The 144,179-nt window shown below is 32.7% G+C and overlaps 4 protein-coding genes and 3 long non-coding RNA genes across 8 annotated transcripts; 5 read left to right on the forward strand and 2 right to left on the reverse strand.

Annotated features, from left to right (window-relative positions):
- Positions 1 to 909: 909 nt before the first annotated feature.
- LOC134697653 (glutamate receptor-like) lies at positions 910 to 38,567 on the reverse strand. Its single transcript, XM_063559936.1, has 17 exons — positions 38,356 to 38,567; positions 34,104 to 34,250; positions 19,713 to 19,958; positions 19,318 to 19,514; positions 16,321 to 16,374; positions 15,048 to 15,161; positions 14,048 to 14,218; positions 13,296 to 13,412; positions 11,776 to 11,889; positions 10,680 to 10,892; positions 9,083 to 9,429; positions 8,240 to 8,438; positions 7,220 to 7,464; positions 6,861 to 6,972; positions 5,778 to 5,915; positions 5,117 to 5,230; positions 910 to 2,935 (listed from the first exon to the last, which is right to left on the reverse strand). Exons 1-17 carry the CDS (start codon positions 38,480 to 38,482, stop codon positions 2,861 to 2,863), a joined length of 2,730 nt encoding a protein of 909 aa, XP_063416006.1. The 5' UTR covers positions 38,483 to 38,567; the 3' UTR covers positions 910 to 2,860.
- Positions 38,568 to 38,726: 159 nt separating this feature from the next.
- LOC134696364 (glutamate receptor 2-like) lies at positions 38,727 to 70,915 on the forward strand. Its single transcript, XM_063558096.1, has 17 exons — positions 38,727 to 39,196; positions 52,480 to 52,668; positions 53,550 to 53,792; positions 54,797 to 55,017; positions 55,708 to 55,761; positions 57,334 to 57,480; positions 58,223 to 58,396; positions 59,435 to 59,545; positions 59,895 to 60,017; positions 60,495 to 60,740; positions 61,564 to 61,913; positions 63,978 to 64,176; positions 65,197 to 65,447; positions 65,724 to 65,829; positions 67,380 to 67,514; positions 67,965 to 68,063; positions 70,028 to 70,915. The coding sequence occupies exons 1-17, from the start codon at positions 39,049 to 39,051 to the stop codon at positions 70,118 to 70,120; spliced, it is 2,889 nt and encodes a 962-aa protein (XP_063414166.1). The 5' UTR covers positions 38,727 to 39,048; the 3' UTR covers positions 70,121 to 70,915.
- A 9,185-nt stretch (positions 70,916 to 80,100) lies between these two features.
- On the forward strand, positions 80,101 to 87,163 carry LOC134696365 (uncharacterized). Its single transcript, XR_010102938.1, has 5 exons — positions 80,101 to 80,412; positions 83,228 to 83,326; positions 84,114 to 84,174; positions 85,580 to 85,694; positions 86,757 to 87,163. It is a non-coding gene; the product is annotated as an uncharacterized LOC134696365 (long non-coding RNA).
- A 2,976-nt stretch (positions 87,164 to 90,139) lies between these two features.
- LOC134696367 (uncharacterized) lies at positions 90,140 to 91,474 on the forward strand. Its single transcript, XR_010102940.1, has 2 exons — positions 90,140 to 90,419; positions 91,058 to 91,474. It is a non-coding gene; the product is annotated as an uncharacterized LOC134696367 (long non-coding RNA).
- A 17,407-nt stretch (positions 91,475 to 108,881) lies between these two features.
- On the reverse strand, positions 108,882 to 110,099 carry LOC134697654 (putative uncharacterized protein DDB_G0285119). The gene has a single exon (XM_063559937.1). It carries the CDS (start codon positions 110,097 to 110,099, stop codon positions 108,882 to 108,884), a length of 1,218 nt encoding a protein of 405 aa, XP_063416007.1.
- A 533-nt stretch (positions 110,100 to 110,632) lies between these two features.
- On the forward strand, positions 110,633 to 121,276 carry LOC134696362 (uncharacterized). 2 transcript variants are annotated; one of them, XM_063558093.1, is made up of 5 exons: positions 110,633 to 111,570; positions 116,308 to 118,395; positions 119,221 to 119,357; positions 120,629 to 120,759; positions 121,158 to 121,276. In XM_063558093.1, exons 1-5 carry the CDS (start codon positions 110,872 to 110,874, stop codon positions 121,259 to 121,261), a joined length of 3,159 nt encoding a protein of 1,052 aa, XP_063414163.1. In that variant the 5' UTR covers positions 110,633 to 110,871; the 3' UTR covers positions 121,262 to 121,276. The 2 variants fall into 2 exon arrangements, with proteins under 2 accessions (XP_063414163.1, XP_063414164.1); XM_063558094.1 differs by having other exon boundaries at positions 120,632 to 120,759.
- Positions 121,277 to 122,508: 1,232 nt separating this feature from the next.
- Positions 122,509 to 124,433, forward strand: LOC134696366 (uncharacterized). Its single transcript, XR_010102939.1, has 3 exons — positions 122,509 to 122,600; positions 123,325 to 123,445; positions 124,212 to 124,433. It is a non-coding gene; the product is annotated as an uncharacterized LOC134696366 (long non-coding RNA).
- The last annotated feature ends 19,746 nt before the right edge of the window (positions 124,434 to 144,179 follow it).

Here is a 144,179-nt window from a genome sequence, read left to right on the forward strand (position 1 = left end):
ACAAAATGTTTATATTCCCTCTCACGATGTAATCGACAAAGATGTTTAAAGTATTGTGGTACTTCAACTTATCGATCAAAGTCCTTGTTTTGAAACGTATTCAGAAAATTAAAACAACATCATTACACTTTCAATTCACTTGTTTGTCACTTGATTCAAGTACTCTTTGTTGGTGTTATATCAATGTAACGATCCAAAAAACTTTGACAACAAACTCGAATGAAAATTAGCTTTCGATCAAAATTACAGAATGAAAATTAGCTTTCGATCAACATTACAGAATGAAACTTAGCTTTCGATCAACATTACTGAATGAAAATTAGCTTTCGATCAACATCATAATCTGAAAATTTGATTTGTATGTCGATAATACGTTTTCTCTCGCACTAGTTATCAAAAAAAGACTTGCATACAAGAATTAGTATTATATATAAACATGCATTAGTTTACAGTTCTAAATAACATTTAGATTACATGAAACTCCTTTCATATGAATTTAAATGATTATCTGAATATAATTTAAATAGATATAGGAAGTGGTGTGAGTGCCAATGAGACAACGCTCCATCCAAATAACATTAAAAAAAAGTAAACCATGATTATAGGTCAATGTACGGCCTTCAACACGGAGCATTGGCTCACACCGAGCAACACGCTATAAAGGGCCCCACAATTACTAGTGTAAAGCATATTAAGTATTTTAAAATTTATTCTGAAAAACTTATCCAATACAAACATTTTAATAGAATAGGAGGGAGTGATTAACTTAATTTGTAAAAATTGTGATTTTGTATAATTATCCTGCAAAAATGCAAATGTATAGTATGTGTTGCAAAATTTGAATTAACATGGACAATAATATTAAACAGTTCGTAATGTGGGCATACAAACGAGCTTTTAAAAAACCAATACTATTTCAATTTTATTGAAAGACATAAACAGTACAATTAACTCCTATAACAATGTTTTCTTATGCACTTGAAATTTCATGAACTGGTTGTGACATCATTTAACAAAATTACACATAATACAATAGTTTCGTTTCATTATATAAATACATATTATAATAGGTGCACACAAGGTTATGTAATATAATTGAATAATACCTATAAAAATGGGTGAATACTATTTTTGTATGTAGAATATTCAACAAATATGTACAAAATGACTACATGAATGATGTGGAACTAATATACGAATAAATGAATAAGGGTGAAATATTTACACTAACAATTAATGTCCAGATATCTTGAAGCTGAAACTATCAATTTCTCTAATTCTGTTGTCAAACAAACCAATTTTGACAAGTTTTATGAACTTTTAAAAACAGGACGTTGATTATATTTGCATCGTATATAAACATTGCACTCAGCATTTTTTTGTATTAAGTCATTAAAGAAACAGAGTCAACCTCATTGTAATGTTGACTACAATTTTGCAACGATCTCGAGCTCGTTCGGTACTGCATATTCATTGGACCTGTTAATTTTGAATTAAAAGAGGATGTTGAGTATCTTTAGAATCGGATATTACAATTAAGTATGTTTTACATTATAACATCACACAAACAACAATCTAAGGATATTGTTGTATATTTCCGATTTGTTTTTAATAAGATGAACCGATACCAATGGAATAATATTGTTGTGTTTCTATTCTGCAGAAGAGTTAAAGAAGGTGACACTGTCATTTATTTATTTTTTTCAAATCTTTAATTGCTTTAAAACTACTTTCATTACAAGTGTCTAAGCTAAACAAAAATAACAACAGTTAGATATGTGTCAATTAAAAGTACATCAATTTTCTTATATATAATGAATACACAGTCACACAAATGATATCAGTTTATTGTTTTCCGTTTCTACTTTGCTTTCAAACAAACATATCATTTGTTTCACGTCGAAATGTCCATTTATGGAATGGAAACGTATCAATTCTTAAAGTTAAGCTAACTTTTTTTTCGCAATTCAGATTGTTTAAGGTACACAAAGAAAGACTGGCATATGTACAATAATTTTAAATGATCTTAGGCTTTCTCATATCTCATATATATTTGGACAGCCATTGCACTTTTTGTTATTATATCTTTAAGTTAGCACAATAACGTAATCTGTGTACAATACTAACATTCAAATTCAGTGATTATACATGTTAAAGAATTAATTGCATACATATATAAAGGTTCAATTACGCAATAATCGTTTTAAGCAGCAACAAAACAAAAAACAAATGTGCAAAATAGAGTAATAAATTGAATATATATTCGGTAGCTTTAATACGACAAATGAAGAGTTTACAATAGTATCTAGTTTTTGTTTGTTCTACATTATTGTTTTTATTAGATTACTAGTCTATACGTATACACATACTACTATATAGTGGAAATGCAAATGCAAATGGTGAAATGGTGAAATCGTAAGGAATGAATGTTTATTGCAAAAGGATTTGTTGATTTTAACCTATAAATCTGTGTGGTGATATTTAATATAGAATTATAATTTAAAATTTTCAACATTGAACATGTTCAATTTTATATAATAAATTGCCACAATCAAAATATTATTATGACATTATGATATCGTAAATAACTTTTTAATCACATATTGACTGTCCCTTTGGTATCTTTGGTTCCTTTTTTACTACGTTGTAAATAAAATTGTAATCAAATATAATTATAAATACCAAATGTTAGCATGTAATTGTTGATGAGGATACACAATAAGCATAATTTTAAATGTGTTGAGATAGAACATGCACAAGTGTTCTCTTTCATGTGTTGTACATCTTTTACCCGGATATAATAAATATATATAAATAGAACTCAATATCACAATCATTAGTTTGATTCTTCAGCTTGGTGTCATACTTGTGTATGTGTGTTTGTATCAACATAAGGATCAAATCCCGGAAGCTGTGTGGGTCCTGTATATGTATACTGTAAAAGAAAAAAACAATATTTGTATTTTTACTTTAATTGTGTTTGTTGTTTTTGATTGCCTCGAGTATCACACAGGCATGTTTTCCACAGTATCACTTTTTTTTTATTTTCTTACCTGTCAAATGTGAAAACCGCAACGGATGAAAATGAACACATATCTAAATCAACCTTATACATTTGTACAAGATCATTTTGAAATAGCACACTTTCCGTATCCATATGAATTTAGCATGCAATGTACCACTGAACAGTCATTATTACATAGGTCAAAACAAAACGCAACTGGTATGTCGACATGATGAACATCCTATCCATTAACATGTCAACAAAATGGAATTGTTTTTACACATTAAAGTCATAAGAAACGAGTGACCGGTGAAAAATTATGTTCTTCCAATTCTTGAACCAATGCATACAAATATCATAAACTTAGTCTTCTGTGCTCGAATTTATCATTTTTTTCGTGTAAATTTCATATAATCGTCAATTTTTTTTTCAATCGGTCAGTGTTGTTGTGAAAATATGGCAGGTAATTAAAGTTCGTGTTTTGAAGCTGAAGTTTAACGATGGTCACCTGTTTGTCAACAATCGACAAAAAATAAACAAAAAAGCATGGAAAGAGAGCACGTGTTTAACATGTGAATTCAGATAATAGTTTATTTTAAGGACATCCATGCGTATTGTGATCACCGGATTTTTACGAGATGGGTCACACTGAGGTCACTTTGCATACGGAAAATATGTCGGGGGAATTGGTTGCTGGAAGCAAGTATTTAAAATAAAGTAAACTTCTTCTAAATATGAATAAATTAAAGAATTTTCTTCAGAAAAAAGTATATGTACATAAGTTTTATAATGAAAACTATCCATTGAGTTATAAAAAACATATGCATTATTTTTTTTGATTTGAGGTTTCTTATGACTTTAAAGACAGTTTAATGTTACTGTAATGTGTATAAGAATTATAACAGGTAAAGTTTATGCTAGTTATTTGTTGTTTTGTTTTTGTTTCGTCGTTGGTTTGATTCTGACGATGCAAACTTTATAGTAATGTAGTTTGTCTTTTTATCTGATTTTTTTTTTAAAAACTCGCATTTCTTTTTTATAAAAATATATACCTTACGTTTATTGTTAATGACGAACATCTACCAAAGATTTAAAGTTTTATTCAGGGACACAGTTAAAAGTGGAATAACAGTGAGAATCAAAATTGGGAATATGCCAAAGAGACAACAACCGGAACAAAGAGCGGAAACACTTCATGGCTCTAAATGTATTGCTGTATATCATATTTGTCATTCATTTCATTTTTTTAACATTTTTCAGGTACATCTTGAGTAGTTTCGTTTTACATTTACATTTCGGTTTTGGTTTTGCTCATTGTTGAAGACCGTACGGTGAACTACCTGTTATGTCATGTTACATGTCTAGAAAGTAGTCTCATAAGTGTAGTCTCATAAGTAAATGTAACACATATTCATATTTTTATTTTAAATTAAAAAGATGTTTTTGCAACAATACTTATTACAACTAATCCAAATTTAAGGCAGGAAAACAGTACAGAAAGAGATATACACTAGAAAACGCAACTAGAAGATACTGGTGACCTATATGTAAATACTCGTTAGATATATGTTATACTCGAAAATGGGAAACAGGAATCGTTGACAATAACTCAACGTATAACTTATCAATAAACAACAATCGAAAAACACATGGTCAAGGTATCCTGAATTTTCACATGCAAAACACGAGGAAACAAGAATGTGTCCCAAGTACACGGATTTCTCATCCTCACTATCTTTTTCTATGTTCAGTGGACCGTGAAAATGGTGGAAAATGTCTTATTTGGTTTTGAAATTAGAAAGATCATATCATAGGGAACATATGTACCACGTTTCAAGTGAATTGGACTTCAAATTCATCAAAAACTACTCGACCAAAAACTGTAACCTGAAGCGGGACAGACGGACAAACGAATAGACGGAGAGACATACAGACCACAAAACATATGTCCATAAATGGGGCATAAAACACATGGTCACGGTATCCTGACTCTTTAAATGCAAAACCCGAGGAAATAAAAACTAAGACTTGAACAGTGCAAACAACCAATTAAACAATGCAGTATAAAGATTTTTAAAAGGAAGGTATAACTGGCATATCAAAAATACTTACTGTTCCTGACGATCCAGATTTTTTCAAAGGAGTTGTTGATTCTGGATTACCCGAATCCATAGATCCTCGGAACGATAAACGAGCTTTGTTTCTGACAATGGTACCAAACCCTTGCTGCACATAAATAAATGAGTGCGTAAATTAGAGAAAATTACACTTTTCTTTTATTTTACATTATAACATGTATAATAATGTTTGACAATGGAAGAATTGAAATAAAGATTTATCAAACATACACACGAACATGATTTCTTTTCTTTGTTATTACTTCTATAAAACATAATGTAAATGTGTTACTCTGTGAGATAAAGTGAATGAAAATAGCTGCTTGTGTACCCTATAGATTAGTCTGCACTGCAATCTCGTCGATAAGTTATTAAAATTTAAGTGAACGATATTTAAGTGTACAAACAAGTCAGACATTTCGAAAGAATGACAACTCTTGGTATAAATAAAATTGAGAAAAGGAAATGGTGAATGTGTCAAAGCGACAACAACCTGACTATAGAGCAGACAACAGCCGAAGGCCACCAAACCAAAACTATTTATAACTATCATAATTTTTACTTTAAAAACATTTCGCCAGCTTTTAAAGATTTATGCAAGATATACGTGTTCTGTTTTCATAATAAGTATAAGAGTTGTTCTCTTTTAACTTTACCTCTGATTTTCTGGAATCCACGATAGACCTATACAGGAATTCGAATCCAGCAATAATAACCGACAAGCTTAAACCCCCAATCAAAATGTAGAAAATACCAGCTACGTTATTTAGTTTCAACTCTGCTTCACTGCCATCCTGTTAACGAAAATAGTCATCATCATTGGATTTTGTTATGAGACACTGATAATATATTATAAAACATATGGCAACAGTTAGATGAGATAATTTCATAATTAATGTGACGGACAAAAAAAGAAAATACGAATCCAAATGTTTTACAAAGTACTATAAAGTGTCAAAGTAACGAAACACCGAAAGACGTAACAGAATTTCATACCTGTGTCATCACTGTGTTTCAAATTGAAAGCAATCATTTTGCATTAAAAACAAATATATTTCCTTTTTTTTCTCAATCACAAGCATGTCTGTGGCATAACTGCTACACTTACTATAATGCGGCCTTTCTTTGACTGAGATTTGAACCACGCTTTATCAGAGTGGATCGTACTGTCCAACTGTGTTCATTTTTTTCTCATTTGTTTGCGAATGCGAATATGTTTTCCTTATAGTACATGTGATTACAAATGAAAGCAAACATAGGTAAATCCAGTAAGGTACACCAACAATTCAAATCAGCTTAATTGGAATATGTTGGTATTTGTGTCAGTTGAATTCTTTAACAAGACTTTCAAAATGCAGTCAGTACTATTTGTAATATAGATAAAATTCAAAATATAGACCCGAAATTATTTTTACTACTATTTACAATACTTATATAGCGCATCGTCTAATTAAAATAACTCTAAGCGTCAAGAGATGTGGTAGGATTACAAATGAGACAACTATCCACCGTATGAGAAACATATAGAGGTTAGTAGCTGTAGGTCGATGTATGGTCTACGATAATGAATAGAACTTATAGTTTTAAAGGCCCTGTTATGACAAAATTTTGTACACACATTCTTTTTGATTTTTTTAATTAAATAACCATATGTTACATTAGCTAAAGAAGGACTTGAGTTGCGCATGCATCGTGTTATGTTTCAAAATATAACGTTAATATTAATTTATAATGCTTACCAAAGCAGCAGATGGTTTGCCACATTCTGATCTCTCATCCCACCACTTTTTCTTTAATGACTGCAATACTCCTTTCTCTCTTAAGTGGAGCACTGCAAGTGTTAATGAATCTCTGGAAGGTAAAATGATGTATTGTGAATATACATCTTTGATTTTTCTTTTTATTTATCGAAATTTGTGTATGCTACTAATATTTATAAAATAAAATTTCCCATTTAATATTATAATAATTTTCAAGCAAATTATTTCTCAATTGACATTTTTTGCATGTATTTTTTTCAATTTGTTCAACATTCGACATTTCACGCCATTGTAAAATGAACACAAACAAGTACAAGTTAATATATGCATTTACATACCTTAAATCGGATCCGATTGGTGTGGCTATTCCATAACCCTTCGAATCCAAATTATTTCCCACTTTCATTGTATCGCATGGTTTTCGTGTGTTTTTATATTCGTTCGTTGAAGACTCAATCAAGTACGCATATTTGCCATTTTCATCTCGGACTCTTTGTACACCTTCACTTGTTGTCTTCGCAAATACATCTTGTGCAGAAGTCATATAGGCCCACATACGTTCATAAATGGCTACCTTTGACAGCTGTAAAAACAAATCATTTCATTGCAGTGGAAATGTAATATTGACAAATTTAAAACATGTATATGCAAACAAAAATATATATTGATGTCGCATTTGGGAAAGCTACAAACAATTGTTTTTCAAACAAATAGTAGAAGTAAATCTTCTTCTACTGATTTGTTAACAAAGCTATTACTTAAACAAAAAAAGACAGAGAACTTTGTATGTTTATATCAAACGTGTTGCAAATGGACTATATGCGCACTATGCATGTTTCTTAAATAACTTTAATTGGAGAAAAACTAAGTCAGAGTACAATACACTACTTTAGCGCATGCAATTTACAAAACAGAGCACATTATCTAAATTGCAAAAATCACCATATGACTGTGACCTCAACTTTATACTGTATTGATAAATATTCCTGTACATATTCATGAAAACTATACAAAAAAGTTATCAAAGGTACTAACTAATAGAGTAATGCCATAGAACCTATTATGAGGGTCTGGATGGGGGGGTATGTTATTCTGTAATCATTTAATTTTCAACCGTCTTTTCTCTAATATGTGAAAAAAATAACCCCTTTTTTCTATAATCTTTAAAAAATTAACCCCTCTTTTTCTGTAATCTTCCAAAAAAACACCCTTTTTTCTCTAATCTTTATTTTTTTGCCCCGTTTTTCTCTAATCTTCATTTTTGAAGGGCATTTTTCTTTAAACATTTAACCCCATCCAAACCCTCCATTTCAACGTAATAAGATAAAAATTATTGCTACATTCATAGTATTAATTACCCTAAAGAAGTCAGCTGTAGTACCATACTCATATACACCATACTGAATTTGTGTCTGCTTAGCCAAATCTTCTGCTGATTCAATGGGTGTGTTCATTCTTTCCACTGTAAGGAACGCAGCTAAGTTTGCAGTATATGAGGATATAATGATTAAAGTGAAAAACCACCATACACTACCGACAATCCTACCAGAAACAGATCTAAAATCAAATTAGAAAATAACATTTGTAATTAAACCAAACCCAAAGTTCAATGGATTGTTGTTGATTTATTTTACAACAACGTTTGTATCTACCAATAACCTCCTTTCTAGTTTTTTTTAATGTCTACTGAATAACAGGATCCTGCATAAGGAAAGACACATCCTAATGGTAACGTGGTTAAACATGTGTGCGAGTGCTAAACCCTTTTCGTATCCGACACAGTGGGGGTACCACAATAATAAAACAACTGTTGAATCAGTTTGAGCTGACTATCAGATGTGAAAGATGGAACAAATTCCTATGAAAACAAATGACATGAGGTAACAATTTAAGAGAACTCACAGAAAATACAAGAAGTTAAAATTCCTTTTTCAGCTAAGGCTAATGAGTACACAATGTCTTCCGAGCATATCAATCATTATACATACAAAAAATTTAATAATTACTTTATGAATGGCATGAAAAAAATTAACTTTGCGCAATCCATACACAAGGACAGAATCTTGGATCATAAATGTTCATAAATGTAAAACAATAACATTATCTGATATTTTTTTCATTAACTGGTTCTTTGAAATTGATGTCGTTTTATAAAATTTTATATTTTTTATAAAGTTTTATCAATTTTTAAAATGACTTACTTTGGACTAATATCACACCCTTGTTGCATGAATGCACCAAGCGAATACCATAAACTGTTTGATATTGTAAAGTCATTTCGTATTGTCCTGTCGTCTTCTATATGCCATTCTGTTGGACTAAATCTACTGACAAGGAATAATACTACACTAACTCCAACATAGGCAAACAAAATGCACATCCAAATTTCATAGGACAAAGGGTCCATAAATGAAAAGGTGTGTGCTTTCTTGTTGGTTGGTTTCTTTATCATGATACTGATGCCTAAACTCATGAAAGGTTTTGTAAAATCAACAACTCTTTCTCGTTCTGATGATATTGTCATTGCTGCGAAGGCAATATCAGCAATCTGAAAAGAAAAGAAGCTATGTACTTGCTATGGATATACAATTATCCTGTATACCATTATTAACTCCTTAAAGATTTATAATGAAAAATTTTCACAGTTATGTATAGTATTCGCTTTAAAACGATATCAAAGGTACCAGGATTATCATTTAATACGTCAGACGCGCGTTTCGTCTACATGAGACTCTTCAGTGACAATGAGACCAAAATAGTTATAAAGCCAAACACGTCCAAAGTTAAAGAGCACTGAGGACCCCAAATTTCAAAATGTTGTACCAAATACAAATTTCAGGTAAAAATAGTATATTTTATCAAACTTTTTCAGACTCTTATATTATAAAAGATATACTGAAAAATTAGGAACACTTGTGGAAATATGTTGATTTATCTGAAATCTGATAATTCATTCCATATGCCTAGTTAATATAAATTTATTAAAACAAAATAAAAAGTTCTCTTTAACTATGTTTTATTAGATTTTGTTGAAAAGGTTGTTTAACATGTTCAAAGATAATATATAACAAAGTTGGGAACAAGTGCGAAACATATCTTTAATTCTAAAACATCTCACATTAGAAAAATATATAAGATGTGGTAAGAAAATGAAAAAGAATGTTAATAAAATTCAGAGGAAGCTCACATGCACATCCTCAACATTCAGATCTTGGATATAAGTAAAAGAAAAAAAAATATTGAGGCAGAACTTCTGTAGAAGATCAAAACCTTTATAATTAATTTCCGTACTTGACAACAGAACGTTATTTGATCAATTAAATAATAACAACAATAATTTTAGTAAACTTTCTGATGAAAAAATCAATTTGGATTGAAACTAATGACGACCAATACAAAATTTATACAATTCATACACGTTTAAAACAACTATATATAAGTTAAAAAAAAATTGACTTAAGAGCTCGCCCCTTATTATTGTATAGAATTGTTATGTTTCAATAGGAATCCGTATTGCTGGTTTATATCAACCAGTTTATATATTGTGTGTCGTTTTCTTTATTAAATGTAGATTTGTTAAATTTTTACATGAACTTAATCATGCAAATCTTGTTAAGTTGTGTATGTTATTATGTAGCAATAATTAAACTGAAATCATTTTGCCCAAAAATGGACACTGTTACTAGTTAATATGTTTTTTAATGTATTTGTTGTTTCCCTTGCTATCAGGCTATTGCATTACATTTATTTCGAATATGTGTGCGTTTCTTTTTGTTAGTCATGTATGAATCGACTCACCCCTCTGGTTAATTCTCCGATCACACCATTCCATGTGCCATTTTCCAATTTTTTGCCATATGTTCCATCCCCAGCAATGCATAGTGTATAATTAAATTTAAGATAATCGGATACTTTATCTATCAGATCTATTATATAACCTTGGAAGTTTTCTCTTCCACATGTAGCTCCTATTTGTTCCCCTTGCTCAGTCCACATCACATAAGGATCTTCCTGTAAAAAGTGTTCATTTTTAAATGGAAAATTCCACTTTTCATTTTGCATTTTGTTTCATTGTCAACTTTAATATCGTAACTTATAACTCCATTGATGTTTAATCTTAAATCCAGTTTCACCTACTATTGGACATGCAGATAGTTTTTGCCTCCTGTTTTTTCGTTCTATGCGGGAATCAAGCAACCAGAATAATACAACTGATGACAACTTCGACGTTCACGCATACATGACTTTGTGTGTTACACAACCTAAACCTATCTATATGGTGTTTTTTATTGACTTTTTATATTGCTTGTTTTTGTCTGTCGGCCATTTTGTTATCCGTCTTTAGTCCTCCTATTATTACACTTTTGTTTGGTTTTTACGTATGAAACATAAAAAGCATAATTTTGTGTTGATGCTATTAAATTTTATTTGTCGTTTTGATGTAAATTGGTTTAAAGGTATTCCCATTCAAAATTGTAAAGAATCAAGACTTTCACTAGGCGGCATCTTCAGCACTTTCCGTTTATCTTATATATTGGCCAACTGGAGAATGAAATTAACAATATATTGTGTTAGGAATTTATTTTGTTAATTCACAATGAAGTAGATACAGTTAATACATATTTATCATAATCCATTGTGCATAATTCAATAAAATCGTCGAAATAATTAACTTTGCAAAGAAACCTGTATATTTCACACGCTTTGAACGGAACAAAGCAACAACTATTGAAAAATACCCACAAAAATTAAATTTGGGAACTGTTAAATAGTTACAAGTTTCAAATGCAAGACGTCTCGGTTACAGTTTTTGAATGAACGAACAAGTAAAAGACTGTTCTTGCTCGATTACATGAGTATATAATTGTTATTGTTAAAACGCATAAATTGTCACCTTGACTGTGGTTATCCGTCGAACTATTTGTCTATTTGTTATATTTGGTCTGGGTGCTGTTTGTATCTCTGGTTCGTGTAACTGTAGTTGTGTTGGTGGGTTAAAAACTCCGACCTTCAAAAAAGAAAACATGATTAAACAAGGTCATCATAATAATTATATATTTAAGAGATAATAATAGTTATTAAAGGTACCAGGATTATATATAATTTAGTACGCCAGTCGCGCGTTTCGTTTACAAAAGACTCATCAGTGACGCTAATATCAAAATATTTATAACGCCAAACGAGTTTGATACCGTTGCAAAATATCAGTCAAATATAATATAAACATACACGATTCTCAAGAATCACAAATGAACCGAGACATAAACAAATGATAAAATTAATCCTAAGAGCGGATGACTTTTGAAAAGAATCAGGTAGCAATATTAAGATGCTCATTTTGCCACTTAACTGCTAAAAAAGTATTTCTAAATGGTAGACAAAATATGTGTATTCACAGAGTTGATTCCTAAACGCAATGTCTTAACACGTTATATTAGGCATGTTCCTATATATGCAAATGAGTTTTTACAAATCGTTAATACTCACAAATTTGAAGACCTATTAAGTTTTGATTCAAACTTATAATTCAGCTAACTAATATCAATAGCAATCGGGATGTATAATTTGCATTTGATACCAACATTATGATTATAAATAGGTATAAATCAGGGCGTTGATATTGCCTTTTGACATTTTGTCATGTGGAGGCAGTTTGTAGGTTTTTAAAACGTGTATATTTTTATCATTGTTGGATTTTGTTTTGTGACCTAAAATTGCTTACATCAACGTCTTTTGTCTTTGACAGACAGTTGTCTCATTACAATCATACTAACTTTACATCTCCTTATAATTACATTAGATGCATGTTTCTTTATAATACTTAATTCTGATTGTCTAACTGCACATCACGTGTTATTCCTTAAGCAATTGTATTACTCAATAAAACTTATCATTCAAGATAACACGCGGTCCCACAATAAAGTGCACAGGTGAATTAAATAAAACAATTATAAAATTCGTGTTTTCATGATCATTGCTAAAAAATGTAATTATAAGTATTGAATGCTTCTTTTTGTAACTTTATAGGGTTGTAAAAGAGATGACCGTACTTCGGTCAGCGCGTTTACACCTCAATGAAATTCTTAAATAACAAACAAAACAAGATTGAAAGGCAAACACTTGAATGATTTTGAAAAAATGCATTCTTACCATTTGAAATTTGAAAAACTATTCGGAATGATATTGTACTTGAAGTTGTAAAGTCGAATCATACTATCCAAATGAATTCCAAAGATGTTCATCAGAGTTTGTGTCAATTTTTGAACCACTGTATATTTTTGTTTCTCTTATTTTAAATGTGTTGTATATAAATGTATAACAGTAATTAAAAATGAGACGTCACTACTAAAGCAGAAACCAAAGGAACAAAATCATCAAAGAGGAGAAAAGTAACAATAAATTGACATAATGTACCTTAGCTATCTGCATATTCATTCTAGTTTCAAAAAGTGGAAGTTTGAACTCCTTTCGCCAGCCATTTTCTTGAAATTTTATAGGATTTTCACTATCACTTTTTCCATCATACTCTCCCTACAAACAGATCACAAAATAATCAAATAATTTTTATATGTATTACTCAGCACAATGTGCGATTTGACTCTATTGGACATGAAGATGTTAAAAGAATTATTCAATATTTAGTATAACGCACGGAGTGCTGAGCATTAATCGACAGCAAGACCCCTTATGATTACTAGTAATTCTTAAAAGGTTACGTACATTTATCGTTCAGGTACTTTTTAAGGAGACCCATAAGACTTATTTATAGAAATGTCAACTCTACCTTATTTTTAATTACGACTATAGTTGTAAGCATGATTACATGATTTGTACGTTAAGAATTATATCTATTCCCAATTTGTATACACTTAGAACAGTAAAAAAGCCTAAAAGAATCATCTGTCTATTGTTTGGGACTGTTTGGTGTCTTCTTTTGATTTCGTTTTAGTGTGTTTGCTTGCTGTGCGTTGACGTTTTGCTTCATTTCATTTATTTGTAAAGTGTTCATATATATAAACAAAACAAAAAACAAACAAAAAACTCGTTTTTTGAATTATTGTAGTACTCATAGTGATATGAGAAACGAATGAAGTTAATTTCATAAATAGAACTCGTATTAAAATAAATAAAATCGATTTAAAGGAGATAACATAATAGGTTTATACCTCTCTTATAGCATTCAAAACTCGTTTTCCTGGCCTAAATGAAATACTGCGTTCGTTGTCCCTACACTTCATCATTTCGTCAGGATTACGGATCTGGGTGACAGGATCCGTTAGTTTCTTTAAAGCTCTATGGAAAACCATGACTGCATCTTCAACAAGTACGTCCCCATACTAAAATTATATCGGGAATTTCTACATATTTATATGATCGTTTACAATGTTTGTACCAAGTCAGGAATATGACAGTTGTTGTACATTCGTTTGATGTGTTTTATCATTTGTTTTGCCATTTGATTAGGGAATTTCCGTTTTGAATTTTCCTCTGGGTTCAGTATTTTGGAGATTTTACTTTTTTACCATGTTATTCAACGGTAATGTTTCTCACAATTGGAAGAAATACAATTAACTTGTCATTTTAAATAATTATTCCAATGCATTCGTACTACATATTTTTTTTTAATTGTCGAAATCAACTGATATTAAATAACATCCAATGACTTTACTGTGTCATCTTTTTAAGAATGATAATTCAATGTGCATTGTTTTCATGTCGTTAGGTTACTGTCATTCATATCATTTCATCGTTTATAACTTTTCATTGTGTTAGTTTCGGTGAACTTCTTTTTCGGATTAACTTTGGAGTATATTACAATAAAATACTGGCAGATATCTGATTTAATATGACGTGAACAATTTCCATTGAATATTTGTGAACGAATCAAAGAATACTAGCGAGACAAGAACACATTATCACTCCATTACCTTAAGAAAAAAAATAAACCTAAATTAAAAAAACATTTTACTATAACTACCAATAATGCAATTGTGTTCTTTTTCCTGATGCAAGTGTGTGACAGTTTCGAGGAAAACAATTACATGTATCTATAAATAATATCGATAGTTCATGGTATAATGTACTACTAATTCATTCAAATAAGCACACTTTCAGAGTGAAAAGCACATTAGCAATTGTATTTATTATGTTTTGTTCGAGACTTACTGTTCTCTTTTTTCGTGATTGTGTATTCCAGGGCTCTGATTCAGGGACTTTCAAACTGAATCCAGAAACGTTCATTCCAGCAGATAACACTGTAGCATTCATGTCGTTGATTCCCTAAAATGTCATTTGTAAAATTTCTTAATTTCATCAATTTTCATTTTTCATTAAAAAAATATTGGTTAGTGGCATCAATGATTTTTCTGGTTTAGGTTTTGTAATATATCATTACATTCAAGCATAATAATAAAACTGCACATGTACACAAATAAAGAATAATACAAATTCATGATTTTTAGTAAACACACTATAAAGAATGACACATCATAAATATAAAAACCAGCAAACCTGTTATCAAATGTCACACTCGAAACCAGTGAAATGTATGTTCAATGCATTTGTACTTAACCTTATATTGTCTTAAGAAAAGGAACCATTTATCAGTATCGATGCTGTAACGATTTTCGTTATTAAACCCCCCACAAAACAAGACTGATATTTTTTAATGGTCATTTGCCTCCATTTTTTGCATTTAAATATTTTCAGGAGACCCTGAAATTGTTTCACCCATTTTGTAAAACCCCATACAAATAAAACACTTCTGACAAAATGTTTTTTGTTCTTATTATTTCTACTATGTCTTCTTCCAGTTAATCATTAATTTGTCACATATTATACTCCCCATAACCGTTTATCTATAGTTCCATATTTTATTTCTTTTCCAATTAGAATACAAAGTTTATCCTTTTTGAAATAGAAGGTCTATCTATGGATGCTAGTTTCAAATTCTATATATTAGAAGAGTTTAAAATATATTTTTGAGACTGTCTCTTTGTAAAGATAAATATAACAATCTGAATACTAGTGTATTTACAGAATGTGTTGATTAACGATAGGCCGTTGCGTTTATTCAAGTTAATTCTTTAATAACTTCTTATCAAGTGCACTGTCGTATATTTTACTTAGAATTCTAAATGCGGACCGGAAGTATATATATCCTGCTGTCATAACCAATCCTATGATTCATTAATTGTAAGTCTGAACGAGGCTATACATAACATATTAAAAACACTTTTTTCGAGTTCGGTTGATGATATTGATAAATAAACCTTCCAGAACGAATACGCTACAAGTCAAATATGTAATATAGCATAACTACATAATAAACGTAGATTTGTACATATGACGTTAAAACATTATAATGCAACTATAATATTCAAACATCGATAGCATTGCTATAAACATATAGACAGTTAATGTTTTATAACATACTAACCAAGTCAACAAGAAGAAAATGAAATCTGTTGTTGCTTATGTCTGGATCATGCTTCTGAAAAAAAGAAAGACAATCGTAAATTCAATTGCATAAAAAAGATAACACAACATTAATGTAATCAGACACAACTCCTAGTTTATTTATTTTACACACGCAGTGTATGTCGTCTGTTAACTTTATATTAGTAGTTGTTATCAAACAAATTAGTCCAATCCTACCATCTTATTTCAGTGCAGTGACTTTGGTTCAAGTGTGTCGTTTCGTTGTAAATTATCATAACTTGAAGTTCGATTTAGTGTGTTTTCTTATCTGACCAGACGAAACAATTAAGCAAATATTTAATCAATCAATGAAAAGGAAATATTGGTTGAGTATTGAGACTATCTGTTCCCATCTGCCTAAAACAGTAATTCATCAACTACAAGACAGAATGAAAAACGTAAAACATGATAGCTTCATACAACCTTAAAACAGTTGTGTACACAATGGTGAACTAAATAAATGTTTTTATTACCTTGGTGTACTTTGTACAAGTCATGATGTCTTGTACTGTCACATGTATTAATAAAAGCCTTTGATATGAATTGTCATATTCTTTAAAGTTTAGCTCGAAAACTGTCAGTTGGTTTATCTTTTTTTAATTTGTGTATCATAATGATATCATTTTAATGATATAAGGCATGCGTTTAAAATAAACAAGATGTCGATAATGTGGTTTCAATTTAACGAAACGGTGCTTCTAAAATAGTTACTTTGTTGTTTTTTTTTCTTTTTTAGGAGGGAGCGGGTTTCAGAGTTTGAAAGTTGTTAAAAGTCTTATCAATATTCTTTTCACAAGACAATATATTCATCTTCATAAGGGATACTACAGTATAGAATCTAAAAGGTCTGATTTATATCTTGTTCCCTTCCTATTGGTTAAAACAGACTATTATATTATACTTCATTTTTCCATTTGTCAACTACCATTTTCTAGCTGTAAAATACACTCTCCCATTGTATGAAGTTCAAAAATGTAATTTATACGAATACGTTACGCTCGTGAATATTTACGACATGCTTTCGTAGTTTCCGATCTAACGATACACAAGTTTGAGCTTTCTAAAAGGCAACGGACTGCTTTGCTCTATCCTAATTTAAGGTGATATGTGTGCATGTGGTTGTTGAATTAGTATTCTAAATGTGATATTTTTAGATATTGATTGATATAAAATGGATGTACTCTTAAAAGTTTAAGAGTTTGCGTTGTACACCCATGCTTTAAAAAAAAATACTTGTTGAAAATCAAAACAAATAAAAAAAAAGATACGGCCTCTCTGGAGTTGTACCTACTCGTAGATTGTCAGAAGTTATAAAATACAGATAATGCATTTTTTAAACATTGTATAGGAACATTGTTTAGCAAATCGTGCAAATTGCAGACTACCAAAGCTAATAAACACGTATTAATTATCAATATTTCAATATTGAATGTATCTGTGAAATTTGTGTATTCATGTTTACACGTCTACTATTGAAGATTTTATATTGCACTATTTCTATATTTGTTTTTTGTGGGTTTTTTGCTTAATAACACAAACCCAACATCTCAAAACAATCATTAAACGCAGATACAAAATTGATTATTTACAATATATAAAAACAGAAATTGAAATCATTTATTTTTAAATCTGATCTGTAAATTCTATTTAGCTCTGTTCATTTTTGTTTATTTAATCAATACAATGTAACCCACATAGTAAAAGTATCACATCAGCGGAAAAACCTGTGTAGCCTAAAGTCAAAATATTGTTTTACAGATCCTTTGTTATATATTATTATCAGTGTAATATGAATTTAAGAAAATTAAATTATAAAAGGTTAAAATCTTTAAACAAGTGTTCAAACATGAGAACCAAAAGTTGCACTGTCTGAAATATAGGGAAACTTTTAGAGAGACTAACGTCAGAAAAGTGGTTCGAATGTAAAAGGTTAAGTTGTATTTTTATTTTTCTCAAAACTTAGTAGCTACATTTTACATGTAAATCCGCTTGTTGACTTTTAGTCACCGATGGTACCATCAGCTCAATAGTCAGTGCATCACTGCTTAAATGATTTTTTACACGTATTTTCTTTAAATTTATTATCCGTTTATAAACTTATATCAATTTTGCGCAAGAAAAATATAATTAAAAAGAATATAGTCGTAGGAACTTTTTTAGATATTTATGTTGATACATTGCTAAAGTATAAAAAGAAAATGCAAAAAAAAATTTGACAACAATAAAGATGTAAATGTCTTATCAAATTTTATACTTCGTGTTACATATATTCGTTAATCACAACAAAGCTGTCAATGGTATACTTAATTCTATAAGCTATGTCTAACTGTAAAATAAGTGTAAACGTGTTATTCTCTGTTGCACAGGGGAAATTATGAGCTTCAAACTAAAGTAAGAAGACATCAAGAGGATAATTAAGATAACCAAGGCGATGAAAGACATCATGATATTTAAACAAATGTTCAGCAAGACAAATATGACAGAGTTCAAGACCGTTAAATCAGGCAATAAAACTGATTCTCCAGAAGAAACAGCTGTTATTGTAACACCCGTATTTATTTTTATTTCTCAGGATAACAATTTGGAAGGTAAAAGTCCGTTAGGCAATATAGGCAATAGCTTATGTGGATTCGTATCCTTCCATATCATATAAGGTCAACTTGGTGTTTTAAAGACTTTGTATTGCATTATTATTCTTTAGTTTTCAGTGTAGTGTTTAGTGCAGTTTGCTTTTGCTTTGTATTTGCTTTAGTCACGGGTATACCATGTCCTTCGACTTGCATGTTTTATTTACTTCTTGATCTCTTTTCGCTCTTTTGAAATAGTGTTTTCATGGTAGATAATGTATTAAAACCATCAGTCTGATGAGTAAAAATATATTTAAAAACAAAATTATTGTTGAGAAACATTGAAGGTGAAATTTGAATAAACGATACAAAATATCTTTGATACCTACAATGGCTGTTATTACTTCCTGCGATTGGTCAGAAGTAAGGTCTAGAAATACTCTCAACGGTTCCTTTGTAATCTCATTATAAATATCCCGTAACATCTGGTGGCATTTTTGTACAGACACTATACGCTTTACAATTATATCTAGGTCTAATTCCCTAAAATTGATGTCTTGGTATAATTGTTGAAGTCTTACTAATCCTGAAAAATAAATGCACATATTTAAATCAGTTTTTGAATTAGTTGATCATATTCAAAATAGTAATTGGAATATTCGGGAAAAATTCAAACTTCTACAAACGAAAATAGAATCTACATCATCGTACATGTACTTTTGTTTGATTCGTTTTCAAGATTGTTTAGATATATAATTAACGAGTCAAGGACAAAAATACATACCATCGTCTGCTTCATAAATGTAAAATATTTTGTTCCACTGTTTTAACTGTACAACATCCAGTAGTCCTTTTATATAGGCAGGTCTTATATAAAGCTGGTATGGGTCTGGAGAAGAAGACTGTTGTGGCATGCTTAACGAAATAAAGGGGACTTTAAATGTGTCCGTATACGACTGGATTGTTGATAAGGCACATGACTGAAATGCTCCAAGGATTCCATAGACATTGTGTTCCAATAAATTACAAACTACAAGAGAAAACGAAGAACGTTATTAGCTTGTAAATCTACAACAATTCTTTTTAAACATGTTAATAGCATTCGGCATCGTTATTGTTCTCCTACAACATTTCTTTTCGTCATCAGCTATATCAGATATGCATGATTTAATGCAGTACAAAGGAGGGCGTGATATAACCATCATTTTAGGTGGGGTTTGTGTTGCAAAGTCATAAATTTTCTAACGTTGTGTTTGTTGACTGTTATTTGTTCTTTTTGTTTTCTCTATGAGTTTAAGTGTTACTTTGATATATTTCTGCTCTTTTGCATTGCCATTGCATTATTAAAGTTACATTGATATCAATGAACAATTAAAACAGTTAAAAATAATCATAGGAACTCAATAAACTATAACTATTAACTTGTGTTATGTTTTAAATAGAGGCAACAGTAGTATACCGCTGTTCGATATACTTTTCATTGACATACTATGCTTTTAACTTTTGCATGTCATCTATAGTATCCTTCTCTGCACTGTATGCTGTGTTGTTTTCATGACTTTTGTAAATGTATGTGTGTATATGTATTCTTATTCTGTCAATTTACAATCTCATTAGAGCTGGTGTTTATCAAAAATGGACATTTCACACTTTAAGACTCAATTGATGTGTTCGAGTTACCACGCAAACAATAACACGTAAGAAAGACAGGTTTATAAACCATCTCAATAGTTTTATTTCAATACTCAATACAAAATATAACACCATTTACTAACGATAGCAAGCACTATTGTATCATTCAAGTGTGATAAAAGGGTAAACAAATATCATAACGAGAAATGTGTTTATGTTAAAGCTCTTCTGTCTGTAAATCACGATTTCAAGAACTGGAATGTCCCCATAACAAACCTATCAGATCGTCTGGGGAATAATGATTTTTACAAAATAATACCCATAAAAACATTCAAACTAATCGCTTTAAACTTGTGCGACGAAATGCATTGAATGGAAACACTGATACCACAGAATAAATCGTACTTTAGTGGTAAAGTTGATATAATTGATAACCTAACTTGACGTTGTTTTTATTTCAGATATTTGAAAGCAAAAGTCTCAGCGTCCGCAATCGATTTGAACGTACACAGTAGGGTAAAGATGAACGGTAGTTCTTCCATAATCAAATTTCTGTTTTATTGTCGAAAAGCATGGTGGAAACGAGATCGATTTCTTAGTTATATTTGTCCCTGGAGAAATGAGAATTTAATAATTTTCTTTACCTCGTTTCACATGGCACATTGCAAAAGAAATTAAGAATGACCGTCTAAAGAAATAACCGATGCTTAAAGATAATTGTGATAAAAGGCATTTTTGCACGAAATCTTGTTGTTAAGGAAAACTGCAAATCAAGTTAATACATTGCCGCAAGTTTTCTTAATTGTTATAAATTATAAATCAATTCCAATAATATGTACTTAACTTTAACACAAATAGATTATTATTTGCTGAAGAATTTAGACTCAACATTTTGTTTATAAATCTTTGAGCTCGATTTCTTTTTTTCGTAGTGGAAACTCAAAATGAATCGACTATTAATATGTATATAGATAATGAGATGCGTTATCTGCAAATGTGGCAACTTTCCACCAAACATCCAAACTCTTAAGCAACCTTCAACAATAAGTAAAACCCACACCATATAGTCATCTGTGAAAGGCTACGACAGGGCAAAATGTTACGTTAACAAATTTAACTAGAAATCCAGTGGCCTATAATAAATGACAAAAAATAAGCAAAGAATAAATTTAAAGTATGTTTTGATATCAAATTGTAACAATATTACTTTTGTTATTATCATTACGAACAGATCTTATGTACGTTATAAAAAGAATATAATATTGTAGGCAAATTATTAAGTAAGAAATTGAACAAAATATCGTGAAAATTCATACTATCTAAATTAAATAATTTTATACGCACTTGAAGTTCCAAAAAAGAAAAATCATTTTACTGGGAGGAGACTTGCTGACCAAAAGAATAGAAAACACATATGAAAATGTTTTCTAGAAAATATTTTAAAATTAGCACCCTGATTTTCTGAAAATATTTATTAGCATATCATATAGTACACCTTCCCTGAAATATTGGTGTAAGTGCATGCGTACAACTACATTTCATTTTGACTAACAATGGTCAAAATATATTTCTGTTCTACAATTTATTACTTTGCTTGTTTAACGTACATTACCAATAAGATCAAAGGCGAGAGTCAGTTAGTTATAATTTTACTAGTTTGTACATTGGAGGTGTGACACCTTTTTTAAGACTAAAGGTTACATTTTGTTTCAACATTTTTTGATACAGTAAGAACACAAATATTTGCTGTTGAACATTTATTTGATAGTTATTTTATATATATTTGTAAGTATATATAACTAAATCAGTTATGTACCTTGTGAAAACAACAAGGCTAAACACCACAAACTGTGTTTTTATGTTAGGTATCAACATTCAGTTTTAGTAGCTCATAAAAGATATGCATCTATCAAGATCAGTACACGAAGAAGGAATCATTAACAAACGATATGACGAAATAAATGTCCATAACTAATGGTCTCTATATATTACTCGGTCAAACAAACCAGATAGTGTTATCTGATTTCTCGGCTTGTTAAAACACAAAATGCTTTCTGCGATAAATTAAACTTAATTTTGAAAATAATATTGTAAATGTAAGTGTGTACAGTTTGGAATTATAAATAAGTTGATAAACAAGAATGTTCATTACCATTATATTCTATCCCCTTTCTCTGCATGAATATTTGCCAAAAGGAGAAGGCAGGTCGCAGATGAATTTGACACTCTTTATTATTTCTTCCTGTATTAGAAGGTGGGCAGAGTTTATTCCTTTTTCATTAAATAAAATACTTTAACTTATCTGTCTTTGTTTAGAACACATTTTGTGGTGTAATCCAAAATAATGGTTATAAAGAAATTTAATGACTACCACAGCGTCCTTGACATCCGTCCTCAATAAGTCTGTAATAACAGCACTACCAAATTTAAACATTAAAAAATATATATGAAAAAAATTAAAAAATAAAATTATGATATCTACTACCTTTAAACATTAATGGATGAAAAATGCCAAAAAGATGACAATAACTTAGTTTGAGATCATGAATACCAAACACTCCTCCCTAAAAATGAATAAATAATCAACCACCTAACCATCTTACTCAGAGTTTACAGTTAGAAATTGTCTTTTGTTTCTGCGTGTCTGGTAATTCGAGAAATCTCTGGATACCTTTTGTTTAGAGTGATCATAGCAAAATTACGGAGTTAAAGGCCTTTATTTGTTCATTTCTAGTGTATTTCAACCAAATTATATATTGGATTACCAAACCAGGAAAAGGAAACAAATGTAATATTTGAGCACTATTATACAATTTGAATATAAATTAATGTCAACTTGAGTGGCTTTTTGTTTGTGATGTTTTCACCACTGCCTGAATCTTAGGCAGATTGGTAAATGTACGCTAATGTAGTTTTGTAGTTTTTATTGTTTATATAAATGTGCGAAAACAAATGTTATCGATACGTTTGTTACATGTATACTCTACATAAGAAAATGCCTGTACCAAGTCAGGAATATGACAATTGTTGTCCGTTCGTTTGATGTGTTTTATATTTTGACATCTGATTAGGGACTTCCCGTTTAGAATTTTCCTCGAAGTTCAGTTTTTTTGTGGTTTTACTTTTTTCTCTTCTCTTTTAAAAGATTCTCCTATCAGAACGAGATCAGGAAAGCCATTATATCAGAAAGCAATTACGACATATGAACTAGACTTGTCAAAACGAAATATACATCTATATGATATCTGTTATAGAAGTCGATATCACTATCTACAAACACTTTCTGAAAGCTTCATTCGACAAATGACTTCCACCAAACTTGTACAAATCCATTATCCTCTGAAACAAAATAAATCTTTCGCTCAGGGAATTAAATAATTCGTTTCCATAGTAACTAAAATGAAAAGGAGTAGAAATGTGCAAAATTGATTTGACACGCAAAGTGTAAATCCTCTGTCGTGCGTCTTCAAATTCACCGGTTTCTCTTAAATATTTATCAAAATATCGACTTCTCCCAATTAGTGGGGAAATAACGCGGTTAATTTTGGAATTGTTAGGAATTCTTTGTATAATTGACCATGTTATGCCAATTAAAAGTTGTTATATGATACAAACACATATTGCAATTCGGTAATAGTGCCAGTTTCAAATGATAATTTTTTTAAAATTTATTATGTCATTGTTTTTATTGCAACAACATTAATCTGCAATTACTGTGAGTAAATGTCATAGGGAGAATACTTATCTAGTAGTAATATAAAGCACAAAAAAAGTCGTTCAGAATAACATGATTGTTGTCTGCTCTATGGTCGGGTTGTTGTCTCTTTGACACAAACCCAATTTCCATTCTCAATTTTAGAATGTACACGTTCCACAGACATTGTATATCGACAGTCTAAGGTTCTCCTGCTATGAATGTATCATCCGTCATGCAAATCAACAGCCGGTCAAAATATCATGAGAGAAAGAGGAACCCAGAGAAAATAAATATACAGATAAAACAACTATTCGGATATTATAATGTTGGAGACCTCGAATTTATGTCGTCTATTTGTGCATACAGTTGGTTTTTTAAATAAAAGAATGAAAAATATAGTAAGACAATTTAGTATTAAGACAGCATGAAGAGTAAAACCATTTTCAAGTAGATAATTTATTTCTTATATAGTATTATTATGAATCTGCTTAGTTTCAAACCCTTAGTGGTCAGACGTTGCATAATTTTATACTGTACATGAACGTCTGTTTCAGATCTAAAAAAAACCAACAACTTCTTATCAATATTTATTAATACAAAATTAAATAAATTAACACAATTTATGAAATTAGATTCTTCCAGAAATATTTTAAGATTAGTTCAAAGACGATATCTCAATTGTTTTACTTTGATTTATTTAATATTTATTTTATTAAAGAAATTACATCTATTAAAATAAGGATATGTTGTATGATTGCCGTTGAAACAACTATTCAACAAAAGTTCAAATAAAGGGAATGTAATCAATTAACAGGTAATTGCATAAATTCACTCAGTATCCCAGTATAGCAGTTTTTTTTTTGTTTTTTTTTACAATAATAGATAAATAATATAAATACACGTAGAAAAGAGAATCAGTATATGGCAGAGGAAACAAACAACTCCAGTTTTTTGGTTTCTAAATTTTGTATAAAAATAGAGAAATTCGCTTTTGTTGTGCATGTAGTGATTATGTGTCATATATGAATACCCAATTAACTTCCATTTTCTATTTAACGAAAATAAAAACACAATTAATAAATCATCACTTTAAGTGAATAATCTAGTCATGTAACTGGTAACCAAAGAAAGCTAATTTATAGATTATCCAAGTTAAAATTAATAACATGACGGGACCACTAGCGGAGCAGGTATTTGGGATATATTCTTATGTTTCGATGCTTTTATTTTTTCTATATTGGTTTTTATATTTGGTATCTTTTTATAAGTTAAATATCCTTGAACGTTAAAAGGGTTCAGTGTACATCAAGATGTTAGTACAGCTTCGTTAGTACAGTCTTGCTCAACAAATGTTATGGAAGTAATGCAACGTGCGCATTATTTCAGCAAAATAGTAATTCATGATGATCAGTCTGATCATTTCAGACAGCATGTCTCATTTCATTCATACAAAAAAAAAAGTACACTAGGAGATACGAGTTAATCTATAATTTTATGACCCGATATTTGAGACAAAATGTCTCATTTAATTCATAACAAAAATATACTAGAAGGTAAGAGTTAATAATTCTCAAAGTTTGACTAACTTGTCAAATGGGAACAAGAAGTCACCATAAGAAAGAAAAAATATTGATATTATGTGAACATTATAAAAATGTGTTAAAATGACAAGTAATTGTAATTGATTCTCACAGCTACAGTAATTGTGACCACTCTATTTACCGTGGCACAAACTACAGTCTGTATGGGGTCATATGAGATTAGTCATTGGCCATACCATAAAGAGATTGAGCTATGCGTATCTACTTGGTTTTAGAGAACAAATTTTAATAATAACATACTAGGTATAAATTGAATGAATAAAATTGAGAATGGAAATGGGGAAGGTATCAAAGAGACAACAACCCGACCATAGAAAAAACAACAGCGGAAGGTCACCAACAGGTCTTCAATGTAACGCCAAATTCCCGCACCCGGAGGTGTCCTTCAGCTGGCCTCTAAACAAATATATACTAGTTCAGTGATAATGAACGCCATACTAATTTACAAATTGTACACAAGAAACTAAACTTAAAATATTACAAGACTAACAGAGACCAGAGGCTCCTGACTTGGGACAGGCGCAAAAATGCGGCGGGGTTAAACATGTTAATGTGATCTCAACCCTCCCCCTATACCTTTAGCCAACGTAGAAAAGTAAACGCATAACAATACGTACATTTAAAATTCAATTCCAGAGAAGTCCGAGTCTGATGTCAGAAGATGTAACCAAAGAAAATAAACAAAATGGCAATTATACATAAATATCAACAGACTACTAGCAGTTAACTTATATGCCAGCTATAGACTTCAATTAAACTGATTGAAAGATTATGATTTCATCATATGCATATCAGTCACAATCCTTCCCCTTAGGGGTTTAGTATCATACAATCATAACATATATGAGAAGAACATAACCCGTGTCATGCCAACAACTGTTTTTTGAATAAATGTGTTTATTTCCGATGCAAAGACCCTATAAGTGAATCAATATTAACGCCAAAATATGCAATCTTTAATGATCTGACAACAGTAACGTAACTATATCCCTTCTTAATAGGTCTATTTAAAGGTTTTGTTAGTTTCTGCGGTGAATACTGACATTTTTGTGCTTTATAAAGAATATTTCCATAAAGAATTGGATGTGAAATACCTAAACGTATAAGAAGTCTGCATGTTGAGCTATATTTACGAATGATGTCCTTATACTGATGATAAAATTTAGTAAATGTTTTGACTAGTTTGTGATATCGAAATCACTGGTGTAATAATTTTTTAGTAATACATAAATTTCTCTCGTTAAAATCTAAAACATTGTTACAAACACGAGCAAATCGTACAAGTTGAGATATATAAACACCATAAGATGGTGACAAGGGAACGTCACCATCTAAAAATGGATAATTGACGAAAGGAAATGAAAAATCATCTCTTTTATCATAAATTTTAGTATTAAGCTTTCCGTTAGTGATATAGATATCAAGATCGAGGAAAGGGCAGTGGTTATTGTTAATATTAGCTTTATTTAAAGTTAGTTCAGCAGGATAATTTGTTTTAGTATACATGCTGAAGTCGTCATTATTGAGAGCCAAAATGTCATCCAAATATCTAAAAGTATTATTAAATTTGTTTATTAGATGTTGTTTCGATGGGTCTTTGCTGATTTTTGTCATAAATTGTAACTCATAGCAATACAAAAACAGGTCCGCAATAAGTAGTGCACAGTTAGTCCCCATTAGAATTCCGATAACCTGACGATATACGGAATCTCCAAAGCGAACAAAAATGTTATCTAGTAAAAATTCAAGGGCATATATAGTATCAAAGCATGTCCAATTGACATAGTTTTTTTGTTTATTGCTACTAAAAAATGACCTAAAAGAGTTTGAACATATATATTCACATTCTGACTTTTTAAATGCCCACTTAATTAGGTGGGTGAATTTTTTCTTAATGAGAATGTGAGGCAATGTGGTATACAGGGTAGAAAAATCAAAACTTCGAACAGATTCAAAATCACCAATATAAGCATGCAATTTATCAAGTACTTCCAACGAGTTCTTGACACTCCAAAAGTAATTAATTCCACTATTTTCGAAAGCCTTATTTGAACAATTTATTATCAGGTTTTTTATTGTACCAAGTGTACTGGTAAGAAGAATAGACAATTTAGTTGAGGAACAATGGCTTGAAGACGAAATAAATCTATATAAGGTTTTTTGTGGAGCTTCGGAAGCCAATACACAGCTGGGACTTATATTGTATTTGGTTCTGCTTGTAAAGCTAAAAGTTTATGTTTGTTACAGATGTCGTTTTCTGAAAATGGAGTCAGTTGGAATGTTGGGGAATTGGTCATTTCTTTTTTCAGAACCTCAATGTAAAATTTACGTCAAACAATAATAATATTATTAGTAGCTTTATCGGCCGGGACAAAAACAAATTCCTTGGCTAGTTCTTTTAGTTTTTTTTTATACGAGAAATAGGTTTATAATGGTTTTTGTTAATAATAAAAATGTTCTTTCAAATGTTGAATACGTATATCAACTATATTCATTACTGAATTGAAAAAGGAGTCCAAAGATTTTTTGTCAGCTTTTTCCCGTTTTAGCCATTTCAAACAGTAAGTACGGAGTGAGTCGTGGATGATATTACGACACTCATTCTAATTAATAACTGAAGGGGGACGATATTTAGGTCCTTTACTGAGGATTGATTTTAACTCTCGGTCTTGAACGATGTTAAGATCTCCTGTTATAACATGGGAAATGGGTCCATAAATGCATGCGGAATTAATACAATTACATGAAGTACAAAATGTAGGTGTATTTGCACTGATATTAACATCTTTACACAATTGGTTATAATTGAACACAAATTTTCGAGTAGATTTCTTGTATATATAACAAATAAGAGGGAGCTCAGTATTGTCAAAATATCCAGGAATTTGTTCTTTAACAGAATGGTCGTTAAATATACCGGCAATATTTACAAAATCAAAACCTTTATTCAATTTGACATACTTTATTTTAATAAAATGTTTTTTATGATCTTTAGGGCGATCAATTTTTGGAAATAGTTTAGAATAACAATATGCCATAACAATTTGAACTATTTCATACTTAGGACTGTTATATGAAATTGTGTTGCAATCCTCCAAAATTTTATTTAACCTATTAACCGGTAATGAACATAGCTGCCGGTTTTTTTTTGAAATAGAAATTAAATCCGAAATATTGGTATGATTGGTCCGAAATTTTCTTTGATTGCGATTTTTTTCTAAGACCGTGAGAACGGTTTTTACGAACAGGTTTAGAAACAATATCCAAAATGTTAACGGAATCGGGTCTAGATATATTACCTATTCCCATGATAATATCAATTAGACCGAGCGGATAGACTCTCTGTAATTTTTTAATCCAATTTAATTCAATTATTTTCCGTGATCGTACAAACTTTGAATGAGATTCACCAGGCTGCTTATTTACTACTTCTAATGGTTGAACTGATAAACATTTAAAAGGATGATTGTGCTTCTTAAGGTGTTGATAAATGATACTTTTGAATGTATTGGGTCTTTTAAAACAATACAGATGTTCTTGAGTGCGTTTAGATAAATATCGTCCAGTTGCATCTACGTACTGAATACCACATTCCGGTTTAATTCATGTAAAATCGTGTTGAAGGCCGTACTTTAACCTATAATGGTTTAATTTTTAAATTGTTATTTGGATGGAGAGTTGTCTCATTGGCACTCACACCACATCTTCCTATATCTAAGTAAATAAATAATACTGTTTGTTTTTCAAGTTATATCAGATTCAAAATTTAAAGAAAATGTGCTACCATTAAACGTGGACCTTACCGTATTTTTGGTGGAAAGACGGGGACATGTAAGTCATTTTTAGGCATGACACTTATCGATAGAAGGGTAACCACGATTTTTATTGTTAAAACTGTTAGCGATGGTTGTATTGAAAGTTGTTTTTCTTTCCTGTAAAAAACATATTTTAACTATAGGGAATCAGTATCTATGACAAAAAGCATCAAGGCTGTATTGTTGAAGGTCTATAAGTGTTTACATGCACTGCGCTTCAATTTAGTAAATAGTGGTCTCATTGGAAAACATTCAACACCTTCATATCTTCTTACAGTCATATATACGGTGGCAGAATGCGGCCATGAAAGAAAAAAAATATGTTGTTCCCTCAAGATACTATGTCGTTCCCTCAAGATGCTATGTCGTTCCCTCAAGATACTATGTTGTTCCCTCAAGATGATATGTCGGTCCCTCAAGTTATTATGTCGCTTCCTCACGATACTTTGTTGTTTCCTAATACATAGTTTTAAAATTGTATTGATATTGCTATGTTGAGGGAACGAGATAACTTTCTTGAGGGAACAACAAAGCATCTTGAGAGAACGACATCTCATCTTGAGGGAAAACATAGTATCTAGAGGGAACGACATAATATCTTAAGGGAACGACATGATATCTTGAGGGAACGAAATATCATCTTGAGGGAACGACATATTATCTTGAGGGGACGAGATAACTATCTTGAGGGAACAATATAGCATCTTGAGGGAACGACATATCATCTTGAGGAAAAAAAATAGTATCTTGAGGAAACGACATATTACTATCTTGAGGGAACGACATGATATATTGGGGGAACGACATAGTATCTTGCGGGAACAACATAACATCTTGAGGGAACGACATAGCATCTTGAGGGACCAACATAATTTTTTTTCTTTCATGGCCGCATTCTGCCACCGTATTATTCAACTTACTATTATAAATGTTAAAAAAAACTGATCATTTTTGCATATAAATTTTAAATATATAGTTAAAAATTTAAATTTCTTAAATCATGTTACAAAAAAAATAATTTTCATCATACACATGGAAATTTTTTATGTATTACTTCTTTCATTTGATTAGTTTACAACCCCGCAATTTGCTCTAAATTACACACACACAAAACAAGTTTTAGGCAGAAGCACTAGTGATATGTTAAACATATGTATTTTAGATGCTGGTTTATGTATATTGAAATTGCAAAAGAACAACCCGCGAAAATATCCATATTCACAGTGTAAAAAGAATAAGACCATTTGCTATAACAGAATAAGCATAACCGGCTACCATAGCTACATGAATGTATAAAATTGAGAACGGAAATGGGGAATGTGTTAAAGAGAAACCAACCTTACCAAAGAGCAGAAACCAGGCAAAGGTCACCAATGGGTCTCCCCTACATTAACAAAAAATTGGCACCCGTAGGCGGGCTTCAGCTAGCATCTATAAACTATAATAATGTATATATGCATGTCTTATTCTTTTCTGAAGCCATCTGCCTGTGAAAATGTCGTGTATGACCATTAATAAGATAATCATTTGTTGGGTCAGTTACAAAGTGAAAATCTATCTCCAGTAGGTTTATACCCCGAGACAAATGACAAAAGATTGGAAAACGTGCAAGAAATGTTTGATGTTATTAATAAAGCAATCGCAAACTGTCTGTCAAAGTCAACTCGAGATGGGAAATTTTCAAGAAAACTAAAATTTAATATCAGAAGTCTGATGTTCAATATCCCAAAGGATTTTTGCCTTTAAACACTTTGATGTTTATACTTGAATATTGTTTGTATGAGAAGAGAAATTTTTCGATTAACAATCATTAATAAGAAGAACTTAAATGTCAATATTATATTAAAAGTATTTTTCAAAGGCCTTTAGATCGAAAAAAAAAATGGCTGAAATGTAAATATAAGACATTTTAAGATTAATGATAGCTTTTTGTTACGCATATATATGAAAACTTTCCTCTTGTAATGAAAAGACCTAATCAAATCCAACTGGGAAAAAGTCTTCTACACTTATTGAATATGATTCTGTCATACAGATTTCGCTACATTAATATATGTTCGTTTAACTATGCTGGTTATGTGTGAAAATCATATAACATGGGCATGTATAAATCTCATCTTGCAATACGATAGTACTTGTGTGTCAACAGACATGTATGAGTCATTTTAGACTGATATTTAGATATTGACATCGCCCGAGGAATGTATTGTCGACAAGGCAGCTGTTTAATGCTTATGGGCATCATTATTAAATATATAAAATGAGTTAATAAAAACAATATGACCACATTTAACTAACATCTATTGGAATAACAGAAGCATATTCGAACACATGTGCGTAATTTGGTCCATTGGGGTCCCATTTTCGAAACTTGGAACATGTATGCACGTGTCAGCTCATGCAGTATTATATTAACAATTTGAATATTGGTATCTTTTTTAACTTTTTAGGTTGAAGACTCGGAGGCTATTTCACCGTATAAAATTACGATTACAATACAATTAATACCGACGGGTATCATTTAGTATCGACGGTGTTGTGTATAAAAGGCAAAAGGGGGAACACTTTCTTTTATATGTCCTAATAGCATGCATATTTTATATATTTTCAAAGAATGAAGATTCCTACTGTATTTTAACCTGACTTACAAATTTGAGTTATGAGAGTAAGAAGATAGAATAGAAATGGAAATGGACCAACAACCCGAACAGAAAACCAGTCCGAGGCCACCAATGCTTGTTCAACGCGGCAATAATTGTTCAGCGAAATGGATGCCATACTTAGCACCAAAAGATGCAAACGAACCAAAATGAAAATTTAGTATCATGCCATCATAAATTATAAAAGAGTAACATAAACCAACAACTGGTTCATGAATGAATGTGTTTAATTTCGATGCTTATAGACCTTATCAGTTAATCAATTCAATTTTAAAAAATGTCATCTTTAATAAATTTGCAATAACATGAACAATATCGTAACTATAATCCTTGTGAATAAGAATGTTTAAATATTTGGCTAGCTTGATTTTTTTTATTTTTACATTTGATTATGTATATCTATAACATTTAGAAAGGAAATGGGTAATGTGTCAAGGCGACAACAACCCGACCATATTTATGTATGTTTCAGATACGATGGCACTCTCTTGAACGACTTGACTAGGTATCGCTTCATTTTTACTTTTTCTTTCTTTTTTATTTATTTATCGGCTACTATACATGTATGCTTAAAATATATTTTGATCTTACTTTATATGGTCGGTCTTGTAATAAGTTGTTGACCTAAACTTTTCTTCGTCTGTTTGTCATTTAAAAGACATCGTGATTTATACCGATGGAAAAATCAAAGATAATTAAGACTGACAAAAATGATAACAACAAAAAACGACACATGACGGATAGGCAAAAATAACTACTGTGAATCCTTGATTCAACATTTTCCTGTTAGACAGAAACCTCTTATTAAGGAAATCAATAAAGGAAACGCTCTAGAATTTCGTTTCAACTTGAAGGTATATACTCCTTCATATCTTCCCATGATTAAAAGCGGTTTCGAGTATGTTACATGTATGAGCTTTTTTGTATATCTTTTATTTGACCTGTCAAGCGTTAAATCTGTCATGTTTCTGGAGTATGCTGTGTAGTTGCTACTTTTCACGTAACAAAAGATCTCAAATAATTCATATTCAAAATACTAAAATTCCTTGTTTGCATCTTTTAGATACTCAAAATTTTGTCTTTTCTTTTTAATCTTTCAACAAAATAAAGTCAATGTAATTGAAGTTATGGTAAGGTCAATATCATCAAATTTAAAGCAGAACAACAAAGAACAATGAATGCAAATACCATTTGAGGAGAAAATCGTATGTCATTTAGGTGTGTAACGCATTACTTAAAAAAAACTGAGTGTAATGATTCTCCTAAAATCATAGTTTCTTTACTTTGAAACCTTTGAGAAGAACTAGCTATTATGAATCGTACCATTTGACTATACAGCTTTGGAAATAGTGAATGATACAGATAAAGGCAGCTATTGGTTGTCTGTGCTCGAGCACAATCAATATGGCAGTCGATGGTGGCAGTTTAAAGTATTGAATGATCGTGTTGATAATAAAAAAACAATACTAGTAATACAAGACACTGCATTTTTTTAATTTTTTTTTTATACTTGTAGGATTGAGATACCTGTGCATTTTTCAACAAATGATTTCCAATTCAAATAAAAAAGGCAGTGTGTTAAGTAAAATGATTTTGAAAGAATTTGGTATAATAGTTCAAATCATACTATATTAATGTTGAACCTTACATTCAGGTTAATATAGACTGACACCAGTGAAATTGAGAAATATGTTTATCATATCATCATTGTGCAAGGTATTTTGTTGAACTTATAATTGTAGTTTAGAATAAAGTATGCATTTTACTTACTTGCATTACTAACATGAAAGCTATCTTGACATTCGACTATCTCATGTGTTTGCTCCAAATGTATGTCCTTGTCTGAATTCGACAACCTCCGAACTTCAAACTCAAATGTCTTGGCTAAATGTTCTGATTTACGATCAAATATGGCACCTGCAAAAAAAGCAAAGTGAGTGCAAAAGGTCAGTTTTATTCAATAGACATGCAGACGACAAACAGTAAACCAGTTAAATTTCACTGCTGTTGCATCAATAGTCATACGACACACAGGGACCCAGTCCAATGTCGTTATTGTAACATCGACATTCCTGATACAAACAGGTTTTAAATCAAAATTATGGATACATGTACATGTATTACATTTCACAGAAAAGTTTGAAACATGATAATAAATTAAATCAAACAGAATAATTTGTATAATCTATTACAATCAACATAAATCCTATTTGCTAATTCAATTAATATTGTCTCCCACAAGTTTACCTTTGTGCAATGTTTCAATCAACAAAACAAACAGATCTCAACGTTAAAATATTTGTTTTTTAAACCTATAATATTCGAAGCATTTCTATTATTATTAGAGCGATTTCATACAATTCTAATCCCTGCACAGTTCAATAAGCATTTACTTTTGTGACTAATTTATAAACTCTGCATCACAGGCACTTGTCTCTAAAAAAAAATTTCCTATATACCTTTATATAACACAAGGTACTTAACTAAATTTTTGAATGATGACACCCAAATTCCCGTTATTTTTTTAATTTCTCGGTTGGCAAACCTACTTAAACTTAATATGCCGTAAATCTAAATTGATTTATCTACACAATGGTATAAGACACGACTATACTATCATTGTTGTCGGGATCATTAGTAGCAGGCCTCAGAAGTCGGTCAACGGGATGTTTTTTTGCCTTCGTCTCAATTTTTGGCAACACCCAGTCCGCATGTAACTTTATACTGGTTTCTCATTGGTCAATCGTCTGGCTAAAAATAAATGTGGGAAATTTTGGTCAATTTATAACTCTACATTAGTGTCGTTGTGTACACGTGTGTTTCATAACAACCTTATTTGGGTTTGTTTCACATAATCTGTAAAGGATTTACAATAAAGGTAATAATTCATAGTCAGAGGGAAGCTGACAGTTTTTATTTTAATATTTTTTTATAATAATTCAATCACTGCGGGCTGGGTGTTGCCAAAAATTGAGACGAAGGCAAAAAAACATCCCGTTGACCGACTTCTGAGGCCTGCTACTTATGATCCCGACAACAATGATAGTCGTGTCATATACCATTGTGTAGATAAATCAATTTAGATTTACGGCATATTAAGTTTAAGTAGGTTTGACAACCGAGAAATAAAAAAAACGGGAATTTGGGACTGGGTGTCATTATTCAAAAATTTAGTTAAGTACCTTGTGTTATGTTAAGGTATATAGGAATATTTTTTTTTAGACAAGTGCCTGTGCTCTGCATGTCTTAAAGTAAATTATTCTTTTTACATTCTGGTGTACGTTGACAGACGTTGCAAGTTCGGTCACATGACATATCTTCAATTTGACATTTGTGCTCCTTTTATTTACATTAACGTAGATGCAATAAATTTTAAAATGTATAATTTATTTTCTGAAATGAAAAAACGATTAAGTTGAAAACTAATTTTAAACCTCAAAACTGATGTTGACAGCCACAGTAAGGTATGTGGAATTGTAATATTTAAATTCTAGAACGAGGCCATTCTTTTGTGTACCCTAATAAGGTCAATGGATCGGAAGGTATAGCGTCGTCTGAGTATACTTTCTCAAGCTGAGGGATTAATAAGGAGAAGGAAAATATGAAATTATTTTGCATGCATGAAGATTTTTTTCAAGTGTGTATATATTCATTGCGTGATAAAAGGCATCAAAACCCTCGTAACCTATGATGTTTAACTTAAAAGATAAAAACAAACGTAATCAGTCATCATATATATTCAAATTTATTTCTGAATATTATAATGAATATTCTTCAGTACACTTTTTATGAAGGTTCAGGTCAGTGTTAGAAAGATGTGAAAACCCAAATCATTCTATCATTATTCACATGGCTCTGGAAATACTATCGTTCCAAGTCTGTATTATAGGAGTCAACCGACCAAACTATTTTTAATTTTAGTTTCTTGTGTATAATTCGGAGTTAAGAATGACGTCCATTATCACTGAAATAGTATACATAATTTTAAGGGGCCAGCTGAAGGACACCTCCGGGTGCGGGAGTTTCTCGCTACATTGAAGACCCAATGGTGGCCTTCGGCTGTTGTCTGCTCTATGGTCGGGTTGTTGTCGCTTTGACACATTCCCCATTCCCTTTCTCAATTTACATACAGTTTTAATGTTTGGTTCTGATAAAGAATTTACAATTTAAATCACATTTAATAGCAATAGATTTTTTAATAATGTACGTATTCAATTCTCTTATTCTGAGCTAAAGGTTGCATTTCTGTAAATATTGACAATGCAATTCCCATAGGAACTCCCTTTACGGCTAAAACTGTACTTCTTTTACTATGAAGTTTTGAAAAAAATCTTATCCTAGAAGTTAAAAATAACACTAATTTTTTAAACTACCCCTACCTTGAAAAAAGGGTTACCACTGATTTCAATGTTAACAATATGCACATGTATATTTACTAGTTATATTCCCTAGTTATGTCTCTATGAGAGGGAACATAGAGAGCATAACTGGGAACCAGTATGTAAACAAAATTATTTTATGAGTATTCTAATTCTCCCCAAAAGAGGCGTGGTTTGATGAACAGCTGTATTTAGAAAGTGCAACCTTGACACCGCATTTATGCAGTTAGTATGGTGGTAAAAGGTTTAATAATTTGAGTAAAACTATGGATTGTCAAATTGTTAAACTTTTCGTATCGATTTGTATGTAGGAACAAAATGTACAGACTTTTGCATTTAGTTTGATTCTACTGTACTCCTTGTTTGATGGGGTTTTACGTTTTTGTTTTACTGTTTCTGAAAAGGGTGGTAACATACCTTTACAATTCCTACCAGATTTTGACACGGACTACAGTTGATAACGTGTATCTGGGATAACCTTCAAACCCAAATGTTTGGATCTAAATACATAAAACGTTGAATCATTTTGAACACTCTCTCCCTGCAAGTTTTCGTCAAAAATCCCAACAGAAAGGCTCTTCAATCATTTGTGTTATTCGTATGGTGCATACATGTACGTAAATTTTAGTGAAAAAGTTATTAAAAATTGAGAATGAAAATAGGGAATGTGTCAAAGAGACAACAACCCGACCATAAAACAGACAACAACAGAAGGCCACCAACAGGTCTCCAATGCAGCGAGAAATTCCCGCACCCGGACGCGTCCTTCAGCTGACCCCTAAATAAATACATATACTAGTTCAGTGATAATGAACGCCAAACGTAACTCCAAATTGTACACAAGAAACTAAAATTAAAAATAATACAAGACTAGCAAAGGCTATAGAGGCTCCTGACTTGGGTCAGGCGCAAAATTGCGTCGGGGTTAAACATGCTTATGAAATCTTAACCCTCGCCTATACCTCTAGCCAATGTAGAAAAGTAAATTTTTACAACATACATGTATACATTGCAGTTGTTGTTGTTGTAATAGTGTATTGGAATTATTTTGACATTATTCATGCACTTAGATACATGTTTAAATAGAAACTTATATAATTTTATACTCCAAGATGTATAAAACTTAAAAATACACCAAAAATTATATAATAACCGATTGACTTCGCCAAAATTGTAAATCCGAAATAATATATCTGAAAGATTCAGATTTCCAATAATTGGCTATCATATTCAGTAATTTGATGAAGTTATCCCATAGGAGGTGCTGTGATAACCAAAAAGTTAATTACATAAATAGAATATCCTCTGTCTAAGGACATAATTAAATAAAACGAATGAGATACTGGTCAGTCCAATAATCACTTTTAACTCCCCAGGGGTACACAAGTTATAGAATTTACATGGTCGATATCTTGTTTCTTAAGAAATGATTGAAATAAAAGAGTATGACACCAATACATACACAAAGTCACTTAAGAATAAACATATCAGTCTACATTTCATTCCGATAAACGACTAGAAATTTATAAATGACGGCAATCTTAGATCAAAAATCAATTGTAATAATAGATTAAGATATTAATGGTACATTTCAATTAAATAAACGATCATGCAGGCAAAATATACTTAAAAAAATAACTTACCAATTTTACGTCTTTTACTTGAATCTTGCGCATCTATCGTTGTAAAAACATAATAAAAAGATACAAATAGATATATCTTCATCTTCACTTGTTGTTTCATTGTGTACTTTTTACTAAAAATCTCCATTAGGCAAAAGATGCTTCATTTTTCCTCTATAACGCAGTAATTTGTATGCGCATGTCAGCTTCGGCTATCTATAACTGAGGGCTCTTCAAGATGGAGTTTAAATTGATGTCAATACCACCCTTGCTTCTTTATTGATGGTGTAAGCTCGTTGTATGCAATCTAATTACTTTCTCTAGGGATGATGACAGCACACTTATAGATTTAAAACATTAACTAAAAGATGCTGTGTGAAGCTCTAAGCCTCTTTGTCGTGGATGCAAAGGGTAAATGTGTGTAATTGGTTAATGTCAATTTTATTTATCATGTTTATTGGTCGATTTGTCCGGTTCGTACCATGTTATTTTCACTAATTTCATTTATCTGAATTATTGGATTGTAAATCTATTACGGAGACACTGTAAAAAGCAGACCCAATCTGGGTGAAATAAATGACATTTTGATTGTATTGAACAAGAAATTTGAAACCGTGATTTAAGTGTTTAATGATGGGTTTCTATAAGAGCTTTGCAAAAGTGTTGAAAAAGCTAAGCATGAAGCATAAAACAATATGATCTTTAAACAAGTTAATGAAGAGTATTCTAAAGAAAAACAACAATAGTGTTTTCGTGGTGCGTAGAACTGGTTTCTTTTTCAATATGGGTGGTGCTATGCTGATTTGGTTCCTCGTTTTTTCGGTACTTAGCAGAACTTCGGACGGCATAGATATATATGGGGGTGAGTATTTAATATTTAAATTTTGTTTTGTCTATCAAAAGCTGATAAGAAATGTATTCCGTGGTAAACAAAACAATACTCTTTGTATTGAACTCAGACTATTTAACGTTTAAACGAGATGACTCCCTTTTAATTCCACGGATTTGTTAGAGTTTAAGTAGATATGGGGGAAAGGAGGGGTGACGATTAATCATCACGAGCCTACATGACATAGGATGATTGTTTCTTTTGCGTACCATGTAATATGTTATGTAGAAAAATAAGTATTGTAATAAGTCATACGTGTAAGAAAATGTACACACACACACACATACATGTACCTAAAATGGTCACAACTAAGTAGTGACTTTTCATGATTTCAAATTATATGATTAATAAAAAAACGTTTCTGATACTGTTTATGCTTATATATTGACTAAATTGGACATATAGATAATAACACACAGAAAAGAAATACACAAATGATAATGTTCCAATCCAATAACAAAAAAATATAAAATCTGCACAATTGCATAAAATAATGCAGACTTCGATTCTGTAACTTTCAGATTGAGTTTCTCAATGATGACTTACAGATCGAGTTGTACATTGATAATCTAAAGATAATGTTGTATAATCGTGACTCACGGATTGAATTGTTCAATAAAACTTACGGTTTACTAAGTCATCTATGTACAAATTGATCTGTAAGAAATCATTGTAAACTCAATTTGTAAGTCATCATTTTACAACTCAATAATGTAAGTTGTCATTGTACAACTCTATCTGTAAGTCATCATTGTACAACTAGATCTGTAAGTTATAATTAAAAAACTCAATGTGTAAGTCATTATATATTGTACAACTAGATATGTAGGTCATCATTGTTCAACTCTATCTGTAAGTCATCATTGTACAACTAGATCTGTAGGTCATCAATGTTTAACTAGATCTGTTAGTCATCATTGTTCAACTAGATATGTCAGTCATCATAGTACAACTCTATTTGTAAGTCATCATTAAATGTATAAAACTCTATCTGAAAGTCACCAAGGTACAACTCGATCGGTGGGCTTAAGTCATCATTGTACAACTAGATCTGTAAGTCATCATTGTACAACTAGATTTGTAAGTCATCATTGTACAACTCGATCTGTAAGACACCATTGTACAACTCGATGGATGAGCTTACGTCATCATTGAACAAATTGATCTGTAAGTCGTCTTTGTAATCTCAATTTGTAAGTCATCTTTTTACAACTCAATATGTGAGTTATCATCGAACACTCTATCTGTTAGTCATCATTATACCACATTATCTGTAAGTCATCCTTGTACAACTCGATATTTAAGACATCATTGTGCAACTAGATCGGTGAGCTTAAATTATTATTGTACAACTAGATCTGTAAGTCATCATTGTACAAGTCTATATGTAAGTCATCATTATAAAGCTCTATCTGTAAGTCATCATTGTACAACTCGATCGGTGAGCTTAAGTCATCATTGTACAAATAGAACTTTAAGTCATCATTGTACAACCTGATCTGTAATACACCATTGTACAACTCGAGAGGTTAGCTTAAGTCATCATTGAACAAATTGATCTGTAAGTCATCAGTATACAACTCTATATGTAAGTCATCATTGTACAACTAGATCTGTAAGTCATCTTTGTACAACTTGATATGTAAGTCATCATTGTACAACTCTATCTGTAAGTCATCATTGTGAAAATAGTTATGTAAGTCATCATTGTAAAATTAGTTCTGTAAGTCATCATTGTACAACTCAATCTGTAAGTCATCATTGTAAAATTAGTTCTGTAAGTCATCATTGTAAAACTCTATCTGTAAGTCATCATTGTACAACTCAATCTGTAAGTCATCATTGAACAACTCTATCTGTAAGTCATCATTGTAAAACTCTATTTGTAAGTCATCATTGTACAACTCTATCTGTAATTCATCATTGTACAACTTTATCTGTAAGTCATCATTGTAAAACTAGTTCTTTTAGTCATCATTGAACAACTCGATTTGTTAATTATCACTGCACAACTTGATCTGCAAGTTATCAAATTACAACTCGATTAATTAGTCATCACTGTACAACTCTATCTGTAAGTCAACATTTAACAACTCGATCTGTAAGTTATCATTGTACAACTCAATCTGTACGTCATCATTGTGCAACTCGCTTTATTACCCACCACTGCACAACTCGATCTGTAAGGGATCATTGTTAAACTAGATTTGTAAGTCATTTTTTGAACGATTCGACCTGTAAGTTTTCATTGTACAACTCGATTTGTTAGTCATCACTCTTCAACTAATTCTGTAAGTCATCATTGTACAACTTTATCTGCAAGTTATCATCGTACAAATTTCTTTATTATTCATCACTGTACAACTTGATCTGCATGTCATTATTGTTAAACTAGATTTTAAAGTCATCTTTGAACGACTCGGCCTGTAAGTATTATTGTACATCTCGATTTGTTAGTCATTACTGTACATCTCGATCTGTAAGTCGTCATTGTAAACTATAGAATGATGTAAGTTATCATTGTACAACTCGATCTGCAAGTTATCATTGTTAAACTATATCTGTAAGTCATCACTGTACAACTTGATCAGTAAGTTATCATTGTACAAATCGTCCACTTAGTTATCATTGTACAAATTAATTTGTTAGTCAGCACTGCAAAACTGGATCTGTAAGTCATCATTATACAACTCGTTTTGTTATTCATCACTGTACAACTCGATCTGTTAGTTATGATTGTACAATCGATTTGTAAGTTATCATTGTACAATCGATTTGTAAATCATCACTGTACAACTCGATCTGTAAGTTATCATTGTACACCTCGATCTGTAAGTTATCATTGTACAATTCGATCTGTTAGTCATCGGATTTTTTTAAGAAGTAACCCAACAATGATCGATGCTAGGCTTTTAAGTTTCTGCTTGTCTCAAACAAATTAAACTATTGAATTAGTTCATACTTATACGACTTTGATAGACCATCTTGATAGTAAAGTTATGATTTGTCAACACTTTTCTAATAATGCGATTATTGTTTTTATCTTACTTTTCGATGAGCTGTAAGTGTTTGACAGTATTGAAGTTGATAGGTATTTGCTCTCTACATGTAAAAGAAAAATCTTATTTATATAAATTGGTTCTAGTTTATTTATTGTAATCATTATTATAAATCTACACCCAATACTCAACAACACAGCATGGCATATCTCATATAAAACAGAGGACAAGGTCTTACAGCAGTGACACCGGCTTTTATCCGATGATATAACACGACAAGTTCAACAATTCAAAAGTTTTGACCTAGCCCATTTTATTTAAAACTACATGTGAATCATCATAATTTTGATAACTATCATTTATCTAAATAATTCAATTAAGACATGGCACAGGGGCTCGTTTAGTAGAGGCAGAAGACTGTCCAAATACCTTAGGGTATCGACCACCATTGATACTAAAACCTCATCTAAATTAACTGAACTAGCCCTTGTGGTCTGAAGTTCTTGCAGTCCATATATCTAATACATAATTAAACTGTAGACATAATCATTATCAATTATTTCCTATTTGAATACATAAATAAAAAATAAGATCACAATCACAAAAGTCATTAACTATTATCAAATCTGGTCTATTTGGGAAACACATGAGCCAATTGGAGCATGGACCCTTTTTTCATCTGTAATTGTGTTAAAGATTTTGTTATCATCATTTTTTTTTTTTAATTTCAACTTGTCATTAAATGTATGTGGTCTTGCTCGTATCGTTTATTCTTCTAGTTACTGTTATCCAAATATTCTTACCCTCTACTCCTAATCAGCATCTCATCTTTCAATTGTAACTTGCTCCTTAGAAGAAAAAAAACCAGGTGTCTAAAAAAAAACTATTTTAAATATATATATCATGTATCATTGTCTGTTAGCTCAGTTTTTTTTTTACCTTTTCTGACATCGAATTTAGACTTCCTTTGAACTGAGATTTACTGTTGTATAATGTGTGTTTGTTTATTCTACATTGGCTATAGGTATAGGAGGAGGGTTGAGATGTCACGAAATAAGTTCAACCCCACGGCACTTTTGCATCTGTCCCAAGTCATGAGCCTTTAGCCTTTGTAAGCCTTGTATGCTTTAAAAAAAAATTAAGTTCATTCATGTTTTGGAGTTTAGAATGACGTTTAATTTAACTAAACCAGTAAACCTTTTATTTAGGGGCAATCTGAGGCCCACCTCCGGGTGTGGGATTTTCTCACTGCATTGAAAACCCATCGGAGGACTTTGGCTGTTATCTACTCTTTGGTCGGGTTTGTGTCTTCAAGACATATTCCATATTTCCATTCTTAATTTCATTTGAGTGTACATGTATTTCCATAATGATGTTCTATGTAAACTGGTGTTTTCCTTTATCTTATATGGATTATTAAATCCCTCCATGTAATAAAAAATGACCGAGGTAAACTTCTCCTCTAGATGTCAAGACATATGAAACAGAAATACAATATTGGACAAGTTTATAATAACATTAACGGTACCAATTTTCCTGCACCAGATGCGCATTTCGACAATACATGTCTCTTCAGTGATGCTCGTGGCCAAAATATTTGAAATCCAAAGTTTATATAAAAAATGAACAGCTATAATTCAAAAGATCCAAAAAGTAAAGCCAAATCCGTGAAAAGAATCAGAGCTTTGCATGAGGGAGATACATTCCTTAATTTATAATAATTTCTAAAATTTTGTAGCAGCAAATTTTAATGGCACAAAAAAAATCCGTATTTTCATGCCGAAAGTATTATATAACGAAATGTCTTGTTTAGCCTGTTTTTGTATGGATTGAAAGTTGTTGTTTGGCTGCATGTTCGTGTGTTGATTGAATTTCACTTGTATTTACAGTTTTATTCAATCATTGGTTTTTTTTGTTTTTTTTTTAATCATTTTCATTTACATGTTTTAAATCTTTCTATGTGTGATTTTACATTTATACGAAAGTTACATTAAAAGACCAACTTGTCGATCTATGTTCCTAAGAGAGGTACTTTAAAGGAAAACGATGATTACTCTCGTTACTTGATAAACTTGTCAATCGTTTGTCTGTAGTGCTTTAGAGCAGTATATGATTTCACATGCCCTTTGATACAAAGTTAAATAAACATTATCGATTTTCCTGTCTCACTAACCATTCTACAGATAAATTATGTTTCATTTTATAGTTGCTTTTCTTTCAGAATAGATTAGTTTGATAATAAACTTTGACATTACATTGTTTTCCTATTAGGAAATCATTAATATCTAGTATCTTCTACAGTTACCAATTTGAAGGCTATTTTTTCATGTCACTTATGTAATTGAACAAGCAATTAGATAAATATGATTTTGAGTATTTAAAATTAATGTTTGATTGAGCTTTCAGTTCTTCAAATGGACATTCCGATACAAACATTTGTATAATATCAGCAAACTGAATGACTAAACGTTCAGATCAAATTTCATATGTCTACAAAGACGTACTTTTCATCTACGTTACAAATTTTTTTTTCAATCGTATATTGAGATCTAGGTAAGCAGTAAGGGAAAGCATTGAGATCAAGTGAGATCTAGGAAAGCAGTAAAGGGATGTATTGAGATCAAGTGAGATCTAGGTAAGCAGTAAGGGAAAGCATTGAGATCAAGTGAGTATAGGTAAGCAGTAAAGGGATGTATTGAGATCAAGTGAGATCTAGGTAAGCAGTAAGGGAAAGCATTGAGATCAAGTGAGATCTAGGTAAGCAGTAAAGGGATGTATTGAGATCAAGTGAGATCTAGGTAAGCAGTAAGGGAAAGCATTGAGATAAAGTGAGATCTAGGTAAGCAGTAAAGGGATGTATTGAGATCAAGTGAGATCTAGGTAAGCAGTAAGGGAATGTATTGAGATCAAGTGAGATCTAGGTAAGCAGTAAGGGAATGTATTGAGATCAAGTGAGATCTAGGTAATCAGTAAAGGGATGTATTGAGATCAAGTGAGATCTAGGTAAGCAGTAAGGGGATGCATTGAGATCAAGTGAGATCTAGGTAAGCAGTAAGGGGATGTATTGAGATCAAGTGAGATCTAGGTAAGCAGTAAGGGAAAGCATTGATATTAAGTGATATCTAGGTAAGCAGTAAGGGAATGTAATAGAACGTACTAAGCGTAAAACCTTTGATGTCTCATTGGCGTGTACCCAATATCTGAGATCTAGGTAAGCAGTAAGGGAATGCAATAGAACGTACTAAGCGTAAAACCTTTGATGCCCAATATCTGAGATCTATTCAGACTAGGTAAGCAGTAAGGGAACGCAATAGAACGTAAGCGTAAAACCTTTTATGTCTCATTGGCGTGTGCCCAATATCTTCCTGTATCTATACTTGATATATGGCATATAATCTTATCAATTGTTAACTGACTTATATTTATTGATCTATTGATACCATTTGTAAAATATATGGTGGCGTCTATATCAATATCCACATTTTCTATTCACCCACATATCAAAATAAAATACCTTAACTAGAACAAGGTTAGTTCGGGTGTCATAGTCTATGTTATCTCATCGCATTTCTCCTACATGGTTTGTCTTTTTTATTCCACATAAATAAGGATTTATTCAAGTTGACCTAACGTCCAGTAGCCAATTATTTTATTCAAAATCAGAACTTGAAACCTTACGTTAACAAGAATGAATGTAAATCTTGACATCACTAGTCAAAGTGTTTTAACGATATAGCCATTGATTGGTTACGAGGGGATGGGACCCTTAAATTGAATTGATCTTTAACTGTTTGCTGGAAATTTAATGTTCAACTAAGCTGCATTCATTTGTTATACATGAAAACATTTGATCAGAAATAATTATGACTTGTATTTTACATATGATACTACTTTTCAAATTATTGACTTCAATGTTTGTTTTCATCCTTTCATCAAGCTATGATTAACTGACGTGAGGTATCATTTTATTATGGTGTCTGGTATCAACGTAACTCCCCTGTTATTAAATAAATGATACATTTCCCAGAATCTTCTATTGACTATTCTGTCTGAGGAAATTTACGTCTTATGCTATATGTTTCACTATACTTTTCCAAGTTCTCTTTATCGATTATCTTGTACTTGGAAATAGATTCTTCACATCAACGATTTGCGCTTTATATAATAATTGTGCAAGTCTTAATGGCAATTTGACCAGTAATTAACATTGATTCTGCTCGAAACTTATTAAATACATTGCAATATTTTACAAATGGATGATAGAATTTCAATAATCTAAATTGATAAAACATTAAAATTGATGTATGTATGTTTCTAGATTTGCGATTATTTTATGCTAAAATACACTTTATTTAAGTTTTACGTTCAAGCTGAAAACTGTTAAAAAAAAATTAAAAATAATATGAATTATTTGTCCCTTTCGTCATTTTTAATACATATATCTTATTGGTGTATTTATGTATAAGGAGACAAACATTCGGTACGCTTTGGAAGGAGGAGGGGTAGAGAAGGGAATTATTTTGGTGTTATCCTTGATCAATATCCCAGGAAGTATGCTGGTGCAAATACCCGACGGCTTGTACAAATGTATTGTTTCGTGTGTTTTGTCATTTGATTTTGCTATGATTAGGAACTTTCCGATTTAGTTTTCCTCTAAGTTCAGTATTTTTGTGATTTTACTTTTTGTATACAGTACATTAAACTTAATAATCGTTATAGTACATTACTCTTGAGACATAACTTATATTTTAATAAATACCAGTAAGATTTTTCTGTGACTCGATAATCCTAACATCTTTGTGTAAATAATAATTCTTGCACTTAGAATACCGGATACAACAGAAACCATGCATACTTCCATATTGTAACCCAAAACATATTTTATTTGACACAGCTGGTAGACTTCAATCTATAATTCGTTAATAAGTACAATCCTTCAACAACAAAATCGGTATCAACACTTTAAACTTTCAATATTAGATTATTTTGTGTGTGTTTTATTATTGTTATAGTTAAAATTAATATTATTATATTTTGTATTATTATTATTATTATTATTATTATTATTATTATTATTATTATTATTTGGGTGAATTTTTTTATGACGAGGCCGATTAAGGTGGTTATGATGGAGACGGTCAGTAAGAACACCAGGACAACTTTATATATTTAATTACATATAAAATGTAACATCAGTTATTCAAACATTGTGGTTAATGTCATCAATCACAGATCAAGTATTTGTCAAAATTGTCTAGAAATTATAGATTTATTAATTTATTAATCTAACTAGTATATGAAGCAGCATGCATTGTGTCTGGTGACGTACGACTGATGTTAGCTAGACCGACAAATAGTTTATGAGTCTAGACCGACAAATACATGTAGTTTATGTTAAACTTAAACATGGTTAACCCCGCCGTATTTTTGCGCCTGTCCCAAGTCAGGTGCCTCTGGTCGTTGTTCGTCTTTTATGTTGTTTGTTTTAAATTCTAGTTCATTTTTATGTTTTGGAGTTCAGTATGACGTCCATTTTCACTAAACTAGACTGTACATGAACATTTTTATTTAGAGGCTAGCTGATGCACCCAGTTGCTTTGAAGACCCATCGGTGGCCTTTGGCTGTTGTCTGCTCTCTTTTTTGACAATTTCTAAATAGTTTGACATTGAATGTGCCTCAGTCATGTTGGTAATTCAATTTCATGTTGTGTCGTTGTTCTCCTCTTATACTTAATGCGTTTCCCTCAGTTTAAGTTTGTTACCTCAATTTTGTTTTAACCGTCCATAGATGTACGAGTTTTGAACAGCGGTATACTACTGTTGCCTTAATTCATTTGAAATTTCAAGAATTTGTATGAAACCGTTGTCCATGAAAACAAAAATAAATATTTTTAAATTTAACATACCGGTAGTGATGATAAGGTTTCGTATGAGAGTAAGTTTGTATTATTAGGATACTTTTAGTCTGGGAGGACATGATTTATTAATCAGTTGTAGTTGTCTCTGTAACTTGTTCAGTTACTTCGAGTAATCTTAGATCAGTAATGTGTGTCTGTTGTCTAGATGTAAGTTATAATAAGCAACACGACGGGTGCCGCATGTGGAGCAGGATCTGCTTACCCTTCCAGAGCACATGAGATCACCCCTAGTTTTTGGTGGGGTTCGTGTTGTTTATTCTTTAGTTTTCTATGTTGTGTCATGTGTACTATTGTTTTTCTGTTTGTCTTTTTCATTTTTAGCCATGGCGTTGTCAGTTTGTTTTAGATTTAAGAGTTTGACTGTCCCTTTGGTATCTTTCGGCTCTCTTTTTTTTTATTATTTTTTCTTAAAGATTTGACTAGACAAGCCATGTCTAACTCATATTTTTGCTATCAGTTTGTTCTTATATTTGACTGTTACCCTCAAAATCCCAGGTTAATGAAGGGTTGAGCGCTTTCAAATATTTTGAACTACCATAATTTTATTTTTTTTGCATATGATTTCTTTAATAAATCGTTGGTTTTCCCCGACTGTTTCATAATATGTAAGAGTATTCTATAGCTGACTATTCAGTATAAGTCTTGCTCATTATAGATAGTCGTATATGAGAAATATTTGTTTACATCCAAGTCAGTTAGAGACAGTTTATTAGTTGACATACATGTACATATTAGTATGAATATAGATAAAGAAGATGTGGTATGATTGCCAATGAGACAACTCTCCACAAGACACTAAATGACACAGAAATTAACAACTATAGGTCACCGTACGGCCTTAAACAATAAGCAAAGCCCAAACCGCATAGTCAGCTATAAAAGGCACTGAAATGACACTATAAAACAATTCAAACGAGAAAACTAACGGCCGTATTTATTTGAAAAAATGAACGAAAACAAATATATATGTAACACATAAACCAACGAGAACCACTTAATTACTCTGAATGTTTGCCATTATAAACTTTTTACATGTTTTTTTTAATGCCAATAAACTTACTTGTCTTAATCAAATTGTATTTTTGTTTTATAGTTGAGATTGTTTGTATTTAAAACAACAATAAATCCCTCCAATTATTTTGTATTTCTGTTTTAAGTATTAAACATTTCTAATCGTTATTTTTTTCTCTTCCTTTCGTACATTAAATCTCTAAATTGGAAACCTGTGATTCAACCCTTAATCTCTGACTAATTATTTGTATAGTATTGTTGTTGTCTCTTCTTAATTCCAATAATTTTTTGTTTGTACAAATGTAACATATAACATTATAATCCTAAAATCATTATTCACTATTAGCAGAAACTACTATTGAAAATAGGGATTAATGATATTCTGCCGTTATTAACATTTTTTTTTAGATTTTTTATTGAATTCTCTAAACTTATACTTTATTTAGGCATCATTTGTAAGACATTCAGATTAAATATCTTTAAAGAAAACGGAACGTTTTGTTATAGAGACATAGTTAATAATCAATATGAATACATTATATGATTATTTTTTTCAAAATTTAATAGTACATGCGTTAATAGCGTGTAAGAATGAAATAAAAAAAGGAAGCAAATTTGTCTAAAGAGGTTGCCAAATCTTTGATAACTATCAAGGGCCACCATAATCGGTCTCCGAGTGATGGATTTTTTTTTATGCGCGGAAGTCAAATTGGTGGCCTTTGACTGTCGAGTTATTATCTCATTGATACATTCCCCGTTTCCGTTCTCTGTTCTTTGACAATTTTGTCCTTTTTTAATAAAATCGGAAGATTGATGGAATTGAAATATTTCAGCTAAAGTGTCTTTATATTAATATATTTGAACATTATCTTACAATATTGTATACTAGCAAAACTGTAACTATTAGTCAGTGATAAATATTGCAGTTGTTGTATACTTTTTTTGACACACTATTGCAAAGAGAACATGTTTTATAAAAATTAAGCATTAAAGAATGTCCATAACCAAACGGTATGAGCCCTCTATTTTGCTACAAGATATGGTAATACGATAAAAAATATATGCTTGTGTGCCAGATAATAGCTTTTATAAAACCTTTTTTTTTTGCCAAAATGTTTTTAAATTGCCACTTTTAGTTAACTTAAAGCATCGGTAAAACGTAAACAAGATGAAATGATAAATATAAATTCTGCTCATATTTGAAAGTTAAAATGCACCATCTGCATTATACAATAATTCAATGGAATTTGGCTTAATTACACTCTTTTGCATATGTTCAGTTCATATGTATTAGAATTTTTATGTACAAATTTTCTCATAAATGTTGTAATACTATAATGTTTGTTACAACATTTTTATTACTTTAAAAGATTCATTTTTCAAACTTATTCGATATTGGAAATAAATTTCTCCATATTTTATTTTCGGTGTAGCATAATCTTAATGGAATCTATCCGTTTATATTGTTTCTATACTTCATTTTCGAAATCAAATACCTAATGGATTTATTAAATTCAAATTTATCAGATTTTGTTAGGCTATTGATCATTTGAATTTACTTTGAAAATGTTCTAATTGAATTTTGTCTTTTTATTGAAATCTGAAACAGATTTTTAAAAAGATAGAAATATATTACGTAAAATGTTATTTGCACTCGAACTATATCCCCTATTAATTGATTCTAGTCATTTGTAAACAGTCAGCTAATGAAAATAAAATGTTCTTTGGAATTTATTATTATCTATCGGCGCTAGCGTTACCAGTTTCGACCAAATTGAGTGGCATGTTACGCAATGTTTCACAATTCCTCCAAAATCAAACATTTTTATTATCCAAAAACATTTTAAAAATCGAATTCCTTAATTCTGCGTTATGATGTACAATCACGCTATATGGACTGCACGTAAATTCACCGAATGGAAAAATCGTTGGTTTGTAAAATTTAGTTTATACATTTAAATAGGTCGTCACGACTGCAGATATGTAAGTGTTAATGCATGCCACGATTCCATTTACTCTAATAACTTTAACATGTTTCTTTCTGTTTCACCGTTTTCATTCAAAAGACTTGCTTTTTAATTTCCTATACTGTCTCCATCTTTACAGAATGCTGCAGTAAACCTTCCTGTTCGCTCAACATTCCGTAAAACAATCAATCCCGCATGCAGCATAGTACCATTATACACAAAACGACAGTTAAACCAATTTTCGATTTTTTTTTAATCTTTTGTTTTTATTTTTAAAAACATGTATCATACATTAAGGTAGCAAATACACGATTGGGAACACGGATCTCTTTATAAACATATTCTGGCTAAATTCGTAAAATCCAACAGTATTGTTTTTTATTCGATACAACTTTAATGGCCCCACTTTAATATATCAAACAAATTCTGTAAAATATATGGTAGCGGATCTACACAATCCATGTTTCTTTCATTATGTTGTTAAAATATCGTTTTATTCTAAATTCTTGTCTAGATAAGAATGGTTATAAGAAGTCTTGAAGATTTCAAAGCATAAACAAAAGTTACGCCTTTGATGAAAATGCGCTAACGTTGCAAGCATGGAAACTTGCTATAGCTGATATGTGTTGAATCATATCTTGAAATCATTATGTATCTTTTAAATTATACAATATATAGTTTTTCTTCTTTCGATACGTGTGCAAGCACTCTCGGATGTTCTTTTGAATGGTTTTACACTAGTAATTTTGGGGCCCTTTATAGCTTGTTGTTCGGTGTGAGCCAAGGCTCCGTGTTGAAGGCCGTACTTTAACCTATAATGGTTTAATTTTTTAATTGTTATTTGGATGGAGAGTTGTCTCATTGGCACTCACACCACATCTTCCTATATCTATTTACTTTCTTACCATTGTACTTGTTGAAACTTGGTGTGGAATACAAATATATTTTAATAATGTGTTTGTAAATTGATGTTTTAGGCTATCTCACACAAAATGGCTTCTTATTCCCTAAGCGCCCTTATAACTTAGTGTATCTGTATTTTATTTAGTCGTGGCGCAGTTTGAAGTTAATGATCCATCAAATAGAGTCTGAAAGCTTTCAACAAAACATGATATCTATACCAGCAGACTGCATCAATAAAAATGACAATTTTACCAAAGATTGCCTGCCTATTCTGTGTATAAAGGCTAAGTTATCTTTATTTCGTATATAGTATATATATTTATTACGGATTTATCCCTTTAAAGCGGGGGCACTTGCAGGAAAGGTACATAAATATGCTTCTAAGATCATATACAATGAAATAAAGTACATTTTAGACAATTCGTACACAATAGTAATTCATGCTTTTTTCACATTAGACATAGGACTAATACAGGATTCCAGTCTGCACTATATTGACCGACAAGGAATGGACGATGCCTTCAAGTATGCAATTCAAACCTTCAACAATGACCAAAGTCTGAGACAAGATATCAATAGTGTGATCTTAAAGAGTAAAGGACATAATGTCACCGACATAGACAACAGCTACCAACTTACAAGGCAAAGTAATTATAGACTTCTTATTTCTATCAAAAATATTAGTTATGTAAAGATGCATTCAATATGTACATATATACACGCTTGAATGGTATATACTCTTTCATACTAGTTCACTGTATCTTTTTTGGTAAATTATTTACCTTTCCAAGTGCTAATATATCATTCATATTTTTTACTTTTCATGTTTCGACCCAATGCTTCTCAAATCAATCATCACTTTAAGTTGGAAAAAATTCAAGTTACTAGTATAATTATCATAAAGGTAAATTGTTAATATAACTGTATGGTGTACATGAACATGTACAAAATATTTTGCGCAAAAACTTCCTGACGTATGATTTAGGAAATTTTCTATTGTTCAAACTTTTTATTTGGCGCAAGAAGAAAAAATGATAGTTTTCATCAATTGAACACAACTAAATGAGACTTAAAAATTTCTAATGAGTCATTTTTTTCTATTTATTTTAAATCAACCTTATTATGCCCCACAAACGATAGTAGAGGGGCATTATGTTTTCTGGTCTGTGCCTCCGTCCGTTCGTCTGTGCGTCCGTTCGTCCGTCTGTGCGTCCGTTCACTTCAGGTTCAAGTTTTTGGTCAAGGTAGTTTTTGAAGAAGTTGAAGTCCAATCAACTTGAAACTTAGTACAAATGTTCCAAATGATATGATCTTTCTAATTATAATTCCAAATTAAAGTTTTGACCCCAATTTCACGGTCCAATGAACATAGGAAATGATAGTGCGAGTGGGGCATCCGTGTACTATGGACACATTTTTGTTTGTCTGTAAATTCCAAACAATTTATTACTTAATTATTGACTAAAAATTCGAAAGGAGATAATTTAGGTATTTGAGTGTATTCAATATTAAGTCTTATATCTTTCAGTATGCCATTTACTACCAAAGAACATTATACTGTTTATTGCGGATTCATCACAGAAATCTATGGAAGTTTACGAGTCGATGTCGAGTAACCTGGAAATTCCAATAGTCTTACCAAGAGGACCTGGGTACAATCACACATCGGACTATGTTTTTGATATGACGCCTTCATTTATTGGGGCTATTATCGATTATATTCAGTACTTTGGTTGGAAAGTTGTGTATTATGTCTACGACTCGGAAGAAAGTGAGTAGTACAAACTCTTGAACATACATGTACTAAGCGACACCTAGCAATTAGCATAAGTCTTTTCAAAACATTACACAGATGTTTTTACAGTTTTTTATGTCGAATTTACTAAGATCATACATTGTACGTGGATATACCGATTAGATTCTAGTATTTAACATAAAATACATTGACACTTTATATTATATGTTATATTTGTGTTCGTTTTTTGTCACTCTGAAAGAGGAAAGGCTAACTCCTCTTGTAATTATTCAATAAGTATACTTGATATTTTCCAAATTTTCTCTGATAACATTGCAGTTTTGAGCAACCACTAAGCTTTATATTTTATAATTTGGTCACATATCCAAATGTTCATCAACATTCCTTTAAATTTTGAATCTACATTATACATTTCTGAAGGAGGCTCGAGGGTAGAAATTTTTTTTTTTTTCATAACACATTTTATTTTTACATTATTGTTACTTTATCATGGATATGATACAAAAATCAACCAAAAAAATCTATTCGTTTTGGCCTCCGATGACTCTAAAATATTTGTATCATTGAAAAACCTCCAAATTGTCTGCCTTCGGTGAAAAAATGCCTTTTTTTTTGGCATGAACATTGAAATAACTTTTTGAACTCATTGGTGACCTATTTTTTATTATCATTTTCAAATGTAGTGTATTTTAGCTAAACTAGTAAACATTTAAACGATTTCTGTAATTTAGTTATTTTTTATTTCGATTTTACCTTTTTTCTCTCCAATTAGTTCAACAGAAAAAAAGTACCTTAACAAAAATGAAAAGCCTCTTTCAAAGGCAATTGTGGGCTTAAATGAACGGTGTCCCCATATTTTTATTTAATTTTTCTTTTGAGTATAGGATAAAGTTGATTTTATAGAAAAAAAAATAGCGAAATCCTATATTTAAAAAAAAAATGATTTAGACCCGCGAGCACTCTAAATGGACACTTTACGTTTGCTAATAAACAGCAATATTTAAATCCATCTTTTGTAGGTCTACATAGAATTCAAGAAATCTATAGAGCACAGAAAAGTTTAGGAACTAGATCATTTTCCCTGAGACCTAAACGGATTGTCAACATCAGTGATTCCTATGCAGTTTTACGTTCTGTAGATAAACATAGATACTGTGATAGCGATATGCAGTTTGCCTGTAATATGAGAATAATTCTAGACCTGTCTACTAAAGAAGCTTTCAATCTTACATTAGAACAGGTGACTCAACTAACTTATAATAAGATGACACTTTTGATTTTATAATTAACACAGGGTTGAGACCTTATTATAGCTGTGAGACTATTAGTCCCCGAGGGTATCACTAAGATACTTCTTTAATGGAAGATAACACCAATATAGCTGTTATAGAATTTTAGAAATTATTTTTAATAAAGGAATGAATATTTTTCTCATGCATATAATAGACCTGATTCCTTATCTTGGTCTTGCTTTACTTAAGGGGCTTTTCAATTTATCAGTTTAAATTTGCAACGTATTTATCAAGTACAATTCCAAAATATAGATAAATGGTACCGATAGAGAATGATAACATGAATACTCATAACTATACATACAGTATATAGCAATGTAAACTAGAGAAATGTTAGTATCGATAAAAGCGGCAACAGTAGTCATACCGCTGTTCCAAATTTATAAATCGATTGAGAAAAAAACAAATCCGGGTTCCAAACCAAAATCAAAACTTTACCACGTTGCTTAATTGATACTCTACAAGAATAAGTTTATTCAAAATATCAACGAGTTAACATGGATCGTATCTATTAGTTAGTTTACAGATTCTATTAGCAACACCACTCTACACATTAGTTGTTCAAATAAATTAAGTCCAGTTATAATATTTCAGTCAGAGGTAATAATTTTTATCATTTCTATTTTATCTTTTTCTAGATAATCAATGTTGGTATGAACAGAGATGAATATCATTACATTCTGGGAGGACTAGTAAGTTTAATTGTCTAGTTATTTTAACACTTCATTTTGTACGAATGTATTTCTTTAAAAAATGCAATTCTTAATCTTTTGATAATAGGTCATATGTAACTTTCCCTACAGACTGTTCGGTTATGAGTCGAAATAACGTTTACGTGTCCCAGTAGGGTGTCCTATTTTCCTGCGGACTGTTACAGTATGTACTGACACGTAAAACTCAGGCTCAGTGTGTCGGATTTATATAAAGCAGGGTGATATTCCTACAGGAATCACATGCTCGAGTCCTAATCTGCTGGAATTATTTGTTTAATACCAATACATTGTCATCATCCTAGTTACGTATAGCTTTACAATTAATAACGCCTCTGTTGCTTTATACCAGTTATAATTCTGACAAGTTCACCATGACGGTTCATCTTGTTTTTAGTATTTGACCTTCTCATCATTTTCAAACTAATCACAAAAGACAATTTTGCAACATTCGTTTTTTAATTATATATCAAACTACTGTAACATTCCTGGAAAATGTTGTCAAGATTTTAATTTCATTTAACTGATTTGACATTGAAAGCATCCAAATACACGTGTAATTAAAAGAGAACAATACTATTTTCAAAATGAAAAAAAAGTAATATCATAAAAAATAATCAAGAATATTATAATAATTATTTTTTTGTACATTCTATTGCAATTTTTTTTTTAGCAATTGTCTTCAAGGTCTAATGACTAATTTTGAATCTTTTGATTTATAAACTAAGCAGCAAACAGCAAACGTCAAATGCTACCACTATATTAAAATTCCCCAGCGAATTCCTTAATGACAAAGCATCAACATTTACATTCGTTTTTGTACTTTCAATTAAACTGAATTAGGACTGGTACACATTTCATGTTCATTTTGTAAAAAAATACATCACTTGACGTTCTAAATAAACTCATCATAGATATCAGCACTAAATTTAGTATACGCCAGACGCGCGTTTCATCTACAAAAGACTCATCAGTGACGCTCAAATCCAAAAAAGTTAAAAAGGCCAAATAAAGTACAAAGTTGAAGAGCATTGAGGACCAAAATTCCTAAAAGTTTTGCCAAAATACAGCTAAGGTAATCTATGCCTGAGGTAGAAAAGTCTTAGTATTTCAAAAAATTCAAAAATTTGTAAACAGTAAAATTATAAATATAACAATATCAATGACAATTCATGTCACACAGTAATACACAGTTGTTTTTTTTTTAAATAAATTGCAATGTTTATACTAGCACTGTTCAAATGTCGAAGAACAAAAAAAAAAGAATTATTTGTCACTGTACTGCCTTATACAATAAATAAAACCCATACAGTACAGTCAGCTATAAAAGGCCCCGCCATGATGAAAAATATGCAACAATTCGAACGAGTAAACTAACTGCCTTATTAATACAATACAAATAAAACAAGTATGGTAGACATGAACCAACGACAAACACTGCATTACAGGCTCCAGACCTTGGACTAGGAAAGTGACGGGATTAAACATATTTTTTGTTTACCTTTTCTTAGATAAGTATATAATAATGTTGTTTTTTATTTTAAATATTCCCAGGGAATACAAGAACTTGACCTTAGTGCTTTTGCGTATGGTGGAGTTAACATCACTGGCTTTTCCATGCTAAACGCTCACTCAGCAACTTTTAAAGAAATAGATTCAGACATGAATAGAAAAGTTTACCAAAATCTAAATCCACTCACGGTAAGTGTATAGTCATTGAATATTAAATAAAGAAAGGGATGAGAAGAAAACATAGACAATCACATACTAAATAGATATAGGAAGATGTGATTTGAGTGCCTATGAGACAACTCTCCATCCAAGTCACAATTTATAAAAGTAAACAATTATAAGTCTTACTCGAAAAATAGCGGCGTTAATAAATGCCAGTTGCAACCAAATTAAAGATGACAAAAAATGGCAAGAAATGACAGATTGTGTCAGCTTTGTTACTTAGCTGACATTAAGGATGAATATCATTACACAATGTGTTGTAAACTTTTAAACCAGAAAAGACAAAAAAAAAACATGTCTTGCTTACTTTGACAATTAAGATCACAAGTAAAAATTTGATATATTTAAAACGATGGTTTATTTGTGAACTTACACAAAGCAGTTGCTGGAATAGAATCATGCATTTGAATGTGTCTATTCATTAGCTGAAATGGACTTTTTAGATGTATGAAACATTAAATTTAGTTTGTTTATGATTTATTTATTTGCTTGCGATAAATTTTATGGATTTACAAAATTATTCTTATAAATTCAAAAACATAAGGAGAACGGTTAACGTAGTCCAGAAAAGCTTTTTACGTGCAATTAATTTGGTGCATATCTTTTTTCAGAAATTTTTGTACTCTTTCTCTCTATCATGACTTACCATTTGTTTAGTCTGAACATTTTGATAATCCTTATGTATTTAGAATAATGATTTTTGATTCAGATTGATAAAGCCATGATGATAGATGCTGTGAGATTTATTGGCAAAGGAATAGATAAGTACTTGGCTGATTCCTTGTCACATTCATTTAAAGGAGCGACATGTAATAAAGGTTACAAAAAAGATTTAAAAGATACACCTACTCGTGGAAGTCTTATTGCCAAATCAATGAAACAGGTATGTACCAGTAATACTCGTTTGTTTTATAGTGCATACACGTTTGAATTGATGCAATACAACTAAACACGAGGGTATATTAATTCAAATCAGATGTCAGTGCTTGGGTACTGACATGACAATAACAAACTGTTATTAAATTCTCCAATGATAGATTAAAAAAATACTATGAAACTAACATTCTAACTCCGTCAGTAAAAGTTGACCTTACATGAGTTTCAATGAAGGTCCCGTTTGGGCATGTAGGACATATAGCTTTTCGCGTGACGAGTTCTTATAAATAAGAAGATTTGATATGAGTAGTAACGAGACAATCTGCGTCTAAGTCATAAGGTATATAAAAAATCAAAGTCGAAGTACGGCCTTCAACACGGAGCATTGGCTTACACCGAACAAGAAGCTATAAAGGGCACCAAAATGACTAGTACAAACAATTAAAACAGAAAAACTAACCTTCTGCTGTACTATTTAAAATAGGATAAACAAGAAACACCTATGAACCACACCAACAAACGGCAACTATAGAACAACACGCTCCTGACTTATTACAGATGCATACATATGCAACGGGTTTAAACGTTTTAACAGGCACAAACCTTCAACCTAGCCTGTGACAGTAGTGTAAAATTACAACACAGAAAGATCCATGGTTTTCAAATGTTTGCGATTGAGCACTCCTGTTGAAGAAATCCAGAAAAAAACGCTTTATACGCACGAATTTTATAAAGTGCATGTTATATTCATTAATTAGAGTTAATCAAAATTCTGGAACCAAATATTTAGTACTTTTTACGAAATATTATATATATAATAAACCTTTAAGATAATTGTTACTTGTCTGTTTATTTTCGATAGGTTAATCATACTTAATTTTTGTATTAAAGTTAGGAGATACATTACATATCCATTCGTTTGATGTGTTTGAGCTTTTGATTTTTTCCATTTGATAAGGGACTTTCCTTTTTGAATTTTCCTCAGAGTTCAGTATTTTTGGAATTTTACTTTTTTACTCAGTCAGCTGTTAATACTATTTTCCAGGTTGAACTACCGGCAGGCCTAACGGGGAAAGTTGCGTTCGATTCAAATGGGCTGCGGAAAGATTACACTTTAGAAGTTCATCAAATGGGATACAAGTCTAAATTGACGAAGGTGCAGACACTTCTCTTAATATGTGTTTAAATGAGAAGGAAAGTAGCGTAGTAATTTCGAAATGAATAATTATCTCAAGTTTCCTAGTCTTACAAAAATCCATCAAATGGCTGTAGAAGGTAAAAAAAAAGATAATAAACAAAATTACAACAAAAAAAACCACATGAAACCTTTAGTATTAAAATAAAAATACATTAATCAGTTTTCAATTTACTTTAAAAAAAAAAAAAAGCTTATTTGATATACATTGTATGAGTTAACAAACAACTTCTGCATACATAATTGCTAAATTGATATACGGAAGGCAGTGAGAAAGAAATTTTTATCAATTTACACATTTGTTTTAAAGATTGGTGATTGGTCACCTAATAGACCTTCAGGGAAAAGATTTGAGACCAATATTCCTTCCCGAATGCCAATGGACAGATCTTTGACTCATGCAAATAGGACATGGAGAATTGCAACCAAAATAGTACGTATATTTAATTATATAATGGCTTATGTGTTAAGTAGTTCATATAGCTTGGTAGCTACATTAAAACGTGGGTTTGGTTGGGGTTTAGAGAAAATAGAAAAAATGGGCCAAAAATATATTGAACAGAGAAAATTAGTTTAAGAAAAAGATTTGTAAAATATGGAACGTTTATGACGCCAGATTGACATGTATACTTGTGATCAAAATTACATTTCACAATTAAATTAAAACAACCTTTATAGCTTGTTGTTCGGTGTGATCCAAGGCTCCGTGTTGAAGGCCGTAACTTGACCTATAATGGTTTACTTTTATAAATTGTTATTTGGATGGAGAGTTGTCTCATTGGCACTCATACCACATCTTCCTATATCTATTGATAGCATTGATTCATTTTGAAATTTTTGTTTTCATTTTGAAATCTCCTATTAAACTAGTCATACATACTGAATATAAAAAAAAATTATCCTCTTTCAGTCAAAACCATTTGTCCAAGATGTGACCTCGCCGCATACTGACAAACGTACAGATGGCGTCATAGAGATTGATGGTAAATTATACGAGGGGTATTGTATAGAACTAATACAACAAGTAAAGGAACGATACCTAATAGAACACAAAACGGACTTTAACTTTAAGTTTCATTTTGTGAAAGACAACGAATTTGGGAAATGCCAGAAAGATTTTACATGGAATGGTATGGTCGGTGAATTGATTCGAAATGTAAGTAAGCGTAGGATAAACACAATTGGAATATGTGTACGTTTACAATATGTTAACGTATTTCAATGATATTCATTCTGTCATATATTAAGGAATATTTTTGTAATTGAAGTACAAAAAAAAAATGCAAAATAGAACAAAATGACTTTTTTTTTTTTTTTTTTTTTTAATTTTCAGAAAATGAACATATCAATGATATGTCACTTGATAATAAGTGCTGAGCTGACTACTAGGTACATGTAGGTGATAGCCTCGTGAACAAAAATTTAAACATCGGCATCGACACAATAAACAACTCATCAAATATACCAGCCTTTCAATTTGTTTTAGAGCATCGTTTTGTCTTCATACTACTGATCAGTTGATCTCGAATCAAAACGATTTAAACCAGTTTATTATGTTGGATATCAGAGTAGCAATATCACTGTGTGGCAATAAACTTCACAATACAAGACAGAGACAACAAAATCAAACACTTAACAAACACCTTAAATTTAGTAAATAGTTCATAACATTCCAGTAAATCAAGATAAGACGAAAATGTAAAAACATTAAGCATGCATGTGACCCTTATACATCTTTCTTGAAGACAGCTCGTCTTTAATTAGCGGTTAAATTTTATTATTGTAAAAAATTATCATCATTAAAATTTCAGATTGTTCGTTCAATCATCTAATTGTCTTTCAATAATAAAGAGTTTTGGATTTGTTCTCTACGTCTTTTAATTTCAATGTCATTTGACAAACATTACAAGTAGGTAGCGTTTACGTCCTGTTACCATTAACCTAGAGTCATAAGTTAAAACGAACTCTTTTCATTTCAGGAAACAGACTTAGCCTTGTCATCACTCACAATCACAGAAGACAGACAAAGAGTTGTTGATTTTACAACTCCTTTTATGCAAATGGGCATTAGTATAATGATTAAGAAACCAGATAAACAAAAGCCAGGCGTTTTCTCTTTCATGGATCCTTTAGATGTTAAAGTATGGATATGTGTAATGGTCGGCTTCCTTGCAGTCAGTCTTGTTTTATTCTTTGTCGGACGATGGAGCCCATATGAATGGAGAGAAATCCTAAATTCAAGAGATCAATCGAATGCATTTACTTTTTCTAACACTTTATGGTTTGCTTTGGGGGCATTAATGCAGCAGGGATCTGATATATTCCCAAGGTTGGTCTCGATATATCAGATGGTTATACATGCGTATAAACATAATCAGCTCCATATTGTCTGTATATATAGATGCATATAAATATGAATATGTTTATATATATCTTCCCTTTTTATCATATCACTCTTAATAATGTTGTAACAAAGCATGACATGAATGTCATTATCTTTTATATTTGAGATTATTGTCGTTTTTTATGCATGTATTGATGCTCTTGATGAAGAATATCTTTTTGAATAATGTTATTTAACTATTTCTACTTTTTTTACAGTAATATGTATCATAAATCACTTCGAATTCTGTATAAATTATTTTTGTTCAATAAGCCGTTCAATGAATCACTTTTTAAATCTCATACATTTCACCAGAATTGCATGTTTTTGTCATTTTGATATTAAAAGCTTGATAAAAAAAAAACACTCACTGTACATACATTTGAAATATTGTGCCAGACATAAGTTCACGTTCAGTTTTGCAATTCTTTACTTCTAATTAAATTATGTATGCATATGTTGCATGTGTATGAATCTGTTTTTTTACTACACACAGTAAAAGGAATGGTAATTGATTTCACATTTAATTTTCCAGAATAAGGTAAGATGCGCAAGTGGTATGCAATCATCTTTTGTAGACCTCTAAATTTTTACATCACCTCCAACAATTTCCATGCACTTTTTATTGCACATTTTAACTGTTAATCACATACACTTTTTCAAGTTTTATAATTCCCAACAATCACACCGCAATCTCATCCTAATAGACAACATGGATGTATAATTAAAGGCAAAAAAGGCAGGGTTGTACCTCTCTTTTCACCAATTAACCCCTCTTCTCCCATGTAAGCCAATGGTATCCCTAGTGCATTTTTAATCGGATAACACTAATAACTGAATATGACTTTATATACTAACTCAAGAAATATACTGACATTATATTTGTATACAAACAGACCCATTAATCAAACACAATAACTATGCAAAAAATGCATGTTATATAAGTTCATATGAAAAATCTGACATCCAAGATTTGAAGCCTTTGAAGTCTTCTTCGAATTCTTGAAGAGAATAATAAATTCCCTGATAAAATATGAATCTGTGTGATGATTTTTTTATTTATTAAAATGAATATTTTGCAAAAGATTTCATGAGCTAATTAAAAGAATGCAATTCTACGTGTGATGTTTGCATAAAACGAAGAAATTGAAAACCCTTCTAAAATAGAAATCTGGACTTTCGGTTTAAAACAAATGAGATTATATTTAACTAAAATACTTTGAACAATATTTTTTTGAGAACTTATCCTATCCATGATCATTAAATTTTCTTTAAAGATAAACTAAATGTAAAGAAAAGTAGCAAATATGTATCATTCTTGTTATCAACATAATTTACATGTTTTCCTCATTTTGAATGAGATCATTTTGCTCATACCGGGTTTCTATGTCTCATCAGTGATGCTATAAATAACCCGGAAGCACTTCATACCCAGAACTTTTAAAACTGTATCTAAGATATTGATCTTGCCTTTGCCAAATAAAACCAACCTTGGGCAAATATCAAAGTCTGGATGCATATCATAACGAATAATGCAAACACTTATTTCTGTTTGTGTTTAAACGACACAATAACATGGTAAGTATTATGTTAACAGTTTATAAAAAGGTTCACGGGATGATTCATTTATTTCTGTCCTTTTTCCTCTTCATTTTTGTGTGCCTATAATACTCTATTGTTTCATAATTTAGTACCACTTTATTCTTTATTCTTTGTTTTTTTGGTCTATTTTATTCTGTTCTTTCTTAATTATTTCCTATCTCTTGGTCCATTAGTATGTTCTATTCTGTTAACCCCATCCGGACCCTCATTTGAACCATGCATGTTTAATGTAAAGATATGGTTTAGTTTTAAATACTATACATGCTTTTCAATAGACGAAGTGTTTCTGAAGGACTTTTGTTTTCTTTCGAATATTCTTGCATCTTTAACTTATTTTATATTATTGTACTATGAGGGAAAATGTTTACATGTATGTAAATGCCTAATCTTTTTTCTATTTCTGTGCAGGTCCATTTCCGGTCGAGTAGTTGGAAGTGCATGGTGGTTTTTTACACTTATTCTTATATCTTCATACACTGCTAATTTAGCAGCTTTTCTAACTATTGAACGATTACTGACACCTATTCGAGGTGCTGATGATTTAGTAGGTCAGACTAAAATAAAGTATGGTGCATACAAAGGTGGTGCTACTGAGAAATTCTTTGAGGTATGAATCTTTAACTATGATTTCGCTTGGCATATATCAAAATGAATAATGTTAATGATTTATGTATAGAGGGCAACTGTTGAAAAATGGTAAGGGTATGTGCTTACATAATCCATAGTGTGTCTGTACCAAGTTATATTACCTTTGTTTTGTCTTAAATTGTACAGGCTTACGGTATAGATATTCGAAAGAAGGGATTTCACGTTTCATCGGTTTTAAATCAATAAGATGTTGTACTAACCTTGTTGAACGTATTTATCGCATCGACTATAAAATAAAAGGTACTGCATACACGGTTAAGTCGGCCTCAAATATTGACTAACATCTAGAAATTACCAGTTCTAGTTGGTTCTAGAATAGAGCCTTCCGATAAATAAGATGATTTAAGCTTTCCCATGTTAATTTTTATTCTATATATATAATCCCATTTAGTTTGATAATCCAGGGCTTAGATTTATAATATCCAGGTAGAGTCATCCTTAGGCTTATCTTTTTTGTGTAGACGTTTCGTAATGCTTAGTCCTTGGTCATAAGTCGATGTATTAGAAGCCCTTTGTTTGTCTTTTCGTCATAATTTTGCCATGACATTGTTTGGTGCTCTCCGACATGTGAATATTGATTGTTCCTTTAATAATGTTGCCTTTTATTACATTTTTTGGTAAAATTATTTTTGTTTTATTATCTTTTGACTTTTTCCACTGTATTATTATCTGTTTAATATCTTGTTTGTTTACTTTCGGAACGAGCACTGTTCTCCTTGTATTAGATGTGAAAAAAAAATCTCGTTTAACTGAATGTCATTGAAATTGATAACTATAAACAATAAGGACAATAGTAGTAGACCGCTGTTCCCAAGTCATAAATCGATTTAGAGAAAACAAAACTGGGTCACAAACTAAAACTGAGATAAACACATCAACTATAATAGGAAAATAACAGAAACATTGAAGTGCAAAAAAAAAAAAAACAGACAATGCAACATACATGGAAACGAATTTGTGATTATATGTTTTTCTTCAGCAATCAAAAGTTACAACTTTTTCTAATATGTGGAAATACATGCTTGCTAACTACGACAGTGTAATGGTAGACAAGGATGAAGTAGGTGTTCAAAAAGTAAGAGATTCAAAACACGACTATGCCTATCTGTTAGAATCACCAAGGAATCAGTATGAAAACCAGAAGAAACCGTGCAATACAATGAAGGTTGGAGAAAACTTGGTCAACAAAGGATATGGGATATCTACACAATTTGAACTTTCCGAACTCAGGTTTTTATAATTTTTTTGTTGTCATTTTGTTACTATTTAGATCAATCCAGAAAGGCACTTCCAAAGCACGTATTTATATAAGTATTGTTTTTATTGAGACAAATTATTGAAATTTAAAATAAGTTTTGTATAGAAACAAACAATTATTTTGTTAGGTTATTTTTGTTAGGTTATCTAAGTTTTTTTTCTCGCTCTCTCCCGTTTGAGATCGAGATCGAGCAATGTAAACACACTGTTGTAAGACTAAACATTATATCTTCACATTATTAACTTCAGAAAGAATCTGACTTTGGTCATATTAAAGTTGAATCAAGAAGGCGTGATGTACAGATTGGAACAACGTTGGTGGTATGACAAAGGTGAATGTGGCTCAGACACAAAGGTATGTCAGAAGTGGAAGTTTTATTTCAGGTCAACGTACTTATATTTTTAAAATAGGGTTATATGCAGCCATTTGTCGTATTGTTAAAAACTGTTTATCCGTGTGTCAGTCTGATTCAAATCAGCCCCTACTATCCACTTGCGTTTGTAGGACTACTAATCAGACTTTCTTTTTGTGTGTATCAATTGAGCTACATAAAAAAAATACATTAATGTATATTGTAAGAATTTCTTTTCTCAAATTTTGTTATGATTATTTCCAACCATAACTGTAAGACCGAGTCACTATATGTATTTATTTCATAACCAAATATGCTGTAATGTTTTGCATCTATTTATTAAACCATGTGTAAGGGAGATAATTACAATTTACTTTACCATATTGGGGAATAACGAATCATTTCAGAATTACCGGTATTAAGACGGCATTTAATTAATGATGATGTTTACTTTTTGAGGTAACGGAATTGAGAAATTCCCAATGTATAGAAAAAAGTAAAATCACAAAAGTATCAAACTTCGAGTGAAATTCAAAACTGAAAGTCCCTTACCATATGGCAAAATCAAAAGCTCAAACCAATCAAACGAATGAATAACAACTGTCATGGGAAATGATTCAATCCCTCTCAGGTTTTTTTACTGAATTAAGTAGTAATTAGATATAGGAAGATGTGGTGTGAGTGCCAATGAGACAACTCTCCATCCAAATAACAATTTAAAAATTAAACCATTATAGGTTAAAGTACGACCTTCAACACGGAGCCTTGGCTCACACCGAACAACAAGCTATAAAGGGCTCCAAAATTACTAGTGTAAAACCATTCAAACGGGAAAACCAACGGTCTAATCTATATAAACAAAACAAGAAATTTAAGTCTGTATTTCATTTTATGTCCAAGTTCCAAGACCCCAACCGGCTGGAAAATAGTTAAGATTGAAACATTTTTTGTCTATATCATTCAAACTATTATTTGTATATTCTTTATTTATTTGGTTTATCTTATTAGATATTTTATTTACATTCTAAATTCTTTTTTATATTATTTATGATTCTGTTTTGTATCAATAGGTTTATTTACTCACTGTCGTTATTCTTCGTATGCAATAAATAAGTAAAATAAGTACACAGTCATGTGCATGATATCAATCACAAAATACAATTTGAACAAAAGGAGTTATTGAAATAGTAACAAAATTGAACAGCTGACTGGAGACATATTAATTTAACGTAAGGCCTCTTTATCAATATTGGAGTTTATTACTTAGAATATTAATGAAAAAAATGTCTGAGTTAACCGTTTGAAGCATTCTTAGAATATCAATAACGAGTTAACTATTTGAGGCATCCTCCAGTCGGCTATGAGGTAGTTTTGAAAAATAAATGTGTGTTGTCATTTTGTTTGTGTATGTATTGTTTGTTTGAATGTAGTATTGTGTGCCTTGTTTTAAGGAGAGGGCTAACATAGGTGTTGCCTGTTGCCAAATCCAATTCAATTTATTTGCGTAGAAATACAGTTTAAACCGATGAAGTAAAAAACGTATATATTTCAGGATAATACGAAAAGTGCATTGACTTTGAGTAATGTGTCTGGTATATTCCATATCCTAATTGGTGGATTAGTGATATCGATGTGTGTTGCTCTATTTGAGTTTATTATTCACAGCATTAGAAAGAAACATAAACAAGTGAGTTCTTGTCATATTTTAATACACAATAATTTGTTTAAAGATTTAAAATGACTGTATAGAAAACTTATACATTAGATTGTGAAAATACTAATAATTTGAATTATTTAATGAATTAGCCTCATCTATACGTCAATTTCATTTTTCTAGAATGTGGATGATAGCTTCTTATATTAACATACAATAAAACTGCAACTGATAAATAAAATTTCACGACTTTTCTCTTCTGTTCGTACTGATGACCTCTACAGCATTTACTTTTACATAATAGCCATAGCAACTTCGAATAGTTTCATGTACATTACCTTTAAATTCTATACATTTTGTTGAATATGCATGTATTTAGAATAAACATTCAAATTACAATGTACATGCATTCTTAATTTGGTTATTATTTTAATTTTCAAATGATATCATAACTGTTTTATGTGATTAGATATTTATTTTTAGAGATATAAATCTACAGTAAAATCAACAGTTAAAATAGAGAAGAAAAATCCACTGGAAGTTTTAAAGGCTGCAGGGTACTCAGAAATTGATAATTCTGGGGTAAGTTCAAATGAATAAAAACTGAATTTATTTATTGATAAAGATTTACAAAATGATTGTGTAAAAAGATTTTGAAGAAAAATAGTCGGCAATCAATTAATCAAAAGAAGCTAGACACTATCGTAATGAAAAGACAAAAATAAAACAAATATGGCATATGCAGTGATGCTCTATTGACTTACAGATAGAGAAATATCTTGTGTATCTCTTGACCATACATTTAACGGTGTTTATAGGTACGTAATATTGTCGACTTAGTAACCAACGAATGATGATGATAATTGCACAGGTAGTACAAAAACGTCTTCCTAAAACATTCACAATATCAATTTTAGTGCTAAAATGCGCATTTAGGCAGTTGGAATATTTTCAGTCGTTCAAGGCCAAAATATGTGAAATTTCAAAATCTAGTAAAGCTGATAAACAGAGAAGGACCAAGGGTAAATCGAAACAAGAACAAGGAATCCGTGCTATGCATGATAAAAATGCATTCCTTAATTAAAAGTGCTTTTTTTCATAAGCTACTAATCTTTGTAACCCATTTGAGGACTTGAATATTTGAGCATTGTTACAGCTTGTTTAATAGAGTGTACCGTATAGCGGGTTATTTTCGCGTGGTGTAAATTTTCGCTTATTTTCGCGGATACAACAAAATCGCCAAAATAAATTTCGCCAATTTTAAAGTTCACATGCAAAGGGTATTAATAAAAATAAAATAATCCGTCTAAATAATAACCGACAAAATATTTCGTATACCTTATTCAATGCAAATCGCGAAATTTTACACCCGCGAAAATTACCATCTATACGGTATTATCCGCATAAGAAAAGACGATTGTCCTGTAAACTCGACCAGTCTCGCCCCTGCTGGGGATTCTCTTATATTTTTTTTGATTCCTTGATTTGTCTCTTCTAAATCAATTTTCAAAATTTGAACCTACAGTCTACTGGTACTTAATTATTAATAAGTACAATTTATAGTACAATTGATTCATTATTGCATGATTTAAAAGATACTTTGTGCTATGAAAATAATTTTGAAATTAAGAAATGTGACAACTTCATGCATACTTCTGAATTCTTTCTTGCTTTGGCTATGCTTTTGGTCCTTTGTTATATTTTATCTTCTATGTTTGTATGTTGTTTTGGATTTTTAAACATTAGAGCCGGATGAATAAAATGAAGGGAAATCATTCGTCGAAAAAAAAAATGGTGCAATCAATTTGATACCGTATTCAGTTTTTTTCATTAATCAATTATGTAAAAGAGGGGCGAAAGATACCAGAGGGACAGTCAAACTCATAGATCGAAAATAAATTGACTACGCCAAGGCTAAAAAATTAAAAGACAAACAGACAAATAATAGTACACAAGACACAACATAGAAAACTAAAGAATAATCAACACAAACCCCACCAAAAACTGAGGGGATCTCAGGTAAATGTATTATAAAATTGAACATGATTGGCTGATTTGACATGAATAATTTGTTGGCCATGATGCTATCAGGCTTTTTTACTTGTCTCTCTAAGCTTTTGGTATAGAACCTAGCTGTTGAAGCTTAGTCCTGAAATTCTCGTTTTTTGCTAACGCATCATCAGAAGCATGCGGTTTTATTATTAATTGGTAGATATATAAAACGTAAAAATTGGAAATTATAATAGATGTCGATTCTGTTAAAAAATAAAACTCTGTTTGTGTGTATTTGGGTCATTTCTATTGGTACACATTCATACATATTATAATTTACACAACATACAAGGTTTGCAGTTTCAACATTATATTTCTCCTTCGATTTATTGAGGAGTATGAATAAACCGTAAAACTATGAATCTGAAATGTTAAAGGCAGTTCCATAGTCATCATTTATTTATTATTCGTGCGTAGGAACATACATGTCACAGAAAATTATCATAGATATATATGTTTTAATCAGATAGTATGTTGTTTTATTTTTATTTCAGTATGCCCAAGGACCACCTGATTATGATCATCTAAAGACGTTCGGTGATGGAGCAACGTACAGATCTGAAGGGGACGAAGCATTTTTTTCTTGATTTATGATTATTTTGCAGGACGCGAGATTTTTTAAAAATGTTTTCGTATATCAACTTCAAACAACAGTTGCATGTTGTTTGCATTGTTGTTATTTTTTTCTTTTCAATCGTATAAAATATATAAATAACACTAATAGCTGAAATTGTACATACAATAGTTCTTTTTGAATTGCAAAGTGTATGCATATTGCCATTTAAAAAAAGAAATAGAGGATATTTATATGTTCAGTCAATGTATACATGATACTTTTAAGAGACGCAAAAGGAAATAGTTTTTAAAAAGATATGTTAAATGAGAAAACTATTATGTGTTCAAGTCAATAAATATTTATTTAATATATCTTTATTACAGATTATGTGTTAATCCTTTAATTCATCGATATTTTTCATCGATATTTTTATTATTCAAAAGACTAAGGTTTCATACTAAATGATGCATGTACACAGATAACAAGTTACATATCAAGAGAATTTTTCCTAATAAAACAAAGTTTCCAATGGAGTTGGCCTTTGTGATTTAACTAGAACATTTTATCATTTTGTAATTAGTTTTACTAACAGACATGTAATTTTCATCACTTCTGCGTTTCTGTTTTATGTACAATCGTAAAATGTCTTGACTGAGCGTTTACGTAAACAAAGGAATTAAAAATCGATTTTATAATAAGAACGGTTTTATTTCTTCTGCCTAAATGTCAATCAACTTGAATTTATAGAGACAAACGGATTTAGCAGTCCCTATGTGAAAGATCTCTTTATATTGTCGTCATTAAAATGAAACATGCTTTCGTATAATATTTGCTCATTACATTTTGTATAATGTAACTGGTACTAACATATGTAGATGAGAGTAATGATTTGAGTAAAATTTCGTTCCTATACATTTGTTTTTTCTCGTCTTTTTGTATTCATATTCTTATTGCGTATGTCTAGAAACCCCTATATTTTTTGCAATTTAGTACTTGTTTGGTTTAACGAACATTCCTTATATTGGTAAAGTTAGCCTGTCATTGGGTTGTTATGCGCAACTACGATAGTAGTAGACATTATGTTTTCTTGTCCGTACTTTTCTGTCTGTCTATCTGTGCATCTGTTTGCAAGTAGCTATATAGGTTAAGATAGGGGTTAAAGTTTTCAACTTATCTTCTCATGCCTTTTTTTATTTTAACCTTGATTAGTATATAACTATTGCATTTATTACATTTCAACATCGGTACTACTGTTACATATAATTTACCATTGAAGTTGTCACATCAACTGGTAAACCACGTCTTTGCGGTCACATCTTTGAGTTTGGTACACCATGAAGTTGCTATCGCATAAGCCAGTTCACATGTTCATTATGATTTTATCTTTTGACGGTTTTGGCGAAGGATTCGAGATTTACATTTTGTGTTTATGTGCGGGTAGTCTCAAGTTAATAAAAGGTTCACTTTTCGTCCAGTTCTGAAGAATTACCCTGCTTTATATTCTAAACACAAGACCACATATAGTAATGCTTCTATGTTCATTTGTCTTGTGGCGTTTACTTTATAAAAAATCAGACTCTTGTATTTTAAAACCTAATTTACAATTTACATGTGATGCTTTCTCCCCTGTCTACGTACTGCTTTCAATATCCACAATTCCTAGCATTCTTCTCATTTTTATTTGTAAATGAGATTTGTTCATTTTTAGAAACGTTAAATAAATCAAAATACAATTCCGGTATCCACGCCTCGCTAACACCAGGATCTTACAACTGTTTTACTTTCTGTTCAGTCAATTATTTTTCAAGGCAATGACATTCTTGTTTTCAATATTTTAACCGTAGCATTATTACCAAAACCAGAGGATCTTATAGGGTTTTAAAACAAAAATAGCATGGAGCGCTGTTAATTACTTGTAATCAAAGAAAGCGTGCTTAAAAGATTTCTTGTCTTTCTTCTAAAATACTTTATTTCTTTGTAGCAACATTCCAGCAGCGCCTGCATACGTAGTATATATCTGTCAATTGATATTTCATATCATGATTTCCTTGATAGAGAATTGATGCTCATATGGAAGCTATTAAACCAAAAGTTCCAAATGGTGAAGTGGAAATCGTCCCTTCGTAAATTTTACGGACGCATTTATGAGTTGGTTCACCGCTATGGAAAAACCGTTTCACAGATGATCTCGGATATGTTCCTTATGTCATAACTACAATACCCTTCCCTTTTCACGAATGTGACCTACCGAATTAGACTATTTACCGGATTTGCAATAACATAAGCAATACGACGGGTGCCACATGTGGAGCAGGACTTGCTTACCTTTCCGGAGCACCTGAGAACACCCCCAGTTTTTGGTGGGGTTCGTGTTGCTTAGTCTTCAGTTTTCTAGTTTGTGTCTTGTGTAATTTTATTTGTCTGTTTGTCTTTTTATTTTTAGCCATGCCGTTGTCAGTTTAGTATACATCTATGAGTTTGACTGTCCCTCTGGTATCTTTCTCTTTTACTATACCCATATGAAAAATTATTGAATAGTATAATTCGCTTCTAATTTGCAGCTGAATTAATTAAATTGTCGACCAATACTGACTGGGAAGTTCTTGGTCAACTCACATGATGAACAATGTAGAATTGTATACAGGTTTAAGTTACATAGAGATTAATACATGGCCTTTTCCATATCGACCCGGGTATCATTCCGAGACCCCCATATCAGCCCGAGATGTAATCGAGGTGCTGATATGGGTCTCGGGATGATACCCGGGCCGATATGGAAAAGGCCATGTATTAATCTCTTTATCATATACTTCCGACAATTGTTTTTTGTATGGCAAATTAACAAATAAAATAACTAAAACAGTCAAAAACTTTATACAAAAGTTAAATTATGAATCCAACAAATACACTGGCGTTTGTCTAACGTAGATGGAATGCACGCTACGAAGGAAAAAAAGTCTCTTGAACGTATTCGAGACGCGTCCAGGGCGTATCTGGGACGAAAATCCGTGCTTTCGGCGTGTGTGGGAGGTTTACTTATGATGTGTTTGTTAGAAACACAACCGCATACGTTTTAGTTAAAGTCAAACGAGCTTGAAGCGTATAAAACGTGTGTGTAGCGTACAGGTATACGCTTGGCAAACGCTTGAGCTGGATGAAAATTTTTATGCTGCATAAAAATTTCCTGGAGTAATAGCGTTCGCCAACGTTTACCTTTGCATTTCGTAGTACTATACGCCAATGTGTGACGTCGGCATTATAATATAATACGCCAGACGCGCTTTTCATCTACATAAGACCAATCAGTGACGCTAATATCAAAATAGTCAATAAGTGTTTCTCGGTTTTTTTAATATAGTTTAAACTGTTGGTTTTCCCGTTTGAATGGTTTTACACTAGTTATTTTGAGGGCTCTCTATAGCTTGCTGTTTGGTGTGAGCCAACGTGTTGAAGACCGTACTTTGACCTATACTTTTAGAAATTTTGACATGAATTGAGAGTTGTCTGATTTGCATTCATACCACATCTTTTAATATATATATATAAGATGTAATAAACAATTAACAACAGAATCCTAAAAGAAGGAGATTTAAGCAAATATTGATTACCCTCAGGCACAACATGAGAACAACATGTTAAACTCAATTTACTTTAGTTAGTTGATCGGCATAAACCACTCAAAAAGACTCAATGTATCGATCTTAGTTAGAGTAAAACTATAATTGTAATGACTGGAAAATGGAATTTTATGCGACTGTCATACAAGTGAGAGGTTTAGCTAACTTTAAAACCAGGTTTTGTCTGTAACAAGTCAGGAATATAACAGGTGTTGTCCATTCGTTTAATGTGTTTGAGCTTTTGATTTTGCCATTTGATTTCGGAATTTCTATTTTGAACTTTCCTCGAAGTTCTTGTGATTTTATTTTTTACTGAAAGCTAATTCAAAGCCAATAAAACTGTATTGAATAAATCATCTTTCTTAGACTACAGATATTAATCATTTCATAGAAATGATTGAGTGCCAGGAGAACGTTAACAATCTGAGCAAAGCACGACCTTTTAAAATTCTTTAATATAAAAACATACTATCGACAGGATGCAGTACCATGAGTTGTCATAAATATAAGCAAAAAGTAAAATCACAAAAATACTGAACTCAGAGGAAAATCAAATCATGTCCATTATCACATGGCAAAATCAAATGACAAAACACATCAAAAACGAATGGACAAGAACTGTCATATTCCTGACTTGGTACAGGCATTTTCAAATGTAGAAAATGGTGAATTAAACCTGCTTTTATAGCGCAAAACCTCTCCCTTTGTTGACAGTCTCATCAAATTCCGTTATATTTACAATAATGCGTGAATTAAACAAACATAATAAATAAAATAGTCAAAATATGGGTACATCAGTCATCATCGTGTAACAATTTTAAAAGGAACAATTTAACAGAACACAAAAACACCTATCTACAAACACATTCATTGATTCGCGTGTCTGACGTCAGAAAATGTGATACGTCATATATTTTTGTCGTTCAATGTTTATACAATTTCACATATGGGATATACAATTTCACATGGGCAATGTTAGAATACAGGGTTAAAAATCAAAACGTATGTAAGAATTAATGTCAGAAATAGACCGAGATTTAAAATAGTCCAAAAGTTCTATAGAATTTATAAGAATCCACAAATAGTTCATTCCACTACGCGATTGAATAGTTTTGACGTTTGTGCTTCAACTGATTTTCTAATTCATAAAAGAAATATATCATAATGACATATTATAGAACAATAACATACTACTGACGGGATCTTTTAAAGTACAGAGTCACGTTATAAGAACCAATGAAACACAAAAAGTAAAACTGCCAATACATTTGAAGTTATTGTTCAAGGTTTATTTGCATCTAGATGAAATTTAAAATAATGGCTACCTAAAAATATCCTCATTTCTAAATTTGTTTTCATTCATTGTGAAATAATAAAAAAAATCCTTGCTTTACATATACTTTTCAGAGAAACGGTAATTTCCAGAACTTCAAAGCATTATATGTATATTGTTTCGGAAGCCTTTTTGCAAATTCGCATCTTCTTGTAAAAGATTTTGCAACCAAATATATGACAGGTACCATATTAAATTATTGGATTATTGAATTATTTATGCATGTATTCAAGCGTGCATCCTGTAAAACACATAGGCGTCTTACATTTATCATGGGTAAACTACCAATAATATTTTTACAGTACTAAATTTTCATATATATCAAAGTGTAGACGAATGTACATACTGCAAACAATTAATTAGAATATAACGATCATTTTGTATCTTTGGTGAAAAATCGATACATAATAATCAATGGATCACTTCAGACATGTCCATCACACATAGACAGTCTGCATGCAGCCGACAGTGAAACAGTACGTCTGAGCGTATTCTGATGTATGGCATCGTATCTATGTCCTGTAAAACAGGTGTTTATTACATTAACTCGCTGTATACCATTTGCAAAATTAAGCAAAAGTGGAAAGCATGTATTTACTAAAATCAATTTTCTAAAAAAGCACCACAAACTTCATGTTAGTCTTCAGCTAGAATAATGTACAAAGGTTTGTTCAAGTCTGCTATAAAGTATAAAAAGATCTGTTTATTTTATGGTCATATTAGCCTTATGTTTTGTAGATTGTTATCGTATTGATCAAAAATATAAATCTTTTAGAAATGATTACAATAAAGACTGAAAATTATTTTGTAATCTGAATATTTTCAGTTACGCTAGATTTTTTATATTATAATTTTTCCTGTGAATCCCATGTAGGACCTCTGTTTATTCGTAGATGATCTAAAACGATTCTAATGATATACTGCAATTCATCGACAGATTCCAATAACAAATCCAGGATCCGACCTCGCCGTCATAATTCACTATAATGGAGTAATATGAAAAATTAAGACTATGATTGAAAACCAAGCCTTACAACCTTCTGTCTCCATCAACGGATAACGTTATTTTCCGACGTTATCAGAAAAAGAAAACTCATTACATTTTGCGGCTTAAGCAAGTAGGCTTAACATCTTAGTAGAAGCTATCGATTTTCTAATTTGCTTCCCCTCCGTTTCTGCCGTTTAAATCTTTTGTGATGGTTTAATGATGGCTCTTGTAGTAGCAGGGATGAGTGAGGGTAATAGAGTTAGCCAGTGGCAATATCTGTCATGTTGTTCGGTTAATAACCAGGTGTTTATACTCTAATAACCAAGCACTAAATTGATTTACTGGTGAATTATTGTATTGTAGATTTAAGGCGACATAATTGTTAAGTAAAGTACTGATAAAAACTCAATAAACTTAGTTTAACTTTTAACTTCAATACCTAATTTAAAACTTGGAATAAAACAGTTATTTCTAGTAAAAAGCTGTCGACACGCAATCTAACAGACAGTAATGAGTTCTCAACTAAAATTTGTAATTCTCATATGCTAAAAGAGAATTTTTTGACAATTTTTGAACTTTTAAGGTAAAATTATGTTGTATTCTACTAAATATTTCAATGTCCAGAGAAAATGTTAGGGCCATGTTCCATATTTGGAATATTTCTACTATATTGCATTTGTTTTAGTATCAACATATGCTAATGTTACAAGAAATCATACTGATTCATTTATTTCTATGAAAAGTAGATGCTGCATAATAGATTTTATTGGTTCTCAAAGATTATGGATGCTCTCTCGATTACACAGCCAAATTTTGCTCACGTGAATTTCACGTGAATCTCATTTCACGTGAATTTCACATGAATTTCACATTAATTTCACGTGAATTTCACATGAATTTCACGTGAAGTGATTTCACGTGAAATTCACGTTAACTTTTCATGTGAATTTCATGTGAAGAGATTTCACGTGAAATTCACATTAAATTTTCACGTGAATTTCATGTGAAATTATTTCACATGAATTTCACGTAAAATTTTCACGTGAATTTCACGTGAAAAAACATAAATGGTTTCTACGTTATAAAAAATTAAATGAAAATCAAAAATTTTGTCAACATCTCATACCTTGTATTTATGTATCATATATTAGCTTGGAATCTCAATTTAATTTAAAAATTTATATTTTCACGTGAAATTCACGTGAATATTTCACGTTAAATTCACGTTAAAAAAATGATGTTAAATTCACGTGAAAAATTTCACATTAAATTCACATGAACAATTTCATCAGAGACAAACATGAATCAAAACCCCTGTGAAATTTATGTTTCATTTTATCTGAATTAAACCATGAATTCATAAGAGAAATTTGAATTTATTGAGTTAATTTTTTGCAATATATATATGAAAACAAACTCACATGAAATTTACACATACTATTGTTCATTTCAATTTTGCAGAAGTGAATCATATCAAAGCTGTTATTCTTTGTGTCTAAAGATGTACATAAAAGAGGGACATAGAACCAATGTTAATGGTTAATATTTATCATTTTTAAGCATGAATTATCTCCCTTGATAGTGGATTAAATGCAACTACAAAAATATGTTGGTCTTTAAATATATATTTTTATCACTGTTTATATTAATTATCTCTAGTAGAATCACAAAAATGGAATTTTGTATACATGTGTAACTCTCATTTGAATTTCAAATTCATAGATGCATATATTATAGTGATGGACTTATTGATTTAGTAGTAATGTTTCTATAATTATTAATTTGTAAATTTAATTACTTTCACACATCTAATATCTTCTTTACTTTTAAACTTTTAACCAGATGCTTCGCAGGGCGTAGCTTTATACGACCGCAGAGGTTGAACCCTGAACGGTTGGGGCAAGTATGGACACAACATTCAAGCTGGATTCAGCTCTAAATTTGGATTGTGATTAAATAGTTGACACAGCATAGGTTTCTGACACAGAATGAATGTGTTCTAATGAACTTAAAATTTTTGTTTTCTCTTAGAGCAATTCACTATGCTGTTCAATATTAATCCTCTCAAAATAATTTTTGAAGAAATTTTCTTTTTATTTATGAAATTTCAAATGAGAAAAATTGAACCCAATTTTTTAATCACATCCCCCTTTTCCTTATTCCAAAACTAATCTCAATTAAAATATTCTAATGGAGTTTGCAACAATAACTACTCATTTAAATACATCATAAAATAAACTGTAAATAAAATGTAAAAAAACTGCTTGTTATCACTGAATGGTAAAGATTATTTAAATTTATCAGGTGGTAGTAAAAAGTGAATATACATTGTATATTGTATATAACAAAGATTTAAGTTGATTCTGGACAAAGAAAGATAACTCCAATTAAAAAAAATTCTTGCAATAAGATATTTCTTGCTTACTATTTTGGACAAAGAAAGATAACTCTAATTAAAAAAAAAATTGCTATTTCACAATATTGTGAAATTAGATATTTCTTGCCATTGCACAATACTGTGCAATTGAAAAGACTTGCTATTCCACAATACTTAATATAATAATTTTAGATCCTGATTTGGACCAACTTGAAAACTGGGCCCATAATCAAAAATCTAAGTACATGTTTAGATTCAGCATATCAAAGAGGCCCAAGAATTTAATTTTTGTTAAAATCAAACTTAGTTTAATTTTGGACTCTTTGGACCTTAATGTAGGCCAATTTGAAAACGGGACCAAAAATGAAGAATCTACATACACAGTTAGATTTGGCATATCAAAGAACCCCATTTATTCAATTTTTGATGAAATCAAAAAAGTTTAATTTTGGACCCCGATTTGGGCCAACTTGAAAACTGGGCCAATAATAAAAAATCTAAGTTCATTTTTAGATTCAGCATATCAAAGAACCCCAAGGATTCAATTTTTGTTAAAATCAAACTAAGTTTAATTTTGGACCCTTTGGACCTTAATGTAGACCAATTTGAAAACGGGACCAAAAGTTAAGAATCTACATACACAGTTAGATTCGGCATATCAAAGAACCCCAATTATTCAATTTTGATGAAATCAAACAAAGTTTAATTTTGGACCCTTTGGGCCCCTTTTTCCTAAACTGTTGGGACCAAAACTCCCAAAATCAATACCAACTTTCCTTTTATGGTCATTAACCTTGTGTTTAAATTTCATAGATTTCTATTTACTTATACTAACGTTATGGTGCGAAAACCAAGAAAAATGCTTATTTGGGTCCCTTTTTGGCCCCTAATTCCTAAACTGTTTGGATATAAACTCCCAAAATCAATACCAATCTTCCTTTTGTGATCATAAACATTATATTTAAATTTCATTGATTTCTATTCACTTAAACTAAAGTTATTGTGCGAAAACCCAGAATAATGCTTTTTTAATTTTTTAATTATCTTTTAAACTTTATTTATAATGAATAAATTTATGGTCTTTAATATACATAATGTCTTAGATTAGTAGTCTGTTAATTATTTATTGTCTGCTATTTGGACAGGTTGTTATCTCTTTGACAATTGTTTTCCACTTTCATTCTTAATTTTATGTGTTATGAAAACTTATTGACTGACAGTAAAATATTATTTTAGAGACAGACTTGCCCCCCTCCCTCCCTCTTTTTTGGAAAATAATTGGTTGCTTATATAAAAAATCACTGAAGCGTGACTGGGGCGGCCCCTTCTTAGCCAGTCAGTGGGCCCCCATTTATGTACATTTCTGGACCCCCCCCCCCTGTATTCTAATTCATGGTATTTGGAAGCTAAATGTGTGGTAAATGATTGCTAATTAGACCACAATTAGACAAGGCTGGTTTATTTCTCATTGAATTTAAGTTATAAACATTTATCTTTATAAATATATATATATTATTTCACACAACGAAATCACAGTCATAATCTGTGATTATACTAAATAATATAATAGTCCCAGTTATTAATTAAAATAATAGTTAAATAAGTTATTATATTTTATAAATTAAAGCCATATAAAAGGGTTGTAAGGGTTGTCCATGTGGAGGTGCTCCTTTGTAAAGGATGCTTATAAAACAAAATAATTTGTTATATGTTCCAAGAAATTGTTTTGTATTTAATATATAGTCACTATATATTACAAGATTGGGGATACCTTTTTTTCACATGGAGAAATACTTTGAACATCAGCAAAATATCCGCCAATCTGTAGTCCGGATTCGGACTTTTTTTTAAAACGCTTGAAAGATACAGATTATGACGCGTTTTGAAGAAGAGAAGAACGCAGCCGATAATAATTTGTCAACAACAATAGTACTTGTTTTAGCTAATTTAACAAGACAACCAATGCCAAGGAGCTATGAATTAATAAATACTCGAGGATATACTACAGGTAACTAAAAAAATATGATTAAATAGTGCAGGAATAAACAGAAATCTGCAATTACTGAAAGCTTCCATCTTCCGTTTGACATAATTCATTACTTCACGTTCGCCCAAGTACCTGTTTGCCCTGATTTGTATTTTTTATATGTTGTCTGCTTGCATAATTTTTATTATTTGAAGAGTATGGCAAAGAATGTTGAAAAATTCTGCAAATATGTATATTGCTGCATTGCAAACGAAAAATTATTTTCCCTTTCATTTTGCAGTATTTAACAGTCTTCACAATTAACTGTTAAATCTACAGGCACAGAGCTCAATTTTTGATTTTTATAAGTTAGATTCTGTAGGCCTGTCCTGTAGATAGGATTTTTACAGGCCTGATAGCAATTTAACATGCCTGGGCTGCCACTCAGCGTGAAGACTAAGTATTATAACAGAGACATATAATAAATAAACTGTCTGTTTGTTGTCTCTTTGACATCATTCCACATTTCTATATTTTCTCAATTTTATTAAAATACTTTTCATGTTTTACAATACGTACAAATGTATATGTACATCATTGTTATTACTAATTTTTTACTAGTTTATCAAAACAAAACCTAATTTACAGTCTCCCTAATTAGCGACAAGAAGAATATTTTTTTATCAATCAAACCGATACTTCATTGTACAAATGTACATGTTGTACTACATGTATCTTATCTATGATCAACTCAGTCTTATATGGATAACAAAACACTTGCAGTTTAAATATCGCATACATTTGTACATGTATGACACAGGACAATACACCTTATCGCTATTCCCGGCTGACCCTGCCGCTTGAACTTTTGACGTCAACAACAATCACTTTTCCATTGTGGCGTCAGATATTTTGTTTTATGACGTCAACATTTTTCGGGAACCTGTGTGAAATCTAGCAATGGCGGATAAATAGCGATAAGGTGTATAGTTATCACATACATTGTACATGTACAATGTACATTTGTACATGACACAGGACAATCACTGACAAGTTTCAAGACTTCCTAGCAGTAACTGAAAGCCAGCACAAATACCTAATCTGTGGTACACTTTTATTCTGCAGGTGGCTGTACCTCACTTTTAACATTAGATATCATTTAACTGTGTTGATTTCTCTTATTCAAACATATCTGGATAACAATTTAAAGAAAACTACCACAAGGGCCAGAGAATTTCCAGCTAGGGGAGGGAAATGTTCCCATACATTTTTGTAAGTCTTGAACTGGCAAAAATGTATGAATCAATAACTACAATAAGACGATACAATATAAAACAGATGTGGAATTGATTGTCAATGAGACAACTCTCCACAAGACACCAAATGACAAAAAAAGTAACAGCTTAAGGTCACCGTACAGCCTTCAACAATAAGCAAAGCCAATATCACCTACTCAGCTACATTTACATGTACATTGTATGGACATGATGGAAAACCCCAAAATCACAAATGTATATATAAAAAAACATTAAAACAAGAAAACTAATGGCTGAATTAATATTAAAACAAAGCAATGATAAAAAAACAAATATCATTAAGTAACTAACAAAGCAACAAAGAAGAACCACTAAATTAAAGGCTCCGGACTTGGGACTGGCACTTTATACATGTACAGAAAGGGGCAGGGTTAAACATCATTGACATGTAAGGAAAATCCCACCTCTCACCCTTATTATACATTGTAGTTATATTTATTTTAGATCATGACAAGCAGTAACAAGTTTACAGATCAAGCTCAATATATATTCTGTTCAGAAAATAATAACTTCAGATGTTTTATTTTTGCAGAGCTATGTAGTCCTTGGACAGTGGCGCAAATAAATTCATGCAAATTATCGGTTTATTTCTTTTTTTGGGGGTTATAATATATATTTTAGGAATAAGGGGCCAAAAAGGGCCCAAATAAGCATTTTCTTGGTTTTTGCACAATAACTTTAGTTTAAGTAAATAGAAATCTATGAAATTTTGACACAAGGTTTATGACCACAAAAGGAAGGTTGGGATAGATTTTGGGAAGTTTGGTTCCAACAGTTTAGGAATTATGGGCCTAAAAAGGGCCCAAATAAGCATTATTCTTGGTTTTTGCACAATAACCATTGATAACTTAAGTTTAAGTTTATAGAAATCAATGAAATTTAAACACAAGGTTTATGACCACAAAAGGAAGGCAGGTATTGATTTTGGGAGTTGAGGTCCAAACAGTTTAGGAATAAGGGGCCATAAAGGGGCCCAAATAAGCATTTTTCTTGGTTTTCTCACCATAACCATGATAACTTCAGTATAAGTGAATAGAAATCTATAAAATTTAAACACAAGGTTTATAACCATAAAAGGAAGGTTGGTAATGATTTTGTGAGTTTTGGTCGAAACAGTTTAGGAATAAGGGGCCCAAAGGGTCCAGAATTAAACTTTTTGTTTGATTTCATCAAAAACTGAATAATTGGGGTTTTTTGACAAGTTTGATATGCTGAATCTAATTGTGTATGTAGATTCTTAATTTTTGGTCCCATTTTTAAATTAGTCTACATTAAGGTCCAAAGGGTCCAAAATTAAACTAAGGTAGTATGTTACATTACAGGGAGACAACTCTGTAAAAGTCAGTTGAACAATTTGATAGTATTCTATTGTTGTGGAAAAATTAAGCTTCTCAATGATCAAAATTAGTGTTTGTCAAATTGCAATATAGACAATAATTTTTTTTCTGATAATGTGTGTGGAATATAGCTTAAGCTACAAACTTTTAGAAAAAGTAATTTTTGATGTTGATTGGTGTAATTTTACACAATATTATTTTCAGGGAGACTCGGGAGCACCTGGTGTACCCGGGGCAATAGGAGAAGTTGGAATTAAAGGAATGAAAGGAAATTCTGGACCAAGAGGACCAGCTGGACCTCCAGTAAGTACTATCTAAAAAAACAAATATAAAAAACAGTTGGATAGCACATATTTGTAAGAATATTATAAATTGTGTAAAAACTGTTAAACTTTGATAATTTTTATGAGGGCCCCGCCTAAGGTGATCAGTCTGTCCGTCTGTCTGTCCATCCGTCCGTAACACTTTAGTGTCCGCTCTATATCTTGAGAACCGTTATGATTTCAAAGTTTATATTTGACATCCATTTTAACCAACACCAGAGGGTGTGTCATGATGTATGTACAACTTCCTAGGTCAAAGGTCAAGGTAAAAAACTTTAGTTTCAGTTGACAACCCTGTGTCCTTTGGTGAAGACAGTGTCCGCTCTTTATCTTGAGAACCCTTATGATTTCAAAGTTTATACTTGACATCCATTTTAACCAATACCAGAGGGTGTGTTGTACAACTTCCTAGGTCAAATTCAACGTAAAAAAAACTTTGGTTTCAGTTGAAAACCCCGTGTCCTGTTGTGAATAAAACTCATAGAGGACTCGGCCTCCAGCCTCACCCCTATGGATTTTACTTACCCTCTATGGATCTGTATGGGGTCAGTAGCGAACCATATAACTTATAATATTTATTTTAATGAATGTTGTATGTTGTTGTGAGAACAGATATATTGAAAACAAATTCATATATGGTTGAAATTAATGCCAAAGGAATTAGAAAATTATGTATCGATAATGATTAAAAAATGTATAGTGTAATGAATGGTAAAAAGTATGTTTTTCATTGATTTAAATTAATAATACAAATGTGCATGTTTTAGGGAGAAGCTGGTTCCACAGGACCACCTGGCCATGGGTTATCAGGAGAACAGGGACTACTTGGTAAGTAAACATCACAATATAGATTTTATTATATTTCAAGTATTATGGGGAGTCACAATTTGTATGAAGAGGGAAAGTTATTCTGCTATAATAAAAATTGTGAAATCTGACTTAATATTGAAACGATTTGACCTAAAAGAGAGGAAGGAGACCACTGAAAAGAGATTACATCAACCAGCAACAATTGATAGCTGTAAGAAAAACAACAGCTAACCATGCAATCTATTTGACAATGATTTAATGGACAAACAATTAATTAAGTTAGAGTCAAATAGATATAATTAAGAGATATCTTTATCAGAAAGTTTGATATTTTACCATCATTTCAGAAGACTGGTAACCAGAGAAAGATTTTCAATACATGTTTTAAGAAATTACAATTATGGTCCTTGAAAGATTTGAAATTAGAAAAATATATAAACTGTGCTTTGACAGTTTGTTTACATTTTTTTTTTACTTGTACAATAAAGAACATTCAAGAGTTTGATTTTCAAAAAGAGTTGAAGTGCATGTAAAGCTGACAAGAAATTAAGCTAGATATATAGTTTATTAAGCCTTTATGTTAATGGTACATTTATATATCTGGGTCAGAATTGATGACTTTTCTCATCACTTGGCGTCTGTCGTCCGTCGTTGCTAACTTTTACAAAAATCTTCTCCTCTGAAACTACTGGGCCAAATTTAACCAAACTTGACCACAATCATCATTGGGGTATCTAGTTTAAAAAATGTGTCCGGTGACCCGGTCACCAACCAAGATGGCTGCCATGGCTAAAAATAGAACATAGGGGTAAAATGCAGTTTTTGGCTTATAACTCAAAAACCACAGAATTTAGAGCAAATCTGTCATGGTTTAATTGTTCATCAGGTCAAGATCTATCTGCCCTGAAATTTTCAGATGAATTGGACAACCCCTTGTTTGGTTGCTGTCCCTGAATTGGTAATTTTAAGGAAATTTTGCTGTTTTTGATTATTATCTTGAATATTATTATAGATAGAGATAAACTGTAAACAGCAATAATGTACAACAAAGTAAGACCTTGAATAAGTCAACATGACCAAAATGCTCAATTGACCCCCTAAGGAGTTATTGCCCTTCATAGTCAATTTTTTACAATTTTAATAAAATTTGTAGATTTTCACTAATATTTTCCACTGAAACTACTGGGCCAAGTTCATGATAGATAGAGATAATTGTAATCAGCAAGAATGTTTAGTAAAGTAAGAACTGCAAACACATCACCAAAACACAATTTTGTCATGAATCCATCTGTGTTTTTTGTTTAATATTCACATAAACCAAGGTGAGCGACACAGGCTCTTTAGAGCCTCTAGTTTTATTTGGAAAACATTAATCAGGTTCAGGGCATATATTTATAATAATTAATGTAATTTAAATTTTCAGAAATACACATTTGTTGCTCCAAAGATGGAAGAGGATTTGAAGTTATACAATGACATGAATGAATTGATTAAAAATACATGTAGATGAGACCCTGTATCTACAGTACATGTAACTGGTATGTACAGTTTTTGTTATGTAGTTTTTATTGTCAAATTGGTATTGAACTTTCACGTGAATTTCACATGAAAAATTTATATTAACTTTTGACTTCTATGGAATAGACACTGTAAATTTATGAGAATAGAATTTTATATTCTGGATTTTCCTAAGATTCAATTCTTATTACATATAAATATACCCATGTGTTATGCTTGTAGTTAGAGGGAAATAAACTATCAAAATAGCTTGACCAAGATTAAACAATTACTGATATCATGAATTAGGTTATGTAGGTATTTTTTGTCTTGTCTGCAACTGATGGTATGGTGAAGTACATGTCTTTCTGGGCACGGTTCATCTTACATTGAATAAGTTACAATGACCTGATATTCATTGTGATGGTTCATTGGTCAATATGATGTTTCATATTTTAGTCTGTTTGTTATATACTGTATAAAATCAATTAAGATATCAGCTATATTTGTTGTAAGCAATGATTGTAAGGGGTTAAGACATGAAAGAAGGGGGCTTGAAAATGATGAGTTGTGTTTTTATAGGCACTAATTATACTTACATACATGTATACATGGTTTTCTTCAAATCTTAAATTAGTATACTATGGATTGTATAAATCCTCAATTGTGATTGCAAACTCATATACAAGTAAATTTTGGCTCAAAATGGTCTAGATATATTTCTCTTTTCAAAAGTTTCATTTCTGCAAATTTGTTGGTTAGTTTAAGTAAACAAGGACATCAAACACACTGTTTTTTTTTGTCAGAGTAGGGCTACTTTTACATACATTCTAAATTGAAGTGAGTAATTGGTAGTCTGACACCATAAAATGTCCTGAAACTGGGTTTGTGGGAAATACTGGATAAACCCAGGTTTTACTGTCAAAATTTTACTGGGTAAATCACCATAAAATCACCAATTTATCATGTCAGAGCTTAAAATACAATACAGTTTTCTCCTGATTATAAGTGGGATAAATTATTGGAGATTAAATTGATGTTACCTTTTTTGCTGGACTACAATACAGAAATAAACATTACATGCTGATTTTATTATATTACAGGAACTGTAGGAAGTATTCCAAAGTCTGATTGCAAAGTATGCATTACAGGATTCTATCATTGGAGCAACATCTTAGGAGGATAAGTGGAAATGTATGAAGGAATCCTTGGGTACAAATATCAATTATATGCAGAAGTGGACTCTTAAACATTATTAACAGACATGGTAGTCAAGAAATTTATACCATTACCAACTGGAATTAACTATTGCCTTTATTTTTTCAACCATAAGTACTTTCAGAATACAATACAATTCAAATTCAGATTATTGTGTCAACATACAAAAATGTACAAGTTAAAAAAAATGAAAATGCATATATCATGTACACAATGTATTGAATATGAACTTTATATAAAAAATGAAGTAACAAAAATGTTTAGCTTTATATTGTGCAGCCAAACTTTGAAATCTTTAAATGGTATATAAATGCCTGTTATTTGTCAACATTTTGCCTTCACCTTAAGATCAGTGTTAAAATGAGAAAACTATTTTGCATATATGAAAAAAGAAGTAGATGGTTGTAAATTAGACTTTCAATTTGGTACATTTGTATATCAGCTAGCCCTTGTTTTATAGAACTTTCTATTTTAGATTATTAGTACAATGAGATATGAGGTATACTCAGCTACTTTTGTATAGGTACTATTTCTGTACTAAAAATATGTAGTACTGGAAATTTACTTTTAATTTTTAGCACTATTTCTTTACTTTAAAATTATTGTAATTTTTAGGTACTTGTATTTTACAGTACTTGATTTGTACTAAATATTTTGGTACAGAAATAATACAATATTCCATGTTTGAAAATCATAATTTTAAGAGATTTGAAATAGAAAAACTTTCAAAATGCTGAAAATGTAACAGTAATAACCAAAAATCTGTAGTACCTAAATTTCCAGAACAAATTAAGTACTGTAAAATACAGGTACGTAAATACATGTATAACAATAATTTTAAAGTAATAAAATAGTACCGAACATTAAAAGTACTACATATTTTTAGTACAGAAATAGTACCTATGCAAAAGTAGCTGTGTATATCAATCTGATTATCAGACAGCAATAACACAACAAAAACACCCGAAAGGCATTTAGCTATAGGTGCTAACATGCAGTCCTCATCAAAAGCCAGGTGTCTTAAAGATTTGCCATGATATATTGAATTGACCAGCGACTATAAACAATTACAATATGAGTCAAAAAAGAGCTGCCATCAAAACCAAATTCTTTGAATAATTTTCTTTTAATAAATATTAGATTATAGACAACCATTGAAAAGGTTTCTGACTTTAAATGGGTACATGAATTTGTGGTGAGGTGAACTAGTTATTTCTTCAAAACAATATAAAAATAATTGGCATCTTTCGCAAATAGTTCTTATCCAGAATATAAGAATTATCCAGAATATAAGTTCTTATCCAGAATATAGTTTGTGTCATAACTGATGACCACACAATATGACTTTTATACATTTGAACATGATATAAATCGTTTCTAATGTTATAGTACATGTAGTACATCAGTGCAAATATCTTCTTTAAATGGCCAATCCATAAATCATTTACAGGTTTGTTTCAGACACAAAAAAATGTGGATACAAAGAAAATAAAATAGAATGGAAGCATGAACACATGACCAAGAAGAATATTTTTCATGCTTATATATGTATCAAAACAGAATTTGTATTAGATTAGAATTTTCTTGCATGAAGAAGCTCAAATCCTGTGAAATTTGTGTAAATACGGTTGAATTCACTTTAATTTCATTTAAAAAGAAGAAGCTCGGTTCATATTAATTTCACGTGAAAAGTTCACGTGAATTTCACGTGAAGGCTCAATTCACGTGAATTTCGCATGAAAAGTTCATGTGAATTTCACGTGAAAGTTCAATTCACGTGAATTTCACATGAAAAATTTAACGTGAATTTCACGTGAATCAGATATTTCACGTGAAATTCACGTGAATTAAGCTTTCACGTGAAATTCACGTAAATTTTTGGCGTGAAATTCACGTGAAATATTTCACGTGAATTACGCGTATAAGCTCGATTAACGTGAAATTCACGTGATTTTTTTCACGTGAAATTTACGTTAATTTCATGTTAATTTCACGTGAACAAAATTTGCCTGTGTATATTAATAACTTTTGTAGTTGTGAAATTGTTTTGTATAAAAAGCACTTCTTATTTCTGTATATGGCATATTTAAGAAAAGTGTCTGCGGATAATGAAGAACAAAACTAAAATTGCATCTCCACCTTTGATAGATGCTGATGTTATTCTTTTAATTTCATATTGAAGTCCATTGAAAACCTCAACGTTTGGATGCTCGCTTCCAATTATTTATAGATTCTGGCATCCCAACATATACGGAAACTGACATCCCAAAATATCTGGATGCTGGCATCCCAAAATATCCGGATGCTGGCATCCCAAAATATCCGGATGCTGGCATCCCAATTTATCTGGATGCTGGCATCCCAAAATATCCGGATGCTGGCATCCCAATATATATGGATGCTGGCATCCCAATATATCCGGATGCTGGCATCCCATATTATCCGTATGCTGGCATCCCAATATATCTGGATGCTGGCATCCCAAAATATCCGGATGCTGGCATCTCAATATATCTGGATGCTGGCATCCCAAAATCTCTGGATGCTGGCATCCCAAAATATACGAATGCTTGCATCCCAATATATCTGCATGCTGGCATTCCAAAATATCGGGATGCTGGCATCCCTATATATTTGGATGCTGGCATTCCAGAATATAGGGATTCTGGCATCACAACCATGCAGACATGTACCATTTTTAAAGGCAGTGCTTTAAGGCCTGACTTTTAAGTCATGAGGTTCATCTTTTCATACGCAATCTTTGCAGGGGGTCTTTTGGCCAGAAATAGATCCGGAAATGTTCGAATTTCTCCTCTTCTTTTTATGGTATAATATGGTTTTTGTTTCTTTCATTTACATTGGGGACTAAAGAAACGATCAGTGTGTATTGTTCGTTTTATAGAACTTGTTATTAGTGTGTATTTTGCATTATAAGCAGTCAACCTGACTACAAACTATCATTATGTGTATTCCGTGTGGAAAGAGGTCGGGTCAATTTCGAGTGTTATCTGACATCTAAAGATTCTTTAATTAGTTCAGACGTTGATATAACAATGAAAAGTCGACTGGACATGATTAATATTGTATCTTCTATAATTCAAAGCGGAATTCGGTTTATGAACGAGAAACCGTAAAAGCGTTTCTAGTTATGTATGTTGTCTACGTATTATCATGATTCCCGGTACTACGTTCCGGGTATTAGCTATTTGTTATGTGTGATGTGTAACATTACGATCGGGTACCAGCCAATATACGTGTGTATGTGTACATGATTTCCCGCCAAAATGGCCGATTTACAGCTAAAAAAATAGTCCATAAACGTTCCGTATAATGATATGCAAATTCATGATTAATCGTAACTTTTTTTTATCTTTGTATAATAAATATAACAAAATGGATTCCACAAAATTGAAAATAGCATTATTTTACGAGGATTTCTCATATTTTTCTCACTTCCGGCGCAGTAATACGTATGTTTTGAAGAAGCTCGAAGGATTTGACAAAGTGAATTGAGAAGGAAACGGATAGATATACGTCCTTGCTATCAGGTAAAACAATTTAAATGTACAGAACAAAACATTTACTTCACGCAAATAGTACAGGCTTAAGCTTTTTACTGTCTTACACGACTGTAACCGAGTGTTTAACTGACGGCGGTGGCCTACAAGGTACGGGTCATACTGGGTCAAGTCTAAATATGTAAACATATCCACGTGCTATTAGGTAGAAAGCATCGTAATGCAATGTCTACAATTTTTCCTCCTTTATACATCGTTTAACCAGATATATTTCTCTTTCAAATACTCTTTAACACGGATTGAATGTACGTATCTTTTCTAGTGTTTTCTTGTCCTTATTAAAGTTCATTTGTTGATGTTTAAATATTTTTGAACGACTGAACACAGGAGTGAATGAATGCAACAATTATATATACTGAAGACTTGGGCTGTAAAATGATAGTGTACGTATATCATACTGATAATTATTCTAGCAGTAATTATGTTAATTTAGGATGTAATGACAGGAATTCACGAGTTATGCCTCAGGCTTTCTGAAAAAATATCAATGACAATGTAAACAGGAACAAAACATTGACACGAATGATGCTCTCTTCTATGTTATAGTTATTTAGGTATGTGTGTTGCACAAGTTTCAAAAAAACTTAAGTTATAAAACTTTTTTTCAGGGCACAAACCCACTTTAAAGAGACTTGTCTACTGCCATACCATTCCTATTTTCATGCTCCATTTGCAAGCAAGAGACTGAATGGTTTACAAAATTAAAAATCAGGACGGTGTCCAATTAAAACAAAAGAACTAAACTGGATGAATATTGTAGGAGAAATCTAGAGGAAAGTTTTGATTTGTGAAATTGGTTTTCCTGATAAGTCATTCATCCTAGCCTGCAGAAAGGAACTATAACTGTCCACCACCAACTGACGAGCTAATGTTGAGCTTCACATATGGAATTACTCAAATACCATCAATGTCTATGTTTTCAGCACAGATTTCACAAGTTATGACAAAGCTGTGCTTTTTTTTATACCTGTTAAAGAGTTGTATACTAAATTTAATTTTTTTATCAATAAATATATATTGTGTCATTTAAGAACTTGTATTTTGCCAAAAAATGCATACTAGTGAATGAAAGTGGTGCAGTTCATTTTGCTTTGGTATATAGAATTGAATTACAATTGTTCATGTTATTGGAATGCTTATAAAAATAAGGAGATGTGGTACAATGTATATGATATTTAGTGAGTTTATCAAGCAAAAGTGAATAAGAAATAGGTATAAGCAGTTACAGGTACTACTGTACAATCTCAAACTCTGAGAAAAACTCATACCGTAAAGAGAATTTCATATTTACAAGTAAGTTTTGTTTTTGCGTTGAATAATTTTCTTCTATTGTTTTAATTGTAAATATGGGAAGTGGTTAAATGCTAATGAGACAGCTGTTATGGCCATAGAGCTTTAATTGAAAACTTCTTTTTCATTCATACCGGTAGATTTTGCCTGGAGTTAGAAACATATCTGCTAACTTTTCAAAATGCACATGGGAGTTTTACGTGAAAGATGGTCAATATAGTCATACAAAACCTTCAAGGGGGCCTTCAAATGGAAGCAGGAAAAGTTGCCCCACTGGCTAATCGCCCCACTTTTTAAAAACTGCCACAAACTGATTTATCAAATCACCCCACATGTGAAATTGGTTAAATCATGTTTAATATTACTCCTGTCAACTCGCCCTACTTATAAAAAAAACGGTAATATTTAGAATAATATATACAATTAAAAATAAAAACTCGCACCACTTTAACGAAAACTAATCTACACAAAATACAAACAAACCGAAAATTAATTTAATTACTATTATTGATATATACTGAAACTATAATTCTAAAAATAAAACTGATTGTTGAAGAATAACTAAGTTTTGAAGCTTAGTTATTTGCATAACAGTTGAAAAGAAACCAGTTAAATGTATCAAAATGCAATATAAGGAATTTAACTTATATTTAATGGAATAACATCTTTTTCCATAAGTGGGGCGAGTTGGCATTACTAAATTCATCCTGGTTAATAATATATTTATCTAGATTTCACCCATTTCCATTAGGTGGGACCAGTTGGCAGGAGAAAAATTAACGGGATTTATCACAGTTCACAAGTTCACATAATAGGTTTATATTTTAGAAGGTCGGAGACCTGGATGCTTCATACTTTGTATATGGTTGCCTCATGTAATGAAGATTCCGTCGGTCACATGTCCAATGTCCTTGATCTCATTTTCATGGTTCAGTTACTACTTGAAAAAAAAGTTAAAAATTTTTGTAATGTTAAATTCTCTCTTATTATAAGTAATAGGATAACTATATTTGGTATGTGTGTACCTTGCAAGGTCCTCTTGCCCGTCAGACAGTTTTCACTTGACCTCGACCTCATTTCATGGATCAGCGAACAAGGTTAAGCTTTGGTGGTCAAGTCCATATCTGAGATACTATAAGCAATAGGTCTAGTATATTCGGTGTATGGAAGTACTGTAAGCTGTACATGTCCAACTGGCAGGTGTCATCTGACCTTGACCTCATTTTCATGGTTTAGTGGTTATAGTTAAGTTTTGTGTTTTGGTCTGTTTTTCTTATACTGATTGCAATAGGTCTTCTATATTTTGTGTATGGAATGGTTGTAAGGTGTACAGGTCTACCTGGCTGGTGTCATATGACCTTGACCTCATTTTCATGGTTCAGTGGTCAAAGTTAAGTTTTTGAGATTTGGCCTTTTTTTCTAATACTATATGCAATAGGTCAAATATATTTGGTGTATGGAAATATTTCATGATCTATATGTCAGTCGCACAGGTTTTATTTGACCTTGATCTCATTTTTTACGGTTCATTGCTCAGTGTTAAGCTTTTGTGTTTTGGTCTGTTTTTCTTAAACTATAAGCAATAAGTCAATTTTATTTGTTGTATGGAAGAATTGTAAGCTGTACATGCCTACCTGGCATGGTTTATCTGACCTCGACCTCATTTTCATGGTTCAAAGGTCAATGTTTAGTTATCTTGGTTTATGTTAAGATTATGTGACAGTTGTAATAACGCTTTATTATTAGGACTATCAACATAATATCAATGATTAGTAAAGAAGGCGAGACATTTCAGTGTGTGCACCCTTGTTTTTAGTTTGTTAGTGAAAAGTGGGGCGAGTTAGTGAAAAGTGGGGCGATTTGCCATGGATTCCCTTCAATATATTCTAATGTGGATTTTGGCTTCTTCGTGCATTAGCAAGTTCATAGCCATTGTTAAATTAATTGTTTTCTTTAAAATAGTCGACAAAATTGCTCTTACAAAATTTCCATTTGGGAGCCTTGAGCTCGATTGGGGAAATACTCTGCAAAAACTGACAGTTGACAGGTATGGTCATCAAAAAAGTTGACATGTTACTATGTACATTTACCATTATGTTACTTGATGTCCTTGCTATACACACAGTACAGAGACTAGTCAATCTTTGTGAACTTTTTTTTATGGGAGTCATAGAATATGTGTATACAATCAATAATTAAAAATAGTCTATTTATATTGAAAAGGAAAAGTTCTTTTATGTCTAAAGAAAAGGGACGAAAGACACCAAAGGGACAGTCAAACTCATAAATTTAAAGCAAACTGACAAGGCCATGGCTAAAAATGCATTTCATGGGAGGCACAGAAAATATACTGTAAACAGTAGACTAGATATAGGTGAACTAGGTACAAAAGAACTCTAAATCTTAAATTCTACAAACCACCTCTGTTCTATCCATGGAAGATAATGATATAACTGGACTAGAAATACACACAACCTGTAATTAACTGCCTTTACAGCGCTTTCGCGCTTTGATTCATTATGAAATACGAATTTACATGCTGCTTCTCATCAATTGATTTTAGTATTAAGCCACCAGTATATCACCCAGAACATTTCCTAAGGTTTTGATGTGTGTTAAAACAATCAAGTAAACATAAAAAAAAGCTACTGATGAATGCCGGGAAGATTATATGTTTTGTCTTTGTTCATGTCCAGTGGCCAGTTTAATGCATATTGAGAATGTGACATCATAGGTCAGAGTGTGAAATGTATACTTGACCAACAAACTGAGTCTGAATTGTAAAGTGCTAGTTTACCATGTGACTGCTGATGTTAACAATTTGATATTTATAAGACTATGTCAATGTACTACCGGTAAGTTTCCAATAATAAGCCAATTTTAATGTTATTTTTCTGACTTTGATTACCATTATGAAAGACATTATGTATACATGTTATTGACTACATGTATAATGGTCTCGAGACAATACATTTATATATGACATCAGGACTACAATTTTCAAATCTGCTCATGTTTCGAATGTTCATAGAATTTTTTTTTTTTGAAAATAAGCTTAATGCAATTGCCCAATGACCATCAACCTTTGGAATGTCTGATTATCTAAGTCATCCAGGACATACTCTACAAAACAGATTGGAGACTGTACCTTTATGAAGATGCTAAATATGAGTTGCATTTAATGTATGAAGTACGGAGATTTGTTTTCCGCACTATTGTCTGTATACCATAAAACATGTACCACAATGCAATATTTAAAAAACAATCTATTATCGATACTGGTGCAGTGTCTTTGATCTGTACGTACTGGATATTGTCAGTAAATCTCATGTATCTGGACTTGCTGTATTCATTTTCCAATGTGTCAGTACATTATGTCAGCATCTTTTAGTACTGGAGTCTTTCATTTTATTAACACAACTATTTTTTTTATTACAATCATTATTAAACTTGTATCTTTTTTTCTGTATTTTGATATTTCAATATTTGTTAATCATTTAATCAAATCAGTTACACGAACTGAAACTTTCAAACTTTATATTATCATGTATTGCTAGTAATCTGAAATCAGCTGGAATCGCAAATGATCTGGTGCTGTTTGGATGATTCGTCGTCTGAGTTTAACCTGTCCAATAACTATAAAGTGTTGCGATACATTAATACACAACACATGAATAGTAACCAGAAAGGTGAAGCCACTTCTTTACTCTTTACAAATGCTGAAAAGAGAAATAATAATTATATGAAAGATTATCAAAAATAATTTTTCGTTGTAACATCACAACACTAGGGAACAGAAAGTAAATATTCATGTATGATGTCATAATGATGTAGAATTAAATTTAAAGATTGCTTTCGCACTCGTGGTTGATATTAAAAATAAAATACTTGCACACCCTCTTCCTTACGAGAAAATGCATTATTATTCGAAGAAAATCTTCATTTAAACTTCTTTTAAATTAAGTTTTCCACACCAATATATGCCTGTTGTTTCTGCGTAGTCGTTAAAACACATATGAACCACTATAGTTCAATTGAAATTTTATCGAACAACATCCAGGTCTATACTGTACATTATGAAAAGGAGAAAAGTGTTTAATTTCATCGAAGTTTTTATTTAGAAATACATCCTACATGTATTTAGTGACTTTCGTGAAATTTAATTCCCATCTAGAGTGGGGGGCCCATATTCCCCGGGGACACAATTTCGCCGTTTTATGATTTTAATGTGTAAACACTTCAAAGGATGGCTAAAATGGAAGAAATATGACGATAAATTATAATTTTATAACAAGTATGATTGTCTTTTAAACTTAAACAAAATTACGGCACTTACTGCAAAAGATAGAAAAACGGACCACGATTTTTTCAGTCAATTCCTGAATGAAAAACAGGATTTTCAAAGATTTTTTTCTTAATATATTTCAGGGGTTTCACTTCATTTTGTTTGAAGGGGCCAATTAGAGATTTAAGCAGGCCCAAACCTAACAGGGGGGGTTTGGGGGGGCTTGCCCCCCCACGATTTTTGTAAAATTAGACGCAAAATCCTGCATTCTGGCGCATTCTGGGCATTAAATTATAGTTCTGAAAATGTCACTTTTACCACTAGCCCACCTCAAAATTTTAACAAAAAGGCTTAAAAACCTGCATACCTGGCATAAAACTATAGTTCTGAAAATGTCATTTCTACCACTTTCCCCACCATCAAAGATTAAAAAAAAAAATAGACACAAAATCCTGAATTCTTGGCATGGCAGAAAATTATAATTGTTCTTAAAATGTCACTTTTACAGTACCACTGTTAATGTAGGCAACCTAAAGTTTTTCTAAGTAAAAAAATTGAATTTAAATATCTAACATCACTAAGTCAGAAAGTATAATATTGAAATATTTTCATTTATATCACTTCACTAAGAGATTAATTATTAGAATGATTGATGGATACAATTCAATGACACTTATGTATAAAAACTTGTTATTCATGCCAAAATAGAGTTCACCAGCAACGATCGTCCTCAAAATCTGATCATCCTCAGAATAAAAAAATACTACATTGAGCATCATAATTTATTTCTGGCTATATAATAATTGTTGATAAAAGGTTACATGTAGTAGCAAAAACTCTGAACCTGAAAAGAGGTTAATTTTATTTAAATAGGGACATGGGACAATAAGAAAATTATGGTGCTATTTACATTTAAAACCAGATACTTGTCCTACCTTTGGGGACCCCTAAAAAAATTTGGACAGCACTTCCCCTGCACGCAGCAGTTTTAAATATCCCCCTTCCCATAATCCCGGTGGTATGAAAAGATGTGTTAAGAAAGAAAAAGAAGAAGTGCTGGCCAGGCTCATTTATAAGAAAACATGAGCTTCCACTTCTTCTAAATTTCGTTTGATAGCTTTTAAAAGGGTTACATACCTCACAACTGAAAGTATTATCACCAGAAATATATCTATGATTTGGAACGGGACCAGAAGTTCTGCCAAAGCAATTTTTCATCGATGTACCCTGCCCCCTTTTCGGGTGCTTTGTAGTTGCCGGCAGATCGACGGGGTCCGTTGTAGATCACCTAAACAGTAAAACTATGTATGTATGTACGTAGATCCCTCCGTTTACGGAACACCCCATGAGAGCTGCGAGGGTACAGTGGAATCCGTGTACATTACTATTCATTCAATCATAACAACGATAAGCACGTGTGTCAAACAGGAAGTCTGAAATAACAGCCAATGAAAATCGTCGTTGCAACCGCATGTCGGTTTAAAATATAAACACAAATCTTCGAACTCCGTTGTCATGATTTTAATATAAAAAGATCTGATAAAAAAAATCGGACTTTTTTTTTTTTTTGTTAAGGACAACTGAACCGGCCAGAAATTGATTTGAACAGTTCAAAATGGCCGGCGGCCGGTTCTTAATGAAAACACTGTATTTTGGACTGATTGGCCTAAATTTCTGTTTTTTTAACACATTTGAAATGTCTGCTGTTTATCTATAGAGAAATTTATTTGATAAATATTATATAAAGCTGCAGTTATTTGGTTTTAAATAGATGTGTAAAAACGGCGAATATGTGTCCCCCATTGACGAAACTTCGGGAAATTTCAAACACCCTTTAATGTAACCTTACATATGATTATTTTCAAACAAACATGTTTTCAAGCTTAGGAATGTTTAGCATTTGAAGTTATTTTCATGTTGAAATATCAGTACACTAACTTCAAAAACATAGACCTGAACATAAACTGTAGAAAACATGGAAAGATATGTTTAAAATGAGCACCCCACTCTAAGATTGTATTCGGTTAACTCATTAATTTGTGTGGTTTTTTTTAAATTTTAGCCTAGTCTTGGAAACACAAAACTCTTGTAGCGATATTTACATTTTGTTCATTGTTGGAGGCCATATGCTGACATTTAATTGTAAACTGCTTAGTCATGTTAGTGCAATATTATTTGGTCTCAGTCCGGTGGAGAGTTGTCTCATTAGCAATCATACCATTACTCAGATATTGCTCACACTTCAAACGGCTGTTTTGCAAAACAAGCTAGGCCCATGAGCGTAGGAAGTCAAGACTCAAAGTAATCTCGGACGGGCACAAGTTAACTAGTTTTAGACCCTTGCAAAAGAGAGGCAAACAACAGATTCAATTTTCTAGACCGAAAATCAATCTTAAATGAGGGGGGGGGGAATGGCTATGAATGGCTAAATCTGAGAAATCTCGAACTACGAAGTGCATGTAAAATATAAGCAAATCTACTTACCCGTATGAATAGCGTTCTATTGCGAATATGTTATATTGTTATATCAAAATGATGATAAATTGCGGCATACTGCATGGCCAAAGAAGTGTTTTTCGTCCTTCCCCTTGCAACCATGTCCACTTCGCCGATTTTAAACATTCTTTTTACATGACGTCATGCGGGTGGGATTTACCGCAATTAGCGTAAAAAAAAAGTGCAAGCGCTTTCAGTATTAAACATAAGAAAATCTAATATATAAGAGAATATTAAAAGGGTTATCTGTTTTAATTACTTTTCAAAAAATATTTATATCGGTATTAGTGATTCTTGAGAATTGATTTCTTTTCATGTTTACTGTGTCTGCACGAATCTCTACGCATGATGGCAAACCACCTCTTACGTCATAATATCCCTGACGTCATTAGATAAAGTGTTGGGAAGAAACAACAAACGGATTTTTGTTGTTGTTTTATTTTTTTGCATTACACAAAATTATGCATTGGAGTACATCTATAGAAATTCGGCCAACGGTATATCAAACAGAACTTGAAGGATTACTGCATTTGGATATCTTGCGATGTCTGCACTCCTATAGTTTTGGATGCCAGCATCCAGCTTTTTTGGGATGCCAGCATCCCAATATAACGGGATGCCAGCATCCCAATATAACGGGATGCCAGCATCCCAATCAAAACGGGATGCCAGCATCCCAAAAAAACGGGATGCCAGCATCTCAATAAAACGGGATGCCAGCATCTCAATATGACGGGATGACAGCATCCCAAAATAACGGGATGCCAGCATCTCAATAAAACGGTATGCCAGCATCCCAATAAAACGGGATGCCGGCATCTCAATAAAACGGGATGCCAGCATCCCAATATAGCGGGATGCCAGCATCCCAATATAACGGGATGCCAGCATCCCAATACAACGGGATGCCAGCATCCCAAAATAACGGGATGCCAGCATGTCAATAAAACGGGATGCCAGCATCCCCAAAAAATAAAAAAATAGTTTTACAAAATATATGCAAAACTAGCATCCCAGTAATATAAGATGCGCCAATACCTTATTATTTTCACAACAGCATCTACATCAAATTTTAATGCCAGAAGCATATAAAATAAAACGCACAGCATACGTACTATAAAAAGATGCTACCTTATGCAAAATATGAAAGCAATTAAAAAATTGAGAAATACTTTGAAAAATAATTCTAAATTAGCATCTTTTCATTGAAATATGCTATTTCCTAGTTATTTCACGGAATGTATGAAAAAAACTACATGAGAATTTGAAATTTTAGTTGAGAACTCATTCAGTTAAAACAGAGATAAGAGGAATATGGACTGATTCCTAATATTGATAATTTAATTTCATACTGGTCAGTGAAAATGTCTGCAGGATTAATTGACATTGATGCTATACTAATATTGGCATATTTGTGAAAGTATAATCACAAAGATACTGAACCCGGAAAATCCTTAATCAAATGAAAAAATCAACATTTCAAACATACCTAACACATCGAATGAATGGACAACTGTCATACTCTGGCTTGTTACAGACATTTTCATAGTAGAAAATGGGTGATTAAACCTGGTTTTATAGCCAGCTTTACGTCTGATTTGTTTATGAGTCGCATTAAATTATTTTATATTCACAACGATGTGTGAACAAAACAAAAAGCCGTAATAGGTAAAAATGTCAAAAATATGGGTACAGCAGTCAACATTATGTTATTATCTTAATCACTATAAAAACAAAAAAATATGTAAAAATGCATTTGCACAATAACACAGCACGTCTGACTGTTTTCTTTTCTTTTTAAACCGGTGTTTCAACATTTCGTATGTTTTAGATATTATAAAATAAAACTTGATGATCTAAGATACCAAAAATCTATAGAAAACGTTACATTGTAGTAGGTATCGCACCAACCTGTCAATTATGAAAAAAATCAGTTGATTTTGGAATACCTCAACCTTTATATCAAATACTGATGTCCTACTATTAGCGCTGTAGCAAACATCGAAATTAAAGATAAAAAATGAGATATGGGATAAATTAAGTTACCATGTATGATCATTGTAAAAGTCATTTTAAAAACTCTTTTAGATGTTGTTGTGTCCTGTTAAATTGTTATACGATGATGACTGATGTTCCCATATTTTGACTATTTTATTGATTGTGACTGTTTATTTAACGCATCATGTAAATGTAACGGAATTTGATGAGACTGTTATTAAAGTGAGAGGGTTAGCGCTATAGAACCAGGTTTAATCCACCATTTTCTACATTTGAAAATGCCTGTACCAAGTCAGGAATATGACAGTTCTTGTCCATTCGTTTTTGATGCGTTTTGTTTTTTGATTTTGCCATGTGATTATGGACTTTCCAAATTGATTTTCCTCTGAGTTCAGTATTTTTGTGATTTTACTTTTTACATTATAATTTTGAATGAAAGTCAAAGTTGAACTTGTTTCTTAGTCTTTTTTTTATATATTGAAATAAAAGACCCAAACAGCTGCCCTTCCGGAACACCTGAGACCAACCCCCGTGTTAAGGGGAATTTGTGTTGCTTATTCTTCAATTTCGATGTTGTGATTTGTGTACTAGTATTTGTCTGTTTGTCCTTTTCTATTTTAAGCCAAGGCGTTGACAGTATGAGTTTGAATACCCCTCTGGTTTCTTCATTGCCTATCTTTTGTACCACGTTAAGTTAACAATTAGTCCTTTGTTACCAGTTAATGAATCTGATCTGCATGTTCAGATATTGAACGACGGTATTTCACAATTTTAAAATGTGTTTTAGTTTACCAAATTAGCTTGCATGTTGAAGTCTTGAAAATCTAAAATTACGTACAATATTTCATTATTTATGAACTGAAACTCAGGGTTGATATCCTCTTTCGTAATCAAAACTTATTAATTTTACTGCGTTTGTCATGTTTGTGTAATACTATTATTTTCTAACAGTAAAATGCTTTTATCTAGAATTTATGAAACATTACTTAAACTGAAAACAGCCACAACTTGTCCAAATGTAACTTCATAAAATATTCTTTATCAAATGTTGATGAATACTTTGAATCAGCACAGTTCTAATAACAATAGTAAATAAAGGCAAAAGTAGTATACCGCTGTTCAAAACTCATAAATTCATGGACAAAAAACAAAATCAGGGTAACAAACTAAAACCGTGGGAAACGCATTAAATATAAGAGGAGAACAACGACATACCACTAAAATGTAACACACACAGAAACGTACCGAGCATCAGACAAATTGCCACGAGAATAACAAATATAACATCAAAACCAAATACATGAATTTGGGATAGACAAGTACCGTGACACGTAAAACTAGAAATGCTGATTTTTGTCAAAAGAATTTATATACTTAAAAATAGAATATTGTTATTCAAGATGCACGAAGCTTCGCGGATTTATTTGATGTAATTTTTAACACTAGACATTGATCACCTCACTACAAGAAAAACAAAGAAAATTTACACAAAGACAATATGGGGCAGTCATGTCAAATTGTAGCTGCTCGAAAGGTTCGTCATAAGAAATTGACAAATGTGGTGGTTTTTACGACATACATTTACTCTCAGTATAAACACAATCGTAATTCTCGAGCTTTAAGAAACACTGGTCCGAACTAAAATGAAACATCTTTTGTTTCTAAATATTCAAAAAGTTCGTTGATTTTGATTTACATTATTTACAAGCATAAAGTTGTGGACGAATTTAAAGAAATACCAAATCGTATATCTACGCAAATATTGTATTGATGGAAACGAACATAAAAAAACTACACTACAATACGGTATTCCCCAGTATACAGTATGTACATATAAATTAGTGGACAGTGTCAAATAAAATTCGGGTGTCATTTTGGCTGTTTCCTGAGGTTATCAAAATGTAAAAGGCGAAAAATCTCTTTTCGATAACTGTAATTCAAATATTCCTAACAATAGCAGACAGTGTTTGTATGAGATTGATGATTTGTATTGCCATTTTGTGTATGCTTCCATCTGATGAAGTACAAAGTATTTTCAAAAAGTTGTGAATAAAACTTAGTATAGTATACATTTCTTTGATAACTATTTTTACATTAGATAAACTAAATTTAACATCGTTGTCAATATAATGTAATTGGATGCGACTGTCATACCAGTGAGAGGTTTTGCTAGCTTTAAAACCAGATTCAATCCACCATTCTACATAAAAAAAAAATGCCTGTACGCAGTCAGCAAAATGACGGTTGTTATTCAATCGTTTGATGTGCTTGAGCATTTGATTTTGCCATTTGTTTGGGACTTTCCGTTTTGCATTTTTCTCGGAGTTCAGTATTTTTGTGATTTTACGTTTAATGCGTTCAGATCGCTTTTCAGATTTATCTTCACCAGGATCTCTGAAACATCAACATGCGAAATTTATGGATGTAAATACTTGTAAATAGTGTGGGCCATATGAACAAAAGGAACATACAAAGAAAAGTCAAATATAAAAAATATCGAACTCCGAAAGATATGCATCCAGTTATGGTTAACTTTTCCGAGATTGTTTTCACCTATGCTTTATATATGATTTTTAATTTTCAACGGAGAGGTATTGAAATCGTACAATGTTAGGGCAAGTGCACGGATTACTGCGTTTATCATATTACCCTCGGGTACTAGTAGTCTACAAAAATGCAGTATTACAGAAATATTATACTCTAGAAATTTAGAAGCCAAGGATATTTAATTGTATAATTACTTGGATATTTATGTGGACCAATATGATAGTGTCCTAAAAGGCAATACAAAAATAACCAAATCCGACAAATGGGTTTGATAACTTTTTGATTAATAATTTAATCAAAAAGGTACTATAAAGCACTGACTACAGAAATCATGAACATTATATCTTCGAGAATTGGCTGTCTACCAGAAGAGGCTTCAAAGGGATTCTTCAATATGTTTTCTTCGATTGTATTTTTTAAAAGAAACTTTATTAATAGTTCAATTAACATGTAAAACTCCGCTTGAATATTGTTTTAGCTCTTGTTGAACACATGTTGTTTTGCCATTCTTAGTACAAAATCAATGAAGAATTCGTTAGAACTTGCTTATTTTCACTAATCATGAAATTGCTTCGAAAAACAGTGGTTAAAAATAAAATTTCTATATAAGCAGATAAAGTTATGTTACCTTGCATTCAGATGCTCCGAGCATTTGTTATATGTTAACCCAACAATGTTAGATCCACAGATTTTACAGATTTAACATTGTTGGATTGATGTTTAGACGAGTTATATATACATAATGTACACAGCCATGTATCACCATCATTGTTGGTGATCCGATGGATACATCTGATGTAGAGTTGTCACTGGCTCAGACGTACTTACATATAATATATATATAAAGTTTGACCATTCTTTACACGAGTAGAGTCACGATCCGACTACATTAAACAGATATTCTGCAATTAACATCATATAAATTAATAAGTGACAGATATACATAACTAAAAAGTTATCAAAGGTACCAGGATTCTATTCTAATTCGCTATACACGCGTTTCGTCTACATAAGACTCATCAGTTACGCTCTGATCAAAATAGTTATAAAGCTAAACAAGTAGAAAGTTGAGGAGCATTGAGGACCATACATAACGTCAAACAATCGCTGACGAACTCGGTTCTTAATTTGGATTGTCATACACATTCAAATTTAGTGAATTCAAGGTAGCACGTGTTTTCTTAATTAAGACTTTTTTTTCTTAATTCGATGGGTGGAAATACATAATATACACACACTTTAAAGTCTAAACAAAACACGTATTTTTTATGATACAATTTGAATAAAAAAAACAACAACATGTCTATGTCGTAAGTTAAGGTTCCGTCCAAGTCCAATTTTTCCAAAAATGGCTGATATTTTTAATCAACTTTTTGTGCTTTATTATTCTATACTAGCCACTAAAACAATCACAATTGCCTAAATCATGAATATGGACTTGATTGCTTACAAAATCACGAGTTATATAGTAGTAATATTTCGACAGGGGTGTGTTTTGTCAGAAAAAAATAATAATTCTGAACACATTTTTTCAAAAAGTCCAATTAATTTATTACTTAATGGAAATCAACAAATCAGGTGCTAATCTATTCTTCATATTGTCTCGCAGTGCACCCATATGCAATTGTGTATATGTTGACTGCCAGAGAAACACAACGGCCAAGTTTCGTCATCACCTTTATCGTTTATGTCCCGCCATTTTTAGTTTTTGGGGTTCGTTTTTTTTATTTCATTTTGAGTGAGATCGAGGGGAGCTATTTCAAATAACCTGAAATTGCCTTATTTATGTCACTTCAGTCTCTTACTATCATGCTGCTTTTGTTTAATATCACGACGCTTTTCGTTTAAAATACTTCAAAAAATCAGCTGTCATCCTCCTGCTCAAAGTGAAAGTAGCGAGTCAGCAGCAATGATTCGTCCGCCAAATATTCATATTATATATTTAGATGCATTTTAAAATTAAAACTACTTAATATCTTGTTTTTATTATATAAATGACGGATATTCAAATTAAACGTAAAATCGGGTCGAATTAGAACTGCAATTCGAAACCAAAGAGTGGTTTTACCTGTTACCTGTTACCTGTACTGCAACTCCCTCCTATGTCAGGAGAACCACCAATCCTAGAATCGGTGTAATATCACTCGCGGTTAAAATCCTCAAGATTATGTTTAAAAGATATATAAAACCTTTAAAACTATAAAAGAGATATTAATTTATCTCGTCTGGGGGATGTGACCCTATCACCAATATTTACACTATTCTGGTATGCATAAAAAGTCATCCATCAATCAAATATAAAAGTTGTTTCTTTCATATTAAAAACGGTAAAATGTAAATACACTATATACAACAAAATGTTCTATCTTTAGGTATGACCCTTCTTTTCATCTCGGTATTACACGCTTTTTATCACTGTTCAATTAATATTGCCCGTTGCTGGAATAATTTATGACACAGACCTCTCGATAATGTTTCTATTCTATTCTGTGCATTCTCATTTAAAAATCTAAATTTTGAGCAGTCAATAACTAGCTGACACAAATGTTCGTCATTGGTTATTAATTCTTGGATAAGATCCTGATCATCTAGGTTTTCTGTCAATACCTCGCCTATCATATGTAGAAAATCAACTCTTATATATTGTAGCTTAGAGCACTTTAATATGAAGTGAAGTATATCTTCTTCTTCCTCTGCACATAACTGGCAAATAGGCGACACATGTCCATTGCTAAATTTAGCTCGATGATATTGCAGGTATATTGTCCCTGTTGCTAACTTTGCCTTTAAGGAGGCAGATGTGATGGCATATGGATTTGTGCCACAGCTTTTCCATATGTTATGTATTTTCCCTTCTTTGACATTTTCATAATTTAGGCGAGACAGAGTAGATTTCGATTTTGCTTCACTTATCATTTGTTTTATACAGTGATCATTGACGGTTTTATTTACCAGGTTTTTCCAAAGTTGTTTCCCGGGTGGGTTATCTATAATATCATATGGCGACGGTAGGTCATATATATTGGCAATTTCAACAGTTTTTGTAAACCAGCTACCAGATTGTAGAGATTTTGTTGCTAGCTGTCTGATAGCTAATTTTCTTTCAATTGAGTTTTTATTTCTTATGATATTTCCAAAGGTTTTTAGTATTCGTTTATGTATTTCTGATTCAATGGTAATCCGTCCAAGAAGAAGATGTGAAGCTACGTTTGCAGTTCTGTCTGGCAGGTGTTGAATTTGTCGCAAGAGTTTCCGAAAATAAGTGGAGAGGTTTTTCATGTCTTCAGTAGTAAGTGTGATGACATCGAGCCCATATAACAATCGAGGTAGAACGTATGTTTGAATCAGATGAATTGCAGCTTTTGGGTTTACTCCGTTAAGTCCGTGAAGACCTGCACCCATCAGTGCATATACTGTTCTCCTTGCTGTAATGATCCGTTTTTTTACGACTAGTTTTGTGCCTGTATTTGAGGTATTGTCCCTCTCAATTCCTAGATGTGTTGATGACGTTGGGGTAGCCATAAGTTTGCCATTTAAATGCCAATTACATTCTGAAGAATCGTTAAAGGTAAGTACCACAGACTTTTGTTCACTTATTTCGTATCTATTCTTGTTTGCAAAACTCGATTGGATATCCAGCATGGTCTGAAGTTCATATGGGTCGGTTGTAATTAATGTGACATCATCAGCAACAGTTGGAATACCACAGTATATTGAGCCAATGGTGGCTCCGATTTGGTTTTCTTCAAATGTTGTTAGTAGGGAGTTGACGAATATCTTATATGCTGACGGGGACCATATTCCTCCTTGTCTTACTCCTTGTTGTTCTATGATTTGATGGGAGAGTTCTCCTTTCCATTTAACTTTTGATGTCAATTCTGTATACCAATTTTCAAAAAATAGCCAGTTGTTTCCCTCAAGTCCTGTTTTGTGCATTTCTCTTAGGAGTCCTAAATGCCATAGTATATCGAAGGCTTTTCTGGCATCCATCAGAGCAATGTAAAGGCTTGATTTCCTTTTCTTTGCCTCCATTATTAGTTCCGTAATGATAAGTGCCGCAATACATGGACTTTCACCCTTTGTGAATCCTTTTTGTAGACTACTTTGTCTTTCTAATATTTTATTTTCATTTCTAGATAAGTGTATCTTCTCCACAACTTTGCCCACTGAACTTGTAATTGTTATTTTTCTATATGAGTTTGGGTCATCCTTTGGCTTTCCACCACTCTTAAAAACCGGGCACACTATTCCACTTTTGATAAGTGCTGGTATATGTACATGTTTAAACAAGAAGTTTATAATAAAAGCTAAAATAGATATTAATGAAGATCCACCATATTTAAGATGTTCAGCGGATATATTAAGTTCATCTGGTGATTTCCCATTTTTAAAAGATAAAATTGTTTTTTCCACAACGTCAGTTGATACATGTTCTATATTGTGTTGATTTTCTTCTAAAAAATATTTATGTAGGTTTTGTACATCTTGTTCTACATGGTTTTTAAAGATTGGGTCAAAGTTTGGATTTTCAGATGGTGTAGCGAGATCGTAAAAGTAGTCCGCCCATGCTTCTCTTATTTCAGGGTCTGTGTTGATTATTTCTTCCTTAAAGATGAATGCTGATGCACAGGTATTCCCAGGGTCTCTTTGTTTACGAATAAGCTGATAAAAACCTTCACTATCATTTTCGTTTAGTTCCATAATTCGTTCGTATTTTTCATTTCGCTTTTGTGCAGCCGATTTACGCTGTGTACTTCTGAGTACCTTCTTACTAGTTTTTAGTTCAATATATGCACTCTGAGTAGGATCTTTTTGCTTTCCTAACGACTTCCATTTTCCATAGCACTCTTTGCTTGTTTTTGCTGCTGCGGCTATGTCCGGGCTCCAACATATTTTTCTCTTTTTACGCTTTTTGACGGGTTGTTTAAATTGCTTTTCTGCGTTTTTATTTAGTATGGTACAGAGTTGTTGTATTTTCTCTGCAGCATTTTCACAGGTGATATCTGAGCTAAATAATTTTAAGTCATCTTCTACGTCCTTTGCATATTTTTGTTTATCTATTTTCTTCCAGATGATTCGTTTAGTCTGTTTTCTTATATTTTGAGTATCCTGTATTGGTATTGCACCCTGGAGTAACACCAGTACTGGGTCATGAGTTGAGCAGTTTTCTGGTTCTCTCATAAATGTTGTGTACATAGAGATAATTTCTTTACTCTGTATGATATAATCTATTTGAGATTCATCCCTCCCATTATAATGATAAAATGTATTTTGCCTACGACATTGATTTGGAATGAATAGTTTTTGCTCCTCTAGAAAATTTTTGAATGTTTTATCTCTGGAAATCCCATCCTTTCTGTGAAGTGAAGCATTCATATCTCCACCCAGAATAATGTCAGCGGTAGCACTATATTTTTCCATAATTTCTGCTATTTCATCCAGTATGGCTTGATAGTCATCCTGTGTATTGCTGCCTCTTGTTGGCATGTAAGCGCAGATAAGTATTAATGGCTTTTCGTACTTTAATTTTATAGCGATAATTCTGTTTCCACCATCTGGGAGTAATTCAGAGAACTGGTCAAATTTCTTGCGTACGCATATAGCCACCCCCCCATGTCCTCTTGTCCGTTCCCTTGGTTCAATCATCTTATCCTCGTCAAAAGACTTAACATGACATTGAAAGTCCGAAAATTCTGTGCCAATTATATGCTTTTCATGCTTATAAAGCCAATGTTCTTGCACAAAGATTATATCTGCTCTATTGCTTATTTTTTCAAGATATAGTTTGTTGGATCTATATCCTTCTACGTTAAAAGTTAGAAGTGATATGGTGCATTTGTTGGATTGACGTACGGATTTTGCAGTTGGAATTGATGTTGCATCTGGTGATGAGGATGTGACTGGATTGCTGTTGGATGATGTATCCAGTGTTGTTGTGGTATTGGTTGGACATGCGGGTGGGGCTGGATCTGATGCTGTGGTGTTATTTGCTGATATCTGTTCGGTTGCTGACTGCACGTTTGTTTGTTGGATGATGTTGTTTCCTTTGCTGGTTTTCTGTGATTTTGATATCTCTGCTTGTTTGATCTCTTCCAATTGCAAGTCTGTGATCGAATGTGTTTGTTTTTGAAGTTTCCGAGTTGGGGTTGAATTTGTTCTGCTTCCTTTAGCCGTACCTTCCTTGGAATGGGAGTTTCTAAAAAATGGTCCTGATTTATTTCATTTTCATTGAAGCTATTGGCCCCATCATCATTAATAGAGTCAGTTTCGTCACCTCGCATGTTGACTATCAGGTCGTCCAGTCTGGTATATAGATCTGTTGCATCATCTGGGAAATTGTTTGTGTGGTTTTTGGTACTGTTTGATTGAAAAGTACGTTTTCTGGCTTCCTTTGGAGCGTGGTGATTTTCTTCCTTTCTGGTGTTATTAGTGTTGTGAATTTTTTCATTCATGTACATTATTTTCGTGTCATGTTTATGCATGTCTAGCTCTATTTGACGCACTTTTTGCTCCAAAAACCATATTTTCATTTCATTCATTGTGGAGTTTGAGTCAGATGTTACGTTTGTTGGATTTGTGTGACTTGATTCATGGGATTTTCCGTTAATACCTTCAAGTTGTTCAATTCTCTTTCTTGCTATTACCAGAGAGTGTTCTACGTCCTTTTTTTCTTGTTCTAAATTGATGGTAAATGACCTGTTTGTGGCTATTTGCTTTTTGAGCGTTGTAATTTCTGAGTCCAGTTTGCAGATTTTGTTTTCTTTAGATTTAATAATTTTGTCTTTGGCCTCCAATTCACATTTCAGTTGATTAATTTCGGTTTGGTATAGAGCATGGTTTATATTTGGCGAACTATTGGAATTGTTTTGGTGAATAGGTCTATCATTCCCTATGTGTTGCCCACTGGTTATGCCAACGTTGTCTGTATTTGTTGTATTTGTACCATGTTTTTTGGTTGCCTGTAGTTGTAATCTTTTAGGTTTGGCGTAATTTACATTATTTCCAGGGTTCTGAGTTGTTGGGGTTTTACTCATGCCGGGCACCATGATTTTGGGATGCTGCATAGCAGAGCTGCCATTGTCATTGTTCCTTTTATAATTTTCTGTTGTTGTTGGTGATATAATTTGCAACAGTGTGTTTTGTGGGCTTGATACATTATAGTTTGCTGGCCTCACATTGGTTGGTGAATCAAGATTGCTTTGAGACTCATTGACTGACTTATCGATCAAGGCATTTAACTGAATCTTACAAGTTCTACAGATATAATTGTCATCCCCATTTTCTTCAATAATCTTAATATCTACCGCACTTAAATTCTCACATTCGTAATGAAACCATTGGTCGCAAGTGTCACAACCCACAGCTTTACAATTGAAACAACTTCCGGTTTGATGTGAATGGGCTGATCTTTGATCCAACAGATGAAAAGTTGCCGATTTGAAGATTCCTTTCCATAAAAAGGTGAGAATGATGGATATCCAAACATTAATACCAAAAACAAAGATGATTTAATAATTACTAATGTGATCGAAATTGTCCTTATATCGTAAATCGACACTCAAGTAAGTGATCCCATCCCTCAGCGCCATCACGGTGTTTGTAAACATTGGCAAAAAACATGAATAATTTTCTTTTTTTTTTTCTGTTTGTAACCGAACTAATATTTAAGTATAACAAAGTAATATAGTTTGAAGGTAAGTGAATAAATTTTAGTAAAAATTAAAACATGCTGCTTGAGACATAAAAAATATGGAGGCTTGACATTGACATCAGTTAAGTAGAGTCATAGCAAGCAATTTAATTATAATGGGTAGTAAAAGGAAAACGTCAAAAATATTTGGACTAGGCTCTGGACCAGCAAAGGGCAAAAGAACAAGTACAAGGTGTGGAAGACCAACTGTAAATTTTATGATTAGGAGAAAAAGGATTAAGCGGAAGTCTCTGCCGCTGTCCCTTGTTTTAAAGAGAATCAAACAGACAACAATAAGTAAGAGAAAAAACACCAAAGAATGCCATAAATTTTTCACTTCCGAACTATTAGAAAATGGACTAAAACTGAAAATCAGAGAAAGGACAATGCATAATTTAAGCCCACAAGGTTATAGATTTGTGAATTTGGACTCATTACAAGGACATGTCAGTGAAATAACTATGCACGTATGTCTGTGTCCTTCAGCAATAGAGCTAAGTTCTAAAAACCAATCACCAATAAAACTTGTAAGCGAGGAAAGGAAATTAGGACTTGCAACCGTTCTTTGTGCTCAGTGTGAAGGATGTCATAAACAATTTAAATTCTGCACTAGCCCATCATTGCCAGAAAGTAAAAGGTTTGATGTAAACGTGAGAGCTGTGTGGGGAAGTATTGCCACTGGAAATGGACCGTCTCACTTAAATGAAATCATGGGGACAATGAATTCACCAGGACTCTCGTCAACTTCATTTTCAGCAATTGAACAAGAAGTAGGGGAATGGTGGTTAGCAGCTCTCCAAGAAAATATGTTACAGGTAATTATAATTGATTAAAACATAAATGTACATGATGTAAAATGAATGCATGAACATCGAAAAAAAACCATAATATATATAATAAATGTAAATGAGAATCCCATCCCCCCCGCCCACACACACACACACGCTCCAAAAAAGGTAACTGCATAAATAAATAATATATATTACTTTTCATAGGTTGTCATTATAACATGTCATACATCATGTACATGTACATGTATCAATATTAAACATGATCTTAATTACTGCCTGTTCCAGTTAAGTCAAAAGATAACTTTTTTAAATAAACATCTTATATCAAGAAATGACCAGATGCTAACCTTAATTGAATCTTGAACATTTTGTTATTTGGATGAGAAACACAAAGACTTAAAAAAAAATATAGAAATGCTAATATTGCAAACACTCAACAGATGCATGGGTTGGAAAGGGGGGAATTTTACTTAAATCTGTTCTTTTAATTATACAGTATGCATGTACATGTATGTCTGTAAAATTTGTACGGCTCCTAAACCAGATGTCTATTCTAGTGAACAAGCACTACAAACTGCTCAGAGTATGAAAAGACCATATTTTGTGCTCAACCAGTATTAAAGTCGAGCACATATTATACTTGACAAGACTTGACATAATCTTGACACTACTTAACTGCACTTGATTTTGGTCTCGACTTTACTTAATAAGTCTGATTGAGTATTTGCTAATCTTCATATGGTATGAATATGGTCTTGACCTTTCTTGACTCAATCTTGAGCTTTGAGTTTAGTCTAGACTGGTCTGAATCAGCCCATTTACAAAAAATGTACCTCAATTATATACATGTATTGATCTTACAAAATTTTGTTCATTGCTGTCTAATTACATGAATTAATGGATAAAAAAACTATAATTTTAAATTCTGATTAAATTCATATCTACATTTTGTACATGTATAGTCACCTCTAATTATTTACTATTACTTTATCACATTAACTTTGATTTTTAGCTCACCTGACCCAAAGGCTATGTGAGCTTATACCATCACTTGCATTGACTTGGCGTCCGTCGTCATAAACTATTTCAAGAATCTTCTCCTCTGAAACTACTGGGCCAAATAATTCAAACTTTAATAGAATGTTCCCTAGGGTATCTAGTTTGTAAATTGTATCCGAAAATTTAATCTATCAACAAACATGGCCGCCATGGCTAAAAATATAACATAGGGGTCAAATGCAGTTTTTGGCTTATATCTCAAAACTAAAGCATTTAGAGCAAATCTGACAAGGGATAAAAATGTTCAATACTGTAGGTCAAGATCTATCAGCCCTGATATTTTCAGATGAATCTAACAATCCATTGTTGGGTTGCTGCCACTTAATTGGTAATTTTAATGAAATTTTGCAGTTTTTGTTTATTATCTTAAATATCATTGAAGATAAAGATAAACTGTAAACAGCAAAAATGTTCAGCAAAGTAAGATCTACAAAAAAGTTAACATGACCAATATTATCAATTGACCCCTTAAGGAGTTATTGCCCTTTAAAGTCAAATTTGCTCTATTTGTTCATCAAACTTGCTTAAATTAAAAAATCTTCCCCTCTAAAACAACTGGGCCAAATACTCTCAAACTTTAAATGAATGTTCTTTGGGGTATCTACTTTCTAAATTGTATCTGAAGTTTTGATCCATTAACAAACATGGCTGCTGTGGCTAAAAATAGAACATACATGTAGGGGTCAAATGCGGTTTTTGGCTTATACTGTTATATATCTCAAAAACTTAAGCATTAACAGCAAAAAATGTTCAATAGGTCATGATCTATCAACCCTGAAATTTTCAGATGAATCTTACAACCCATTGTTGGGTTGCTGCCACTAAATTGGTAATTTTAAATAAGGAAATTTTGCAGTTTTTGGTTATTAGCTTGAATATTTTTGAATATAAAGATAAACTGTAAACAGCAGATATGTTTGGCAAAGTAAGATCTACAAATAATCAATATGATCAACATTTAAATGGCATTTTAAAGCAAAAATAATAATTGTGAATGGTTTAAGCAAAACGCTTCAGGTGAGCTTATCAGGCTCTTGAGACTTGAGAGCCTCTTGTTATAAATGTTTGTAGCCATCTCAACTATATATTGGCCTAACAGAATGCCACATTGTTTGGTAGTTTGTTGTATTGCTGTCAAATAAAAGGATTGAATTAATACACATAGTTAAAAACAAAACTATAATTTTCAGTTTGGGCGTAATTCAGATAGTCACTTTTAAATTTTATTATAACTTTTCCAAATTAACTTTGTTTTACATAAAACTATACAGCTATTTCAATTATATATTATTCTTACAGAAAGCCATGTTTTTTCATAGTTTGGTATTTTGCTGTCCAATTTAAGGACTTTTAATTAATAATGTAAAAAGAGCTAGAATGTTCTGTTCAGACTAAATTTAGATAGTCCCCTTTAATTTTTTTTATAACTTTTTTAAATTACCTTGAAGTTACATAAAACTATGCAGATATCTCAATTATATATTGATCTTACAGAATGCCACATTGTTTTTGTTTTTTGTGTATTGCTGTCAAATTGAAGGATTAAATTAATTTATAAAAAAAGATAGAATTTTCATTTTTGACTAAATTCAGATAGTCACCTTTAGTTTTTTTTATAACTTTTCCAAGTTAACTTGGATTTACATAAAACTATACTGCCATCTCAATTATATATTAATCTTACATAACTCCTTATTTTTTCATAGTTTGGTGTTTTGCTGTCCAATTTAAAGACTTTTAATTAATAGGTAAAAAGAGCTATAATTTTCTGTTTGCACCAAATTTAGATAGTCACCTTTAATTTTTTTTATAAGTTTTTAAAATTAACTTGGATTTACATAAAACTATTCAGCTATTTTAATTATATATTAATCCTACAGAAAGCCACATTGTTTGGTAGTTTGGTGTATTTGTATCAAATTTTTTCCAATGTTAATTTCTATTAAATTAAATTTAATATAATATATATTTAATTATTATAAATAATAGGATAACTTAATTAGGCTAATATTTTAGAAGGTAGACGACCTGGATACTTTATACTTTTATATAGATGCCTTATGTTTTGAACTGTCCGTCTGTCATATGACCATTGGCCTTGACCTCATTATTATGGTTCAGTGACTACTTGAAAAGAAGTTCAATTTTTCTGCAATGTTAATTTCTCACTTATTAAAAAAAATGTATAAGTAATAGGATAACTATATTTAGTATGTGTGTACCTTGTAAGGTCCCCATGTCTATCAGTCAGTCAATTTTCACATGACCAAAATCTCATTTCATGGATCAGTGAACAAGGTTAATATAGGGTTAAGTCTATATCTCAGAAATTATAAGCAATGGGTCTTCTGTATTTGGTGTGTGGAATGATTGTAAGGTGTACATGTCCAACTGGCAGTTGTCATATGACCTTGACCTCATTTTCATGGTTAGTGGTCAAAGTTAAATTTTTGTGTTTAGGTCTATTCAAAGATACTACATGTATTACATTTTGTATTAGCATTCATTCAATTATATTTGGTGTATTGAATGATTGTAAGGTGTACATGTCCAACTGACAGGTGTCATCTGACCTTGATCTCATTTTCATGGTTCAGTGGTCAAAGTAAAATTTTGCAATTTTGTCTATTTCTCATATACTATAAGCATCAAGTTGATTATATTTGGTGTATAGAATGTTTGTAAGTTGTACAAGTCTGTCTTGTAATAATCATCTGACCTTGACCTCATTTTCATGGTTCATTGGTCAATGTTAAATCATCAATGATTTGGTCTTTTTTCAAATACTATAGGGATAGTAGAATATATTTTGGTGTATGAAATAATTGTATGGTGTGTATGCATGGCTGTTTAGTAGGTGTTTGCTGATCTTGACCTAATTTTCATGGTTCATTGGTCAAGGCTAATTTGTTTCATGAGGTTAATTCGGAGATACTTTTAGCAATAGGTAAACTAGATTGTTGTGTGGAATGAGTGTATGAACTACATTTATGTCTAAAAGGTTTATCTCACCTTCATCTCAAGTACAGTTAATTTAATGTAATGCTTGTTGTATACAATGCTTTTTTACACTTTCAACATAAATTATATTATGAACACTAGAACAGGCAAGACATTTCAGTGTGTCCACTCTTGTTTAATTATGTTTGCTTACATTAGAAAATCTTTTTCTTTCAAACTGCTAAATCAATTTCAGCTAAACTTGGATGAAAGAGTTTTGGAGTATCTAAGAATCAATTTTGTATTCTATTACAGTGTGGGTCAAGAAACATTTCAGCTTATTCACTCTATGTACTATACAAAATATATACTATCACCCCCCCCCCCCCCCCCCCCCCCCCCCTCACCACCACCACCATCACCACCACCACCACCACATTTTCCAAGTTTAATAGACAATCCATTAAATAAAGCAAGAGACAAACCATATTATGTGTATGGAATTAATTAAAACATGGGAAATATTTCAGCTTATTCACCTTCTGTACTATACAAAATAATTTTTAATGTACCTAACAAAACTGTCACACAAACTTGATTAATTGCAGAAAAAAAAACAATTTTCTGTCTGAAAAAACAAAGAAATCCCACCACACTTAAAACTTTTAATTAGGTTTAGCCTTCATGGCTTTAATTAATGATATTTTAGGAAACTCAAGTGTGACTAGTTATATTTATATGTCCCATATGTTTATTTAACAGGTTGGAGCAGAGGAAAGAAGGATTGCCATGGAGAACGGATTTTTTCATCAGGGTATCCCAGCAATAACCGTAATTACTGATGGAGGATGGTCGAAGCGAACCCACAAACATTCCTATAATGCCCTGGGAGGAGTGGCAATCATAATAGGGCAAGCAACCAAAAAACTTTTGCATATAGGAGTACGAAACAAGTATTGCTATGTATGTAGCACTGCAGAGAAAGTCAATACAATCCCAACAGAACATACATGTTTTAAGAACTGGTCAGAAGATAGTCAGTCTATGGAAGCTGATATTGTGCTTGAAGGGTTCAAACAAGCAGAATCCAAACATGGCCTACGCTATATCCGTGTTGTAGGAGATGGTGACAGTTCAGTTTATGCTAGGATACGAGAGGAAGTGCCAGGTTGGGGTAGATATGTGGAAAAGGAAGAATGTGCTAACCATACATGCAAATGTTTTAGGTCAAACCTGGAAAAACTTGTTTCCGAAAATCATCTATATAAAGGTAGAAACCATTTAACAAAAACAACTCGTGTACGGTTAGTATCTGCTTTGCGTAGTGCCATCAGAATGCGTTCTAAAGATGTAGAAACAAATCACCTCACAAAACCTGAAGCTATTTCTCAGCTTCGTCATGACATAAAAAATTCTGTTTTTCATGTTTTTGGTTTACATTCCAACTGCAGTAACTTTTGCAAGGCAAGAGACAATGTCAATCCAATCACTCATGACCATCATGTCATACCACCGGATCAACCAGTGGAAGAGACATTGGATATATTTGAAGAACAGGAAAAACTTTGGTCTGAAGGCTCATCATTAGCTGCACAGGAGGAAGCAAGAGGAGAATCATCTATAGAGTACAGTAATGTTGAACAGTATATAATTCAAGACGTGACATCAATTTTGAATAGAATTGCTGAAAAAGCTCACCGTCTCATTTCTAATACAACAACAAATTTAGCTGAAAATTGGATGAGAATAAGGACCAAATTTGATGGCGGAAAAATCTACAACCTCTGTAATAGAGGATCTTGGCATGGACGATGTTTTGGAGGAGGGCTAAGAATGAATTTTGGACCAAAGTGGTCACCTATTGTTTGGGAACAGGCAACAGCAACAAAAGCAGGTAAATTCTTTGATGAATACTACGCTAGACATGAAAAAAATCTTATCAGTAGCAGAAAATACAAATCGAAACCAGACACTCAGCAATTGAGATGGAAGAGAAAAATGAAAGCTTGCAAACAAAGCAACTCCAAAAAAGCTAGACAGTCTTATGGCACTGAGGCAATGGATTACACCCCTGACATTTCTCCATCTGATTTATCAAATACAAAGGACAAATATATTCAGACTCATATTAACATTGGTATACCTCAAATGAATGCAATAACAAATTCTACTTCACAGCAATCTTTGTCTGGTCTTTGGCACACGGAAAGAAGAAAACGTTTAACAGCTTCAAATTTTGGACCAATCATTCGCCGTAACCCTTCATTGAAAGTATTAAATTTAGTCAAAAATCTTCTGTACTCTACCTTCAAGGGAAATAGACACACCAGAAATGGACTTCTGCAAGAAAGAACATCTATAGAGGAGTATACGCTGAAAAAGGCAGAACAACATGAGAATGTAACTGTTAAATCTACTGGTTTGCTAATTGCCCATGAACACCCATTTTTGGCTGCTAGTGCAGATGGTATAGTTTCAACTGGGTCTGGTGATGGTCTTTTGGAGATAAAAAATCTTCTGCACAACAAACCTGTCAATCTCTACCAAGCAAGTGAAAAATCATCATTCTGTCTGGAAACTGTCAGTGGTCATTTAAATTTGAAAAGTACCCACAACTACTTTTATCAGTGCCATGGTTTAATGAATATTTGTAATTATCCTTGGATAGATTTCGTTGTGAGGACTCTTAATCCACACCAGTTGTTTATCCAAAGAATATTTAGGGACAATACCTTGTGGGAAAACATCATGCTGCCAAAACTAAAAGCATTTTACTTCAATGCTATTCTTCCGGAATTGTGTTCACCACGTAATGGCAAAAGTCCTGGAATAAGAGAACCAGGAATCTGGGTGAGTATTTATGAAAAAAAGTGGAATGTCTCAAGCAGTATAAAAATGTTTAAATGAATCGTGGTTTGTAAATTACATGTATGGACATTGAACAAAGGATCATATGTGTATTTTAATACTACTTGTACATATATATTGAAGTGTAATGTATTAGAGTAGATAAGACACACATTAAGTGTGTGCTTCCTTGTATGTATTCACCAATGCACTACTATGTTAGAAAGTGGAGTATTCATGGGGGTGTAGAGGGTGTACACCGTACACCCCCCCCCCCCCCCCACCCTCTTTTTGAAATTCCAGGGTCCAACCCTGTTAGACACACATCTATATGAATTATGATGTTAAGAGTTATAAGGGATCTTTTTTATGTTTATTTTGTTACAGATCAACAGACCTGTTATTTTAGAGTTTGATAAACTAATTTTTGATTTAAATTTTATTGCTGACTTGAAAATTACTCATTGAACATTTCATTTAAAAATAAATTGAAATTAGCAACTCAGTGCCAGATCTGGTAAAGGGATTCAATTGCATGGGATTTTGAATCATCATTTTATTTTTGAAATTTGTTATTTTTCAACTGAAAAATTTGACAAAGAATGGTAAATAATGTCTTAAGGACAAAACCACACTTTTTCTGAGAAACCAACAGATAACAAAAAGGTGTCTTAACAATTAATGCAAACTGTGAAAATATATTATACCCATACAATGTTCCTAGGTTATAAAATGAATTGTGCATAATCTGTTTTCTTTTAGTATATTTTTTTAAATATATATATTGGACCATACAATAAAAATGATGTGTTAATTTTTCTGTTACAGTACATTGCACCCGAGTGCACCCAACCTGGCAAAAAAACGACTGGTAGAAAGAAAAAGAATACAGCAAAACAGAACAATGACTTTGTCTCAGAAGCAAACATTGAACCATCAGCAGAACAAACACCCTGTACTAGAAGGTAAACATTGCTGTTAACATCATATGAATCAATTTCTAACAGATATTTATCTCTTGAAATTTTGCATTTGTTCAATGTGATGATCTGCTGACTGAATAATAAGTGTAATTTTTTTTAAAAAGGAAGATTTGGTGTAATTGCCAATGAGACAACTCTTCACAAGAGACCAAATGACACAGAAATTAACAACTATAGGTCACCATAAGGCCTTCAACAATGAGCAAATCTCATACCGCATTGTCAGCTATAAAAGGCCCTGAAATGACAAATGTAAAACTGTTCAAACAAGAAAAGTAACGGCCTTATTAATGTACAAATAAATGAACGAAAAACAAATATGTAACACAGCAACAAATGACAACCACTGAATTACAGGCTCATGACTTGGGACAGGCACAAACATAATTAATGTGGCAGGGTTGAAAGTGTTAGCGGGATCCCAACCCTCCCCTAACCTGGGACAGTGGTTTAACAGTACAACATAGGAACAAACTATAAAAATCAGTTGAAAAAGGCTTAACTCATCAGATTGATACAAGTAAAAATACATCTTACAAAAACAGAGGGGCTCAGCACTTATACATCCTAACGACAAAAAGACTATCAGTACAGATCTGAGAGTACTTGCAGTTACTGACACCTAGTTCAAAGCCAATAACAACTAATAAAAAAAAATCATGCATCTAAGACTAAATTATCAATCATTACACATCCAACATCCAATGGATTTAGAATAAGGAGGTCATCATCAGGAGATGTAGATCCATGAATGTGCATACGTATATTTATATAACAATGATATTTAGTTTGCTTTTAGTTTACTGATAACAAAATCAATATTAATACCAATAAAAAATCAAAAAAACAAAAAAACAAAAAAAAGATCTAATTACAGTGTTGAATTGGTAACCTTTTAGAATAAGTTTATTTAAAGGACCGATAAGCTTACCAGGATCGTTTGTAAATTTCCGAGCACGGTAAACAACATCTCCGTAAAATTGAGGATGTGCTATACCGTTTGAAATAAGTTTTCTATAGGTACGACCAAATTTTCAGTCTAACATACCAAAGAATCACTGGTAATATAAAAAGAAGAATATGTGTTGACAGTGCAAACTAAGCTAAGAAAAATAATCCGAACAATTTTCAAACATGTATCTGAACAAACTGATATTGTTGTATAACATTTATTTTTAAAAGAAGTGATAGTCAATAGGAAATGTAACATCTTATGGATATTAATTATCAATACATTTGTATTTATATTTCAGTAGAAGAGGTAGGCCAAGATTGGTGAAATTCCTAGACAAAAGAATAGAACACAAATGGATTGTAGACAATACATCTGAATGGTATAAAGGGACAGTGCTGAGTGTAAAATCAGGAAAGGATGGTGTGAAAGGTACTTTAAATGTTATGAATTTTTATGTATGTAAATAAAGTACTTTTGCTTGCAAACATCAGTCTTCAAAATAGCTTAATATACAGCTTGAGATCACATAAAAACTATTTCAGACACAAAAACGAGAGCAAGGACAAGTAAACATTTATATTAATTGTTATGCCAAAAATGGCAAAATCAACTGTTTTTGAATATTTCTGTAGATGCTCATTTTAAAAGTAGATGGAATATGGGCTATACAGGGTACAAAAGACATGTTATTAAATAAATGAAAGACCAAATTGACTGAACAATCAATTTGCTTATAACATATAATTGCACTATGAATCTGTATTTATATCTTTACTTGGGCACATCTTTGTTGTTATGTTTTGTTCAATTTGATGTATCTCTTTAAGGTGCAATTTACGAAGTCCTATATGACAGTGATGACAACCCATATGAAATAAATCATCTGGTTGAAGATTATCGATCTGAATCTGTACGGTTCATTGATGTATAGTGCAATTTAAATCAGGTCAGTATTGTAGTTTTAGCTAAAATTTAATATTAGAAAAAATGTCACCTGATGCAAGGTTTAAAGATTAATGGCATGCTATATCTGTGACAAGTATATTAATCTTTTTACTTAAAAAGAAATTATACCCCCACATGTGGGTTGTATATTGGAATAGCCGTGTCCATCTGTAATTCTGTCATTCCGTCATCTAAATTTGATCCCAGTTATACAGTTGAAAAAATGACAGGTGTTGACATAACATTTTACCACTGTTGAGACAGAGCAGTTATTCCCAATGAGATTTCCTTATCTTTACCTTCATGTGTTATGACTTTTTCCTTTGGGAATGCAGAACAAATATAACAGCAACATTGTCTATGACATTTCAACCAAACAATAATTTTTTTCCTAACGCATACATCTTGATGAAGTTAAAATTGACAAATATAATCAAACATGTGTGGTATGTTCAAGATAATGAATTCTCAAGACGCTTGGCGAAAATATTATTGTTCTTCAATTTGGCTAAAACCTTGTTATAATAGAACAATAAAAAAATTCCATTGGTTGTTGAGATTTCCTGATCATACACTATCATGGTTGTAAGATTCCTATAATCCCACTAATAATATATATCACAATGAAAAAAAGTTAATGTGAGGCCAGTTTGATTAAATTTATAATTCAGCTCAGATATAAAACATGATGTGTTTTACACCTATGCTTGTCCTCACCAAAACAATAGAAGAAAGATGTAAAGTTTGATAAGCACAATGACTCTATCCTTATGTAAGGTTTCAGAAAAGCAAGTCAACACTTTTATGGGTTTTTGTCCCTGAAAACACTTTTTAGTTTTTGGCACTTATTAGAAAAATTTATATTTTATAAATGAGTTGCAGAAATAATCGGAGGACAAATTAATTTTCTTGGTTCACCCTTATTTCCAATATGGCAATAAGTCATGGTTTCCATGTGAGATATTCATGTTCCAAGGAGCCTCTAGTTACCGTTATAACAAAGTGCTGAGGCTCATTTTGTTTAAGCAGTAAGATTTCTTTTTGTTTTATCTATCAATGACGGTTGCAAATTGTATAACATGAAATCATAATTCCACATTTGATTTTAATAAAATCATGTCTGAAAGATGCAAATTCTCCTTCTGTATAATAAAGAATTAAAAGATTTCTTGACTTTTAAATGTTTTATAAATATTTGTAGAAAATTATGTGTTTGTACTATTTCAGCTTGTCAAGAGTTGCAAGTTGATGCTTCCACTGCTTCACTCTGCAAATCCCAACTTGGGTTATCCTTCCAGGGTAAAGTTTGGAGAACCTTTTTGAGGGTAATTATTTTTGTGTGTATCAAACTTCATATTTAAATTTATTACACCAATGCTTCTCGTTTATTCTATGAAATATTTTAGAAAGATTTGAACAATGTTTTCCTATGTCACTGATATTGACCTTCTTACCAGCATGTTAAGCTTTATCACATAAGCAAACATCAATACAAACATATAATTGTAAACTGAATAAAATTGAGAAAGGAAATGGTGAATATGTCAAAGCGACAACCACCCGACCATAGAGCAGACAACAGCCGAAGGCAACCAATGGGTCTTCAATGTAGCGAGTATCCCCGCACCCGTAGGTGTCCTTCAGCTGGCCCCTAAAAATATGCATAATAGTACAGTGATAATGGACGTCATACTAAACTCCGAATTATACACAAGAAACTAAAATTTAAAATCTTACAAGACTAACAAAAACATAGTTTGTACAAATGCAGAAAAGAGTGGAAACAAATTTGCAGTTTTAAATCTTTAGAGGTGGCGTAAAAACATTTGACGCCAATAGTAGTTGCCAGCTAATATGTGATACAATTTGGAAAAAAAAATGTTATAAAGGGTATTGACATTGGTGCTAATGTAAGCTGACTGTTCCCACATTACGTGAAATGCTTCTTATCATCTGTATGAATGAAATTATAGCAGACAAACAATTTGCAATGATAGTAAAATGTTAGGTTTTATATTTGTTGAAAATTATGTGTTTGTATCATTTTAGTTTATCAAGAGTTGCATATTGATACTTTCACTGCTACATGCCGCAAATACAAGTAGTTAAACTATACTACCTTGATAAAGTTTGGAGAACCTAAACAAAGTTTACAGAAGGAATATTGACGGTAATTATCTGAGTTCATTCTCTAAGAATTTATTAAAATAAGAGTCTTTGAGACTTTAAGGAATGTTTTAATATGCTTTTTTTTTTAATGAACAAAGTCCCAATAACATGTATTTATTATGAGAAATGTTTTATGTAATACATAGTTTATATCAAAAGTTACAAAAAATACATATTCTTTGAGACTTCCATGGTCTAAAACTTTCAACAAGAATGCAAAAATGGCATATTTGGTAAATAAATGATCTTATAATCAAATAATAATAAATTGTAAGAGATGTAGAAGGATATCACCAACTAAATGCATCACAGAAAGAAGTTGAATGATTAAACATGATGTTTTTGTGCACTAAAGTAATATTTTAGTAAATATAATTTTTTGAGAATTTCAGGAAATTATATTTGGCATTAAATTTCCTAAACTTTGGTGTGCTTTAGAAAGACAATTTGAACTGTTCATCACAAAATTATGTAAAAATATTGCAACTTTAAAAGTCGGATGAATCACTACTATAATTAAACTGAATTTGATGTAATTGATGAATTTTAATGTTTACTATTGGCCTCCATACTTTAAACTTTCACTTTCACTTTTGCTTTCACTTTCACTTTCCCATTGTAAGTAGTCCCAATAAAATGGCATCCCAATTTTTATAAATTTATTTTACTTTACTTTTAAAATCTTGCAATTGACAGTGTTTAAATGCAAATTTATATATGGGTGTCATACATTTTAATATATAATACTGAATTTTATGTCATTTTAGGTCAGTTATGGACTTACAAAAATTCTACACTTTTTGAAAGAATTGGAACTTCAGAGACTGGACATTTTTTCCTGGAGATATTCAGAACTTTAAAACATTCATTAAAAGATACTATGCAATGTTCTGATTCTATTGATATGTAATTTGCCACAGTTTCATCCTTATATTCGTGTGAATAATGTCAAACAAATACATGCTAATTTGACTTAGACGGAACCTTAAAAAATATCAAAAATTGAGATATAATTACACTATTAGTAGTGTTATCACCATTTCCAGTTTAAAATAGACGACGTAAATCATGATGCATTGGTTTCTTACGCTTATTTTGCATTAGATAAATTGCCTACAGTTATTTCATATAATATACTTTACAATATTTGAAAACACAGCTTCCCTCCGAGAAACTCTGGTTCTTAAATCATTAATTAGTGTCGTAAATAATTTGACAAAACGGATGTCATCGGCAGAAATTTACAATAATTACATATAATTGATTCAATTTCTTAGAAAATTCTCACCTCGCAACAACGCTTTCTTTTTCTAATTTGATTTGTAAACTTAAAAAATCTTTTTTCTCTCTACTTGATACCAGTATGTTTGCTCAAATTAATCAGGGATCGGCATTTCTACAGACAATTTTCTATGATTTATGAGATAATCTTCATCGGTGTCTTACAAGATCGTTTTTGATTTAATAAGCAAAGGGATAGAACTTTGGAATCCATCATTTTTCCCCTGCTAACAACATCCGTGTAATTATTTTTCTTAGAGCCGGTGACAGCTTGTTGACAATAGTAATGTCTTAAGACAGTGCCATGTCAATAGAAAAATCTACAATATAGAGGAAATGTCAGCAATGTTTCTTAAAGAAAATGGAATTGCATAATGGATAAAAGACAGATAAAAACTAAAATAATTGCTTTTTTAAAATGTTTTGTACTATAATTGACTATCGCGTTTGACACAGAAGTCATTTCTATAGATGTTAAAAATGACAGATTTGTGATGAATGATGAAAAATTAAATCTTTTAACTTGATGTTTTTGAATCAGAAAAAAAAGAAAGATTTTATATTCTTGGACTCTGGACAATACTATGAGGAACAATCAGGAGTGATTGATCAGAATCAATAAACAAGAACATTAGAGAAACTGACTACAATAGATTTGAATAAAAGACAGATAACGATTTATGAACAGAAGAAAATTTCAATAGAGTGATTTTATCTTCATGCATTACAAAGGCATTATTTTGAAAATATGATGTTGTTTTAATTCAGTGCAGAGATTTGCTCGGATTGAAAATAAATCTCGTTTGTCTTTATTAATGATCTCTGTTTCGTATGCTGACAATAAATAAGGCATTAGAGATAATTTACATGCTTTTTCTGGAGCAAATTAATTTTAATGACACAAGGGATTGCCCCACAATTGGTGATCAGGTGCAGATGACATCGAGTGCAATAATGAACTGTTAATGGTGATTGTCTAACAGTACGCGGAAATAAACGGACAATTCTACAATTATGATGATGGATAGCCAAAGTATGGTGACAAGAATCGCACTTGTCCTTTTATTCCAAACTTTCATCATAGCCGAACTTCGTGATAGAAATATCCAATGGCAGATACCTATAGGTAAGTAATAAGCTTTTTTAATTCCAACAAAATGTTGGATTTTTTTAATATCAGTTTTGTGTTATTCATAACTCTTATTGTAACCATGTCTTTGTTTAGCACGTGCATGTATTTAGTATTATAAAACTGTGGTCGCTTATCTGCATGAACGTGTGTTCAAACGATGCACTAGTCATCCGTGTAGGAAATAAGAAGGAATTGCAAACAGTTTATATTATTGTCATTAATTGCTCTATAGTAAACTTGAAGGTATTATCTATATGTATCTATGTATAGATATTGTAAATACATGTTATTAGAGATCTGTGTTTAACGAAAAGATAAGACGTAGTATCATGGCAAAAATATAAAAGAGATTAGTTTTAAACATCGTATTACCACTAATATGATTTATATTCATTTGAATGTTTGCAAATGATAGATTAGATAGGTGCAAGACAGATATGTTCTTTTCACATATTTGTTATGAATACCTTAGGTTATCACATATTTGTTATGAATACATTAGGTTTTGCATATGCAATAACCTCAAAATTGCCCGGGGCAAAAAAGACATATCCATATTGTGCCCTGTTCCTAATGATGTGACGTCATTGCATCCTTACAACACGTTTGTGATAATTTGCTTAATATTCTACTATTTATGTATCATAAAATTGATATAATTTACGTTTTTTTCTCTTTTCTGTAGAACTTAAATATGTGATAAAAAGATTATAACATGTCTTTTCCATATTGGCCCGGGTATCATCCCTCGACCCATATCGGCCCTCGGCTAAAGCCTCGAGGCCGATATGGGAGTCTCGGGATGATACCCGGGCCAATATGGAAAAGGGCATGTTATAATCTATACTTATGCATATGTAATAACCTCAAAATTGCCCGGGGCAAAAAGAGATATTGATATTGTGCCCTGTTCCAAATGACGTGACGTCATTGCATTATTAACAACACGTTTGTGATAAATTGTTTTAAGATTTTACCTTTTATGTTTCATTAAATTGTCATAATTGACCTGTTTTCTCTTTTCTGCAGAACTTAAATAGAATCATCTTCAAAACAGTGTGGTCCTGGCCATTGATTAACGACCCAAATTATCCCATTGACTGGGACAGATTAGGTGAACGTTTGTCGGTAACAACCACTGCTCACTATGTACTTGTTAAAGACACTGAATCTGTGGGGTCACCAAAGGTTCTCAACACCTAAATAAAGCAATTCGAAAAACGAATCCGGAATAATACAATGTGTTGATATATATCAATAATATAAATCAAAATATAAAGGTTATTCCTGAATAATTTTTCGAATTCCTTTACTATTAGAGGCGTTAAGAACCTTTGGTGACCCACAGTTTAAATTCTATAATAAGTAAGAAGTGAGCAATGGTCGTAACAGACAAACGTTCACCTAATCTGTCCCAGTCAATGGGATAATTTAGATCGTCAATCAATGGCCAGGACCACACTGTTTTGAATATGATTCTATGTGATAAAAATATAATAACATGTCTTTTCCATATTGGCCCGGGTATCATCCCTCGACCCATATCGACCCTCGGCTAAAGCCTCGAGGCCGATATGGGAGTCTCGGGATGATGCAAAGGCCAATATGGAAAAGAACATGTTATAATATATACTTACAACAGGTTACTTCAAATGTTCCATTCTATGAATTTTTGAAAACTCCTGATTCATAAGGTTAAGATTTACAATTTGTAGGTCATACCTTTTTTGTAAAGAAACCCTTTTCTTTAAACAATTTTATAACACATACATTGTAACACCTATTGTTTAAAAATAACTATTTTGTGACCTTACTTGATATTTGTAGACATGATCATACTCATGCAATAGTCGTACAGTTGTGTTACCAAATTACAGTACACGTCCAAAATAAATTGAGTTGTTTAAATATAAATTTCTAAATTAATAACATATTAATTAACAAATGCACTGAAATATAACATTATATGATAGGAGATGGGCACGATTTTTTTTTTTTTTTTTTAAAGGAACCTTTAGCTTGCACACACATATGTATTATCCCAATTAATTTATGTACTTTGATGCACAATGCACCATCACTGTTTTACATCTCAGCATGTTTGTCCATAACTTGGTGTTAAAACAGTATTGAGGCTACTTACATTATAAATATATTGCTTAAAAAATTGGTTTCAGTTTATATTTTAGAATTATACGTAAGTAATTATTTCATTGTCAATAGAAAAACTTAACCTTAACATTTTCAGCTGATTATTTTAAGTATAATTGGTTTATGGTCTCTAAAGGTTAATTTTTACTCTATTTTTAGGACTTTCATTACTATTTCTAATAGTATTGATCACGACAATACATTATGAACAGGAGCAATGAAAATCCTAATATAAATAAACAAATATATCCATGTATACATGCACCTTTCCAATAAAAACACTTGTTATTCCCCTTGTGCCCAATGCATGTGTAAGGAGCAATTATCGTAACTTAAATAGATTTCGCAATCCCAAGTGCATGGAATTTTATGAGAAACACTTGAAATACCTAGAATATAAATATCATGATTCATACATTTGCCATATGACATGCCTTCTTTTTCAGGTATAATCCAGGACAGACGAGACGCAGTGACATTTACAGGGTTTTACTACAGTGTACAAATGTTAAAACAAATTCAATCACAGACATTCGAGCTGCATACTCCTGTTAGATATGTCGACAAGTCGGACAGTTATAAACTGGCCCAAGCAAGTAAGATTCGTAAACCTTGTCATATAGATATAAGAAGATGTGCCAATGAGACAACTCTCCGTCTAAGTCAAAATTTGTAAATAGTAAACCATAATTATAGTTCAAAGTACGGCCTTCAACACGGAGCTTTGGCTCACACCGTACCTTACTTTCAGAACCAACTGTCGTCTTCAATGTTCTAGTTTAAAATGAATGTATTTCTATCGTAATTGCAATATGCAGGTTTTTCTGCAATTCTGTGCCGCCAAGAAAACTGGTTTAACACACGTTGGTGTCAAACCAGGACAAACTACATGTTTTTTTTTCTGGACCATTGTTATTGTTTACTACTTGTCTTTGTGCGCATGGCCTAAAGGGCCTGGGAGTTGTTTATAGTTGTGATTGGTCGTAATTACATGATAAAACCATGGTGTAATAATTTTTCAGTAATACATAAATCATGTTTCTGATACTTACACTGACCTTACTTGCAGGGATATAAATTATATAAAAAAGACTTACAACAAAATAAAAGCAAATACATGTAAAAACCGGCTTACAGATTTTATAAACATACAACTAGTCTTTAAATTCCGATAGAGTAGAGTGTGCATGCAACATTTTGTTTCTGCCTTCAGATATAAAATTCATCACCAATTCAGCTGTGATAACTCAAAACAAAGAAATAAAACGACATTTAAATCTCTTCAAAAATTAATCGAATACGTTTTGTTCTTCGCGCATATAATAGAAAAATCATTTAAGTGAATTATCGCATAGAGCATCGAGAATTGAAATGATATTAATTGTACGATTGGAATCTCCAAAGGTTTCAAAACGTGCGATTAAACAAATTACAATCCTCTCGCTTTACTATTTTTCAATTAACAGTTTTTGCTTTAGAAACGACTTGTCCGTGAATAACGGATTAGCTAAAGTTCATTTACGTTTTCGGCTTTAAAGACATCAGCCATGTTGTTGGCCTACATTCCGTGATAGTCGGTCTGTCACTGTGTTCTGTGTAATGGTGTCCGTCTGATATTAGGACACCACACAACAAATTAGTTCGATAACATTTATAGTGTGTGATAACATTGTGTGAGGGAATTCGACGTTTGCTGTACCACTGTTCACTCCAGTGCAATTTATGACAATACCACTGCATCAATCAGAATTATTTATTTTTTTGCAGTGTTTTAAGAAATGATTTTGCTTTGTTGTCACGTGTTATTTGTAAAACATTCAATGTTTTAAAAAGGCGAATTTTCTGTATAAAGTCAATCATTATATTGACTTTTAAAGGCCAAACTTTCTACAGCCTTAAATACGCTAATGAAAGATCCAAAAACTATACAAATACATAACGACATGTTTATGAAATTATAGCAAATCTATTGGTTAACAAATTTTTATTCGTTATTGCAAAATAATGAACTTAAAATATCTGACATCTTCTCCCTACCCAGTTCACCCCCATACATGTTTATGATGTGGACTGGTCATTGTTATTGAATCGAAGGTAATTTGATTGGATTAAGTTGTTATCAGTTTACCTTCAAACTTGTTTATGCTTTTCATACATGACTATTGATTAATTAGAACGTGCATGCATGTGTACGGTAACTACAATGACCTTCAAACTGGACACTGGACGAGTCAATATTATGTTTTATCAATGAAAGTTAAGGTATGAAAGGTAAGAATTGCCACTTATTCTATTTTCACAAAATTTTCGGAATATACAGTTGAAAGGTTATTTTTTAAAAGCCTATTGTAAAGATTAAAGAGAAAGTTTACAAATAATACGTGTTGTTCCATTAAACAAGACTTTTTTTTAGTCATTTTCGTAAGAGAAATGCCGAAATATATTTTACGCACGACTACGGCAGGTAAAAATATTATTTATTATAATAAAAAAAGCATTTTTCAGTTTAATTGGAATATGTTGATAACAATTAATCCCAAACTTAAGAAGTAAGTAATTAAGGTCAATATATTTCCGATCTGTCTATTCCTACACAGAAAAAGTCAATACGATCGTTTTAAAGTCAATTTCGTCTACCTCACAAAATCTTGTTAGGCACTATAGTAACTATAGTCATTGTGTTTTGTGTTTTTATATGTTGTTCGTTTAACAAAGTTCAGTGGCAATCGTTCTATTGCTATGTTTCTGTATTTTCAGGTCGTCAGTAATATTACATTGTCACTTGTGTATTCCGTGGGGATCAGAACACAATTTTGGGTTAAGCAGGGTGTTGCTACTAAATTGTCTATTCTACTTACTAGTACACTTGGCAAAATCAAAAACTTAAGTATTCGATACGATAAAAGGAAAACTTTTTGGTTGACATTGTTTAAAGAGTAGATAAGTTTATATTCAAAACCCAAAAATCAATTTCATATTGAATATGCATGTTATATTTGCCAATAACCATTTAGAAAACAAATTTCAGGTCGATATTGTTGAAGAAAACAAATTTTAGTTTTCATAACATTTAAGAGTTTTGTTTCCATAATCAGGTAAAACTAGACATAAACTAGAAGGAAACCCGTATGTCATTTGTTATTAGTTGTTGCACTTGACATGTAACAATTTAACATTGTTAGTATAATCGGAAGTAGGACATAGAAACAAGGATAATTATCTCAATACATCAATAATTAATAACCATTGTGTAAACATACAACAACTATTGCATTATCTTAAGATATTATGCAACACTGAAGATTTGTTTACGCTGCGTATTACTTTGAGTTTGATATATCATATATATGGCTATTATATATAAGGATATACTAATCATCAGAACAAACGTACAATTGCAATACAATGGTTCTAAAACTATTTGGACCATTACAAAGATGTTTTATAATTAACAATGAGACAACTCACCACAGAGACCAAATGATTACGAAGGTAACAAAAATAGGTCACCGAACGGCGATCAACAACGAGTATAACCTATACCTCATAGTCAGCTTAAAAAAGGCTATGAAATGACAAAAGTAAATAGTTATCAAAGTTACCAGGATTACAATCTAGTATGCCAGACGCGCGTTTCGTCCACATAAGACTCATAAGTGACGCTCATACCAAAATATTTATAGAGCCAAACAAGTACAAAGTTGGAAAAGAGGGACGAAAGTTACCAAAGGGACAGTTAAACTCATAAATCTAAAACAAACTGACAACGCCATGGCTAAAAATTAAAAAAGACAAACAAACAAACAATAGTACACATGTGACAACATAGAAAACCAAAGAATAAACAACACGAACTTTTGAAACTATTCAAACGAGAAACCTGACGGGCTGATTTTTGTAAAGTACAATGAACGAATTCAAATACAAATTTGACATACAGTAACTCACGACAACACTTACAGACTGGATATGGCAGAGTATGAAGACATACCTAAAATAGAAATTACACTTAGTATACAGATCTGAGAATACTCTCAGTTTCTGACAGCTAGTTGAAAGGCAATACAAATTTAAAACAAATCCTGTGTATCTAAGACTTCAGTTGTATATTCTCTGTGTTTAAGCTGTCATTATTTTCTTCCTGTTAAAAATATAACAATATTCACAAAAGAATTAGCCTGTTCTGAAATGTGTTTTGCAAGAGTTTTGACTATAATGCTTCTTTGAATGACGCTGGTTATCATACGAAAATGGTGATGCTGTTGACTGTTGTTTAAGATTTTAATTCCAACAAATACTTTTAATTTTGTATGTATCGGCTCCTTATGGTTGAATCCGTCCATTCTTTAGAAAGGCGAAAAGTATCGGACATTGTATTCCAAGTATCAGACTAGTGTGGATCTAGCCGGCGTTAATATTCATGAGGCTAGCCGTCAATAATATTCATGAGATCAAAACCGCGTTCGATGAAATGTTTTGGGTAGTTATTAGATTGTGACAATAAAATAACTTTTGCTGTTACATTTGTAATATCCATTATGGTTATGCTATTTATAGCAATGTAAAGTAATTAGGAAATAGTAAGCTAATAGGTGTCTTCTGCAAGGTCCGCGTCATTTAAAATGAAAGTAAATGAAAAGTTTAATTGCATTGCCTCACACAACACAAAACAATTATGAACATTAAAATGTTGTTATTATTGAATCAGAATGTAAACTATAGTAATTAAAAGTTTAAACAAGATGATTAAATAAAGGGTAATTAAATGGAATTAATTGTCATATGGGCATTCCATAATCTGTTCGTTGTCTTACAAATATAGTCCAATTCTAAAACTAAAATATACAATACATACGATAGTATCACACAATTAAAAAGATCAGAAAAACAAGAAACATGGTTTATTGAAGGAATATAATAAACAGAAAAATAGAAACTGTCAATTACTATTTCAATGACATAATTCTTCAAAATTACGGAGATCAATAAGAGTCTTTAATCTCAACATTACCAGTCCATTTAATTGCCTCTAAAATGGCCCATAGCACTTATGCCCTAGACCCGTACGAGTTAGTCAGAAAAGGATAAGGGGGGTACCCTGGTATATCACAAATTCGAAAATGAACTATTGCCGGCTGGCCAAACGAAGAGATTCTCCACGTGGGCAATGATACCAGAGGAAGAGGTTCATATTGCCTTTAAAATGGCCCATAGCACTTATACCCTAGACCCGTACGAGTTTGTCGGTAGAGGGTTCAAAGGGGGATATGGTATCCCGGATACAACGAATTCGAACTGAACTATTGCCGGCTGGCCAAACTAAGAGATTCTCCACATCGACCATTATACCAGAGGTAGAGGTTGGTATTGCCTCTAAAATGGCCTATAGCACTTATGCCCTAGACCCGTACGAGTTGGTCAGAAAAGGATAAGGGGGGTACCCTGGTATATCACAAATTAAAAAATGAACTATTGCCGGCTGGCCAAACTAAGAGATTCTCCACGTGGGCAATGATACCAGAGGAAGAAGTACTTATTGCCTTTAAAATGGCCCATAGTACTTATACCCTAGACCCGTACGAGTTTGTCAGTAGAGGGTTCAAAGGGGGGATATGGTATCCCGGATACAACGAATTCGAACTGAACTATTGCCGGCTGGCCAAACTAAGAGATTCTCCACATCGACCATTATACCAGAGGTAGAGGTTGGTATTGCCTCTAAAATGGCCTATAGCACTTATGCCCTAGACCCGTACGAGTTGGTCAGAAAAGGATAAGGGGGGTACCCTGGTATATCACAAATTAAAAAATGAACTATTGCCGGCTGGCCAAACTAAGAGATTCTCCACGTGGGCAATGATACCAGAGGAAGAAGTACTTATTGCCTTTAAAATGGCCCATAGTACTTATACCCTAGACCCGTACGAGTTTGTCAGTAGAGGGTTCAAAGGGGGGATATGGTATCCCGGATACAACGAATTCGAACTGAACTATTGCCGGCTGGCCAAACTAAGAGATTCTCCACATCGACCATTATACCAGAGGTAGAGGTTGGTATTGCCTCTAAAATGGCCCATAGCACTTATGCCCTAGACCCGTTAGAGTTAGTCAGAAAAGGATAAGGGGGATACCCTGGTATATCACAAATTCGAAAATGAACTATTGCCGGCTGGCCAAACGAAGAGATTCTCCACGTGGGCAATGATACCAGAGGAAGAGGTTCATATTGCCTTTAAAATGGCCCATAGCACTTATACCCTAGACCCGTACGAGTTTGTCAGTAGAGGGTTCAAAGGGGGATATGGTATCCCGGATACAACGAATTCGAACTGAACTATTGCCGGCTGGCCAAACTAAGAGATTCTCCACATCGACCATTATACCAGAGGTAGAGGTTGGTATTGCCTCTAAAATGGCCTATAGCACTTATGCCCTAGACCCGTATGAGTTAGTCAGAAAAGGATAAGGGGGGTACCCTGGTATATCACAAATTCAAAAATGAACTATTGCCGGCTGGCCAAACTAAGAGATTCTCCACGTGGGCAATGATACCAGAGGAAGAAGTACCTATTGCCTTTAAAATGGCCCATAGTACTTATACCCTAGACCCGTACGAGTTTGTCAGTAGAGGGTTCAAAGGGGGGATATGGTATCCCGGATACAACAAATTCGAACTGAACTATTGCCGGCTGGCCAAACTAAGAGATTCTCCACATCGACCATTATACCAGAGGTAGAGGTTGGTATTGCCTCTAAAATGGCTCATAGCACTTATGCCCTAGACCCGTACGAGTTAGTCAGAAAAGGATAAGGGGGGTACCCTGGTATATCACAAATTGGAAAATGAACTATTGCCGGCTGGCCAAACGAAGAGATTTTCCACGTGGGCAATGATACCAGAGGAAGAGGTTCATATTGCCTTTAAAATGGCCCATAGCACTTATACCCTAGACCCGTACGAGTTTGTCAGTAGAGGGTTCAAAGGGGGATATGGTATCCCGGATACAACGAATTCGAACTGAACTATTGCCGGCTGGCCAAACTAAGAGATTCTCCACATCGACCATTATACCAGAGGTAGAGGTTGGTATTGCCTCTAAAATGGCCTATAGCACTTATGCCCTAGACCCGTACGAGTTGGTCAGAAAAGGATAAGGGGGGTACCCTGGTATATCACAAATTCAAAAATGAACTATTGCCGGCTGGCCAAACTAAGAGATTCTCCACGTGGGCAATGATACCAGAGGAAGAAGTACTTATTGCCTTTAAAATGGCCCATAGTACTTATACCCTAGACCCGTACGAATTTGTCAGTAGAGGGTTCAAAGGGGGGATATGGTATCCCGGATACAACGAATTCGAACTGAACTATTGCCGGCTGGCCAAACTAAGAGATTCTCCACATCGACCATTATACCAGAGGTAGAGGTTGGTATTGCCTCTAAAATGGCCCATAGCAATTATGCCCTAGACCCGTACGAGTTAGTCAGAAAAGGATAAGGGGGGTACCCTGGTATATCACAAATTCAAAAATGAACTATTGCCGGCTGGCCAAACTAAGAGATTCTCCACGTGGGCAATGATACCAGAGGAAGAAGTACTTATTGCCTTTAAAATGGCCCATAGTACTTATACCCTAGACCCGTACGAATTTGTCAGTAGAGGGTTCAAAGGGGGGATATGGTATCCCGGATACAACGAATTCGAACTGAACTATTGCCGGCTGGCCAAACTAAGAGATTCTCCACATCGACCATTATACCAGAGGTAGAGGTTGGTATTGCCTCTAAAATGGCCCATAGCAATTATGCCCTAGACCCGTACGAGTTAGTCAGAAAAGGATAAGGGGGGTACCCTGGTATATCACAAATTCGAAAATGAACTATTGCCGGCTGGCCAAACGAAGAGATTCTCCACGTGGGCAATGATACCAGAGGAAGAGGTTCATATTGCCTTTAAAATGGCCCATAGCACTTATACCCTAGACCCGTACGAGTTTGTCAGTAGAGGGTTCAAAGGGGGATATGGTATCCCGGATACAACGAATTCGAACTGAACTATTGCCGGCTGGCCAAACTAAGAGATTCTCCACATCGACCATTATACCAGAGGTAGAGGTTGGTATTGCCTCTAAAATGGCCAGCACTTATGCCCTAGACCCGTACGAGTTGGTCAGAAAAGGATAAGGGGGGTACCCTGGTATATCACAAATTAAAAAATGAACTATTGCCGGCTGGCCAAACTAACAGATTCTCCACGTGGGCAATGATACCAGAGGAAGAAGTACTTATTGCCTTTAAAATGGCCCATAGTACTTATACCCTAGACCCGTACGAGTTTGTCAGTAGAGGGTTCAAAGGGGGGATATGGTATCCCGGATACAACGAATTCGAACTGAACTATTGCCGGCTGGCTAAACTAAGAGATTCTCCACATCGACCATTATACCAGAGGTAGAGGTTGGTATTGCCTCTAAAATGGCCCATAGCACTTATGCCCTAGACCCGTACGAGTTAGTCAGAAAAGGATAAGGGGGATACCCTGGTATATCACAAATTCGAAAATGAACTATTGCCGGCTGGCCAAACGAAGAGATTCTCCACGTGGGCAATGATACCAGAGGAAGAGGTTCATATTGCCTTTAAAATGGCCCATAGCACTTATACCCTAGACCCGTATGAGTTTGTCAGTAGAGGGTTCAAAGGGGGATATGGTATCCCGGATACAACGAATTCGAACTGAACTATTGCCGGCTGGCCAAACTAAGAGATTCTCCACATCGACCATTATACCAGAGGTAGAGGTTGGTATTGCCTCTAAAATGGCCTATAGCACTTATGCCCTAGACCCGTATGAGTTAGTCAGAAAAGGATAAGGGGGGTACCCTGGTATATCACAAATTCAAAAATGAACTATTGCCGGCTGGCCAAACTAAGAGATTCTCCACGTGGGCAATGATACCAGAGGAAGAAGTACTTATTGCCTTTAAAATGGCCCATAGTACTTATACCCTAGACCCGTACGAATTTGTCAGTAGAGGGTTCAAAGGGGGGATATGGTATCCCGGATACAACGAATTCGAACTGAACTATTGCCGGCTGGCCAAACTAAGAGATTCTCCACATCGACCATTATACCAGAGGTAGAGGTTGGTATTGCCTCTAAAATGGCCCATAGCAATTATGCCCTAGACCCGTACGAGTTAGTCAGAAAAGGATAAGGGGGGTACCCTGGTATATCACAAATTCAAAAATGAACTATTGCCGGCTGGCCAAACTAAGAGATTCTCCACGTGGGCAATGATACCAGAGGAAGAAGTACTTATTGCCTTTAAAATGGCCCATAGTACTTATACCCTAGACCCGTACGAATTTGTCAGTAGAGGGTTCAAAGGGGGGATATGGTATCCCGGATACAACGAATTCGAACTGAACTATTGCCGGCTGGCCAAACTAAGAGATTCTCCACATCGACCATTATACCAGAGGTAGAGGTTGGTATTGCCTCTAAAATGGCCCATAGCAATTATGCCCTAGACCCGTACGAGTTAGTCAGAAAAGGATAAGGGGGGTACCCTGGTATATCACAAATTCGAAAATGAACTATTGCCGGCTGGCCAAACGAAGAGATTCTCCACGTGGGCAATGATACCAGAGGAAGAGGTTCATATTGCCTTTAAAATGGCCCATAGCACTTATACCCTAGACCCGTACGAGTTTGTCAGTAGAGGGTTCAAAGGGGGATATGGTATCCCGGATACAACGAATTCGAACTGAACTATTGCCGGCTGGCCAAACTAAGAGATTCTCCACATCGACCATTATACCAGAGGTAGAGGTTGGTATTGCCTCTAAAATGGCCAGCACTTATGCCCTAGACCCGTACGAGTTGGTCAGAAAAGGATAAGGGGGGTACCCTGGTATATCACAAATTAAAAAATGAACTATTGCCGGCTGGCCAAACTAACAGATTCTCCACGTGGGCAATGATACCAGAGGAAGAAGTACTTATTGCCTTTAAAATGGCCCATAGAACTTATACCCTAGACCCGTACGAGTTTGTCAGTAGAGGGTTCAAAGGGGGGATATGGTATCCCGGATACAACGAATTCGAACTGAACTATTGCCGGCTGGCCAAACTAAGAGATTCTCCACATCGACCATTATACCAGAGGTAGAGGTTGGTATTGCCTCTAAAATGGCCCATAGCACTTATGCCCTAGACCCGTACGAGTTAGTCAGAAAAGGATAAGGGGGATACCCTGGTATATCACAAATTCGAAAATGAACTATTGCCGGCTGGCCAAACGAAGAGATTCTCCACGTGGGCAATGATACCAGAGGAAGAGGTTCATATTGCCTTTAAAATGGCCCATAGCACTTATACCCTAGACCCGTATGAGTTTGTCAGTAGAGGGTTCAAAGGGGGATATGGTATCCCGGATACAACGAATTCGAACTGAACTATTGCCGGCTGGCCAAACTAAGAGATTCTCCACATCGACCATTATACCAGAGGTAGAGGTTGGTATTGCCTCTAAAATGGCCTATAGCACTTATGCCCTAGACCCGTATGAGTTAGTCAGAAAAGGATAAGGGGGGTACCCTGGTATATCACAAATTCAAAAATGAACTATTGCCGGCTGGCCAAACTAAGAGATTCTCCACGTGGGCAATGATACCAGAGGAAGAAATACCTATTGCCTTTAAAATGGCCCATAGTACTTATACCCTAGACCCGTACGAGTTTGTCAGTAGAGGGTTCAAAGGGGGGATATGGTATCCCGGATACAACAAATTCGAACTGAACTATTGCCGGCTGGCCAAACTAAGAGATTCTCCACATCGACCATTATACCAGAGGTAGAGGTTGGTATTGCCTCTAAAATGGCCCATAGCACTTATGCCCTAGACCCGTAGGAGTTAGTCAGAAAAGGATAAGGGGGGTACCCTGGTATATCACAAATTCGAAAATGAACTATTGCCGGCTGGCCAAACGAAGAGATTCTCCACGTGGGCAATGATACCAGAGGAAGAGGTTCATATTGCCTTTAAAATGGCTCATAGCACTTATACCCTAGACCCGTACGAGTTTGTCAGTAGAGGGTTCAAAGGGGGATATGGTATCCCGGATACAACGAATTCGAACTGAACTATTGCCGGCTGGCCAAACTAAGAGATTCTCCACATCGACCATTATACCAGAGGTAGAGGTTGGTATTGCCTCTAAAATGGCCTATAGCACTTATGCCCTAGACCCGTACGAGTTAGTCAGAAAAGGATAAGGGGGGTACCCTGGTATATCACAAATTCAAAAATGAACTATTGCCGGTTGGCCAAACTAAGAGATTCTCCACGTGGGCAATGATACCAGAGGAAGAAGTACTTATTGCCTTTAAAATGGCCCATAGTACTTATACCCTAGACCCGTACGAATTTGTCAGTAGAGGGTTCAAAGGGGGGATATGGTATCCCGGATACAACGAATTCGAACTGAACTATTGCCGGCTGGCCAAACTAAGAGATTCTCCACATCGACCATTATACCAGAGGTAGAGGTTGGTATTGCCTCTAAAATGGCCCATAGCAATTATGCCCTAGACCCGTACGAGTTAGTCAGAAAAGGATAAGGGGGGTACCCTGGTATATCACAAATTCGAAAATGCACTATTGCCGGCTGGCCAAACGAAGAGATTCTCCACGTGGGCAATGATACCAGAGGAAGAGGTTCATATTGCCTTTAAAATGGCCCATAGCACTTATACCCTAGACCCGTACGAGTTTGTCAGTAGAGGGTTCAAAGGGGGATATGGTATCCCGGATACAACGAATTCGAACTGAACTATTGCCGGCTGGCCAAACTAAGAGATTCTCCACATCGACCATTATAACAGAGGTAGAGGTTGGTATTGCCGCTAAAATGGCCTATAGCACTTATGCCCTAGACCCGTACGAGTTAGTCAGAAAAGGATAAGGGGGGTACCCTGGTATATCACAAATTCAAAAATGAACTATTGCCGGCTGGCCAAACTAAGAGATTCTCCACGTGGGCAATGATACCAGAGGAAGAAGTACTTATTGCCTTTAAAATGGCCCATAGTACTTATACCCTAGACCCGTACGAGTTTGTCAGTAGAGGGTTCAAAGGGGGGATATGGTATCCCGGATACAACGAATTCGAACTGAACTATTGCCGGCTGGCCAAACTAAGAGATTCTCCACATCGACCATTATACCAGAGGTAGAGGTTGGTATTGCCTCTAAAATGGTCCATAGCACTTACGCCCTAGACCTGTACGAGTTAGTCAGAAAAGGATAAGGGGGGTACCCTGGTATATCACAAATTCGAAAATGAACTATTGCCGGCTGGCCAAACGAAGAGATTCTCCACGTGGGCAATGATACCAGAGGAAGAGGTTCATATTGCCTTTAAAATGGCCCATAGCACTTATACCCTAGACCCGTACGAGTTTGTCAGTAGAGGGTTCAAAGGGGGATATGGTATCCCGGATACAACGAATTCGAACTGAACTATTGCCGGCTGGCCAAACTAAGAGATTCTCCACATCGACCATTATACCAGAGGTAGAGGCTGGTATTGCCTCTAAAATGGCCTATAGCACTTATGCCCTAGACCCGTACGAGTTAGTCAGAAAAGGATAAGGGGGGTACCCTGGTATATCACAAATTCAAAAATGAACTATTGCCGGCTGGCCAAACTAAGAGATTCTCCACGTGGGTAATGTTACCAGAGGAAGAAGTACTTATTGCCTTTAAAATGGCCCATAGTACTTATACCCTTGACCCGTTCGAGTTTGTCAGTAGAGGGTTCAAAGGGGGGATATGGTATCCCGGATACAACGAATTCGAACTGAACTATTGCCGGCTGGCCAAACTAAGAGATTCTCCACATCGACCATTATACCAGAGGTAGAGGTTGGTATTGCCTCTAAAATGGCCCATAGCAATTATGCCCTAGACCCGTACGAGTTAGTCAGAAAAGGATAAGGGGGGTACCCTGGTATATCACAAATTCGAAAATGAACTATTGCCGGCTGGCCAAACGAAGAGATTCTCCACGTGGGCAATGATACCAGAGGAAGAGGTTCATATTGCCTTTAAAATGGCCCATAGCACTTATACCCTAGACCCGTACGAGTTTGTCAGTAGAGGGTTCAAAGGGGGATATGGTATCCCGGATACAACGAATTCGAACTGAACTATTGCCGGCTGGCCAAACTAAGAGATTCTCCACATCGACCATTATACCAGAGGTAGAGGTTGGTATTGCCTCTAAAATGGCCTATAGCACTTATGCCCTAGACCCGTACGAGTTAGTCAGAAAAGGATAAGGGGGGTACCCTGGTATATCACAAATTCAAAAATGAACTATTGCCGGCTGGCCAAACTAAGAGATTCTCCACGTGGGCAATGATACCAGAGGAAGAAGTACTTATTGCCTTTAAAATGGCCCATAGTACTTATACCCTAGACCCGTACGAGTTTGTCAGTAGAGGGTTCAAAGGGGGGATATGGTATCCCGGATACAACGAATTCGAACTGAACTATTGCCGGCTGGCCAAACTAAGAGATTCTCCACATCGACCATTATACCAGAGGTAGAGGTTGGTATTGCCTCTAAAATGGTCCATAGCACTTATGCCCTAGACCTGTACGAGTTAGTCAGAAAAGGATAAGGGGGGTACCCTGGTATATCACAAATTCGAAAATGAACTATTGCCGGCTGGCCAAACGAAGAGATTCTCCACGTGGGCAATGATACCAGAGGAAGAGGTTCATATTGCCTTTAAAATGGCCCATAGCACTTATACCCTAGACCCGTACGAGTTTGTCAGTAGAGGGTTCAAAGGGGGATATGGTATCCCGGATACAACGAATTCGAACTGAACTATTGCCGGCTGGCCAAACTAAGAGATTCTCCACATCGACCATTATACCAGAGGTAGAGGTTGGTATTGCCTCTAAAATGGCCTATAGCACTTATGCCCTAGACCCGTACGAGTTAGTCAGAAAAGGATAAGGGGGGTACCCTGGTATATCACAAATTCAAAAATGAACTATTGCCGGCTGGCCAAACTAAGAGATTCTCCACGTGGGCAATGTTACCAGAGGAAGAAGTACTTATTGCCTTTAAAATGGCCCATAGTACTTATACCCTTGACCCGTTCGAGTTTGTCAGTAGAGGGTTCAAAGGGGGGATATGGTATCCCGGATACAACGAATTCGAACTGAACTATTGCCGGCTGGCCAAACTAAGAGATTCTCCACATCGACCATTATACCAGAGGTAGAGGTTGGTATTGCCTCTAAAATGGCCCTTAGCACTTATGCCCTAGACCCGTACGAGTTAGTCAGAAAAGGATAAGGGGGGTACCCTGGTATATCACAAATTCGAAAATGAACTATTGCCGGCTGGCCAAACGAAGAGATTCTCCACGTGGGCAATGATACCAGAGGAAGAGGTTCATATTGCCTTTAAAATGGCCCATAGCACTTATACCCTAGACCCGTACGAGTTTGTCAGTAGAGGGTTCAAAGGGGGATATGGTATCCCGGATACAACGAATTCGAACTGAACTATTGCCGGCTGGCCAAACTAAGAGATTCTCCACATCGACCATTATACCAGAGGTAGAGGTTGGTATTGCCTCTAAAATGGCCTATAGCACTTATGCCCTAGACCCGTACGAGTTAGTCAGAAAAGGATAAGGGGGGTACCCTGGTATATCACAAATTCTCAAAAATGAACTATTGCCGGCTGGCCAAACTAAGAGATTCTTCACGTGGGCAATGATACCAGAGTAAGAAGTACTTATTGCCTTTAAAATGGCCCATAGTACTTATACCCTAGACCCGTACGAGTTTGTCAGTAGAGGGTTCAAAGGGGGGATATGGTATCCCGGATACAACAAATTCGAACTGAACTATTGCCGGCTGGCCAAACTAAGAGATTCTCCACATCGACCATTATACCAGAGGTAAAGGTTAGTATTGCCTCTAAAATGGTCCATAGCACTTATGCCCTAGACCCGTACGAGTTAGTCAGAAAAGGATAAGGGGGGTACCCTGGTATATCACAAATTCGAAAATGAACTATTGCCGGCTGGCCAAACGAAGAGATTCTCCACGTGGGCAATGATACCAGAGGAAGAAGTACTTATTGCCTTTAAAATGGCCCATAGCACTTAAACCCTAGACCCGTACGAGTTTGTCAGTAGAGGGTTCAAAGGGGGGATATGGTATCCCGAATACAACGAATTCGAACTGAACTATTGCCGGCTGGCCAAACTAAGAGATTCTCCACATCGACCATTATACCAGAGGTAGAGGTTGGTATTGCCTCTAAAATGGCCCAGAGCACTTATGCCCTAGACCCGTACGAGTTAGTCAGAAAAGGATAAGGGGGGTACCCTGGTATATCACAAATTCGAAAATGAACTATTGCCGGCTGGCCAAACGAAGAGATTCTCCACGTGGGCAATGATACCAGAGGAAGAGGTACTTATTGCCTTTAAAATGGCCCATAGCACTTATACCCTAGACCCGTACGAGTTTGTCAGTAGAGGGTTCAAAGGGGGATATGGTATCCCGGATACAACGAATTCGAACTGAACTATTGCCGGCTGGCCAAACTAAGAGATTCTCCACATCGACCATTATACCAGAGGTAGAGGTTGGTATTGCCTCTAAAATGGCCTATAGCACTTATGCCCTAGACCCGTACGAGTTAGTCAGAAAAGGATAAGCGGGGTACCCTGGTATATCACAAATTCAAAAATGAACTATTGCCGGCTGGCCAAACTAAGAGATTCTTCACGTGGGCAATGATACCAGAGTAAGAAGTACTTATTGCCTTTAAAATGGCCCATAGTACTTATACCCTAGACCCGTACGAGTTTGTCAGTAGAGGGTTCAAAGGGGGGATATGGTATCCCGGATACAACAAATTCGAACTGAACTATTGCCGGCTGGCCAAACTAAGAGATTCTCCACATCGACCATTATACCAGAGGTAAAGGTTAGTATTGCCTCTAAAATGGTCCATAGCACTTATGCCCTAGACCCGTACGAGTTAGTCAGAAAAGGATAAGGGGGGTACCCTGGTATATCACAAATTCGAAAATGAACTATTGCCGGCTGGCCAAACGAAG

This window comes from Mytilus trossulus, chromosome 14 (genome assembly GCF_036588685.1).
Source record: "Mytilus trossulus isolate FHL-02 chromosome 14, PNRI_Mtr1.1.1.hap1, whole genome shotgun sequence".
NCBI classification, from domain to species: Eukaryota; Metazoa; Mollusca; class Bivalvia; order Mytilida; family Mytilidae; genus Mytilus; species Mytilus trossulus.

What these genes read in the sequence shown, in the direction of transcription:
- LOC134697653 (XM_063559936.1), bottom strand. Translation starts at nt 38,482, where the DNA reads ATGGAGATTTTTAGTAAAAAGTACACAATGAAACAACAAGTGAAGATG. An exon ending in CATTTATGAAGCAGACGATG is followed by an intron (nt 19,515 to 19,712) that starts GTATGTATTTTT and finishes TTTATTTTTCAG; the next exon opens with GATTAGTAAGACTTCAACAA. An exon ending in TCGGAGAATTAACCAGAGGG is followed by an intron (nt 9,430 to 10,679) that starts GTGAGTCGATTC and finishes TTTTCTTTTCAG; the next exon opens with ATTGCTGATATTGCCTTCGC.
- LOC134696364 (XM_063558096.1), top strand. Translation starts at nt 39,049, where the DNA reads ATGAAGAGTATTCTAAAGAAAAACAACAATAGTGTTTTCGTGGTGCGT. An exon ending in CTACTGAGAAATTCTTTGAG is followed by an intron (nt 64,177 to 65,196) that starts GTATGAATCTTT and finishes GTTTTTCTTCAG; the next exon opens with CAATCAAAAGTTACAACTTT. An exon ending in CAGAAATTGATAATTCTGGG is followed by an intron (nt 68,064 to 70,027) that starts GTAAGTTCAAAT and finishes TTTTTATTTCAG; the next exon opens with TATGCCCAAGGACCACCTGA.
- LOC134696362 (XM_063558093.1), top strand. Translation starts at nt 110,872, where the DNA reads ATGGGTAGTAAAAGGAAAACGTCAAAAATATTTGGACTAGGCTCTGGA. An exon ending in TCCAAGAAAATATGTTACAG is followed by an intron (nt 111,571 to 116,307) that starts GTAATTATAATT and finishes TTTATTTAACAG; the next exon opens with GTTGGAGCAGAGGAAAGAAG. An exon ending in AGGAAAGGATGGTGTGAAAG is followed by an intron (nt 120,760 to 121,157) that starts GTACTTTAAATG and finishes TATCTCTTTAAG; the next exon opens with GTGCAATTTACGAAGTCCTA.
- LOC134697654 (XM_063559937.1), bottom strand. Translation starts at nt 110,099, where the DNA reads ATGAGTAAAACCCCAACAACTCAGAACCCTGGAAATAATGTAAATTAC.